Source organism: Myotis daubentonii, chromosome 3 (genome assembly GCF_963259705.1).
Source record: "Myotis daubentonii chromosome 3, mMyoDau2.1, whole genome shotgun sequence".
Classification (NCBI taxonomy): Eukaryota; Metazoa; Chordata; class Mammalia; order Chiroptera; family Vespertilionidae; genus Myotis; species Myotis daubentonii.
In genome coordinates, this window is record NC_081842.1 from 210,278,771 (window position 1) to 210,417,666 (window position 138,896).

Consider the following 138,896-nt stretch of genomic DNA (forward strand, 5'->3'; position numbering starts at 1 on the left):
TTTCCAGGAGCCGTTGCCCCTGTTCCAAGTGCCTGGACTGCTTGCAGCTTCCCATCACGGGAGGGGCAGGGTGGGGATGGCCATGCTTACAGGTTCTCAGAGCCATTTGCTTTAATAGCATCCTTGTGCCATTAACAGGGCAGATGGGAATAGGCGGCTCCGTGTCCCAGGGCTGCCCTTGCTGTTCCTTGTCCCTCGGGCTACCCTGCACCCCAAGGGGACCAGAGCCACTTGTGGCGAAGCTGCTGCTCCTGAGGCAGGTATCGCCCTCCTGGCTGGGCCTCCCCCGGCTCTGCAGGAGCCCTCCCTCCCCCAGCCCGGACCAGCCCATCAAGCTCAAGCTTCCAGACCTGGCTGGCCTCATGCTTTCCCTAGAGCATTCAAACCATCAGATTTCCTACCACTTCCCACTACAGACAGGATGGGGTCCACACAGCCACGTGTTAGCTCCGTCACGTGGGGCAGCCTGACTCCAGGTGTCCCAGCTGCTCCGCTCCATCCTGAGCTGTTATCCTTCCCCCAAACAAGGCAGCCACTGCCAGGATGCATTCAGAACAACTAGAGCTTTAATGGGCAGCTAGTAACCGCTTCTCAGCTGAAGAGTTTCCCTCTCTACCCAAAGCATTTGCTGCCCCACTGGATTCTGAGGGATGGGGAACAGGGTAAGAAGGGGGTTTCTCAACTCTCCAGGCTCCCCCTTCTCCCCCACATAGAGGGGCAGGCAGGGCTGGCAGCACCAGGCCGGGTCTAAGGCATCATCTTCCACCATTTATAGGCAAAGGGCACGCGGCGGACGTTGACGCAGGCGCAGAAGTCTCCGATCTCGGTCATGTAGCAGTCAAAGTCGTTGATGAAGGTGCATTTGAAGCCCAGAGGCTCCAGCAACTGGCAGATCCTCTTTTCCAGGCAGCAGGTGCCCTTGATCTGGGGCCCAAAAGGCTTGGGGATGCCCAGGTGCTTGCCCATCACAATCATCTGCAGCTGTCAGACAGGATGAGCAAGCCTGGGTGGGCTGGCGCCACTGGGTTCAATGCAAGGGAACGCCGGGCAGCCGCGGGCTGACTGGACCAGCAATAGCAGGCGCATACCCGGCCCTTCTCCAGGCCTGCGTTCATGCAGACATCGCCCGTCAATGGCAGGTCCAGCCCACTTCTGTGAGCCTCCCACGGCCCCGCCCCAAACCCTGCCTGGCCAAAGTCTGGCTTTGCCAGCTTCCCTGGTTCCCGTCCCTGATCTGTTATTCTGGCCTTCAGTCCTGTCTGCATCAGTCTTGCCTCCCTCAACTGGAATGTCCATTGGTTACATCTCAACGCTAGCATCTTTCCCCTTAGAGCAGTGGCCGGCAAACTCATTAGTCAACAGAGCCACATATCAACAGTACAACGATTGAAATTTCTTTTGAGAGCCAAATTTTTTAAACTTAAACTATATAGGTAGGTACATTGTTATGAACTTAATTAGGGTACTCCTAAGGCTTAGGAAGAGCCACACTCAAGGGGCCAAAGAACCGCATGTGGCTCACGAGCCACAGTTTGCCGACCACGGCCTTAGAGCAACTCCCACGGCCTGCACCTACTCCTGAGGTCTAGACCGGCTCCTGTGTCATGCCCAGAGGGCCACGGGGGTCTTGTCAAATTAACAGGTCCCTGTGTGTCCCTGTCTCAGAGGAGAGGCCTGCAAGTGTTGAAGGAATTAATCAGCCCACACGTCTGAGAAAGCGTGTGCAGTGTCCACATGGCGGGTTGCCGTTGTATGAGAAAGGCCAGGTCTAGGCCAGAGGTGCCCTAGGCTTGGCCCAGCAGGGGCTCATGTACATGCACACCCCCAACTTCAACTCCTCGTCTACATAGGAGCAGTGCTCCCTGGAGTGGACACTTCCCGTTCCAGACGCTGCCCTGATCACAGGCTATGTTGGCAGGAAGAACCTGTCTCGGGAGCTGGCCACCCCCCCCACACACACACTCCCCGGCCCCCGTCTCAGCCAGCAGCTGCCTGGCCCCTTCGAGTCTGGTGGTAGCACAGCGTCCTGGTAAGGGGGCTGCGTAGTGACTACCCTAAGGTTGGGGATGAGCCCAGAGCCAAGCCCATGGTCACTGCTTGGCAAGTCACCCGGCCTGGGCCCCACTCACTGCTCCCATGGGGGTGGAGGGGGGCGGGTCCTCCCTCCACCTTCTCTCAGCACCATGTATGTCAGGGGACCAGCCAGTTGGCTGAACAGCCCCCCGCCTCACCCAGGGGGCAGCCAGCCCACCCCACGCCTCACCAGGTTGGGGAAGTAGGGCCTGGCGTAGAGTTTCTCCGTCTGCTCCGCGGAGGGCACGTTGCTCAGCTGCTCCAGGCAGAAGAGCTGTGGGATGTGGACGATGTCCCGCTCCAGCAGGCCCAGCTCCCGCTTCAGGATGTCTCGGTTCAGGTGAATGCACTTCTGCGGGCGGCGGGCGGGCCGGGAGGGGAGTGAGCTCACCGAATGGGGGAGTGGCCTCAAGTAGCTCCCACCTTTCCATCACTCTGCCGTGTGTGGGAGTCAAGGCCTGACCCTGGGAGGCCAGGATCTCAGGGCCTGTCAGCCCCGAGGCAGCTACTAGTCCTGACTCTGTAGCATGGTCCCCTTTGGCCCTCAGGCCTGGCCAGGGTGGGGGACCTGGGCAAGGGCAGGAAGCTGAGGGGCCTTAGGAAGGACGGGAGCAGCGGTCCCCACGCGGGCACTGCCCAGCTCAGACCTGGTGCTGCCCAACACCTGAGCATCTCCCTGGTCTGACACAGGGCTCCTGACCTCTATACCCAGGACACTGCCCAGGGCTGTTCTGACCCCATACCCGGCCGGCACCCACCCTGCTGTGCCAGGAAGCCTTCCCTCCCTGTTTTGGCAAAGGTCAGGGCACCAGTGCACTGTGGCTCTGAATACATCTTTGCCAGGAGCCATTAAGTCCCAGTGGGCAAAGCAGTTTTGTGCTGACCATGTGACCTCGGGCAACTCGGCCCTTCTTCCAGACGCTAGGTAATCTCTCCTGGGAACTCCCCCTCCCCGCCCCCCAATGCTTCTCGAAGCCCACAGTCCTCATTTCCAGAGATCCGAGGTGCTGGGTGATTCTGAACAGCGAGCTGATGGGCCTGAGCATTGAGAAGGCCCTGGTCTGTTCCTAAGCCTCTGGTACTCAGAAGTCAGGGCAGGGGGGCCTCTGCCCGGAGGCTGCCGAGCTGAGTAACAGTGGATGCAGCATGAACTTGGCAGTCCCGTGGGTTCAAACCCAGTACCCAACTCATCAGCTTAGGCCCATGATCTTACGCTGAGCCCGTCATACACAAGATGGGTTTGACTTCACAGGGTGACTTTGAGGATTACAGAAACGTATCTATGCATGATGCTTGGGCTCTAGTAGTTGCTCAGTTAGGAGCCTGTCTAGATCGCCAGTGCCTCCCCCGCTTTCTGGAGCAGGTCCCTCACATCCTTGACTCCTGGCTCCTACCTCCACGTAGTCGTTCTGTTTCCTCATGTCGTCGTCATCCAGAAGTTGATTGATGGTAGTGGCCTCCCTCCCTGGAGGAAGGAGAAGGCAGGCAGGCGGGCCTGTAGGCCAGGGAGCAGGCAACGCTGTCCAGGGCTGGGGAGACTCAAGCCCCGAGCACGGCCAACGGGGTGTATTCCTGGGCCAGTGACTAGCGTGGGTGGCCTGGCTAGTCTCCAGGGACCCACCGAGGTCAAAGGTCACACCTGAGTCCGTGAAAACCCAGGCAGGACTTTTACTGCCACCGGCCACTCTATCCCTGGTAGGATGGGGTGTCCCTGCTTTGGGGGAGGCAGCCTAAGACAGGTTAGCAGGTGACTTCAGCCCCACGCACCTCGTACCTGGGCACCTCCGTGCTTTCTGTGGCCTGTACAACCGGGCCACCTTCTACCTGGGACTTTGACCCTTGACCAAGTTATTTAACTTTGCTCCTCCAGTGCCTCATCTTCAGGAACTTCAGTTAGGGTACCCGCATTCAGCGTGTGGTGTGTGACATGCGGCTCATGCTCTGCAAGGGTCACCTAGGAGGGTGAGATTCCTGGGCCCCTCCCCAAAATTGAGGAGGTGTAGAGCAGGGCTGAAATTCTGCATTTCTAATAGGTGCCCTCAGACCTTACATGGCATTGCAAGCGTCTAGAGCAGCAGTTGCCAACCTGTCAGACCTCCACCAGTGGGGGACTGCTGGTCTAGAGAACTCCCAGCGCCTCACCCCCTCCCGGGCCCCCACACGTTTAGAACAGGCCTGCCTCGGCCCCAGCCACACCATCCCTGCTGGTCTGCTTACGTCTTCTTTAGGGGCGGCCAGGAGACCCCTGAAGTCCCAGTGCCCAGGTACTTAACCTAACATTCCCTGAATAGTTCCGGAGACTGCAGTCAGCATCTGATCCGTCTCCTCCCTGAGCCATCTGCCTGCTGATCGAGTCCCCTCATCCTAGCAGCCTCAGATGCCCCAGAACTTCCGGATCTGCCTGTGCTGTCCCTGTACCGCCCGCCAGAATAGCCCTGCTCTGGATGGAGTCAGATGTTCTAACACAGTCCACGCGGTGCTTTCAAGCTTCCCTGGGAACTTCTCTACCAGGAAAGACAAAGTAAAATGACTCCAGAAAGGACGTCTGGGGAAGAAGGGCCGACCTCCACCCCAGGCCGGCTTGTCGCCTTACCGTTAGAAAGGAGCTGGTCCTCCCGCACTTCCTCGAACAGGGCCATGTCTCCATAGCCCTCCTCCTGTTTCTCCTGGAAGAGTTGGTAGCAGGAGCGGGGGCTGGCCAGGAGCAGCCGGAAGCCCTGGGAGACAGAACGAGGGTCAGAGGCCAGCGGGGTCCCCTCCAGAAGCTCCCAAGGGTCTCCAAAAGCAGGCGGGAGGCCCCGCCCCGTGCAGTCCCCAGCACAGACCTTGTCGCCCTCACCCTTGACCTGCGTGGGGACGAAGCACATGAACTGGTCCACGTGGCCGGTCAGCAGCCAGTCTGAGTAGAGCTCCACCGGGGCCTGGACTTGCTGGGCGTAGAGGAAGTCCCGGAGGTCCTTTCTCATGTCCCGGGCCTCCTTGCTAACGGGAGGAGGGAGGCACAGCTTCTGAGCCCGCGTGGGCCGCCAACTGCTCGCCGAGTGCCAGGCTACCTTCAGGGAACCGGCTGTCCTAACCCTGGGGCTCGAGCGACTGGCCCATAGCGGGAGGGGTGGTGATTAAGAATCCCTCACTCTGGCCCAACTCGGGACTGAGCCAAGAGAGTCTAGAGCATCCGTGGGCAAACTACGGCCCGCGGGCCGGATCCGGCCCGTTTCAAATGAATAAAACTAAAAAAAAAAACAAAAAAACCGTACCCTTTTATGTAACGACGTTTACTTTAAATTTATATTAGTTCACACAAACACTCCATCCATGCTTCTGTTCCGGCCCTCCGGTCCAGTTTAAGAACCCATTGTGGCCCTCGAGTCAAAAAGTTTGCCCACCCCTGGTCTAGAACCAAGGCTAGACCCTGGGACACAGCGTTTCCTGGCTTTGGATGAACGGCCACCAAGACGTCTAGCTTGGAGGGCGGCCCCCTGGAGGCCCGTCTTGTGGAATCAGGAGGCCATCCTGTGGGGTCACAGGCCAGCCGAGCTTAGCAGGCTGCAATTTGAACCCGGGACCCCAGCTCAATGAGTCATTTGTCTGCTTTTCCTCCTTTCAGTCTCCTGAGATTGGCAGACTCACAATCCTCACGTGAGAGGATAAGGTATGGTGTTGGGCAGGTGACCGGCTGAGTCACGTGAGGGTCAGACAGAGCCAGGTGAACGACCAGGGTCCCTTCCTTTAGTTGGAAGGCGTCGAGCCGCCACCTGACCTCTTCCCTCACCTGGGGTAAAAGCTGCCGCCAATGAGGATCCTGCCGAGAGGATACTCTTTCCCTTTGACCTTGACGGGTGGGGACACCATCAGGTTCCCAATGGAATCCATAGTGATCACCTTACCGTCCTCGGTGGGTCGGGTCACGTAGCCAATCCCCGGGCTCTGGAAGGAGACCCAGCCGGGGCAGGGGTGTTAGGAGGGGTGGGCTTTAAGCCGCAGTCTGACCCCTAATCCAGTCTCTCGGGTAGACCCCCACACCCCTGCCTCCCCGAGGCCACCTGGGCCCTCTCCCCTGGCACCCCATCGTTTCTGGGCAGGCAGCAGGCCTGAGAAGTTGGACCGAGTTCAGATCAGCCAAACCGAGCCCCACACCAGGGAGTATTTCATGGGGAAATCTTCGAGGTTGGAGACCCGGGGGGTGTCGAAGACCAAGGAGGTCGTCTTGTAGGGCGCCTGGGTGTAGCAGAAGGCCATCTCGTCCTGGAGGGACAGGAGAACAAGTGGGATGTATTCTGGCTCCATCAGCTGCTTTCCGGCCTGGGACCGGCTCGCCTGGCACAGTGCTCCCTGTACCCGGGCCACCTCCGGGGGCTGGGGGGGGGGCAATAAGAACCCCTACTTCCTGCCAACTCCTGCTCAGCTCTCAAAACTCAGCTCAGGCCCGGCTGGCATGCTCAGTGGTTGAGCATTGTCCTATGAACCAGGAGGTCCTGGGTTTGATTCCCGGTCAGGGCACATGCCAGCTCAATCCCCAATGTGGGATGTGCAGGAGGCAGCCAATCAAGGATTCTCTCTCACCATTGATGTTTCTATCTCTTCCTCTCCCTTCCTCTCTGAAGTCAATAAAAACATTAAAAAAACAACACCTAGCTCAGCAATGGCCCCTTCTCGGGGTTTTGCCCCGACCCATTCTCCCATCCATCAGGTTTAAGATGGGCATCACCTGGAGTCTCACCGTCTGCACCATGTAGGAACAAGCCTTGGCTTTATGTCTGAAACCCATTCAGCGTGGCCGCATCCCTGAGGCCATGTGGGGAAGCCACCGTGACCTCCCGCTAAGCTACGCCAGGCCCTCCAGCAGCTTCCCTCCCATTCCCGCCCCTTCCCCAGACCTGTTCTTGCTCAGCCAGAGGGGTCTTCTCAAACCCAGACCGGAACATTCACACCCTGATGCGTCCTTCAATGTCATCCCACCTTGCTCTGGATTCGCTTCTCTTCCTACCGTTGGCTAAAGAGGACCCCGACATACGACCCAGCACCTACCTGGCCTGTGACCTCTGCACTCTGACCTGGCCCGCCCAGCCCCTTTTCATAGTGCAGCCCACATTACGACCTGCAGGCAGCTGTCCTCTGCCCAGAGGGCTCCTGCTTCTAACCCGATCTTTGCCTGGCCAGCTCTGGGTTTCCCGAGTTTGAAGATTTTCCACCCTGACCACCTCGTTTGGTCTAGTAACTCACAACATCACCTCATTTCTTGCATTTACAGCACTTGAGTGCGGTGTCTTTGCTAGAGCAGGGGCAGGGTGGTCCCTTCTATTTTCTCTCTAACACTTAGAATGGTGCCCAGCACGTGGCAATCACTCAGCTATTTGTGGAGGATGGAGCAGCGGGGGACTTCCTGCTCTCAGATCGGCTGGACCCTGGAGCAATGTGCCAGCTTGGCCCACCTGTAGCTGAAGGTGTCGGACCCTTCCGCTGCCTAGGGCAGTGGTGGCGAACCTATGACACACGTGTCACAGGTGACACGTGAACTCATTTTTTTGGTAGATTCTTTGTTGAATGGCATTTAAATATATAAAATAAATATCAAAAATATAAGTCTTTGTTTTACTATGGTTGCAAATATCAAAAAATTTCTATATGTGACACAGCACCACAGTTAAGTTAGGGTTTTTCAAAATGCTGACACGATGAGCTCAAAAGGTTCGCCATCACTGCCCTAGGGTGTTCCGTGGTCCTGACCACGTGCACTGAAATAGGAGGTAGACTCTAAGCTCAGTTCCTTAGGGGCTACGACATGGGCTAAGTCATTTCACCTGAGCCTCCATCCACTGAAGTCCGAAAAGCAGAGGCGCCTCTAGTTAGGCTTAGCTTCGCTGGGAAGGTTGACCAGAAGCCGGAGATGCCCGTTCTGTGGGCTGCAGTCGGAATCTCCCCTGCCCTTCGCCCACCGACAGGTCTCCCCAGGTGGGGCGTTACCTGGAGCCACCTGCCCAGGCGGTTGGGGTCCTCGTAGACAGACGCCACCTGGCTGTTACACTTCTCGCTGAGCTCGGTCACCGTCTTCACAAAACCATGCACCTGCAGCTCTCTGCCGGGGGAGAGAAGCAGGCGCTGGGAAGGCCTTGGGGCTCCCCCGTGGGCATCACCTTGCTGTCCCAGGGAAGGGGGCACCTCCTTTCGGTCAGGAGAGATTATGTCCCTGCCCGTGAGATATGGAGAGTGTTGTCCCCCAACTGCAGGGACACAGGCTGGTAGCTCAGAGCACTGGGCCCAGCTCATGGCAGGGTCTGGTCCAGAACTGTTAGTATCTGTTCCCGCTCTGGTGGCCTAGGCTCTGTCCTCATCCGCAGCCACATCCACATTACCTTCCACCCCTGCCCCAGGCTCTCCTGCCTGAGTCTACCCAGAGGGCCGACTCCTCTCCCCAGGGGGCTGTATTTCCACCCCGAGAAGTCAAGAAGCAAAGTGTCCCCTTGAGATGGCCAATGAGGTTGTCATGTTTGTACGGGTAGCAGGGGGTGGGCCTTAAATCCTAGGATCTTAGCACAGTTATCCTGTCCATAATGTATATCTGTTCCTTGTTGGAGATAAACAATGATGTTTGAGATTAAGAAGATCGCCCGTTTTATAAACAGATCCCAAGTTGAATGCCAGCAAGGTCACACTATCGGAAAGTGTCAAAACTGGGGTTCTAGCTTGGTTCTGGGTATAAAACGTGCATTCCCATTCTATGTTACTGTTCCAGAAATGCCCTTTCTGGGGTTTACAAGGCTACAGGAGCGGAACAGCCTGATGAGGCCTAGGGCGGCCTTGAGGATGTGTGCTGGGTAAGGATGGGTAGCCCGTGTCACAGCCATCTGTGGCTAAGCTGGATCAAGCCGTGCCTGAATCCCACCACTATGGGGACTCCCAGAAGACCAGGGTTTCAGCCGATGCCTCCTGTGAGTGAACAACATGTCTTTTTCATTTTCTTTTGTTAATCCTCACATGATGTTTTTTTCCATTGCTTTTTTAGAGAAAAAGTGAAAGGGAGGGAAGGGAGGGAGAGAGAGAAACACTGATGTGAGAGAGGCACACTGATTGGTTGGTGACCTGGTTCTACATCTGGGGCCAGGAATAGAACCCATGACGCTTCAGTGTGTGGGACAATGCTCTAACCACTGAGAACACTGGCCAGGGCTGAACAACGTGTCTTCAGGTACAAAAGACAAAGATGGAAGAGCTGGAGCCTGTCATGTGTTATCAGCAACACTCCTCGAGCTCCTGTCTTTTCCGTTCTCATTCTGAAGCCTGCCATTCCTCTGCGGACCCTGCCCCCAGCAGCCCGCCTCGGAAGAGCTATTTTCCTTACGCCCCACGGGCCTGGCGGAGGCAGTGGTCCTCTGCCGGGAGCCGGTCCATCCTTGCTGTTTCAAGGGACCTGACATATATGGCATACTGTTCTTAATATGTTTGCTCACCTTCTTGGCACTATGTGTTTTAACCAAGGTCACCTCTCCGAGAAAGGTTGTTTCCCCAGGTAGGGATTTTCCCCTGAAGTTAGGGAGGGAATAAAACCCCTTAACTAAGTGCCAGGGGGGTAATTAATCACTTTAACTACGAACAATCATGCTTAAGCTACATAATCTTTACTCCCTGGAATGGAGATAAGAAACGCCCTAACCTTTGGAATAGAGATTGATAGGATTGGAATCAACTGGTATAAATACAGATGTAACAAGACAACAGGACACAGAACCTAGACACAGAACCTACACAGAACCTAGAGACAGAAGAACTTCACTGGAGAGAACATGGCAAAAGATCCTGGACAGAAACTGGCCACAGAACCTAGCGAGAGAACCTGGCTACAGAACCTGGATAGAACATGGCAAGAGAACCTGACTAGAACCTGGTGACTGAACCTGGCTGGGGAACCTGGACAGAACCTGGCTGGAGAACCTAGCAAGAGAACATGGACACAGAATCTGGCTAGAGATCCTAACTAGAACTTCGCTGGAGATCCTGACCAGAACTTGGCTAGAGATCCTGGCTAGGCTGCTGATCAACTGAACGCTGCCTCCGTGTCATTCCTTCTTCGCCGACTCCGTCCACACCTTTGGGGACCCCTGGACCTGCTGGGGTTGGACCCCAGCAGTCCTCCTCACCACGCGTTGCTGCCTCTGGGCCATCGTGGCCTCTCTGGGCCCTTGACTTGACAGATCTCATTACCGACCCTCCCTCAGCCTTCTAGCCCGAGATCGTGATCTAATGTCCAGTCCCATCCACGCCCTCTCCCCTGCTCGCCCCGTCCAGTCGCCGGGCCAGAGGCTTGACCTCACGGGGACCTCTGGCCCTGGACTGCTCTCGTTCCCATCACTCTGTCCCTTCACCTTCCTTCCTCCCCGTTCCGAGTCTGGGATGCGTCATAATGATACCCTTGCCCACCGCCCACCTGGGCTTATTTGCCTGGCAAACCTCCAACCCTGGGAGACCTGGTTCTGTGTTCCTGCTTCCCCACAACTGAAGCCCCGAAAACAGACCAGTCACCATGGGCGCTTCCCCAGGTGTCAACCTAGAAAGGCCCTCAGCACTGGCGGGCTTTGAACCATTGTACTTGGGGTCTGTTAGAGCCCCACGGCCATGCCCCGATACACAGGGGCCGTGGGGCCCTGCTGGCCTTGACTTATTCCCCCTCCTTCCCTCCGTCCTCCTGTCCCCTGCCTTCTTCCAGCTCTGCAGGCCTCCTTGCTGTCCCCAGAACACTCTCGTCCTTGCCATTCCTTCCTCTTACTTCGCGGTAGGGCGCTTAGTGCTCCCTGAAGTAATGCCCTTTACTTGTCGGCCTCCCCTAACACCTGGGGGGGACCGCTCACTGCTCCATCCCTCGCGCTGTAAGTGCTCAGACCCCTTTGAGGACCCTCGGGGACCAGGCAGCTCAAAGGGAAGGACTTCACTTTCCTGGGGAGAACTCTAGTCCTCTACTCAACCGCCCACAGCCAGATAAAAGGGGGTGCTGGGGAGGAAGGGGCCTGGCACAGGCAGCCCGAGGGGTTCTCACCTGCACAGGTAGATCTCTAGAGGCATCTGGGTGTTCGGGGTGAAGATGCAAGGAGCCACCCTGAACACGACCATGTCCTTGTGCACTAGGGTCTCCGGAATTAACTGCAACAGGAGACAGGGTCCTATTGGTCACCTGGGTACACATCTCCCGCCCCCGGCCTCCAGCTGCTCAGTGCAGCCACCTGCAGGCACTCACCTGTGCTGTCTTTCCTCCGAAAGGGCAGGAGACTCCAGCTCCACCCACCACGCCTTCTCCCCTCTCCCCCCAGCGGACACTGCCCCTCCCCACCCAGTCCCTGCTGCAAAGGTGGCGGCCTCCTCGGGGACTTACCGTGTTTTCAGACTCTTCCACCAGGGCGACCGAGTAGGAAATCAGGCCGGAGAAGCTGGCGGATGGGAACTCCGTGGCTTCCACGTAGAAGGTCTCCTTCAGGGAGCTCTCCAGGGGGGGAAAGGTGTAGGTGTGGCAGCCAGGCCCCAGCACCAAGTCGAAGGTGAAGGTGTCTGAGTTGTCTGCTAGGAGGGAGAGGATGGACAGACCAGCTGTCACCTCACCTGCTGGCCCAGGGTCCCGGCTCCTCCCGCACAGCTCGCTTCTGCTGCCGCTGGCCGTGTAGAAGCTGGGCCAGCTGCGCATGCTCCTGGGGCCTCCTGCTTCTAGTCTTCCAGAGGCTTCTCTGCTGGCCCCGAACCAGGCCTCGAGGCGTCAGACTGCACAAGGTGAGTTCCACCAGGACCCCCACAGCTCCCCAGCCCGGAGGCACAGCCCTTTCGATTCACTGCAGGGGTTCCAACTGTGTGACTGTGCAGGGGGCCGGGGGAGGGCGTTCCAGCTTCATAGACTGGATCACGGCTGGCGGCCCCTAGAGTTGCTGCAGACCCAGCACCTTTAGCCACTCCAGGGCCCTGGGCTCCCCATAGCTGCTCCCCCCTAAGATGCTTCGCTATGTAGCAGGGGCGAGAGGGTCCCAAGTTCACCTGCTACAAGCCCCTTACCAGCCCTCTCAGTTCTTCTGCACTTGACCTTCTGACCCAGTTGCTGGTTTTAAAACAAAGCTAAGGTTTCATTGCGGACTTACTATGTGCCAGGAACTGTGGGGAAGGCTCACCGGCTCACTGGCCTCCTCACCCCCGAGAGGCAGGTGCTATGATTATCATACCCATATCCGGAAAAGGAGGGAGAAGAAGTGGCAAGAAGCCCATGACCCAGGCACGACATGGTCATCTTACCTAGAAGGCCCTTCGGGCCCTCGCCTCACAAGCTGGCCCTGTTCCCACGCTGGACACAGGCTGGTCCATTATATCTTTATTTTATTTATATATATATAGTTTTTTATTGATTTCAGAGAGGAAGGGAGAGGGAGAGAGAGATAGAAACATCAATGATGAGAGAGAATCATTGATCGGCTGCCTCTTGCACACCCCCTACTGGGGATTGAATCTGCAACCCAGGCTTGTGCCCTTGACTGGAACCAAACCCAGGACCTTTCAGTCCGCAGGCTGACGCTCTATCCACTGAGCCAAACCAGCTAGGACAGGCAACCACAGGTTCAACAAAGGCCCGGCTGAAGCTAAACGTGGCTCCACTTTCTAGAACAGGGGCAGGCCGCCTGCCTGCCAGATTGGTAAGGGCTGAAGGTGGCAATGTGTGACGTGGTGCCCGAGACGGACATGCCAGCATCGCTGCACCCGGCTTCCTGGCCTCTGCATTCTGGAGGCCCAATCTAGTGGGGTCCTGGTTCAGAAATGTCGGCAGTTCCTCTGGCAGGTGAAACGGGGAGGAGCCGTTACCTAATCTACATCGGCAATCACTCTCGTTCTAGCTATTGTGCATGTCGCCTCCTCCAGACACGAAAACCCGGCAGGACGGGCACCACACTGGGGAGAGAGGCCCCGCGGCGCAAGGCCTCACCCACGTGTGTAGACAGTTCAGTGGCTGTGGCAGCCAGACAATCCTAGGCATACAGGTCTGGCCACAGCAGACCCTGGCCTGCACCTCTAGGACCCCAGCAGGTTTCTGAGGGGACCCTGCGGCGTGCGGGGTGAAGCCACAGCTCACCTGGAGGTGAGGGAGGAGGCAGAGCTGGTGCAAAGCACTCACCTTGGGGCCGGTAGACTCTCGCCCTCTTGGCCTCTTCCTTGGAGGTGTAGAGAACCAGCCGGTAGGTCTTTAAGAAGCAGCTGGGCCCCTGGACGCTTAGCATCATCGGGGACAGATTGTTTATTTCTGGGCAAGAGACAAGGCCAAGGTTCGGGGTGTCTGGAGGCCAGCACTGCGGGGACCGGGGCTTGCGTATTGGAGCGCCGGGACCTCCACCCCCTGTGCTGGCCCAGGCCGCCCAGGCCTGCGTTACGCCTCGCTCCCTGGGGGGCCACAGGAAGCTTGCGACCCTTGGGCCCACTTTGAGCGAGGATGGCCCTGGCCCCACGGGGCAGTCCACAGGCACCTAGAACGAGGCCTGGCGTGGTCAGTTCCGCGAGGGGTTCCCCTCCAGCCTTGGTGTGAACGGCTAAGACCTAGAACCTAGGTCCCGACCCCACCTCGGGACCAGACCGAGACTGCTTTTGCCCGAGACGGTCAGGCTTCCTGCCCCGGACCCAGAGGGCTTTTAGAAGAGTCTTACATGCCCTCTGAGTCTTCATGTCCACCTTGTAATACAGCGGTTCTCAACCTGTGGGTCGCGACCCCTTGGGCGGTCGAACGACCCTTTCACAGGGGTCTCCTAAGACCATCCTGCATATCAGATATTTGCATGACGATTCATAACAGTAGCAACATTACAGTTCTGAAGTAGCAACGAAAATAATTTTATGGTTGGGTCACAACATGAGGAACTGTATTTAAAGCGCCGGAAGGTTGAGGACCACTGTTAAGGCATCGGCCCATTTTACAGATGGCAAAACAAGGTCAGGGACGTCAACATGCTCAAGTTCATAGCCAGGAAGTAACTGTGTGTTACAGGACCTCAGATCCCATGCTCTCCCCATTGGGCCGTGGGGCCTCCTCCTTCCTACTTACAAGCTTCAAGCCATTGATAAGAGACTTGATTGGCCCGGATCAGGGACCTGGGCCTGGAATCTGGGTTTGCTGAGGGGGGCGGGGCATGAAGCTGGGGCAAGGCAGAGCCCCAGGAGGGAAGGTGGCAGCATCCCTGGTCAGGCCGGTTCTTTCTTACCCTCAGGCAAGAACACCTTGGTCTTGTCTACGTCCTGGGCCTTGTCATCCGGGTTGCAGTTCACCAGCAGGATGGCTCCCCAGCCACTGGGGCCCCAGGCCCAGTTTTTCTGCAAAGGCGATAGGAATGTTGGCTCAGGAAGATGTCAGGTGAATCCTCTGCTTCCCAGATGCCTCCCCCCCCCCCCACCCCCTCATCGGGGGCAGAGCCAAGTTTTTCTTCAGGGTGATGGGAACCTCTAGGTCAGAATCTGCCAGCTCAAGTGTCTTACAGCCCCAGGTCCGTGGACCAAGAGCAAGGGAACACTGTCCAGGGATGGGCCACCGGCTTTCTGCCTGGGGTCAGGGGAAGTGGGGACTGATGACCAGTGGAGGAGACGCATCCCATCTGTCGGGGACCGCTAACCCCCTGCTCTTGCTGACTACACCACCAGGCGTGGATGTCAACCCAGTGTTGCCAGGCGTTCTCGTTTTGTGAAAAGCTAGAAACGGGCTTTGTCAGCTCTGATCTATGTTGCAGAACTTCAACAGACATGAGGAAGGTCATATAGCAAGGTTGCTGCCGGGTCTGGCTCCGGGGCCCCGGTCTGCACCGGCCCCCGCTGCCTCACCTTAGCCCATTTGTCACTCGCCAGCTCCACTTGCCCTCTGCGGTAGATGTCCGCATCCAGGGAGACCCCTGCAACGGGAGGGAAAGGTCGGCCCCTGGACTGCTGGGCGCAGCCTCAGAGCCGTGGCTAAGCCCCCGGGGCTGCCCAAGGCCGGCCGCAGGGCCTTTGGGGTGCGCTCGGCTTAGCAGAGAAAGTTCCTCAGAGATAGACCGCTTCTGGTGAGGAAGCCTGGAGAGGCCCAAGAAGTCCTGTGTCTCCCCCAGCCCCTTGGAAACTGGAAACAAGTCCACTGTGGTCACGATGCCACTGCGTGCCTGGTGGCCGCTCCCCAGGGGACCCCTACCTGGAAGGCTCGCCTCCCCAGCCTTCTGGAAGGCTCCTGGCGCTCTAAGACATCGGAAGGGCTCAATACCTGGCCACCGCAAGCCCCTTCAGCGCTTCAGGACCCGGGCTCCGCCCAGGTGTCACCGTAGAGGCCCTTCCTGCCATCTACAGTTCACGTTCTCCCCTCCCCACCACTAAGGGACCACCGTACGCTTTTCCAGTCGCAGCTTTTGGCACCCGACATGCTGTTTCCCAACCGGAATGTCAGGGCCATGGAAACGGACGTTGGCTGCCCTGTGCACCTGGCACTGAGCTTAGGCCCCAATGCCAGCCATGACCAGGGACCCTTCTAGGTCCTAGGGCAACAGCTGCATGCCAGACAGGCCCTTTGTCCTTCAAGTGTAAAGCTGTGTGTGCGCACCCACAAGCGGCAGGGGGAGAAGACATAAGCAACACACATATCTGTCCGATGGTAAAAGTGCCATGGGAAGGAGGAAGGGGATGGAGCGGGTTGTCTCTGTTTTAAATGATCAGAGGAATCCTCCAAGTGGAAACGTGACCAGAGTCCCGAAGGAGGCCAGAAAGCGATCTGTGTTAATACCGGGAGGAAAAGCAAATTGCATAGGAAGTGCAAGGTGGCAAGGTCAAGGGGCAAAGACACACACGTGCCAGGGCAGAGTGAGCGAGAGGAAGAGAGATAGGGCGCAGGTTAGAGGTCCTGTGGGCTAGCTCTGTGGGTAACGGTAAGGGGGGGGGGTGAGGAGGGAGACATTGGCTTTCTTCCAAGGCCATGGAAGCAGTGGGGGGCTCAGATCCAGGGAGACATTAGCTGATATCCTGCCACAGGTGAGCCTCTCGGGGGGCTGAGCTAAGACTGGACCGGTCAAATGGCAGGGACGGAGCAGGGAACCCCACTGGGGGGCCTGCGCAGTGACACAGGCAAGAGAGGACAGCGGCTCAGACCAGGCTGAGGGCATTGCACGTGGCGAGTAGCTGGATTCCAGCTAAACTGAAGGTTTAGCACAAGATTCGCAATCAACACAGGCCACAAGGAGAATAAGGGTGGCACCAAGGTGCTTGGTCGGATCAGCCTAAAGGATTGACTATCTATGGCGATGAGGAAGGGAATTAAAAATAGGTGCTTGGGGTAGAGAGATCTGTCCAGTTTGGGATCTACTACGTTTACGGTGTTGGTTAGACACTCAAGAAGTTGTGCTGGGTCAGCAGATAGCCAAGCCAAGTTTATGGGAGATGCTCAACTAGAGTTTGGGGAGTCGTCTGACTGTAGAGCCACGTAACAAGCTGCCCGAGCCCCAGGGCACTGCAGGGCTTCATGAGGATTCATCAAAGCATCGGAGAAGGACCAGCCAGCTAGTTGTGGGGAAACTGAGGGCAGGGTCCCTGGAGTGTTTCAAAGGGAACATCCAAAGATAGCAGGTTGTTTTAAATACTGATGGAGGTCAAGGGAGAGGAAGATCAAGGTGACCACTGGCCTCAGTGGAGTAGAAGTTAGGATCCTCAATAAGGGTAGTGCATGTGCGAGGGGTGTCTGACTGGAGCAGGTTCGAGAGGGAGGGAGAAGTTGAGGATGCAGATAGGTGAGGAGTGAGTTTGAAGATAATATAGAGGGTGTCCCCCCCAAATGTATATACACTTTAATAGCTGATAGCTCAATTTTGAAAATGAAACGTATTTTTAATAAACATTGCCTTTATCATTACTCAAAGTGTATACATACAATTTTTGGGGGGGACACCCTGTAGAATTGGTTGGATTGAAGAGACTAAACGGTCCAGCTTATCTTTAAGAGAATAGCCATTATAGCTTGTGCTGGACTGACCCAGAGGAGGGGAGAGGTGGCGGCAGCCTACATCAGTTAAGAATTAGGAAGGAATGTTCTTCGATAGGAGCGAGCAGGGAAAGGCTCTGGTGTGATCAAGTTAACTTTGAACCAGACACTTCATCCGTTGTGCCAGAGGCAGTGAGTGTTGGCACCAGACACGGGTAGGTGGGTCGATGACAGGAACACGGGGACAGATTGGGTCCGTCCTGAGACTTAGGTCACAGTGAGGGAGGTGGAGAGGAGTGGCTGAGCTTGAGGAGGGAGTGCGCATGGGCATGTCGTGTGCACCCATAGAGGGCCCATGGAAGGCATCTCATTCCTGGGACAGCCCCTTCCCTGGCTTCTACCACGCCCACCCCTCCTCTCCAGGGGTGGGAACCCCACTCACCGATGCCAGTGAGGAAGAGCTCAGCGGTGGCCACCGGGACCTTCCCATCTGGCTGATAGTACGAGACTGAAACCTGTGGAGACAGCATGCAGAACCCGTGGGAGCACTGAAGGCAGGAGTGGGGCCTGGGCCACGCACCCGATCCAGCCCCTTGACCTGGGCCTCACATCTGATGTCTGGCTGTGAGCGGGACAGGCCTACTGTGCTGGAACTCAGTAGGTGAAGAGCAACCCTTTCAACTTGCCGTGACCACTCCGACTTCCACGCTCGGGCCTCCTAACCACCCCTCCAGGTGGGCTCTACCCCGAGGGCAGAGGGACCCAGGACTTGCCCTTGGCCTTCATCCAAGAAGGGGGGTCACACAGGACTGAAGATCCAGGCCACTGGCTCTGGAGGTCACACTTTAAAACGACATCCTCCTCACTCTACCTCCCTCCTGGCGTTCGCCTGTCACCCCATGAGGCGGGCAGTGGGGCCTCCTATAGGTTAAGCCACTCGCTCACATCTGGGCGGGGACTGGAGTTGGAACTGTCTTTCCTGCAGACAGAGGCCTGCCCTTGACTGCAGGCTTCACCACGAACCTGAGAACCAGACATGAGCTCAGGCCACACCTGCATGCCCGTGACCTCCTCAGTGGGAGCTCATGTCCTCCAAGGTCAAGCTTCTCACTCCTACCCCCCTCCTGACAGCGCTGGAGCCTGAGCCCTGGGCAGAGAATGCTTCTCCGGTCGCCTGGGCTCCGCGGGGACACCTCACAGCCTCAGCTCTCTCCTGGGAGACTCGAATGCTCGTCTAAGTGTACTACCTGCCCCTAGGGAACTGTCTGCCCAGGGCACAGTGTCCCATGGGTATGTACCACCCACCTGCCATCCCAGCCGAGCCCTCCCAGCGGGCCACGCCAGCAGGCTCTGCTGGTAGGCGGCGAGCCCTGAACCTGCCTCACGTGCCTCTCACCCTCAGCATCTCAGTGGAGTCACCTGGAGAGCTGTGAGCTACCCCGAGGTTGACTTAAATGGCAGGGGCTGTGGCTCAGGTGTTGAGCGTTAGAGTCCCTGGCGCTTCTAATTACTCTGCATGAGGGACCGGCTCCCTCCAGGAACCGCCACCAGAGCCTCACGCAGATGAGCCTCAGGGCCTGTCCTACCAGGTGGACGCCAACCCACCTGCCACAGGTGCCCCGTTAGAGAGGCACTTGCCCAGGAGGGAGGGCACAGGCTTGGCTCGAATCCAGGACCAGCCCCCCACTCTAGTTATGCCATTGAAGTTCAGATGGGTCCCTCTGTGCCTCTGTTTCCTCGTATGTAAATGGGGTAAAGATACCTAGCACATAGCATCGCATTAGCTCTTAGTTTTCATTAGAATCTCCGCCTCCGAGGACTAGCCTTAGCCAAAAAGCGCATAGGCGTTCTGCTGCCGAAACCTTTTAAGGCAGATTTTTAAAAGCAGCCAGTTTGGACGCTGGCCCAGCGTGGTGGCCAGAAGCACACACGGGAACGGGCATGTCTGAGCTTGAATCCCGGTTCTGCTGGTTACCGGCTTGGGCAGGGCACTGCCTCTCAGGGCCTCGGTCTCTTTATCTGTACAATGGGGTCATGGGGTGCCCAGCTCACAGGTTTGTTGTGAGCCTTGAAGATCAGACATGCAAAACACTTGGCCCCCAACTTTTCACAGACTCGGGAAACGCCAGCTGTGAGGAGGGAGACCCCGTGGCGTTAGCTGCCCCTCCCCCAACCCCTGCCTCGCTCCCGGGCCTACCTTGTCCTCCTTGCTGATGTCAGAGCTGGGGGACTTCACCATCACCAGCACATCCATGGACTCACACAGAAGCAGCTGGGGGCTGGCCCCCTCCTTGTTGGTTGCCACGGGGACCAGGTTGGAGATGTTCACCGAGACCCTCGGGGAGCTGCTGACGGTGAAGGACGTGCACTTGTGCGGGGCACACCTGGTTGGCCCAACAGACAGACTTTAGGGCCTGGACTCCCCGCCTCCTCCCCTGGGGGGCTGAGGCACCCTAACTTAGGCTCGGCAGTGGGGGGGGTCCTAGGACAACTTCAGTCTTACTCTAAGGACCCCTGAGTCCTCTCTCCCACAAGCTCCTGCTCAGACCCACCCTCTCACCAATGCCCCAGAAACGACCCAAGCTACACCTCCTCTGTAAACCCCCAACTCCCAGGGAGGACGGAGCCACGAGGGACCCCTGTAGCGGAGAAGATGTGGCCGGGGACTCGGGGGGTCGGGCTATGACCCCGGGGGAGACCTGGCCTCTTCCCGCCTCAGGCTCCGGTTTACAGGAATCTCCCTTGAGAGCCAGCCTCCCCCCATCTCAGAGGAAGGGGACAGAGGGTGGGGCACCCCGCTTCTAAGGCCCCGCAGCCCGCCAGGGGCAGATATAGGATCTGGTCAGATCCCTGCAGCATCTGGACTTAGCCCTTAGGGACCCGAACTTGGCCCCTGGAGCTAAGACAGGAGGATGAGGGAAGATACAGAGAAAGGAGAAACCCCCAACCTCCACATAACCCAGGGGAGGCCTGGGCGGGGGGAGAGCCACCCCCAGCAGAGCCCCCAGCTCCTCACCCACTGAGTTCCAAGCACATCTCCATGCCCACCACACAAACCACATGGGTGGGCTCGTCCAGGGACAGGTGGATGAGGCTCTGGTAGGCCATGGCACGGCCCTGCAGCTCAGCGCCCTCACCCAACACAACAACCGCAGCCGACCCCCGGGCGCGCCGCTGCCCTCCCCTCTTATAGGCTCTCTAGGCCGCCCCTTGTTAAGGAGGCGCCAGCAGCTGCCCAGGTGGGACTGGTGTTCTCCATTGAGGCTGCAGAGGAGCAGGTGGGGTTAGAGCCCCTCATCACAACTGATCGGGCAGCTTGTGCCTGCAGACACGAGGCCTGTGAGGGGCCGGCTGCTCAGGTCTCTGGCCTGCAGAGCAGGAGGGCCTCTGGGTGGCACTGGCCAACCTGGCCCCAGTGCTGGAGCTGGAAGCTGTCGGGAGCAAGTATCGGCAGGGGCGCTGGGGCGCTGGTCGGGGTGGCCGAGAGTGGTAGCCGAGCCAGGCTCTGGGGCCTCAGTTCTACGGGCGTTTCCTGGAAATCGACAAGGTGAGCCCTGCAAAGTGCTGGGTCAGTGGTTCTCAACCTTCCTAATGCCGCGACCCTTTAATACAGTTCCTCATGTTGTGGTGACCCCCAATTTCATTGTTACAAATTGAACATAATTAAAGCATAGTGATTAATCACTAAAACAATATGTAATTATATATGTGTTTTCCGATGGTCTTAGGCAACCCCCGAGAAAGGGTCGTTCAACCCCCAAAGGGGTCGCGACCCACAGGTTGAGAACCGCTGCTCTAGGGGTTGCAAAAATGCCCGGGGAGGCTGGTTAAAGTCGCCCATCCATGGCCCGGGAAGCCATGTCCCACCCCAGGCGAGGAGGGGGAGCTCCTTGTCCACACCGTGTCGCCAGGTCCCTGCGGGGCCTGGCAAGTGTTGGGAGGATGAACAGAGGAACCGGTGTGGAACTGCGTTCACCAGCTGCGCCTCATCTCCGCTGAGCTCACGGAGCAGAGAAACGGGAACTCCTGCTCCAGCCCCGGGCGCCCAGCTGACTTCAAAACGGTGTTCATTTCACGGGTGAAGTGAGGGCGCTGGTGATTCTTGAAAAGTACCGTGTTCACCTGGTTCCAAGTTCAAAAGGGGCTGCTACCAAGTCTCCCTCCTTCGGTCTCTCACCCACTCAGTTCCCTTACTCGGGGGCAGAGCCTGTGGCATCAGTTTCTTCTCTGTCTTTCCAAATCAATGTGTGTGCGACCCTGCAAACATGTGTGTATACCCTCCCCTCCTTCTACATAAATGGCAGGAGATGCTACACAGTATTCCTTACCTGGCTTTCTTCACTTCACAATACAACTCACACAGAAGGTCTTCGTATCAGTATGGAAAAATCAGCCTCGTCCTTTTTAATGGCTGTATAGTATTCCACACAGGGCTGTCCCATCATAGAGACATAGAAGTGGTTGTTTTCTGTTTTCAGCCCTGACCCACGACGCTGCAATGTGACAGCTAACAGTAAGGTGAGTGAAGGCTGCTCAGTCAGCCCGGCTTCTTAAATTTGGGATTAAAAGTAAAGATATGGTGGCTTTGTTTGGGGGGTTCTCGGAGGCAGGGGGTTGGCAAGGAGACCCTAAAAGCCCCTCTGGTTGGGTTGAAAGTGGCAAAATTGATCAGGCAAGCAGTGTTCCACACATCTGTGCTCTCCTCACAAGGGGCTCACCCATCTGCTCACACAGCTGGCCAGAGGGGCCTACAGGGCAGCGATGGTTAGCTCTGTGGCTCCCAGTCCTCAGAGAGCCCTGCTTAATGCCCGGGCTCTGTGTGAGCTTAGTGGGGCGGGCACCCTTGATTTTTCTGGGCTTGAGAGGGACTTGGAGAGATCTAGAGGGGGTCCTGCTCCCCCTCCAGGGGGGCTTCCTGTTCACCCCTGAACCCCCAGCTCACATAGAAATCTTGGACATAGTAGATACTCAATAAATTCTTGGGCAACAAATGACTAACTGACCCCCACCCCACCTCCACCTCCACCAAACGATAACCCACAGGTGCTCACTGGGCTCTCCAACCGAACCGAGGGGTTTGCAACCACAGGGCAGTTCTGCAGGGGCCGGCCCACAGCTGTGGTGCTATTGAGAGCAGGGAGTTCTCCAGCCACTCCTCGGTGGTCAAGCCCCATGGCACCTCAGGTCACCGTGGTGGGTGCCCCTTGACCCCCACACTCACCCCCACCCCCAGCTGCTGTGATGGCTCACAGCAAGACCTCCTGGAACCGTCTACTGCCACTACCCAAGGCTACACCCCCTCCTGGGGGCAGCTACATGCGATGTGGGGGACAAAGGCCAGACGGCTTCTCTTAATTCAGGACAACTCTGAGGGACATCCCAGCCCCAGAGCTTTCCAGGGGACTACCAGAAACTCTGTGGCCTCCACTTCCCAGCCCATCCTCTCCCACTGCTCCCCTCGCCCCCTCCCCACCCCAAGCCTCCAGCGGGCCAGTCCCCCTCTCAGAATCAGGGATCAGACAGTCGCCAAACAATCTCCGTTCAGAAGTTCAAAAGTCCAGACCCACACAAAAGAAAACCTCCAAACTCGGGCTTGTAAAGGGAAGTCTTTCCCATTAGGGTTCAGAGGATGAATAAGGCTTGGGGCTGTGGGACGGGGACACCGGCTTCCTTCTATCCTTTCTGCCTGCCCAGCTGGGAGGGGTGGTTCCTGACCTGCAGCTGATTGAATAACAGCCCCCAAAGCTGTCAGGCCCCGATCCCCGGAACCTGCGGGTCTCATCTGGCAAGAGCCTTCGCAGATGTGACGGGACCTGCAGGTGTGACCGAGTCTTTGCGATGGGACCTTATCCTGAATCATCTGGGTGGGCCCTGAATGCAATCGCAAGTCTCCTAATGAGACAGGAACCCCCTCAGAGAGAAGGCGCTGTGACCACACAGGCAGAGATTGGAGTGACGCAGCCACCAGCCAAGGCAGCTGGCAGCCACCAGAGGGAGGAAGAGCAGAGGAACAGAGTCCCCTGGGGCCCGCGGAGGGGACCGGCCCTGCCGACACCTCGACTTCAGCCCCGTGGAGCGGAATTCGGACCTCTGGCCTCCAGAACTACGAGAGAATGAATTTCTATGTTCTTAGCCACCCCGTTTGTGATTTGTTACCGCAGCTGCAGGAGACTAACCTGTGGCCCCTGGGAGAGAAGGGGGTGCAGCAGGCAAGTGAGGCACTGGCACAGGATGGCCCCGGCTCTGTGGGGCTGGGAGGACTTACACCTGGTGCTTTCTCCACCTGGATTTGCCTGGTGACTCGACAGATGCCCCCCATGAATGGTTGGGGGTGCTCACTGCATTGACCTGGGTGCAAGGGCTGCTTTAGCCACCAGCTCCTCTCTCCATTCTTTTTATTTTTTATTTTTATTGATTTCAGAGAGGAAGGAAGAGGAAAAGAGGGAGAGAGAAACATCAATGATGAGAGAGAATCATTGATCGGCTGCCTCCTGCATGCCCCCTATTGGGGATCGAGCCCGCAACCCAGGCCTGTGCCCTTGACCAGAATTGATCCCAGGACCCTTCAGTCCACAGGCTGATGCTCTATCCACTGATTCAAACCAGCTAGGGCATCATACCTCCGTTCTCTGCAGCCTGAGGAGGTCTCTGCTCTGGACATTCCTATCAGCCAGGTTTGGGGATGGCCTCACACCAACATCCTCTTGCACAGGTACCTTTTTTGCTCTGTAAGAAATGCTGACGCATCATGCCCAGCACTGCGGGCGGGGAGCTGCTGCTTCTCTCCAGAGAGGCAGGAGGCAGGAGGCAGGAGGCAGGAGGCAGGAGGCAGGAGGCACGTTTCCCCAGGTTCATGGCCCCTTTCTCCCTAGTGCGAGGGCAGAGGCTTCGCATGCCCACCTTACCCACCCGTGTCCTCCACGAGCCACGGGACAGCAGTACCTCTGGGTGTCTGAGCACCCAGCTCTGTGAGCCAAGACCGGCCTCCATTTCAAAGACCTCAGGTCGTCACGTTTTATTTCCTATTGCGGAATCTATGTCCCCATGTCAGGGCCATAAAGAAAATATGCAAAAAGGACACAGAAGAAGGGACTAATGAATCCATCCCACAATCACCCGGGGCTCCTACTGTGCACCCTACCCTGCTAGGTGGTCCGTGGCGAAGCAGCAGCAAGTGCCCCTGCTTCAGGGGCTTTCAAGCTGGAGGACTGAAACGACCAAGGGAGGACAGGCGGATTCGCTAACCCCTGGGCTCACTGACACACAGTCAAACCCTATGTCCCCTTTGGGCTCTTGCATCACCCATCTGCTGCCTTTTCCCCAAAGCACAGCATGAACGGCATCCAATTCTCAGGCGCAGGCAGGAACACCGGCCTTCAAGTTTGCAATGTTCGGTTCAACCGTGACAGCGAGTGAGAGGGAATGAATGGTCGCCTGACTTCATGTACAAAGTGATTATTATGAAACTTTATTGCAGCTTCTCACAGCAGAACTGAGTTTGCAATGCCAGGACCATCTTGGGATCTTCAGAGGGGACACAGAGGACAGAAGCAAGCCACTGCCTGGAGGGGGGCCTCCCCCTGGGGAGCCAACGTGTCCCCGAGAACTCTTGCTATGCCACACTGCAGGGGACCAGAGCCTCTGGCCAGGAGCTTCCCAAGGAAGAGGACGCCCGGGGGCCAGGCTCAGGGCACCATGTGCCACCACTTGAAGGAGAAGGGCTGGCGGCGCACGTTGGTCCCGCAGTGCACCTCCCCGTGCTGAAGGTGGTACGGGGTGAAGTCGTCGATGAAGGTGCAATGGAGGCCCAGCGGCTCCAGCAGCGACCGCACCTTCTCCTCCAGGCAGCAGCGGCCGTTGATGACGGGCCCGAAGGGCTTGGGGATGCCCAGGTACTTGCCCAGCACCAGCATGTTCACCTGCAGAGCGGGGAGGTCCCAGGTCAGGGGCGGTGGCGTGCAGCCTGCATCACTATCCCAGCGGCCCCTCCTTCTGACCTTCGGAAATAACAACCCCACTTCACAGATGAGGAAACCGAGGCCCACATGGTATAGTGGGCTACCTAAGACCACCAGCCAGTCTAGGACTTCCACCCAAGTCTGTCAGACTCTGGGACCCAGGCTCCTTCCCCACCCACCACCTTCTGGCCAACTCTATTACTCAACTGAGCTCAGCTCAAATGCCACCCCCTGTGTGAAGGCGCCTGCGAATGCCCAACTCCTCATGGATGTTCCCATAGCTCCGAGCACAGTGCCTGGCACACAGTAGGCGCTTAATAAATATCCGTTGAATGGATGAATGTGATGACCTCTTTGTAGCACTTTCCGTCTATTATCACTGATGCAAATGGCTGTTTCCTCCATTATACTGGGAGGTGGCCTGGTGAGCTAGGATTTGGCTCCAGGCCAACGTGGGTTTGGATCTCAGCTCTACTACTCAGTAGCTGTGTGACCTCAGGCAGGTCCCTTGCCCTCTCTGAGCCTCATCAGCAAAATGAGCCCTACCCTGTTTCCATCGCTATGACAACACAGTAGGTGCAGAGTCAGTCTCCAGGGCTCATGAATCACTGGCGAGGTACCTCATCGTCAGCGCTCAGACACAGCCCACACTGAGAGCCCTGCACGCTTAATTTCTCTGCCTGCTCCCCGCCCGTGCCCACCTCCCACTGCGGCTGTGGGAGAGCGAGGCTTGTGCGGAGCCTCCCTGCAGGGGCCTCAGGCGGTGAGGCCCAGAGCCGGCCCTCACACAGCATTTGAGACCCGCATCCCCCGCAGGCGCAGGCGGCATCAGCCTTCTCTCCGGAGCTGGGAAACCTGGCTGGGCCCCAGGGAGAGAAACAAGGGCTTGGGGCCAAGGAGTTCTGTCGGGGTGAGAGGAGGTGCCCCCTCCGGCCTGGTTTTGGCCAAGGAGTCCTTTAGTCTAAACCAGCGGTTCTCAACCTGTGGGTCGCGACCCCTTTGGGGGTCGCCTAAGACCATCGGAAAACACATATATAATTACAGATTGTGTTTGTGATTCATCACTATGCTTTAATTATGTTCCATTTGTAACAATGAAATTGGGGGTCACCACAGCATGAGGAACTGTATGAAAGGGTCGCGGCATGAGGACGGTTGAGAACCACTGTAAACCTTCTGCAGAACTCCAGTGCATAAAACAGAAAAAACCTTAACCGCTGGATTTGAGGCACTGCCATGGAACCCTAGCATCCTGGGGAACCCAGTTTGAAGACCACTGTGCTCCTGTAACCCCAGCTTCCAGCAGGAGGGGGTGCCTGAGGGGCCCCAGTAGAAGTGGGTGAAGTTACTTTGAAGAGACAGAGTAACAGGTGGAGGAGTGGTAAAAACACAGCCAGCGAAGTAAGATGGGGCCTGGGTCAGAGTTAAAAGTTCTCCACAAAAAGGTGGGACCCCTCAAGTCCCCCCGTCAGACAGGTGAGTGCCCCCCGGCACTGCCAATGCCACCCAGTCTGAACAGGTGCCCCACTTTTATTTCCTTCATGGCGCTTCACCCAACCTGGGAGCATTTTGTTTGCTGCGTGTGTCCCCCAGCCCACTCCTACCTCATCCCCTCCCCACACCCCCGCCCCGCCCTCCATGCAGGGAAGCCCTTCTCGGGCAGTGCAGCCTCATGGTTAGAGTGTGGGCTCTGCCGTGGACCCCTGGCTCTGAGTCTCCCCTCTCGCCAGCTGTGTGTTCTTGTGCCAGAGACCCCCCTCCCTGCGCCTCATCTGTCAGTGGGGGTGACGTCATCCCTGACTCCCAGGGTGCCTCTGACATGCCCATAGGAAGCCGGATGGGCCATGAAAACCCAGGCGCATGAGGAGACAACCAGTCCCGTGGCCCGCACCCAGAGCCCAGCTGGCCTGTCTCGCCCGAGGCCACTTCCTCACCATGTTCGGGAAAAGGGCCTCGGCCTTGGGGGTCCCGGTGAAGTCCGTGCGGAGCTTGAAGAGCTGGGGGATGTCCACGATGTCCCGCTCCGTCAGGCCCAGCTCCCGCTTCAGCACCTCCCGGTTCCAGTCGATGCAGCTCTGGGGGAGGGGGGCGGAGGGTGGTGGGCATGGCCAGGGCCAACACTGGCCGGGTGGGGACTGCCCAGGGGGCGGGGGGGACAGGGTCAGGAAGGAGTGCAGACGCCTCCTTTTCTTCTCTCTTTCCCCCACTGTCCCTGTTTTCCAGTCCCCGTCACTGCAGCGCCTGGCCTCGCTCCTGCCTGTGTCCCCCTGACTTTCTCTCTTCCGTGCATCACCTTGTGTGTGTGCCTGTCGAGCTCTCCATCTTCCTACAGCTACCCACATCCCAGGGCCCGCGCCCCTGGCCAGCACGCAGCCCTGGAGGCTCTGCCTTGTGGGAGGGGGCTGGGGTGGGGGTGTCAGCTCTGATCTCGGGGATGGGGCTTTGTGGGGGGGGGGTGTCAGCTCTGATCTCGGGGAAGGGGCTTTGTGGGGGGTGTCAGCTCTGATCTCGGGGAAGGGGCTTTGTGGGGGGGGTGTCAGCTCTGATCTCGGGGAAGGGGGCTGGGGTGGGGGGGGTGTCAGCTCTGATCTCGGGGAAGGGGCTTTGTGGGGGTGTCAGCTCTGATCTCGGGGAAGGGGGCTGGGGTGGGGGTGTCAGCTCTGATCTCGGGGAAGGGGCTTTGTGGGGGGGGTGTCAGCTCTGATCTCGGGGAAGGGGCTTTGTGGGGGGGGTGTCAGCTCTGATCTCGGGGAAGGGGCTTTGTGTGGGGGGTGTCAGCTCTGATCTCGGGGAAGGGGCTTTGTGGGGGGGTGTCAGCTCTGATCTCGGGGAAGGGGCTTTGTGGGGGGTGTCAGCTCTGATCTCGGGTAGGGGCTTTGTGGGGGTGTCAGCTCTGCCTGGTCTGCAGCATCTCCCGGCACCCAGGCTGGCACCTCCACATAGGAGTTCTGTTCTCTCAGTTTCTTGTTTGACAGAATGTCCTTTATTTTCTGCTGCCTTTTGTCTGTCATGAAGAAAAAGAAAAAAAATGCAGATGAATCAGATGACTCAGCGGCCCACTTCCCTCTTCCTAGTAAGCAGTGGGGACTCAGTTTTTCCACCTATACAATGGGGCAGCAACAATTCCTAACACAGGTCTGTGGTGAGCCTCTGGGAGGCACATGCCTTTAATGACATGTTTCATCAGGGTAAGTTCTCATTAAAAGTGTTGCTCTCACTCCTTCAAAGGCTCTTCTCTCCAAAGGGATCTTGTTCACTGAGGGGCAAACAGAGGTCAGGCCATTGCCCAAAGCCACATGACACACTACAGATAGTCGGTGAAAACTCTCAGCCACAGAGACTTCTCACCCTCTGACCCTGGCCTGTGTCTGTGGGTCTTACTTTAAAAAAAAAAAATTCATTCTGTGCTCTGGCCAGACTAAACTTTTTTTCAGGTCTGTGAACGCATGTTGCATCCCCTGCCTCTGAGCCTTTGCATTCACTATTCCCTCTGTCTGCAATATCTCTCTTCCTCTCACCCCACCGCCCCAAATGCCTGGCCAACTCATGCGCATCCCTCATGCTCTTGCTTGGTCTTTGCCTCCTCCAGGAAGCCTTCCTTGATCTCCTTCCAGACCCCTCCCCCCCCAAAGTCCCTTTGCTATAGTTGTTTTCTTCCTTCCTTCCTCTATTCCTTCCTTCCTTCCTTCCTTCCTTCCTTCCTTCCTTCCTTCCTTCCTTCCTTCCTTCCTTCCTTCCCTTTTTTGGTAGCTGTTTTCTTGACTCACTTCCCCTGGGCTGTGAACCCCGAGGGCCTTGTTCACGTAGCAGCCCCAGCGCTGAGCACATTGCTTGGCACACAGTGGGTGCTCAGAAGCTCGCCAATGCCTGAATGGTTCCATCTGGCCATAGAAGGGCACTGTGAAGGCAGAGGAAGGTGCCCACATGGAAGAACAAGGCATGGCCCACTTACTCTTGACCCCCTCGAACAGCACAGCCTCCCCATGGCCCTCCTTCAGCTGCTCCTGGAACAGTTTGTAGCAGGACCTGGGGCTGGCCAGGAGCAGCCGGAAGCCCTGGAGGCAGAAACACTGGGGTCAGAGGTCAGCCTTGCCCAGGGGCTCCCAGGGAGGAGGGCTCTGTGGAGGGTGCAGGGAGTGAGGCTTGGACCCAGCTGGCCGCCTCCTCCATGCCCCCTCCTGGGGGGAGGGGAAGGCAGAGTGCAGAGCTGTGTTTGGGGGCTCAGGAAGGAGCATGTGGCCTCAGACTGCACCTTGTGCGCAGGGACGAAGCTCAGGAACTCGTCCACGTGGCCCACGTACAGCCAGTCGGAGTAGAGTTTCACAGGGGCCTGCACCTGCTGGGCAGCGAGGAAGTCCTGCAGGGCCTGGTGCATCTCCTGGCTCTTGGCGCTGCCCACACAGGATGAAGGGAGCATTAGGGGCGGGGGAGGGGGTAGCTGGGAGGGGGAGGGGTTAGCCGGGAGGTCCCCGAGGGACTGGGGGCTTGGCAAAGGAATCAGGAAAGCGATTCAGGAGCCCGGGCTGCTTTTATTATATCCTCTAACATTTGAGGAATTGAGGAATTTTCATCCCAGTTTAATTGGGGAAACTGAGGCAGGGAGTCAGTCAGGTAAACAGGACCAGAGATTAGCCTCAGAAAGCACCTAGTAGGTGCTCAGTGAGTATTCACTGGCCTAAGGAGTGTACGCGGCAGTGCAGGAAGGTGACCTTGGGTCTGTTGGGATCCCAAGCCCGTATCCTGGCCCTGCACTGTGATCCCTTTCACATGCCCTAAAGTTTGTTGAGCCCTTTTGGGTTGGGAGCAAGTAGGAAAGGCTTCCCGTCTGGCCTCTGCTTTTGCCCGGCATCCCCGGGTCCTGGCCACCCCTGGCTGCCCTTCCCTCCTTACCTTGGGTAACTGCTGTGCCCAATGAGAATCCTGCCCAGCGGGTACTTCTTCTTCCCAACTGTGACTGGGGGGCTCACTTCCAGGTTCCCAAAGGAGTCGAGGTCGGTAACGCCCCCTGTTTGGGGGCCTCGAGTCACGTAGCCAAAATCTGGACCCTGAGGTGGGAGAAGCGCAGGCCAAGAGTCAGAGCACTGAGCCCCTGGGTGAAGCGAGGGTGGGGTCTGAATTTAAAGGTTGGCGTGGTCACCGGGAGGACTTCGGTAACCGTCAGCAGCGGGTCCATCGCAGGCACCGTTATTACTGTGGAATGTCGAAGGCTCACTGGGTCCGGTGGGCAAGAAAAGGCAGCGGCATTAGTTGGGTCCTGAGTGCCTGCCAGCTGCTTGGTAAGCCCAGCTTGTAAACTAGGGCGTAATAGCCACAAAATACCCCTTTTCTCTTCACTTTGCAGAGAAGATGCTAAGCTCAGAGTGGTGTGTGGCTGCTTCAGGTCCCCTGTTCCTCCCAGTGTGATGGTGCCTGTCTTTCCCAGAGGTCAAAGCCCAAGGTCACTGTTGCCCTCTCCCTCACAGCAATCAGGAGGGCTTCCTGGAGGAGGCGCTGAAGCAGAGACCTGGAGGTTCGGAAGCAGCCAGACACACACACTGGGGAGAGCACTGAGGCAGAGGGAATGGCATAGGCAGAGGCCACTCGAGGTGAGAACAAGTTGAAGAACAGGAAGGAGGCCAGGTGCGCGGCAGGGAAAGTGACCCTCAGTGAGCTGCCTGTTGATGGTCTCAATGCCATTCCAAGTCTATTCCTGAGTGATCTGAGTTGGAATATCGCAGACGAGCTTGGCTGAGAGGCAGTCGCCTGTGCTAAGGGGTCTGTCTGTCTGTCTGGCAGAACTCTGGAAGTTTGGCTTGTGAAGTCACAGAATCTGACCTTTGTCACTCTTGGGATATCAAAGTGCGAGAAGAGGCCACTGACCAGAGTAGGACTGAAAGCAGGAACGGGGCCCGAGTCTTAGCGGCAGCTGGCTGGGCCTCACGCAGGGCACCTGGCTCCGGAGCGGAGAGGCACGTGAACTTGACAACATCTCTGCACCGCACCGCTCAGCACAGGAGAATAAGCGAGACGCGGACAGTGACTGAGTTAAAGTTAGGTTTCCTTTCCAAGCCTCCCGTGTGGACAGGGCCACATCCCCTTCCTTGGGGTGCAGAGTGCTCCTTGGAAAGCCATTCGTCATAGCAACCCTTCCACCCCACACTCTTCCTCCATTTCCCCGGGCGCCTGGAGTCAGGGGCTGTGGGGGCGGAGTGCGGCCTGGGCTCCTCCTGGGAAAGCACGGAGGCAGGTGGTTAAGAGGGCTCACAGAGGCAGACTGGCCTGGTGTGAATTCCAACGTCTCCCTTCTCTCTCTGTGTGGCCTTCGGAAAGCTGTTTTACCTCTCTGAGTCTCAGTTTTGTCATCTATAGAATGGGCCTAGGGATAGCATCTACGCGAAAGGTTGTCAGACGAATGAAACGAGTCAGTGCATGCTCAGCAAATGTAACTGTTCTCATTCGAAGCTGAGCTTGCACAATCCCGCCAGGCTGGCCCAGCATCTGATTTAACAATATGTCACCCCCACCCCACCCCACAGGCACATGTAAAGTCTTTGGCTGATGAAGTCACACCTGGGAAATGACCACTCTGACCTTGAACCCGCCCTCTATCCCAGTGGAGCCCCTCGCAGGCCAGACCCCACCCACAAGACAGAGCCTCCAGCTGGCTGCTGGGGAAGGCCCCGGCCCCGGCCCCACCCCACCTTGCAGCAAGAGCATCTTCCGTGGCATGAGGATGCCAAGCCTGAACTTCGTCCTCAGCAGGATTATCCTGAGGCCGAGGTGAGCTCATGGCTGGAAAGGGCTTTGGGAAAGAAAGAGCCGGATCCCACTCGGTTATAACAAAAGTAGAGGCCCGGTGCACGGATTCGTGCACATTGAAAGGAAATTAATTAGAAGGTGGCTGGCAGGGCGGGACTGGGCCAGATGGGCCGGACACACCCTGGAGCCAACCTCCCGTGGTCCCTCCCCGGCCAGCTGCACCTGGGGTGGCGCCGGGGCTTGAAGGACGTCTGCGGAGTGAGTGGGGTCCCTCCGGCAGGTGGGGTCCCTCAGCCTGGCCTGCAGGGGTCAGGCCGAAACTGGCAGTCCAACACCCCCTGAGGGGTCCCAGAGTACGAGAGGGCACTCTGCAAAGTTGCTGTCCCTTGGCAACTCCTGCATTGAGCATCTGCCCCCTGGTGGTCATTGCACATCATAGCTACCGGTCGGACGGTCGAATGGTTGGATGGTCACTTAAGCTTTTATATATATAGATAACACGGTACACCTGCATGATTGCTGCTTGGGCAGGAATCGCACCTATGGGAACTGGACGCTCAGCCGGAGAAGGGGTGCGGGGAGACAGGCAATGAAGGAGGAGGCCTCAAGGCAGGGGTCTCAGCTGCCGGTGCCCCACCAGCACCTACCAGCAGGCACTTGACCGGGAACTCCTTCAGGCCTCTGTTCCTCGGAGAGTCGAAGACGACGGGCAGCGCCTTGTGCGGGGCTTGGATGTAGCCGATCTCGATTTCATCCTGGGCACAGCGAGGGGAGGGAGGCTGGTCACATGCTGCCTGGGTGTTAGCACCCAGCGCGGGGAGGGGCGGGGAGCACCCTCCGCACGTTCTCCCCGTGGCGGCCAAGGACAAGTCCATGCAGGATGCTGGACCCCAGGGGAGGGGCTCTGAGAAAGCAGAGCTTATCGTCCTGGGTTTGCACCAACGTGTTGTGAAATTCTGAGTGTCCTTCACGCCCCTCCTGGGCGGTGCCCCGCTGGGTCCTGGGGACGCATCCTGAGCGAGCCTCAGACACTGTCCTGGAGGTGAGAGCCAGAGGGCTGGGGACTCACCACCCCGGGTTAACAGGTGATAGGAAGGGAGGGAGGGGTCTGTGGGAGCACGGAGGAAGGGCTGCGAGGGTGGGACAGGGCAGGGGGGAGCATTGCTGAGCCGAAGCCTGGAGGGCAGGCGTAGGAATGGCCTTTTCCCAAAGTGGGACAGGTTAGGGGAGGATCAGGAATGAGTCGGGTGCAAATCCTGCCTGTGTTCTAGCAGCAGATGCGATACTGGGCAGAAGTCCTTAAGCTGACCCATATGAAACTGCCATTCCTGGAGGTCAAGAATGGAGGCTTGTCAGCCGTTTCACGTGGATCAACCCGATTTACCACAGAGGGAATGACAGAGAGGAAGAGAGGGTGTTGGAGGGGGTGTAGAAAGAGGGCTGGATTCCCACGGGGGATGGGGCACATTTATGGAGGGGGAGCTCTCAAGCTGGGAGTGGGCAGGCATGATGTGGACGTGGGGATGAGAATGGGGAGGGTGGTTGGAGAGAAGGAACAGCATGGGCAGAGGTGTGTGTGTGGGGGGGGGCAGGGGGCAGGCAGGTTATAGGCTTGGACTGGCAGAGCCTCGGGGCAAAGCAAGGGCACAGAAAAGAAGCACCCCAACACCAGGCTGGGGTGCTGAGGTGAAGGAGACTCGGTCTCTGCCCTCAGAGAGCTCGGGGCATGATGGGCATGCCTGCATGGAAACAGAATGCTGACACAGTGTCGCCTGTGTGGTGGCAGACTGGCACCGGGGGCAGGGGGCAGCCAGATTGCGAGGGCCCTGGAGGCAGGCTGAGGAGGAGAGGATGGGAGCCATGGGAGGTGCTGGAGCAGGGGTGTGGCCCGGCCTGGTGGCTGAGCCCAGAAGGCTGGCTTGGAGGAAGGGCTACTGGCTGGAGCAGTTGAGCTCCAGTCCCCTGAGCTTTGAGGCATGTCCGGAGGTCGTCTGAGAGTGTTTAGACTAGAAGGTGGCTTTCATCCTGGTGACTTGGATGGGCATGCAGCCGCCCAGTCGATGTCAATCAAATCAGTTGCCCGAGTCCCCTGTGCCAGGGCCCTCAGAGGCTCCAACTCCCTGCCCATCTGAGGAAGGGTGCCCAGCAAGGCTCTAGGCCAGTGATGGCGAACCTATGACACGCGTGTCAGAGGTGACACGCGAACTCATTTTTTTGGTTGATTTTTCTTTGTTAAATGGCATTTAAATATATAAAATAAATATCAAAAATATAAGTCTTTGTTTTACTATGGTTGCAAATATCAAAAAATTTCTGTATGTGACACGGCACCAGAGTTAAGTTAGGGTTTTTCAAAATGCTGACACGCCGAGCTCAAAAGGTTCAAAAGGTTCGCCATCACTGCTCTAGGCTGAGCCCCCTGGAGCCTGGGTCCCTCAGTGACCCTTGACCTAAGGGTCACTCATCCTACGTCCCCCGTTCTGCTCACTCCACAGGGCCACACACCTGCATCCACTGGTCCTCCATGCTCTCCTCCAAGGGGCACACAGTCAGCTTGCACCTGGCTTTCTTGGCCAGAGCGGTCAATGACTTCACAAAGTCCTCGTTTTCAAATATCCTAGAAAGAGCAGAGAAGTAATGCCTTAGAGTTCTGAAACCAGCAGCCAGTGGCCAGGGCCCGGATCTGAGGGGGCAAGCTGTACCCCTGAAGGGTCCCTCAGCTGGAGCAAGAGCTCAGGCCTGGCCGGAACTGGGGAGGCACACAGTAGGTGCTCAGGAGATGCTGCAGCCTGAAGAGATGTCCGTCTCTCTGCTCTTAGCAGATATCGTCCCATTAAACCCCGTGACAGCCCATGAAAGGAACTAGAGGGTCCTGCCATAGGGGACTCAGACAACTGATCTGATTGACATTGACTGGGCTGCTGCATGCCCATCAAAGTCACCAGGATAAAAGCCACTTCCACCGAGTAGGGAGGTCCAGGCTCAAGGTCATGCTGTTTAGGGACAGCACTGGGATTTGAACCCAGGCCTCTCTGGCTTCCAGCCTGTGTCCTGATGACCGGGTTACACTCTCACCCCTTCCTCCCTTGAAGCAATCAGAAGAGGAGAAGGGAGGGGCCCTGAGACCCCCCAGAATATTTAAGAGGGGCCCCTAGGCTGCGGACTGGACGCTGAGGCTTCCCAGAGCAGCTTGTTAAATGCCCGTGGCCCATCCCCAGTTACAAGACCCAACCGTTCAGAGGTTGGCTGGGAATGAGCATTTTAAACGAGTCCCAGAGGTTTCTGGGGCAGAAGGTCCAAGGGCCACACTCTGAGCAACTCACGGGCCGAGGGCCCTCCTCTTGCAGGTCTAGCAGACTCCACAGGCCCCCGGGAGCTAAAAGCAGCCCTCGGCCTGCATGTGGGCAGAGCAGCCACCACCCAGACAGCTGCAGTAGCTTCCCTGCCTCTGAGCGGGGCCAGACAAGCCGTGGCCCGCAGCCAGTGCAGTGGGGGTTACACTTCCGCCCATTCACACAGCCAGCGCATGGGGGCCTGCAGCCAGAACCCCAGGCTCCTGGACCCTGGCTCCCCCTGGTGCATCTATGCCCCGCCCCCACACCCCAGAGCCCCTCACCTGCACACATACACCTCCTTCGGGGGCTGAGTATTGGGGGTCATGATCCAGGGGGCCACACGGAAAGCCACACTGTCTTGGAACAGCAGGGCCTTGGGGAGCTCCTGCAGGGAGAGGGGCCGGGGAGGGGTTCTCACAGAAGCCAGGGTCCCCACCTACCCCCTCCCCTGCTGGGCCACTGCCTGCGCCCAGGGCCCCCTCTGCCTCCACGTTGGCCTACCGGGTTGTCCGTGCCGAGCAGGGAGATGGTGAGGAAAATGAGGCCCGGGAAGTTGGCGTCTGGGAAAGTGAGGCCCTCCACGTAGAAGTCTGTGCTGTGCTGGCCGTCCGGGAGCTCCAGGAGGTGTGAGGGCTGCTGGGGCCCCAGGATCACCTGGTACCCCGAGTGCTGTTTGTCCCCTAGGAGAGAACAGGGGAGGCTCAGGTCCATGTGGCCACCGCATGTCACCCTGAGGGCCCCTCACAGCTAAATCTGGCCGAAGCCTCCCCTTGAGAGAAAGGGACTAAAGCCCCAATTGGGACATAACCCCCCACCCCAGCCTGGGGGTCCAAGAATAGAGAAACGGGAGCGCCTGAGCCACTTCCAACATATACATTATGGTTCATTCATTGTTCATTTACTCATTAATTCATTCATTCATTCCTGAGCACCTGCTCTAAGCTGACACCTGGGGAGACCAAGAAGACCATCCCTGTCCTGATCCCCAGGGAGTGCACAGTCACTGGGTGAGTAGGGAGGAGCAAAGACAGTCAGCATCACAGAGGGCAATACGAGCTGTGCTGGAGGGAAGCCCAGAGGACCAGGGAAGGCTGCCTGGAGGAGGTGATGCCTTGGCAGAGGCAAGGACTTGGTTTGTCACCAAACCAATGTCAGTCGAGTCACGTTGGTCTAGAATGTGAATAAAATTGTCATCTCCTGCACAAAACTCTGATAGCACCTCCCAGCTCCCGCAGGCGAGAAGCCAAAGTCACCCCACGCCTACCTGATCCGGCTTGTCCCTCTGCCCCTTCTCCTCCGCCCTCACCTACCACCTACCCCTTGCACACTGCACTCCAGATGCACCGGCGCCCCAGCACACTCCTGCCTCAGGACCTTTGCACTTACAGTTCCCTCTGCCTGGGCTGTCCTTCCCCAGGGTGTGCATGTGGCTGTTCCCATGCCTCCTTCTGCTCAAATGACACCCTATGGGGGGACACCTTCCCTGACCTTCCTCTGCCCCAACCCCCTGACTCCACTCTCACCCATGTCCTTTTCCCTGTTCCATTCTTCCCTGTCGCATTTAACGCTATTGGAGGCACTGTTTACTTAATTATGTTCCTCATCGTCTCCCCCAGCCCTCTGAGATGGAAGCGGCCTGAGGGCAGGGCCTTCACTGTGGTCTTTGCTCCCTGCCCTGTGCCTAGAGCCGAGCCTGGCATCACATAGCAGCAGGTGCTCGTGAGCTGCTGAGAAGTTACTGATGGATGTTGGAGAGCAAACCATCACCTAACACACGCAGTCAGTGTGGATGCAAGAATCTCCTTAAACAAGAGTCGTGTGTGTGTGTGTGTGTGTGTGTGTGTGTGTGTGTGTGTGAGAGAGAGAGAGAGAGAGAGAGAGAGAGAGAGAGAGAGAGAGAGGATGGTGACAGATGGCAACAGTCCTTGGGAGGGGAGTTCTGTCCTTCTCAGAGCTCCCAGCTCCAGACACCACCTGTCAGTCTGTCTGCTTTCTGTCTGTGCCCCTTCTAGGAGGAGGTGGGCAGAGCCGCTGTCCGTCTTGCTCCCGACTCTGCCCTCGGGGCCTGGAACCTGGCCCATAGTAGGTGCTCAGGAAATGTTTGCCAAAGCGGGTGGGAAGGGGCTGTGCCCGGGGCGGGGGCGGGAAGGGAGCATGGAAATGACAGCCCGGGACAACTCACGGCTGGCCTGGAATACTCGGACTTTGTCCATCTCGGACTTGGCCACGTGGAGCACCAGCTGGTGCTTGGAGAAAAAGTCCCGGGGCGTCCGCGTGCTCAGCGTCACCAGGGACATGTCCTGCACGTCTGGGGCAAGAAGGTGTGGCCTGAGACGCGGGCTCCGGAGCCCGGCCCTCCCCTCCCCACCAGCAGACGCCCTTTGCCATGCCACCTGGCTTTATGTGCTTTATGCCCTTCCCAGGAGTTAAATGATTTTTTTTTTTTATTTTGGAATGAAAGCTGATGCTCTTATCCCACTAGGATGAGCTTCAGCGGTAAGCCCAGCAAAGCCGCAACCTTATGAGTCTCGCTCACGGCTCTGTCCCCAGCCCTCAGAACCGAGACAACCTGGAAGCACCTAGAACAATGCCTAGCAGGGGCTGGCTACTATTTATGGGATGAATAAGTGGAAAGGGTTGTCCCCTGGGCCTGAGCGGGAAGCGAAGTCTGTGAACCACCCAGAATCATGGCCCACAATGGCGTGCGGAGAGCCGAGCTGACAATAGTCACGGGCACTGGGATGGGCGGGCTTAGGGGAAGTTATTTCAGCTCTGGGCACCTGTTTCCTCATCAGTGAACAGGGCTAGGAGTAGTGCCCGCCCAGAGGGAAGGGTGAGGTCATCTGCATAAAGGGCTTATGACAGCGCCCAGGTCCTGGGAGTGCCCACAAAGGTACCAGCTGCCTGTGTGCCAGGCACCGGGCACAGGCTGCCCCCGGCATCAGGCCAGGCCACCTGCATGCATCTGTTCCTATGCTATCCTATCAATTCCGCAGGAAGGCCACAGCCGCTCCCCTCGCTGGCCAGTCTCACCCGCTTAGCACCCTTCTCCAGGCAAGGTGGGCAATGTGCCTTCCGCCTGCCACACTTCAGAGGTGTGCCGGCTGAGGTCCTGCCCCATCACCATCCCTGTGCCCCTAAACCAGGCCTGGTGTCAGGATGCCCAGGTTCAAATCCTGAGCCTACGACTTACTAGCTTTGTGACCTCGAGGAAATTGCTTAACTCCCCCATGCCTCAGTTTCCCCATCTGTAAAGTGGGGAGGAAGACAGTACAGACTTCTCAGCCTGTGTAAAAGGATCGAATGAATGTGTAATTCTGAGTTGTCAGAGCCGGGACCCACACACGCAGGGCCTCGGGGCTGCTCGGACCTGAGTTTGGGGAAGTAGCCAGGCTTTGCTTTTGAATTATTTCAGGCCCCAGTTTTGACCCAAAAGCAGAAATTTGGGTTGGGTAGCATGTGAGGGGCATGGAAACTGGGGCCTGGAGGAGGCGTTGGGGCTCAGTGCAGTGTTGCTCCCAATTCCTCTCTGGCTGCTGTGTGGCCTTGGGCAGGTCACTTGCCCTCTCGGGACCCTTGTCCATTCCTTCTCCTAGACCGTGGACACCCCAACAAGAACTCCCCTCCAATAGTCCCCATTTCTGAGGGCGGGTACAGGCTCAGGACAACGGGCTTCATTCAGCGACGAAGCTCTACTCCCATAGCTCTCGGGGGCCTTTACCTGCTCCGTCAAGCACGTGGTCATCTGTGCAGTCCATGGCGGAGGTGTGGGGGTTGTCCCTGTCACAGTTCACCAGCAGGATGGCGCCTTGCCCGCGGGGGCCCCAGGTCCAGGTGCTCTGTGGACACCCAGCAGAGACGGGGCACCCTCAGAACCTGTGTGCGTCCCTGCGGCTCCTGGGGAGGCAGAGCCACCCGTTCCCAGCATCTCAGGGCCTCGCACCCTTCACATCTCTTGCTCCCACACTAGGTCCCCCAGAGTGGATTTTTGCCCTGAAAGTCATGAGCAAGTTCACCAAAAATGCAATCCACCCACTTTAAACAAGGAGCCCAGGACAGTACAACTCATTTTAACAGCCTTTGGAAACGGTCGGATTGGCAAACCAAACTGAGCTGAGTATCTGTGCCAAGATTCTAATCTAAATAGTTACTCTTATGCGAACTTTTAGTGACTCACCCACCCAAGTATGGGCACTATTCTAAGCAGCCAGTGACTGTCTGGGGAAGATTAAAGCGCATTAGGCCGCCCCTCAGGGCGGGGGCTGGTAGCTATGATGTCTTTTGTTGGTGGGAGAGCGGTGGAGCTCCCGGAATGACTGCGTGTGGGGTGGGGACAAGATGGATTCCACCCGGAACCAACAAAGGGATCTTAAGCCTTTGACGGGTCATTTCCTCTTGATGGGAACACAGCATCAGGCAGCTCTGCGGCCTCGAGGGGCTACCCTGGGGTCTATCCATGCACCCCACTTAAGACTCCCCTCACCTAGAGGCACCACCCCTCTCTTTCCATAACAGACATTCCTGGCCCCGCCTGCCCGGCGCCTTCCCGCCCCTGCCCTGCTGGTTCTTCCTTTCTCTGTCATTCACCCCCCCCCGCCCCCCCCCCTCCCCGTGGGCAGCATCATGGGACTCTCCCCGAACGGGCACTAACGACTTTTGTGCCTGCAAAGCTTCTTCTCTTCTGCGCATTCATTGAGTGATTCTGGTTTCCAGTTCGTGGGGCAACACATTCTCTGAATTCACAGCCAGTGAAAAGCCTAGCTTTGCAGAAGAGGTGGGAAATACGGAAACCAAAGTGATAATGGTGTTTTGAATTCCTTTCTTTTTCTTGTTCTCCAGTGAACACGGGATTATGTGAGACAGACCGCCAGCCATCCCACCACCGCCAGGGGGCGCCAGAGGAGAACCCAGTGGAGTTGCAGGGAGCATTTTGCCTGTCAGTCAAGGTGGAGGTACCTGGTTCTTCCTGGCTTTGGTGGCCTTCACTTTGCCGGTGCGGGTGATGTCCGCGCTCAAGGTGATTTCTGAAATCCACCACGTGAGAGGAGAGGGTTGGTGAGGATACAGGGTGGGGGCACCCAGTCTGACCCCCATGGACACTCACTCCTTTCCCTAGGAGACCCTCTACACCAGTGGTTCTCAACCTTCCTCATGCCGAGACCCTTTAATACGGTTCCTCATGTTGTGGTGACCCCCAACCATAACATTATTTTCGTTGCTACTTCATAACTGTCATGTTGCTACTGTTATGAATCGTCATGTAAATATCTGATATGCAGGATGTATTTTCATTGTTACACATTGAACATAATTAAAGCATAGTGATTAATCACAAAAACAATATGTAATTATATATGTGTTTTCCGATGGTCTTAGGCGACCCCTGTGAAAGGGTCGTTTGACCCCCAAAGGGGTCGCGACCCACAGGTTGAGAACTGCTGCTCTACACCGAGGCCTCGCTCTCTCCCTTCAGAGGAGGCACAGGTTCAAAGACACCCTTGGAAAGGCCGGAGTGTGCGAAGTCTGCCTGCAATCCGGACAGCAGAGCTGGGGCCCCTGACCACACGTATTCTCCTTTGGGGCACCCACCACAGCTGTGATGCCACCCAGACCCTGCCTGTGCGGCCGCCCTCAGGGGTTTCCCCCAACAATTCCCAGCCCCCCAAGGGGGTGTTTGGTGTGAAGCCCCCGCAAGGACACTTTGCCAGGCTCTCAAGGCCTCTGCCCCAACTCCAGCCCCCGGCGACCCTGGGTGGAGGACGCAGTGGTCACTTCAACCCCACCTGCTCTTTTGTGACTCCCTGGGAACAAATCATGGCCCCAAACACACCCATCTCTGTCCGAGTGAAAGCATATGTCTATTTCTAAATTCTTCCTCCCTCGTCAGACCACATGACTGCACTGTCATTCATTCATTCAGTGACATGGAGCCGTGATGTAGCGACCTCGGGAGCTCACAGTGCGAGATCCACCCAGATGGCCTTTTAAACATACCCACGTGTTACTGTGCGGCCAGGGCAGCATGTGCTTAGGGGCCAGGACGTCCCTGCTCCTTCATGAACCGGCTGAGTGACCTTGGGCAACAGTTTTCTCATCCGTAAAATGGGATAATAGTAACAATTTCCATTGGATTGTTGGAAGGTTTAAATGTAACGTCTAAACACAGTGCCTGGTTTATAGAGCTAGTGCTTTATTATTCACTAGGGGCCCGGTGCACGAAATTCTTGCACTGGGTGTGTGTGTGTGGGGGGAGTGTCCCTCAGCCCAGCCTGCCCCCTCTCACATACTGGGAGCCCTCAGGCGTTGACCCCCATCACCCTCCAATCGCAGGATCGGCCCCTTGCCCAGGCCTGATGCCTCAGCCAGAGGTGTAGACCCCCGTCACCCTCTGATCACCTGATCGGCCCCTTGCCCAGGCCTGACGCCTCCGCCAGAGGTGTCAGGCTTGGACAGGGGACCCCTATCTCCCCCCGATCACTGGCTCTGGTCCCCGCCCAGGCCTGAGGCCTCTGGCCCAGGAATCATGCCTGGGCAGGGGACCCCCATCTCCCTCTGATCGCTTGCTCCACCCCCCGCCCAAGCCTGACGCCTCTGACCCAGGCTTCAGGCCTGGGCAAGGGGATCATCATATCCCCCCAATCCCCGGCTCCGCCCCCCACCCAGGCCTGATGCCTCGGCCAGAGGAGTTGACCCTCATCACCCTCCGATCACCAATCACCGGATCGGCCCCTTGACCAGGCCTGAGGCCTCCGGCAGAGGTGTCAGGCCTGGGCAGGGGACCCCCAGCTCCCCGCCGTTGCAGGCTCCGCCCCTGCCCAGGCCTAACGCCTCTGGCTGAAGCGTCCAGCCCGGGCAGCGGGGACCCGCAGCTGCAGCGGCCCCGTGATCATGGGCTTCGCTTTAGGCCCAGGCAAGGGACCCCTAGCTCCTGGGACTGCCAGCTTCGACCGTGTCCAGCTCCCATCGCTGGCTCCACCCCTACTTCCTGCTATCACTGGCCAGGGCGGCAAAGGCGCCTGATTCTCCGATCATGGCTGGGGGGCAGGGAAAAGGTGGCCCCAGGGCCGCCTTTGCCCTGCCCCCCAGCTCTTAGCTCCCCCCTGGGTTTCCAATCACTGTCAGTGGCAGGGGGCTTCTTCCTGCTTTCCCTTTCGCCTCCCTGCATTGTGCCTACATATGCAAATTAACCGCCATCTTGTTGGCAGTTAACTGCCAATCATAGTTGGCAGTTAATTTGCATATAGCCCTGATTAGCCAATGAAAAGGGTATTGTCGTATGCCAATTACCATTTTTCTCTTTTATTAGATAGGATTATTATTATTAACATGTGTATCCATGAAATAAATGTGTAATAATGAATGAAATTGATTAATGAAATGAAACCTGAAGGTTTCAGATACAGTCCATACATTTAATGCACATTTAAATAATAATAATCCTATATAATAAAAGGGTAATATGCAAATTGACCCTAACAGCAGAACCACTGGGAATGACTGGTCACTATGACACACACTGACCACCAGGGGGCAGACGCTCAATGCAGGAGCTGCCCCCTGGTGATCAGTGCACTCCCACAGGGGGGAGCTCTGTTCAGTCACAAGCCAGGCTGATGGCTGCCAGTACAGCAGTGGTGGTGGGAGCCTCTCCTGCCTCCTCAGCAGCACTAAGGGTGTCCTACTGCAGCTTAGGCCTGCTCCCCGCTGGCAAGTGGACATTCCCCGAGGGCTCCTGGGCTGCCAGAGGGATGTCTGACTGCCAGCTTAGGCCCGATCCCCTGGGGAGCGGGCCTAAGCCAGCAGGTGGACATCCCCCGAGGGGTCCCAGACTGTGAGAGGGCACAGGCCAGGCTGAGGGACCCCACCAAGTGCACAAATTTTTGTGCACCGGGCCTCTAGTGTCATTATATTATTGTTTAAGATTTAGAAATATACTTTATTTAAAGACAAATATTAAATAAATAGGAGTCTAGGTAGATCATTGATATGGCAAATATAATGAGATGCCAACAATGGAATTTCAGGAACACTGGTGTATATTACTGCATAAGACAATGTCATCATCTACATTTAAAAAAATGAGTAGTTGAAGTGTCAAAAAGATAAGAGACTCAAATATTGAAAATCTGTGCATCATCTCCTAAGTTGAGAAACGAAATATTAAGAAGTTGAAGCTTCCTGCAACGCCCTCTCTCCCCAGTTGTACCTTCTGTGGCTCCCTGACCGAGGAGAGAACATTTGTGAGCCACCAGCTATGTGGTTGGCTAGAAGCTATGTCTCTTCTCTGCTCAGTCTGAGTAAGCTCCTATGGGAGGGGGAGGGGGTCCCGGTCACTTACCCACCCCGGTGAGGTAGAGCAGCGCGTAGACTGGGTTGGTCTGGGGTCCGTAGTATGAAATCTGAACCTATGGGACAGCAGGAAACCACTCATGACGTCTCTTAGTCATTCAACAAACACAAACTGCCCCTGGCTGTGTGCCTGATCAGGGCAGGATGCTGAGGAGACCAGGATGGGCAAGAAGTGGTCTCAGCCCTAAGGAGCGCCCCAGCTGGTGGGAGTGGAGGGGTTGCAACATACTCAAATGCATAGATGGGGGTCCTATGGGAACCCAGAAGTGGGGGGGCTCATGCTGCCAGGGTGTGACAGGGAGGTACATATTGAGGTAGATCTTCTAAGAGAAGCAGCTGGAGACGTGGTGGAAGAGGCATGAGAGGGACAGTGTGGGTGACCAGCCACGGAAACTGGCTCTGCAAGCGGAGAGGTGGAGGAGACCTGGAGAGCCAGACCCGAGGGTCTGGGAGTAGGCGCTGTGGATGGGTGTGGTCTCTTCAGGGCAGATGCTGTCCTGAGTAAGAAACACCAGCCCCCACTGCCCAAAGTCCAAAATCCAGGACAAACGCATCTGATTGGCTCGGCCAAGCCTGAGGAGGGCGGAGCATCAGGATGGACACTCCCAAGCTAAATGGCAGAGGGCAGTTTCCCAAAGCCAAACCAAGGAGCTACTATAGGAAGGATCTGTCCTCTAGACAGTGGGATCCAGGGAAATGTCACAGCCCCTGTCACCTCATGTCTGGGCCACGGCGTCAGCCTCTAGTCTACTGCCTGCATCCAATCTACTCACTACACTGTAGCCAGTGGGGTTTCAAACACACAAATGCAGCCTTGCTACTCCCTGAATGACACGTTTTCCTCGGCTTCCTGTTGCCTTTACAAAGAGATGTCCCTGATGGAAACCCTTTAATACTGGCTTTCTGTCTCTCTCCCTGCCCTCTTCCTTTCCACTCTCCCTGCTCACCATCCAGATCTTTCCCAGATTCTGCAATATGAGTCTCACCCTCTCCTCACCCAGAGTGAGCACACAGGTCACATCTTCTTTCCTTCTCTCTGGTGGGTCACTCAGACCATTCTTCAGCTTGCCTCTTCCTCCGGGAAGTTTTCCCTGATTGCACCCTCCCCAACTTGCTTTGTTACCCAAGCTGTTTGCTCCTACAGCAGACAGCAACTCTATGCCTCAGTGGGGAGCCTGCCAGGCCTGTCCTGCTGGGAGGACAAATGGTCCTTGGCCCAGCCCTCCGTGGGAACCCCAGAGGGTCTTGTTGAGCCCATCTACATCCAATGAGGGTGCAGTGGTAAATGGTGGTGCCTCATAAGATATGTCCACATCCTAATCCCTGGAACCGGTTAAGTGTGGCCTTATTTGGAGAAAAGATCTTTGCAGATGTAATTAAGGACCTGGGGATGAGGTCATCCTGGCTGGCTGGCTAGGGGAGGCCTTAAATGCAGTGATGAGAGAGAAACAGGCAGGTGTGACAGGCTGACGGGGAGGCAGTGTGACCACAGAGGCCGAGAGTGGAGTGCCAGCAGCCACCAGACGCCGGGAGAGGCAAAGCCACGATTCTCCCTAGATCCTCCAGAGGGAGTGTGGCCTGGTGCCGGGGTCCAGCCCCAGTGGGTCCAGGGGTCCCCAAAGGCGTGGATGGAGTCGGTGAAGAAGGAACGATACAGAGATAGCATTCAGTTGATCATCATAGCCGGGTTCACTTGTCAGGGTCTCCAGCCAGGTTCTGTAGCCAGTTCTCCAGCCAAGTTCTGCTTAGGATCTCCAGCCAGGTTCAGTCACCAGGTTCTAGTCAGGTTCTCTTGCCAATTTCTGTAGTCAGGTTCAGTCCAGGATCCCTTGCCATGTTCTCTCCAGCGAAGCTCCTCCATCTCCAGGTTCCGCGTAGGTTCTGTCTTCTGAATTCTGTCTCATGAGTTCTGTCTTCTTGGCTCTCTTCTTAAGTTCTGTCTCTTTCTGTCTTGTTACATCTGTATTTATACCAGTTGATTCAATCCCATCAATCTCTATTACAAAGGTTAGGGCATTTCTTATCTCCATTCCAGGGAGTAAAGATTATGTAGCTTAAGCATGATTGTTCATAGTTAAAGTGATTAATTACCCGCCTGGCACTTAGTTGAGGGGTTTTATTCCCTCCCTAACTTCAGGGGAAAATCCCTACCTGGGGATTCAACCTTTCTCGGAGAGGTGACCTTGGTTAAAACACAGCGCCAAGAAGGTGAGCAAACATATTAAGAACCGTATGCCATATATGCCAGGTCCCTTGAAACAGCAAGGATGGACCGGCTCCCGGCAAATTCCCCCTTTTTTATTTTTTAAAAGCAGGCATTAAAAAGAAAAACCTCAAATGCTCTCTTATATCCATTTTAAGAGTAGGATTGGCGCTTTCCGCTATTACCTGAGTCCTGATCTATCATCCCAGGGAGAGCTTGCCAATCCTGCACTTTCCCAGGGTAGAAAGGCTGCAGTGGGGTTAAGGATAAGGCTCCTTGGGCCTACCTTCTCCCATGCCATTACATTTACCTTTCCTTCCTCAGAAAAGCATGGACATACTTCTTGTATAAAACGTTCTGTCTGACTGGGAGTAACCTTAATTCCTCTGCTAGCAAGCATATGTGTTAAAAGATCAATACAGAATCTTATTTCTTTAGACTCAGTATGGCACATCTTCTTAATGTAAAGATCAATACAGAGTCTTCTTTCTTTGGACTCAGTATGGCACATCTTCTCAATCTAAGAATCAATACAGAGTCTTCTTTCTTTGGACTCAGTATGGCACATCTTCTCAATCTAAGTTCTGTACTATCCACCTTCTTAACCCTACTTATCCTCTATAGGGGGGTCTGCAGTACCCTGGTGGAGTCCTATCCATCCCGAGTGTGGGGGTTCTCAATGGGGGGGAGCTTACCTAGGGGAATCCTGTTTCAGGTGTTCCCAAAGGTGTGGACGGAGTAGGCGAAGACTATCCACCCTCTTCCTATGGTGGAGTCCTATCCATCCCGAGTGTGGGGGTTCTTACCTAAGGGGTCCCTGTTCGGGCGCCAGCCTGGCGACACCTGGATGTCTGATGTCTGTCCTCCCGCACAGCAAGAGGATACGGTTCTGTTGTTCTAAGCCAGCGGTTCTCAACCTTGGCTGCACATTAGAAGCACCTGGGAATCTTTTTAAAATCCTGGTTTCTGGGCCTCATCCTCCGGAAATGCTGTTCCTTTGTTACTAATGTTGTGGCCCCGCCCCATAACAAAGAAACAGAATTTCCGGAGGACGGGGCCCAGAAATCAGGGTTTTAAAAAGATTCCCAGGTGATCCTAATGTGCAGCCAAGGTTGAGAACCACTGTTCTAAGCCACCAGTTTGTGGTACCGCAGCCACAGGAAACGAAATACACCGGCATGGACCAGCGTTTCCTGGGGCTGCCTGGCTGCGGACTTCATAGCGCTCACCACCATCTGTAACTGCTAACCTATACAGTATCCGATACCCTCACCCATAGGTTGGAAGCTCCGTGAAGGCGGCAGCCTCCCCCGTCTTGTTTATTTCTGTATCCCCAGTGCCTGGCAGCGCTTGGCATAGAGTAGGTGACTACGAAACATTTGCTGAATAAGAGAATCTCATCAGAACCCTGGCCTATCTATAACCCCCTGGCATCCCTATCTTGGCTGTGAGGACGCCATGGCTGGCATGAGCCATCGTGAGCTTTTTCAGAGAGATGGAAGCCCGCCCAGGGCTGGGCTCTGGGTCGATGCGGGCAGACTGTGGGGAGCTGACCTGCGGAGACCTGCTGGCTTCCTCCCACACAGCCCGCCCCACAGCGGCCACACTCACCTTCTGGTCACCCATGCTGCTGCTGGCAGCCCTCATCTTCAGGCTCACCTCCAGCCCGGGGTCCAGGGGCCACTTGGAGGAACCTGTGGGATTCTTCTTGGCTGGAGGGCCGTGGGCAACCTCCACAGCCACCCCCGGGGAGGTGTTGATGCTGAAGAGCGTGCAGCCCGCGGGGGCAGAGCTGTGAGAGGCACAGGCAGGGAGGACAGAGGCACGGTCAGTCTGGCCACCGCAGCACTCCCCAGCAGTTTTCCTTTCCCCAAAGAGGGCCCACACCAGAGAGCAGCCAGTCTGACCCTGACCGCGGGAGGTTGTCAGGAGGTCATGAGAAACAAAACGCGTCCCCTGGTCCAGAGGGCGTGCACTGGAACTAGGGAAATTGCAGAGAGATGTGCACAGCAAAGACACACACACGGATGTGTGCACGGAGCAGTGTGCACTCCCGGAGGTTCACTCTCCACAAACACACACAGGGTTGTGCCCAAGCAAAGAATCAGATGGACTTCTGCTTCTGGAATGATGGCAGGCCAGTACTCTGAAGGGCCTTCCTTTTTGAAAAACAACTGGATCTGGCTGAAATATAAGTTTTTAGAACATGGCTGTGATCGTGAGAAGTCAGGAAAATCTCCAAGGACTCCCTTCTCTGCACACATACACAACTCAGGAGTTAAACTGAAGAACACCAAAGACAAAGAGAAGATCTTAAAGGTATCCAGAAAGAGGAGCCGGATCGCCTATGAAGGAATAACCATCAGACTGAGAGCGAACTTCCCCATAGCAACAATGAAGTCCAGCAGACCACTGAATAATACCTTCGAAATATAAATTGGAAAAATAACTATCAGCTGAAACTTAGAATTGTGTAGATGACCAAATTATATTTTAACAAAGACATTTTCAGGTGAAGAGGAACTGATGTTTTAAAACCAGCACACTTTCACCAAAACAATTTCTAAGGACATCCTTTAAGAAGAAGATGTCGGAGGCCAGAAGCACGGTCTGACAGGCAAGAAAGAATGGTGAGCAAATAAAATGGTAAGTATACCGTTTGTCTGTATAAAAACCGTTTTCAAATATCTAAATGGTAGCCCCGGCTGGTGTGGTTCAGCTGGTTGAGCACTGTCCCATGCACCGAAAGGTCGCTGGTTCAATTCCTGGCCAGGGCACATACCCAGGTTGTGGGTTTGATCCCTGGTTGGGGTTTGTGTGGGAGGTCTTTCTCTCTCAAGTCAATAAAAAAAAATTTTTTTTAATATCAAAATTGTGGCATTAACAGTGTTTAATTCTAGATTTTATAGAGTTAAAATTTTATGATTAAATTGAAATAGTAGGAATAGAGTTCATAAAATTCTATACATGCAGAAAATACCATAATAAAAAAGAACAGAAACATTCCATTCAAAAAGGCAATAAAAGAGCAAAAGATAACATAGGAAAAAAACCAGATAAATAAAAATGATGGTAAAAGCATATCCAACCAGGCTGGTGTAGCTCAGTGGTTGAGTGTTGACCCTTGAACCAGGAGGTCATGATTTGATTCCTGGTCAGGGCACATACAGGCTCAGTCCCTAGTAGGGGGCATGCAGGAAGCAGCTGACCAATGATTCTCTCTCATCATTGATGCTTCTATCTCTCCCTCTCCCTTCCTCTCTCTGAAAATTAATAAAAATATTAAAAAACATATCCATACATATAAATATTCAAAATAAATGAAAATTGATGAATGTTAACAGTTAAAAGAGAGTTTGGGATTAGATAAAGAAACAATAGCTATATGCTATTTATAAGAGACACCCCTAAAATATAAGGATCCAGAAAAGATGAAGTACATTAATCTAATACTAACCAAACGAGAGCTGGGGCGGGCATATTAATACCAGACAAACAATGCACTGTTAGCAATAGGAAGATCTCAACCAAAGAGTGAGGTTCAACTCACCTAGAAGATATTCTAAACTTGTATGTACCTAATAACATAGCTCAGTAGATACATAAAGTAAACCTTGGTAGAAATACAGGGAGAAGTTGACAAATTCGCCATCATGGTTGAAGATTTCAACTCCCCTTTCTCAATTAACAATAGATTAAGCAGACAAAAAAGGGACACAAGTAACAAACTTGATTTAGGAGACATATAGAATTCTGACCCCACAACAAGTGAATATACACTTTCCCAAGCAAAGCACACATGGATCACTAAAAAATATATATATAACCGCCCTAGCCAGTTTGGCTCAGTGGATAGAGCGTTGGCCTGCAGACCGAAGGGTTCCAGGTTCGATTCTGGCCAAGGGCACATGCCTGGGTTGTGGGCTTGATCCCCAGTAGGGAGTGTGCAGGAGGCAGCCAATCAATGATTCTCTCTCATCATTGATGTTTCTATCTCTCTATCCCTCTCCCTTCCTCTCTGAAATCAATAAAAAAATAATAATAAATGCAATAACCAAATATTTAAAAAATTATATATATATATATATATATATATATATATATATATTTTCATGTAATTCGCCATAACAAATTTATTTCATTTAACAAATATGAAAGGACAGGTAACATATGGTGTAGGTAGCATATTCTTTCATCACAGTCTAAGGAGTCACTAATCCAACCCAGCCCAAAGCCCATCTCAGTGGGACCCGCACCACCAAATCCTTTCCCCACCACTCCAATCCAGCGGGGTTTCTCCCTCCAGGTGAGATTTCTCTCTGCAGGAGAATCACAGTGCCCCGAAGATGACTACATATCAATCCCCAGAACCCATGCATATGTCATCTCACATGGAAGAGAGGATTTGCGAATGTGATTAAGGATCTGGAGATGGGGAGAATATGCTGGATTATTTGGGGGGGACCAGTGTAACCACAAGAGGGGGCGGGCAGGGCAGAGTGAGAGGAAATGGGTGATGTAAGCAGAGGCCACGGTGATGCATTGTTGGAAGGGGCCATGAGCCCAGGAATGCAGGTGACTTCCAGGAGCTGCAGAAGGAAGGAGTGGATTCTCTCCGCCTCCACAAGGGCACAGCCCTGCTGACACACTGACTTTAGCTCCGTGAATTTTAGCCCCATGAGACCCATTTTTGAACTTTTGGTCTCCCAAACTGTAAGCTCATACATTTGTTTTTTGTTTTTTTCAGTTTTAAGAGAGACAGCATTTTAAGCAACTAGATCTGTGGCAACCTCTTACAACAGCAATCGGAAACCACACACCCTTCCTTTCCGCACTTCTGCTGCAGGGGTTCTCTCATCCCCCCTCAGCTAACTCCCTGCTCTCTCCGGTGATGGGGCGGCTGGCTTCCTAACAACAAGGCAGTCTCAGAAGCATGTGGGTCTCACTGTGTCTCTGTGTAGGGGGCCCCCCGTGTGTTAATACAAGACAACTCAGAGCTGACTCTTCTAGTAACGTCCAGGAGCCTCTGTAGGGGCGGCACTGAGAACCCGAGCCCGCACGAGTGACATCATTTCTCCAGCTCTCGCACCCAGCATTTCCTTACCCACGACCTCCCGTGGGTCTGTGACACTCACACATGCAGGGGCTCACGTGACTCTTCTAGCAAAAGGGGACCACTCGGCCGGACACCTGGCCTGCATTTTATAATTTAACTCTCGCCACAACCCAGCAAGGTGGGTGTTGAGTCTCCCATTTTACAGATGGGTAAACTGAGGCTCTGAGACACTAACAGGCTTGCTCATGCTCCTCGCTGTCCCACTGCATGGTCTCCTCTTGAGGAAGACCCTGGGAGGAAGAGGAGAAGCCCATCGCTGGCAGCTTCAGAACACCCACCGTGGTTGGGCCTCCTGGACCCCGCACCCATCCTGGGCCTTTCCCAAGTCCCGCGGAAGCTGCATGAATTCCACCAACCAGGCAGCCGTGCCCAGAGAGGCCAACCCCGCAGCGCTCAGAGGCACTGTGTGCTGGAGAGGCAGGTGGGTTTAGGATCAGACAGGCCTGGGTTCAAATCTCCTGCCAGGTAGCTGTTTTTTATCTCTTGAAGCCTCAGATTACTCATCTCTAAAATGGGCATGATGAGAGTGTTCACCTTGCAGGGCTTCTGTGAGGATTAGAAATCCCGTTGGAAGGGCTGGCACTAGTCCCTGGGTCATGAGACAGCCCTGACGCCAGCCACAAGCATCACAGAAGGCGCCTCAGTAGGCTTCCAGGGATTTTGTTTGCATGTAACCAATGTATTTCCTGTTCCGGGGAAAGTACTTTCCCAACAGAATGAAAATCACTAGCAGAGGTGAAAGCAGCTCTGGAATAGGCACCCATACCTGTGTGGTCTGTCCCGCCTCTTTCTAACCCTGGGGGTCTGAGCCCAGTGGCAGGGGGCACGGCTCAAGCAGGGTGTGGAGGAATGCGCTGTGCTGGGAGGGGCTCAAGGGTGCATGCTGCTGCCCGGGGTGGGGGGTGGGGGCAGGGGGTGTGTGCCAACCAGGCTGTGTTTTAAGAAGAGAATTCAGGCCGCAGTAAGGGTGGTGTCTGTGCAGATGGGACGAAGGCGCTGGCTGGGGACTGCTGTGCAGGGCAGGTTAGAAGTGATGGGAAGGCTGGTCCAGGGACCGAAGTGGAGAGAGGAAGGTCCAGGACCCAGGCTGCCTGGGTTTGAATCCTCACCTACTAGCTGTGTGGCTCTCAGGGCCTCAGTTTCTCCTTCTGTAAAGTGGGAATAACAGCACTGCCTACCTCATAGGGCTACGGAATGAGCTCTGTGTGGGGAGTGTGATGTGAATGTAGCCGTTAGTCTGGGAGGCCTTCGGGGAGCTGAGTGGCAGGCTCACTGTCTTCCTGAAGGAGGAACCTCAAATGACATGAGGCTGTCTTTTTCCTTTCCTCCTCACCCTCTCAGTCTCCTGCCTCCCCTCCTGGGAAGCCACCTTAGCAGTTACTGCTGTTCTCCCGCTGCCCGGGTCCAGGCAAGTGACACTTTCAAAGAAATCCCCCAGAAATTCCTGCAGGTGCCATTCTAGGACCAGCCAGGGAGGGAGGAAACCAGGACTGCCAGTATTATTACTAACAACAACAATGACGCCGACCATTCGATGCACACCCTCCGAGAGTGTTCCTGGACCATTTGATTTAACTAGATCTTGACCCAGGGCTTAGCACATAGTAGGTACTCAATTGGTATTTGTTGAATGAATGGGTGAAGGAATGAGCAACTACCAGGGATATGCCCCACTCTGGGCTAAGAACTTAACAAACATTTTCATGGTTTTTCACATTTAATATCTTTAACCGCCCTATGAAGTGGGTATTATTCCCATTTCACAGACAAGGAAACTGAGGCTCAGAGGCCCAAAGCCACCCAGCTAGCCAACAGCAGGGCCAGGTTTCCCACCTCAGCCTTTCCCACGGCCGAGCCTATCTCATCACACCCATGCTGTTAGGCACCCATGGAGGGAGGCTTGGCTGCAACCATGAACCAGGTCTGGGTCATGAAGTCCAGGGTCTAGCCTTGCTTCCGGGGCGCACTTGCTGTGTGATCTTAGGCAAATCACAAACCCTCTCTGAGCTTCTATTGCCTCAGTGATAATACTTTCTTTGTGGTGAGGCCCCCAGGGGACTCCCGCTTGTACGTGGCGAAGACCCCACTGCCCTGAGTCTGGGCACCTCCCAGAGACACTCAGGTCTTCCCTTTCCAGCTTCTCCCCCGGCAACAGCTACTGAGGCTGGAGCCCGAGCCAAGCGCACAGCCCGTGTCAGCAGAACCTGCTCATCCAGCATCACTGCACCTGCTCCCCGCCCCCAGGATGTCCCCTGCTCACCCGCAGACATCTAGCTGAGTCTCGGTGCCCAGCACACACACGGCGTAGGTGGGCTGCTCTGGGGCCACGTGGATCACCGTCCCCTGGGCCATGATCCGGCCAGCTCGTCCCTGCGGCTGCAGGAAGCCCCTGGCTGGTTCCTTTGTACTGCCCGCAGAGGCCATGAGTCAGCACCTGCGGTGTGTGCTCAGGGGCGAGCCCCTCCCCACTCAGGTCCGAGGCTGGCACTCCCAGCCCCTCCTCTGCCCTGGATCTGCCCCTTGACCCCTTGGGTGTCAATGCCAGAATCAGTGGCAGGCTGGCTCCGTCAGTTTCCCAGGGAGAGCAGAGGGCTCAGGACGCCTGGAGGTGGGGTCACAGGTCTGGGTCCTCAAGTCCGTAGCCCCCTCCCTGCCTGGGGCTGTGAACACCTGGGTGCAGCCAATCTTGCCTAACTATGCCCAGCTGGGCTCTCAGAGAGGCTAAGGCTAGAACAGGGGGAGGTTTCAAGATTTTAGGCAAAAGGTCACAGCCCGGGCTACACATGCAAAGACCAGCCTGGCGTGGGGCAGGTCTCCCCCAGCTTGGTCACCCACATGGGTGCTGTCTGTGTGCGGGGCGCCTTGCCCTGCACTTGACGTGGAATAGCTCACGGAGACAGCTGCGTGACAGGTGCTGCTACTCCCTCATCTCATTCTCACGGCAGCTCTCAGCCGTCAGGACGTTCTTATTCCCACTTTACAGAAGCAGCAGCTCAGACAGGATGAGCGGCTAGGCAGCGGTTCTCAACCTGTGGGTCGCGACCCCTCCAGCGGTCGAATGACCCTTTCACAGGGGTCGCCTAAGACCATCCTGCATATCAGATATTTACATGACGATTCATGACAGTAGCAACATTATAGTTATGAAGTAGCAACGAAAATAATTTTATGGCTGGGTCACAACATGAAGAACTGTATTTAAAGGGCCAGAAGGTTGAAAACCACTGAGCTAGAGGCAGAGCCAGCATTTGGACTAAACATCCTGCTCCAGAGTATGAGACATATTAGCTGCCGGCCCGCGTGGCATGAGCTTTTCTGATTGTATATAACATCTACTTTTGTTGATGTTGTTAATCCTCACCTGAGGATATTTTCCCATTGATTTCTAGAGAGAGTGGAAGGGAGGGGGAGAGACACAGAGAGAGAGAAACATCGAAGTGAGAGAGACACATTGATTGGTGGCCGGGGATCAAGCCTGCAACCGAGGTACGTGCCTTTGACCAGAATCGAACCCGGGATCCTTCAGTCCACAGGGTGACACTCTAGCCACTGAGCCAAACCAGCTAGGGCTGTAACATCTACTTCTTACTGCAGTACGAGGCATATAGGAGCTGATTGTGACTACCTACCCATTTTATAGAAGGGAAAATAGAGGCTCAGAGAAGAAAGGTGACGTGCCCAAGGCGCCACAGCTAGCGTGTGGCAGAGCGGGAAGCCAGCGTTCCCTGCACATTGCTGTCTGGCTGTCAGACTAGCCATTGCAGGTGGGTCACATCTGCCAATGGGACACTCACTCGGCCACGGAGCTGTGCTTGCACCTGGGCCAGTGGTGGGAGAGGTGGGTGGATGAGCAGTCCCAGCAGGGAGCACCCAAAGGAGGCATCATACCTGGGGATCCGGAGGCGGTGGGGTTAGGCAGGCCTGAGTTCCAATCCTGCTTCCTGCAGCATCCCCACGAGGTGGGTCCCAGCATGATGCCCACATTATAGATGAGGCCTCTGAGGCTCAGAGAAGCTAAATGATACTCCCAAGACCCCACAGCCCATAACGTGGGTCCCAGGATCCAAAACCGCCTTCTCCAGGCTCAAATTCCATTTTCTGTGCCAGCAGCTGCCATGGCCAGACCTGGTACCTTGATGCATCCACAGGACTACTTGAACACAGTAGGTCTTAATAAACCCCATTTTTTGTGGCTGGTCATATGATTGGGACTAGTTTGAGCTTCTAATGGAGGCTGGAGGAGGACACCGGCAATTGTCAGCATTAGGGGCCCTCAGAGCACACCAAGTCCAGGCCGAGTTCTGTGGCTGGGAGACGAGGCACAGAGAAGGTGTGTCACATGCCCACGGTCACACAGCAAGTCAGCAGGAAGCCTGGGCTCTACCCCAAGGCCGAGGTTCCTTGGGGGTAGTTTCCTTTTTTTCTTTCTTCCCTTTTTATCTTCAGCAAGTTGAAGGTTAAATCAGGTGTGAATAAGCCACAAAGAGAAAAAACCAAAGCAGGTTTGTTAATTCAACACATATCTATCGTGTGCCTACTGTGTGTTCCAAGCACTGTGGGTACAAAGTAACCAAAACAGACCAACATCCTGCCTTCATGGAGTTCCTTTTTCTAGGAGAAAGAGGCAGCTAATAAACAGGAATTATATAGTCTGTTGGCATTATGAAAAATGGCTCTTACCCTGCTCAACTTTTCATTTTTTCAGAGGTATAACTTGAACCCAGGAAAACTATCACCCTTCCAACACAAAGACCCTCCAAGCCTCTCCATAACATCAGGTAGAAAGTTGGGAGTGTGTCGATATTGTCCACATGTTTTCACATTTTAAGCAAGCGTAAGTCAGTCTCTCTCTCTCTCTCTCCCTCTCTCTCTCTCTCTCTCCCTCCCCAAATAAACATTTGCCTGAATAGAATTACTTCCTTGATCATTTTCCTAAAGGTAGAATTTCTAATATTTGAAACTGCCTTCCAGAGGTTTACTGCTCACGTCACCCTGGCCCTCCCAGCAATGAGTTTTCGTTTCTACTACTTTGATCGTGGTATTTGGTGTTTATTTAGTTCCTAATGAGATGAATACATGGCCCCGATGCTGGCCATTCTGTTGCTGATGTTACCTTAGGGCCGTTTTGATCAGGAGGGATGTTAGGGAGGGAAAGGGCCAGAGCCGGTGTGTGGGGCCTGGCAGGCAGTTCGGGACTTGCTTTTTCTGCTTGGCTATGGTTACATCTCTCCGGCAGCAACTTGAAGTTGGAACTGGAGCTCTGTTAAGAAAACAGTGCCACGCAAACTTGAACGTAGGCCTGGTTTAAAATAACACTGACACCCTGCATTCTCCGCTGCCAGGCTGGGGGGAGGACTCTTCCCGGATTTGTTTGCTTGATGGATTTACAGAGGTCTTGGCAGAGCGTGCCTGCTCCTCCCAGTGCCGCGGGCCTCCCTGTGCCCCTCCTCACCGGGAGGTGGCCAGGCATCTTCGGCTGCCACTCCAGGGCCCTGTGGGTTTGCATGAACATGCCTCTGGGCCCGGTAAGGCCAGAGCCCTCAGATGACGAGGGTGCAGGATGACGAGGCGTGGGGCAGTCACACACCCTCGCGTTGTCCTGCTCTCCTCCTCATTTTCATTGATCAGGCGGTGAATGGCCACAGCATTGTGTTTCTGCAACACCCCCGCCGTGCAGTTCACTGAGCCCTTGCTGGGTGCCAGACTCTCTCGCAGGCCTTAAGGAACCAGATCTTGATTGTGCTGGGATGTTCTGACTTTGAGGTTGGTCTCCCAACTTAGGGATTCCTTACGTGCCTTTGTGCAAGGAATATTAGGATCTTGTTGTCTGTGTTCCCAACCAGTAACAGTGACTACAGGACCCTGAGCTCTGGGCAGGGTCCAGGCTCAGCTGCTGACACGCACCATCTCACCAGACCCTCTTCTCAACCCCACGGGGAAGGGAGGATTAATCTCATTCTGTAGGCAAGGAAATGCGGCTCAGAGAGGGTGAATGACTAGAATAAGACCACACAGCTGGCAGTGAAAGAAGTCAGGGTTTGAACCCAGATCGAGCTGATTGCAAAGCCCTAACCACAAGGCTTTACCAGCCGATTGGGGAGGGGGGAATAAAAGACCCCAGGCTCTCCAGGCTTCTGATTCAGGCTCATTCGACAGACATCTGCTGCGCGCCCCTCTGTGCCAGGCATGGTGCCAGGTATCAGGGACACAGAAGACAGACCTGTCATCGTCAAAGAACACAACACGAAGATCAAAGAAACGGAAGCCATAGGAGTCAACTCTCTCTCTAAGAATGTGTACGTCTGTGTTCCAATGTATAGATCCTCAGAGGGCAACTTCAAGGAATTGGCTCACAGGATGTGGAGGCTGGGGGTGGAGGGCAGGCAGGCGGAGACCCCGGAAGAGCTGATGTTGCAGCCCAAGCCTGAAGGCCGCCTGTGGAAGAACCCCCTCGGCCCTGGAGGACGTCCAGTCGTTGCTCCTAGCCCTTCAACTGGTTGGACGAGGCCCACCCACACGGTGACGTCCACCGAGTTAAATGTGAGTCTCATCTCAGAAGCACCTTCCCCGCAACGCGCAGGCTGCTGTTTGACCACACATCGGAGTGCCCTGGCCTGGCCAAGCGGACACGTAAAACCAGCTGTCCCAGAACACGCAGCTCACAGGAGGTGCTCTTAACTCTTATGGCGTCACTCACCCTTTTGAGCACTTAAAGGGAGCAATAGAGATGCCCTTGGCGTCCCGTTCCTTGTGGATGGGGAAACTGAGGCTCGGGAGGGAGCTGTCACTGGCCTAGGTCACGGGCAAGGTGGTGCAGAATCAAAGCAAGTCTCTCCTCACTCTCCACGCGCATTCTCCGTCTCCCGGGGTTTTTAGTCTGGGACCCCCAGGGGGAGACTCGGGGGCGAGAGTCTGAGTGGACATAGTTTATCTGGGAGGCAGGGAAGGCAGGAAGCCAGTGAGGGTGTGAGGGTGAGCCGGTGACCACCGTAACCAGCATGGTGATGAGCGGAACCCACGGGGGAGCGCTGGAGAGTGGGGTGGGGCTGCACCTCAGAGCGAGCCGAGCCCAGGAGCAGGGGAGCTGGGCATTTACACCCCCTCCCCCTGTCATTGCTGAGGGCCGCTCCTGGGGACATATTCCCTGGCACTTCGGTTGGCAGGCTCTGGAGGAAGAGAAACCTTGGGCAGGTGCTGGTGCTGGGACAGGGTCCCCGGAACTGAGGAGGGAGGCAATGGGGGACACTGACAGCATCTGTCATAGGACGGGAGGGGCGTCCCCAACCTTCAAGGAGCCGAAGGCAGCTGAGGCCACATTCCCCCTGAAAAATGCACATGAAACATTTGCATGTAGTTTGATGAGTTCGTTGACCATGGGGTCACCTGGGAGACTGGGTTAAGACCTCTACCCCAGCGACCCATCCTTCCTCTGCCCCCCACGCCCACACATCCCCCTCCACCAGGAGGTAGCAAGGCTTTACTGCCACAGCTGCCCTCCACCCGCTCCCTCCCACTCTCTAAAAACCAATGGAAAAATATCCCCGAGTGAGGATTAACAAAACAAAACAATTAAGAACTTCTGTTTATTAAAAGACAGATTCAGAAAGAAAAAAGATAAGCCACTGGGAGAAAAGAAAACATGTAGTATATGTAAACGGTGACAGACCCGTGTACCTCTAGGGTTTATAAACAACTCCTTCTATTCAGTAAGGAAATGTCTGTCCCTCTGGCCTATGAAATTGGTCTATTCGTCTATCTCTGCTTAAGCTCTCCATTGTCTTCGCTGCTATAGCTTTATAGTAAGTCTTAATACCTGGTAGAGCAACTCAGCTCACGTTTCATCTTGAAGAGGGACTCAGTGATGTTTGGCTCTTAACACTTCTATATAAATTTTAAAATCCGCTTACTAGTTCTATACACACACACACACACACACACACACACGCGCGCGCGCGCGCGCGCACACATGTTATAGCCATTCTAATTGGGTTTTCATTAATTCATAAGAGAATTGACATCTCAATATTGACTTTCAATCTAGGAACATGGTCTCTCTCTCCATTAGATATTCTTGAATGTTTCCAGCACAGTTGCATACTGTACTCCATAAATATAGAGATGCAATTGAATTTTGTATATTAGTTTTACAGAGATTGCCTTGCTAAACCATCTTATTAATTGTTATAGATTAGATATTCTTTTGGACTTTCTACATATATCATGATTCCTTTCCAATCCTTAAAACTTGTATTTCCGCCATGGCCGGTGTGGCTCAGTTGGTTGGAACATCCTCCGGTGCACCATAAAGTGGTGGGTTTGATTCCCCGTCAGGGCACATACCCAGGTTGGGGGTTTGATCCCCAGGGTCGGGCACCCAATTGATGTTTCTCTCTCATATCACTGTTTCTATCCTTCTCTCTCTCTCTCTAAAAAAAAAAAAAAAAAAAAAATCAATAAAATGTATTTTGAAAAACTTTTATTTCCTTTTCTTGCCTCCCTGCACTGCATGAGCTTTCTGCTCAATGAACTTGCTGTTCAACAGAAGTGACAGCAGTGGGCACCCGGGTCTTGTTCTGATCCTAGGAGGAGAGTTTCAACATCCCATCATTATGATTTGTGATGCGGGTTTCTTGTAGGTCAGTGGATCTCAAAGTCTAGCAGCACCAGGGTTACCCGGAGGGCTTATTAAAAAGCAGAAAGTGCCCAGCCGGCGTGGCTCAGGGGTTGAGTGTCGACCTATGAACCGGAAGGTCAGGGTTCAATTCCCGGTTTCATCTCAAACAAGTTCCCAGGCCACGCGGATGCTGCTGGTCAGGGAACCACCCTCTGAGCACTATTGTAGATGCTCTTCGTCAGGATAAAGAAGTTCCTTTCTATTCTTAGCTTTATTTTAAGGTTATAAATGGAAATTTTATCAACTGTTTTTTTTTTCTGGTTTATTGAGTTGATTGTGTAAATTGCTGTTGTTGTTTTTTTGACCTATTAATCTATTGAACTGATTTTCCAGGGTGAAACTTGCATTCCTGGGGATCTATTTAATTTGACCTGGCATTGTATAATCCGACATTGCATCCTTTTTGAATTTAGTTTGCTAAGAGCTTTGCTTAGGATTTTTGTATGCATGGACCCCTTGCTGTGTCTGTGGGTTTCCTTTCCCACGCTGTTCTTGACGAGTACAGGACCTAGCTCAGCTTAAGTCGTTAAAAAAGGGAAGCTATTGTAGTTACTATTATTCCTTGATAATTGTGCTCACCATGCCGTGTTGCCTTGTCTGTTTGCCAGCCCCGCTTCTCTCCTCCTCTGTGAGCTTCTTCACGTCAGGGTCCACGGCTGCCCATTCCCGGCTGGAGCGCCCGAATCTCTCCCTGAGCTGGCCCGCAGCCCGAGTACCTGTGCCGAATCACATGGTGTGAGTGCTCCGTGGCGTCTCGGAGACAGTGAGTAAGGCACCAGTGCTGTGCGACGGGGAAGGAGGGAAAGTGAAGAACGGAACGTTCGTTGGGGGCTTACTGTCTGCCAGGCCCTGGTCTAGTTCATCGTTCACCTTTGACAGACGAGCAGACAGGGCCCGGCCCCGGGAAACCTCTCATCGGATTCGCTGCTGCCAGGTCGTCGGGGACACTGACCACTCCGCGCCTTTCACGCAGGCTCCTGGGTGGCAGGAATCGTTGGCAGGCTGCCTTCCTCCTGACAGTGAGGGTGACATGGCTCATGCCGGCTCCCTTCTCCGCAGGGGCTGCTGGGAAGCTCAGCTCCTAACTCTCATCTTAACCACATTGATTCTCACGGTCAGAGGTGTCTGCCCTTGCCCCCCGCCCATCTTTCCTAGGTTCCCCTGCTTTGGTATCTTTCCTTTGCTATACTTTTTAGCCATCAGCTGGCTGGCTTTTTGTAAGTGGCCTCACATCCCTTGAGGATTGTGTCAAGTGAATAAACAAATCCAGAACTGTAATGACTGAGCTGTCCCGTACCTTCTTGGGCGGTGTTACTCACATAAAAACGCATTTCTGAACAATGCCCGGCCCCGCCCCGCTCAGGCCCCTGCTTGCCGGAGCCCTGGGAACTGCCTGGGGCAGCTATGGTTTCTGTGATTGGGATGTTCCAGATTAATGTAATTAACACTGAGGTGCAGTTTCTCAGGATGCCGAGACTCAAAGACCCGAGAATGGTTCAAAGAAGAAACTGCGGAACTCACTTTCATGTTGGCCTTCAACGCTTCAGAGTTGCTTCAGAGACAGGCTTAGCGGTGGTTTCTTTTCATCTGGGTCACGGCAGGGACAGCGCCCACACTGGGTGCTCCGGGTGTCCGGTCCTTTCTAGGAATTCCAGGGGTGACTCCTGTCCCTGGCGTCCTAGGAGCAACCATCCCTAATCCTTGCCACCATCACAAGAAAATGCTGGGAACTGGGAGATCAAGGTCTGGTGCCCAGAATGGGGGTGATTCACTTTGGGGAATGGGAGCCCCGCCCCTCGCCTACCCTGGGCCTGGTGGAAATCTGTCCACTGCTTGTTTGAGCTTCAAGTCGTAGGGGAGTGGCGGCCACGGGCACATCATTCTGGACGGACGGGAGACACCACAGCCCTCCTCCCAGTGGGTGGAGAGTGCTCAGACCTGCTGGTCAAGGCTTTGCTGTGGGCAGACTTCTCATAAAAAGTGTATCAGAAACTTCAACTTTAAAAAAGGTTGATCATTAGCCCTGGCTGGTTTGGCTCAGTGGTTTGAGCATTGGCCCTCGGACCGAAGGGTCTCGGGTTCGATTTCCAGTCAAAGGCACATACCTTGGTTGCAGGTTCGATGTGTCTCTCTCACATCGATGCTTCTCTCTCCCTTTCTCTCCCTCTCTCTCTCTCCTCCTCTCCTTCCTCCCTCCCTTCCACTCTCTCTCTAAAGATCAATGGAAAAAATATACCCAGGTGAGGATTAAAAAAATGCTTATTATCAGGAAAACGTGTGCAACAGGCTCCTTGGATGGCCGTGCAGAAAACCGAGGCTTCAGAGCCCAGCACATGCTGGCGGCCTGGGTACACAGGACGTGCTCAGTAAACATCTAACGCATGAAACGAGAGTGTGCTTCGGGGTCGGCTCCTGGTTCCTTTCCCACCTGCAGACTCACTCCTGAGCCCCAGCCAGGTCCAGGGTGACAGATGAACCCCAACCTACTTCCACATGGGCACATCAGCTGCTTCATCGCCACACACAGGGCAGCAGGAAAGCCAGACACCCACCCCCACACCTTCATCAGCCACCAGGCCCTTAAGGAGGGCCTTGTCTGCTCCCCCTGAAGACTCACTAATCTCTCTCCAGGTAGCCCTGCTTTCGTGGTTCTCAGACTGCGGGCGAACCCCAGAACCGCAGCCGGAGTGGGCCTGGGAGTGGGGCGAGGAGCAGGCAGAGAGGGACCTGCAGGGCTTCGGCCAGCACGGTGTGACCGTGACCGCAGCTAGGACTCTAATTCCTTGAAGGTGGGACAACATGAGATGAATAGAAATGCAAGTTGAGCCGAAAACTAAAGGCTGGGACCTGGGATGCCTCCTCCGTGAAAGAGACCTTTTTTCCATCTCTCTCTCTCTCTCTCTCTCTCTCTCTCTCTCTCTCTCTCTCTCTCTCTTTCCTGGGTTTGGAGTGGCTGGCAGCCAGCAAAGACTTCCTTTGTCTATAACGTGCACTCCACTCTGGGAGGCAGCTGCCCAGACAAGGACCGCATTTCCCAGAGTCCCTTGCACCCACATGTGGCCACGGAGTCCGTCCTCATGGCTGCTGATTCTTGATGGAGAGGCGGGTTACGAGGGAGGAGGAGGGGGAGGGATGCTTAGGAGGACAATGTGGTTGGGTCACTGATGCTGTATACAGACAGAGTCTCTGAGAGCGGGGTCCTCTCGCTGCTCGCTTTATAAAGCCTTCCGGGTGATTCTAATACGCAGGCGGGCTGAGAACTGCTGGAGTGGCTGGTTAAGAAGCCGGGCAACGGAGGTTACCTGTCTAAGCTCAAACCTGTCTCCCCCCTTAACCGCTCTGCGGCCCAGGCAAGTTCCTTCATTTCTCTGTGCCTCGGTCTCCTCATCTGTAATGTGACGGTAGTAATAGTAACGGCCTATTAGCCTGTTGGGATGAGCAAAGGAGATGATGTATGTCGTGTGTAAAGTGTCCAGCTCATGCCCGGCACATGCCTGGCACATGGAGCACACCCACTGTCATTATGCTGCAGGGGCTGTGGGATGACATTGACTTTGTAGTGACTGTTTTCACAGGCTCTGTGTGTCATCCAGAATTCCTTTCCTGCCATCGGCCCTGAGCCCCAGCCATCCCAGCCGCCCCAGCCTGACACCCCCGCCCTCTGCGGCCGCCGGCCAAGGTGCAGGAGACCAGCGTTGGGCAACCTCCTTCCACGGCCCTGCAGTCACTTATTCCTAATTCTGAATAAAGTGTGAGTCAGGCAGGCCCCGTGCCACCCAGAGCTGTAAATCCTCACAAGAAAGACAGGCCTTTGCTTCCTGCCTGGGTGGAGCCTCCTCCCTGATCCATCTCTTAAAGCCGAGACCAGCAGGATGCAATCTGAAAGTTGCCAGGACAGTCTTCCCTTCCTTCCCTTCCACATCTGACCTCTGGATCTCACAGGACCTTTGTCCCCGATTAGAATGCAGGAATTAGGAATTTATCTAAAGAGCAGTGGCTAGAGGAGGGTCTGGGGGGTGTTACATAGCAATAGTCATCATTTATGGAGCACCTACTATGTGCCAGGCGCTTAAATCATGTCACTTAAACCCCATGCAAGTTCTGTGGGGCAGGCACAATGATGCCCATTTTGCAGAGGAGAAAACTGAGGCTCAGAGGGGTTAAGTGCACAGCTGAGAGTACCAGTTCAGCACGGGACCATTGGACTCTGAGGCACATGACCTTTCCCTTGTGCCATGTTGCTTCACCTAGAGCCTGTGGTGTATGGGCAGAGCGCCTGGACATGGCCGAGCCCATCCCGCCCATCCCAGGGCCAACTGTTCTTACTTCCCTGCCCACAGTCTTCCCAATCTCCCAGAATCCCCCAGATACTTTCATCTCCAAGAAACTCCAGGAGGTTTTTGTTCAAAGCCAGATTTCTGACTGGCAGCCCGATGGGGAGTGGATAAAGCTATTGGGGCGGTGATGGCAGAGGCAGTGATTTCCTGCGGTTCTGTAGCAAGCTTGCCTGGCCTTTTAGGGGCTCCTGAGGCCTCCCCAGGGCAGGAAGGGGAAGCTGCCCAGGCCCGAGGCAGGTTGCCCCATGCGCCACACACATCAGCTTCCCCCGTTGCCACACTCACAACGCAACCTTCCGGCCACAGCCCAGTCCCTTGCCCTGCCATGCTCCCTTGGTCCTGCAGCCTAGCGTCTGACCCCTGCGCTTGCATTGATGTGTCCATGCCAGCCCTACCCATCCTGTGGCCAAGGCAGAGCAGTCTCATACTAGTAGTCTTCCTAAAACCTGGGTTTAGCGCCCCAAATTCTTGGGGCCCAGGCAGGCCAATGCTTCAGCTGCAGGCAACTGTTCTTACTGTCCTGTTCTAACCCCAGAGAAGGGCCAAAATGAGACGCAAACCATTTATGCTTCTGTAGGTTTATTAGCCGGTGATGGAAACACAGCTGGACAATACAGAACACATGTGTAACTGACACACATCTGGAGAAAACCACCACTCTCTCCCGCTCCCCCTGCACTCAGAGGGTTCATTCCCAGCGCTGTCTCTATGGGTTGGACCCCTGTCGGCCCCTTCTGAGGCATAGCAGGGCTAAATCCTGCCGGGGGTGTCCCCACCTGCAGAGCGAGGTCCCCGGGCCAACGAAGCACCTATGCGTTAGGAAGGATGTTTCACCCCGGCACCCACAGTCCTCCCAATCTCCAGGAATTCCCCAGACGCTTTCATCTCCAAGAAATCCCAGGAGGTTTGTGCACAAAGTTGGATTTCTGGATGGCAGATGATGGGGAGTTTATAAAGCTAAGGGACAACTATCATTTCTTCCGCCCACACCTAGAGCTCCTACGACGAGAAAGCTTATGTTGGGCACTGGGTGGGGTAGAGTTCAAGATCTGGTCAGGAGCTTGGCAGTGGGAGTGGTGGTCCCCCCTCAAGTGCGTGGGCCCCCAGCGTCTTCTCTGCGGGTGAGGCTATGGGCGGAATCTCTCCGCTGGGGGAAGAACTGACTTTGGGGCTGGTCCCTTGCAGAGAGAGAGAGGCAATCAGACCAGAGCGGAGTCATGGGCCCTGCCTCCATCGGACACACAGGCCAAAGGGCAGGTGAGATGCCTGGATGTTTCTAGACCCCAAAGAGAAGTTGGCTCCACGGGAAGGCTTTGGGGGTGGGGATGTGTGGAGGAGTCCCCATGGGCCGCGTTGATCTGCGTGAGAGGCCACAAGAAATGAGGTCTCTTTGGAAGGCCAGGAGGCATCAAACCGAGAACCAAATGGGCTGCTGGTGAGGCGCGGACACTTGCAGGAAAACGGCTTCGGAGAGGGGCGGTCCTGCTCGGCATTCCCGCTGGACACTTGGGCTCTCCTGACACTTCCTTAGGGGCCTGTCTCAGTCTCCATCACCCCGGCCCATGTCCCACCCCGGGGGGAGAGGGCCCCCGGGGGCCAGGCTCAGGGCACCATGTGCCACCACTTGAAGGAGAAGGGCTGGCGGCGCACATTGGTCCCGCAGTGCACCTCCCCATGCAGCATGTGGTACGGGGTGAAGTCGTCGATGAAGGTGCAGTGGAGGCCCAGCGGCTCCAGCAGCGACCGCACCTTCTCCTCCAGGCAGCAGCGGCCGTTGATGATGGGCCCGAAGGGCTTGGGGATGCCCAGGTACTTGCCCAGCACCAGCATGTTCACCTGCAGAGCGGGGAGGTCAGGTCAGGGGCGGCAGTTCATCCTTGGCTCCTACCCCAACACCTTCCCTAGACCTGGTAGGACCTGAATTTGTCTTTGAGACAACCTTGAAAATCGCTACTTGCCCTTTGAAGAAACGGGAGAGGAACATGGGCTGGCGGGAACCCTAGCCAGCTGTGCATCCCCATGGAGCATCTGCCCGCTCACAGTCACTAATTTCTCTGGTAACTGCTCTTCTTATTGGGGACTGTGGTGGCTTCCATACTTGTGCTACCGACTCCCACCTCCTAGCCTGTGGGTCAAGGCAGACACCTGAGCCAAGCGGGGCCCATCAGATTCTCTCTCTCGGACATTTGAAGCTGATGTGGCAGGAGTCAAGCCAATCTCTGTGCCTGTATCTCTAGTGCGTGGTCCTGCTCATACTCATCCCCAGGGGCAGAGAGGCAAAGGCAGCCACGCTGGAGGCGGGGAGAGGAAGGAAGAGGGAGGGGATGAGTGATGGAAATGGACGCAGAGGTAAGAGGTGGCTCCAGGTGTCCTGGTATGACACCGTCCTCTCTGGCTGAGGCTGGCTCGGGTGGCCCTCTGTTTCCCGCAAACACAAGCGTCTGAACCTGTGCACAAGCTCTGGGAGCACATACACAACTGCAAGGCCGCCCTGAACGTGCAGGAAGGAAGGAGAGTGATGAGAGGCCTTGCCGGTGGGGAAATGGAGGAAAGCAAAAAGGCAGGAAGAGGAAGGAAAGGGGATGAAGCAATGGTGATGTGGACAGGCTTTCTCTGCGAGGCTCTGATGATGGGAAAGTTGTGCTTCTCTGGAGGATGGGGGTGGAGGTCAGAGAGGGAGAGGCGGAGGGGAGAGGAGGGAGGGGGAGGGGAGCTGGCTGACCTCCAGCAGTGCTACTCAATGTGCGGTCCTCAGATAGCAGCATGGGTGGCACCTGGGTCCTGGTTGGAAAGGTAGCAGTGTCTAGGCCCTGCCTCAGACCCGCTGAATCAGAACCCCTGGGTGGAGCCCCAGTGGTCCAGGCATTCCAGATACAAGTGGCCTTAAGGCTCAACCAAAGGCCACTTCTTCCATGAAGCCTTCTTGGATTTTCAGTCCTGCCTCTTAGGCTGCAAGTGCTTTGTCCAACCTCTGAACGGCCACATCACTTTATCATCCAAGATAGATCATTGGGACAGGTCCTCAGAGAGGGGGGATTTCCCGTCTCGGGATTAGCTTGGGAGCTCTGTGAGAGCAGGGAGCAGCCTACATCATTTTTGCCTCTCCCACAGGGTGTCCGAATGTGTGGGGGATGGATGAAGCGCTGTGAGCCGCGACAAGGAGCAGAATGGGACCCCGGCCCAGCTGATGCCGCGGGCTTTACACACACCTCCTCAGGTACCCATCCGTTCACTCCGCAAATACAAGGGGGTCCCTGGGAGCAGGGCGGGGCCCTTCCCTGGTGGCCCTTGAGCAAGGGGCATGGCCAGTGAGCATCTGTAGTGACCATGACCATCAGCCAACTAGCAGGCCTTCTGCCGGCCATGATGGGACCCTGCTGCTCTCCGCCACCCCAACCCCAACCCCAACCCCAACCCCAACCATGGCAGCGACCAAGCAGCGCGCCCCTCCGCAGAGGGGAGGCTAGACGCCCGACCGGAAGAAACCTTAGGTCACGGGCGGCCTCACCAAGTCAGGGAAGAAGGCCACCGCCTTTCTCCTCTCGGTCCTGAACAGCTGGGGGATGTCCACGATGTCCCGCTCCGTCAGGCCCAGCTCCCGCTTCAGCACCTCCCGGTTCCAGTCGATGCAGCTCTGGGGGGGGCGGGGGAGGCAGAGTTGGGGAGCCCCTGCCATGGCCCCAGGGGTCATGTCTGGTTAAGGAGAGGCGGGCTGCCCAGGTGCCAGTGGATCAACTCTCCACATGAACCTTATCTTTGCACCCCTTCGTCAAATATACTGTCCTGTGTCCCCCTCCTCACAGTCCTGTCCCACTCGCGGGCTCAACACGAGAGCGTTCCAGAGTGTTCCATCCTTGCCCCTCTTCCTTCGCTAGACCCTTCCCTCCTCAGGGAACTCCTTCAGTCTCATGATCTGAACACCATGGAGACTCCCCAGTGTCTATCTCTCAGCCTGCCTGCCTCCTCCTGCACTCAGGGCAGGCCCCTCCGTCTCCCCCAGCCCCTCCTGCACTCAGGGCCGGCCCTCCGTCTCCCCCAGCCCCTCTTCTCCTGGTACAGGCATTGTCCCTGACACAAGCCTTGCTGTCCAACCCCATCGTGGCATCTGTGCCTGCAGGGCCCAGGAGAACCCTTTGTCCTTGCAGACACGCTGTCCACCTCTGTTCCATGCCCCGGGAGGCCATCCTGGAGAATCAGGTCTCCCGTGCCACTGGCTTCCGGTTGGGTTCTGCCAATGGGGACACTGTACCTGCACGAACTTATTGTAGCTGATGAGGTTTTCATTGGAGAGGACCTGGTTGATGGAGATGGTGTTGACCCGGTTGTTACCTGTGAAGGCGAGAGGGGGGGGGGGGGGGGGAGGGGGAGGGGCAGGAACAACGCCAGCCGTGAGGGCCCTGCTCTGGGAAGCAGCCAGGCAGGGGCCAGGTGCGCAGCTACTGGTCTGGCAGAGTCAGCATCTCTCCGGCCTTTCTGGCTGGTAGCCACCAGCCAGCCGAGCTCAGCTTGGCCACGGGGCAAGTCTGGGTGTGGGAGGGTGGGAGGGGCCGGGGATCACGGCGCTAGGAACTCAGACCTTTACATGAGTTCATCGGAAGTGGTAATGCCTAAAACTGGAAATTTACAAACCCCCTCCCCGCAGGGCGCTGGGTGATGATTCCTCGTCGTTGGTCTCATGGAGGGGCACGGCTGGGCCACCCACCTGCCCACCGCTGCACCCTGCCCCTGCCCTCCAAGGGGTGAAGCATGGAGCTCCCCAGGGCCTGGCTTTCCTGCCTGCTGGATGGGGTGCCCGAGGAGACAGGGCTGGACAGGGCAGGGGAGGTTAGAGCCAGCAGCGCACAATCCTCACAGCTGCTATTTATCCAGCTCTTACCTGGGGTCAGAGCTCTACCTTTGGTGCCTCATTTAACCCTCGCTGCAACCCCGCCAGGCACGCATTATTGTCCCCCGCCCTGTGCCCCATGGAGCTGCCAGTCCAGGACAGGGACGCCTGGGGCCAGCCCCTCCCCCAGTTGCTGAGGGGACATGTGCCCAACCCTCCCACACCCAGGATCCCACAGGGTTGGCCGGTGGCAGCAGTCACCTGGCAGGGATGGGGAGGGGGAGCCTGGGGCTGGACTCTAAGGAGCAGAGGAGTTGGCAGAAGGGGCTTAGCTCTGGGAGGTGGCAGGAGACGGTAATTGAGCCCAGGCTCCAAGCCCCCATTAGGTGCTCCATCGATCCATGGGATTTCACTCACAAAACACGAATTATTAAGAATTTCAAGACAGTGGCGGCCGAGCATTCAACCTCAAGGGAGGGACCCTCTGAGCAGAGGGCCCTGTGGGGCGACCCTGGTCACATGCCCATGAGGCTGGCCCTGTCTGCACTCTGTCCCTGCCCATCCGAAGCCCATCGTCCACCAGCTGTCCTGCCAGCTCTGTCCCCACGGTGGCCCATGGTGGCTGGAGGAGCAGGGCGAGCAGTGGCAGGGGTGAGGGCTCCTGAATCGGAGTGGGGGGGGGGGGCGGGGCGGGAGGGACAGCCCCGCTTTAACATTTGCCATCCCTCTCTCAAGTCACAAGGTGTCTTGCTTTCGGTGGAGGGGTGGAAGGCTGTGATGAGGGACAGGGGTACCCACCAACAACCCCTTCGAACAGCAGGGCCCTGCCGTAGCCCCCCTTCCGTTTTTCCTGGAAGAGCTTGAAGCAGGCGCCGGGGCTGGCCAGGAGCATCCGGAAGCCCTGCGTGGAGAGGGCAGACTCCTCAGCATGGGCCCTGGAGCTCATCCCCTGCCCAGGCGCCAACAGTCATGTCACCAAGTCCTTACCTTCCCATCGGGGGCCGGGACGAAGCTCAGAAACTCATCCACGTGGCCCACGGCCAACCAGTCCACAAAGAGCTCCACGGGGGGCTGCACCCTCTGCGCGTGGAGGAAGTCCCGCACCACCTGGGTGACCCTGCGGCCACTTGACCTGGGGCCCAAGGGGTTTAAAAAAAGGGGTTGCTTAACTAAAAAAAAATCTATGCAGAAATGGAAAGACAGAGTTCAAGGTATCTGCAATATCTACCAAAAAGCATGCATTGCCTTTGTAAGCAGGAAAATACATACATGCATACACACATACATGCTTACATGCATGCATACATACATACATACAGCATGTGATCCCAAGTTTGACCCCAAGGTGAGTTCTCCAGGAGGCACACAGGACAGGTCCTCACACCAGGGCTCGCCACCCAGGCAAATCCTCAGAACCGCCTTTGCACCCCATCCTCACATTCTCCAAGAGACTGACTTCACCCCTACATTCCACCCCCCATGGCTGGTGGTCCTTCCTTGCGTTTGTCTTACATTTCTCTCACTGCAGCCTCACGCTCTGCACATCAGTGGGGAGAGAGGTGGGCAAGATCACCCTTGAGGGGCCTTATGGCCCCAGCATTTTACGGTTGTGAATTTAAATCCCGTTCTTTGCCTTCTGAAAAAGGGTCTAACTTCCTCTTTCTGAGGGATCATATGTTTGGGTTCACTCTATGTGTTGGTCTATTGCGTAGCTAACGACCATCCTATATAATAAAAGCCTAATATGCTAAATATCTGACTGTTCCACCGTTTGACCAGTTGCTATGACCCACACTGACCACCAGGGGGCAGATGCTCCAACCGGTAGGTTAGATTGCTGCTGGGGTCCGGCCAATCGAGACTGGGTGAGAAGGGCCAGAGACACCCTAGAGCCTTCCCGCGGTCCCTCCCCAGGCCCCGATCATGCACCAGTGGGGTCCCTCGGCCTGGCCTGTACCCTCTTGCAATGTGAGACCCCTCGGGGGATGTCGGAGAGCTGGTTTTGGCTCAATCCCTGCAGGCCAGGCCGAGGGACCCCACCGGTGCATGAATCCGTGCACCAGGCCTCTAGTTATCACATAATCCCTTCTCTTTTCCATTGGTACCCAGGTGTTACTTTTAAATAAAACAATCTGTTATTCTGTATGTGTTACTGCCATTTCAATTTTCATGTCCTTATATCTCCCTTCTCCTGCTCTCAGGAAAAGATTTGATATTAGTCATTTACATCATAGTATAAACAAGCTCTGACTTAAATGCAGTTTCTCCCAGGACTGTTGAGACTTAGAGCTTTTTCTTCTTTTTTAATTGGTAGCAACATCTATTTATTTTCTGAATGGGAAGACCTAAGTCTAGTTATAACTTTGCATTCTGTGTTACCTTCCCAGGTCACTCACCCTCTCTGAGCCCACTTGTAAAATACAAGGGCTGAATGACCTCTTGGGGCCCTGCTCAATTACCTGATAATTGTGGACAGTGTCTGGTGAACAGCCCACGGCCTCCCCGCCGCACCTCCCCCTGTGTCCAGGACTACAGTTTTATCACTCCTTTCTGGTTCTCTGTGAGGAGTGAAATAGCACCTCACCCCCAGCCACCATCACCACCCCCACCCTCAGCCTCCATCCCAGCAACACCCCTCCCTGCTCCTCTCTCACCCAGGCAGGTTGCCCCCAATGAGGATCCTCCCCAGGGGGTACTCTTTCCCGTTGGCCACCACTGGGGGGCTGACCTCCAGGTTTCCGAAGGAGTCCAGGCCACACACAGAGCTGTCTTGCGGCTCCCGAGTCACATAGCCGAAATCTGGACCCTGATAGGAGAAACTGAGTCAGGGTGGCTGAGGGGGGCAGACGGCCATCATGAAGAGCTTGAAGCAACTTTCTGGGTTCCAAATTCCTTAAAGGCGGGGCAGGGGTGGCTGCCCATTCTTCAGATGGAAATACTGAGTCAAAGACTGGGATCGGATCTAGTCAATATTTCAGGTATGCACAAGGGCCAAGGTTGGGACACACACAGGCCCTCTGGCCCGGCTGCCATGTGAGAGCATGTCATTCCCCATGGTCACAGGGGGACAACAGAGAGGGCCCTGGCTGCTCCTGCACCACCCATTAGACACAGAGCCCGAGGCCATGGCCACCCCCTTACTCTGCACAGACTTTCTGCCGAGTCCAGCCCCAGGGCAGGCATCTGGCTGCTCTAGAGTGGCCTGTCTCTGAGGACCACGAGGCTGGTGATGGCTTTGTGAGCCTCAGCCTTTCATCTGTGGAAGAGGAGAGAGCTTCCCAGGCCACCTCTCAGAAGGATGTTAAGAGGTGAGAGGCCCTACCACCTGTGTGATCCAGTGCGGGGGTTGGAGGGGCCCCCATTCTCTAGGCACCAATGGAATCTCCTCTCCTTCCTCGAGGAGATCCTGGTCAGCACCCATCATCCTCACGGTTACCCTATTACCAACAACACCAGCAGGCTCCCTCTGCATAGACAGAGAACACCTGTGAGGCCAGGGCTAGCATATCAGTTCCACTGATGAGGAAACAGAGGCTCAGAGAGGGAAAGTGACTCGGGCAAGGTCACACAGCATGTGAGTGGCAGAGCCGAGTTGTTCTGACACCAAAACCTGTGTTCTTAGCAGCTGCACTGGCCTGCTCCCCCTGCCAGACAGAGCAAATAAAAACACAGGATGCCCAGTGACATCTGAACCCCAGACGTACGACAAATATATTTTAGTGTAAGTACGTCCCATGCAATGCTGGGGATATACTTTCACCAAAAAATACTCACTGCTTATCTGAAACCCAAAGTTAACTGGGCATCGCCTATATGTTACCTGGCAACGCTACTCCTGCTGTTAGAGATCGTGGTTCCCGGCGCTGCCCCTGTCCTCCACACCCCGGTGCGGCCCTCGGAGTCATGTCCATGCACCCTCAGGGCTGGGCTGCCCCTGGACCACTCACCAGGATTCTCTTGTAAGGGAAGTCCTGCAGCTCCCCATTCCTGGGGGAGTCGAAGACCACCGGGAAGGTCTTGTGCGGCGCCTGGACGTAGCCCAGCTCCATCTCGTCCTGCGAACGAGAGAGACGCCCAGCTGGGGACAGCCAACAACTTCCCACGCTTGCTTGACACAGGGCACGTCAGGGGAGACTGCGCACGGGCGTTCTCTGCCTTGGGGAACTCTGCCCTTGGGGGTGAAGGAGGCGGGGGGGGGGTCGGTTGTGATGCCTGAGGGCTGTAGGAGGTGCTAGAGGCTCAGAGAGGGAGTGCAGTTGCCTAGGGTCACACAGCAAGAAAGGCCAGGAATGAATAAGAACATGGACATGACCTTAGGGGTGTCCCCGTGCTGGGTCAGGGCAGAGTGGACACAGAGAAGGACTCAGGGTGGCCCGAGTTGGACAAGGAAGGCGCTGGGCGTCAGCCAGCACCTCTGGCCTCCACACGCGGTCATGAAGGGTTGACTGCTAGACAGGGCTGAGCGGACCTGAGGAGATACAGATCTGCCTCCTTCTCAGACTCATCAACGTGTCTGGGCCAATTCTGACCACTCTGGTCCTGGAGGCAAAGATAGCCCAGCATAGACAACCTACAAACCCAATGAGAAGCTCACTGTTATGTGCCCTGCCCTCAGCTCTTGATGGATATTAACTCCATTAATCCCCCTGACACGCCTATATGGAGGCACTATTGTTACCCCGTGTTACAGACGAGGAAAGCAGAAAGCAAGGAACAGAGAGGTCTAGTTATTTGTCCAAGGGTGCACAGCCAGTCAGCAGCACAGCCAGAATCCAATCCAACTTGTCTCATTAGATAAATTTGGTTCATTGGGTGAACCTCCAGCCATGACAGCTCCTAGCCTGGCAGTCAAGGTCTCCCTCCTCAACTCTTCCCCTTGACAGAACCTTGGCCCTGGCCAAAGTGAGCACGTGACATTCTTTCTCGTGCCTCCTACCTCTGGGCCTTTGCACATGCTGCTCCTCGGCCAGGACCACCATCCCCTGAGTCCCAGCATGGCCCTTACCAGCTGTTTGGCCCTGGGCATTTGCACCCCTGAGAGCTCCTCAGGTGGGAAATGACAGGGAGTTGTCAAGAAGATGGAGTGACACTATGGCAATGACACATGGCTAGTAAGCGCTCACTGAATGGCACAAGTCGCTACCCATCCATTTGCCAAGTCTGGTCCAGCCAGATGCCCTTCCTCCTGGAGGCCATCACTGATCCCCCGACAGAGGTGATGCCACCTCCTGCAAACCCAGATGGCACTTTGCTGGTGCCCCTGGCGCAACCTAGATGGTGAGAGCTGGGATTTTACCACCTTGGGGCTTCTCAGCCTCGGCTCTATTGACATCTGGGGCCAGGTCATTCCTTTCCGTAGGGGCCAGGAGCCAGTAGCATCACCACTCCGTGTGGCCATCTAAAATGCCTCCGACGGCTCCCTATTCCTCAGGGGACAAAATCGCCATCCGTTGAGAACCACTGGCCCAGGCTGCTAAGGGCAGGGCGTGTGTGGCCAACCCAGTGCCTAGCCCAGATCCTGGGGGTGAATGGGTGTTGAATCCAGCGTCAGCGTGTTCCTGGGTCTCCAGAAAGTTCTGGAGAGAGGGGGCGAGCTCTAGGTCTTTAATTAGAAAGAGCGGTGTCCGGGGAGGGCGATCCAGCGCCCAGGTCCTCCTGCGTGTTCCCCGTTAGCCCCACCCCACCCGGTGGAGAAGGGCCAGCCTCCCCTCGGGCTGGTGTCCTGGCTGGGCACTGCCCGGCGGCGTGGTACCTGGATCCAGCGGTCATTTCGGTTCTCGGCCTGCGGGCAGATGGTCAGCTTGCAGCCGGCCTTCATGGCCAGCTCCGCCACTGCGTCCACGAACCGCGAGTTGTTCCTCACCCTGCAGACAAGCCCGGGCAGAGTGGCTCAGGACAGAGCCAGGCCAGGGGGGCCACCAGGGTCGGAAGGACGCCCGTGTTCCCCAGACTCACTGGCACACGTACACCTCGAGGGGCGGCAGGGTGCTGGGTGTCATGATCCAGGGGGCCACCCGGAACACGACCGTGTCAGTGAAGATCGGGGACTCGGAGAAATCCTGCAAGGCAGAGAGGACAGAGCCCGGGCCTGGGGTCCAGAGGCCGGGCTCACTCAGACCCGCTGGCCCTGAGCAAGCCTTCATCTCAGGTTCTAGAGAGGACCTGGGGGGGTGGGGGGAGGGCAGTCTGGGTCTTTCCCACCAGCAGTGCCCGTCTCTCCCAGGACAGAGCCTTTCTGTCTGCTTCTCTGCCCGGCCACCCCTACCTCATTGGAGTCGTCCAGCAGGGTGACGTGGAAGGAGACGAGCCCCGAGAAGCCGGCGTCGGGGAAGGAGAGGCCCTCCACGAAGAAGCGCTCCTCGTCCCCGTGGAAGCGGGGCACCTCGTAGGACACCTTGTCCCGGCCCAGCACATGCCTGTAGGCCTCGCACGAGTCCTCGGGACCTGGGAGGGGACCGGAGTAGCAGCTGCGGCTCCCTGGTGGGCCCGGGGAGCGTGAGGGATGCAGGAGAGCTGTGTGGCCTCACCCAAAATGCAGGCCAGACAATCCCTGCGCCTCACCTCGCACTGGCAAAGGGGGAAAAGATGCTTAATACGCCGTGTGGGCCAGGCTGGGGGCGGCATCGAAAAAAGTCATGTGTTAGATGCCCCCTAACCAGCGATTCCACTTCTAGGTATCTTTCCTACAAAATACACACACAAGGGTCTTCACTGGTTATTCACATGTTCATCGAACACACATTTACTGAGCACCTACTATGAACCTCTGAGGCACGGCTGTGGACTCAGGATACAGCCATGAGCTAGGTCCCTGCCCTCAATGAACCTATTGTCAAATCAGCAGCCGAATGACCCAGGGGACAGGGTGGGTCCCAGCATCTCTGTGCTTCGGGATGCTATGGAGCTGGGTAAAAGAGTGGAGCAGACCAGATAAATACGCAGAAAGAGGGGTCGAGTATATAGTTCAGTGAAAGAAACAGGTTGGAAAGCAGAATATGCACACCACGCACGCACATGCACGCACACGCATGCACACATGCACACACACAGAGGCACATTTAGTACATACAGAAAGAGCAGTTAGAACACATGCCGATCCTTAACAGAGAACACATTTTAAGAGTCAGGTTTAGGGTTAGGGATAGAGGACTCTTATTTTTTACTCTAGATGCTTTATATTGTTTGGTCTTTTTAAAAAGTGAGCATCTTGCCGAAACCGGTTTGGCTCAGTGGATAGAGCGTCGGCCTGCGGACTGAGGGGTCCCAGGTTCGATTCCAGTCAAGGGCATGTACCTAGGTTGCGGGCACATCCCCAGTGGGAGATGTGCAGGAGGCAGCTGATCGATGTTTCTCTCTCATCGATGTTTCTGACTCTCTGTCTCTCTCCCTTCCTCTCTGTGAAAAATCAATAAAATATATTTAAAATAAAATAAAATAAAATAAAAAGTGAGCATCTTATTACTTGTGTCCATTTGTATTGTTTAAAGGTCTTTTACATCCTTGCTTGGACTTGCGATAATGGCATTGTGGCTACATAAAGCAATAGTCATGGTTTTTTTTCTCCGGGAAATGCGCACTGAATTCGGCAGGGCCAACGCCCGTGGTGCCAGGACTGGCTGAGGAACACCTCGGTAAACAGCGAGGAATAGATGAAGCAAGAAGGACGGAGAGCGATCACTGCTGAATCTGAGGGGTTGGCCTCTGGGGGTTCGTTACACTGTTCTCCCTGCTTTTGTGCACGTTTGAAATATTTTGAGAGCAAACATTTCTAAACATGCTTGAAATACATTTTAAAAATTCATTCATCCAATAAAACAACCTCAGGCGACAGCTGTGCTGGCCAGGTCCAGAGCTCACGCATCTGACTGTTCCCCTGGCCCCCAGGGCACCCGGAAGCCTGGGCAGAGCTGTCCCCTGGCTCTGGGCAGCAGGGGAGAGGTGTGAACTCACCGCAGACGTGGAAGACCCGTGCCCGCTTAGCGTCATAGCTGGAGGTGTGGAGGATGAGTCTGTGGTCATCGAAGAGGGCAGCGGGGCCCTGGGTCCGCAGGACCATGACGGACATGTCTTCCAGGTCTGTGGAGACAGAGAATTTAGGGAAAGGGCCTGGCACACAGTAGGTGCTCAGATAATGTTAGCATCCCCTGCTCCCCTGGAGGGAGAGGAAGGTGAAAGCTTATTTCTTTCTTTTTTTTTTTTTTTGAAAGCTTATTTCTTGAGTTCCATCCTGGGGGCGTGCATGGCACCGCGGAAGCTACGAGGGGCACCTGCCAGGTTAGAAGAACCATCAAGGTGTGTCTGGGAGCTGGGCCTCTGGCCCAGAGCTCTGCCTTCAGGGCCATGCCTGTGGGTCGGAATCCCTACAAACTAGGTGAGCAATGACCCTGGACACCCAGGGACACGGGCTACCCTGGGCCCCTCACCTTGCAGGCAGCATACGTGCTGGTCACAGTTGTCCCGGTCATCACAGTTCAGATCGTCCCTGTCACAGTTCACTAGCAGGATGGCCCCATACCCATCGGGCCCCCAGACCCACTGGCGCTGCCAATGACAAAGCAAAGCTGGTGATGGGGGATGGGACCAAGCCTGTGCCTCCCTCCCCAGCAACCTCTCGGCTGGCCAACCCCATCCTGCCCTCTGAGGACAGGTCCCCTCTCACTGAAGCGCCTCCTGCTCAAGAAACAGCAATGGCCCGGCCGGTGTGGCTCAGTGATTGAGCATCAACCTATGAACCAGGAGTTCGCGGTTTGACTCACAGTCAGGGCACCTGCCTGGATTGCAGGCTCGATCCCCAGTGAGGAGCACGAGGAGGCAGCCAATCAGTGATTCTCTCTCATCATTGATGTTTCTATCTCTCTCTTCCTCTCTAAACTCAATAAAAAATATTTAACAAGAAAGAAAATAAACAGCAATGGCTCCCCACTGCCCACATCATCAAGTCCAAACTGGTAGCTGTCTTTCGTGGCTGTCCGTCCTCTTTCTCAACAGGCAACCTCCTAATTCTAAGTCCGTCCCTCCCTGCAGCCTTATCTCCTGCTGTTCCCTCCACCGGGAATGCCCTCCCTTTCACATCCCTTTAGAGACCAGCTCAAGTGGACTTGCTTCCAGAAAATCCTCCTTGCTCACCCAGCCCACCTTGACCTTCTCCTCCAAACTCCTTCTACATGAAGTGCCACCACAATTCAGCCCAAAGTTCTCTAACATTTCATATTTGGTAGATTTCCCTTTACACCTAGGTCAAGGAGTTAGCACACTATGGCCCATGGACCAAATCTGGCCCATGGCCTGTGTTTGTAAGTAAAGTTTTATTGGAACACAGTCATATGCACTTGTTTACACACTGACTATAGCTCTTTCACACTTCAGTGGCAGAATCAAGATGCGCCACAGAGACTGTATGGCTTGTGAAGCCTAAAATATTTATTATCTTGGTTTTACAGAAAAGGTTTGCTGACCCCCAACCTAGATGGAAAGGCCAGGAGACAGTTCCCACGAAGCAAGACCTAGCCCAGGGCTGAGCACTTGTGTGCTTCATCATCCCTGGCAATGACTTTTCTCCTAGAAATAGAAGATCCCCACCATGCCTGGCTCCCCTGACCTCGGCATCGGCTGGGTGGCAGGGGGATGCCTGTAACAACCTCGCCACTATGAACCCAGCCTAGGGCAGTTCCAGACTCCATGCCCCCTTATGGGCCCAGGAGAGATGTCCTACCTTGTCCACAAAGCTTCCGTTCTGCCTGCCCTCACAGTCCAGGTCGCAATCCAGGGTGATGTCTGCAAGGGAAGGGGAGAGGGAAGTCACCACAGGGTTCTCAGGAAATCAACATAGGCCTATGACTTTCACCTTTTACCTCCTGCTCTCAGGGCCCACCTGGGGCTGGGCAAAGGGAAATAATTTCCAAGAAGACCCTGCCCAGAGGTGGGGGCACCCGGAGTCTCTCTCCCTGGGCTGGGGAAAGGCAGTGGCCTTGGGGAGGAAGCAGGGTCAGAGTAAAAGCCCAGGACAAATGCTGCCCCCTCCAGGAAGCCCTCCCTGATCCCTCCCTCTTCTGTATCTCTACAGGCCTCACTGTCTGGGGCACACCCTGCACTGAGCTCAGGTTGCCCTAGACATTCTTGGTCTGTGTGAAGCTGTCTCACACCCCTGGGATGGGGCAGTGAGCCTGGACTTGGGTGTCAGACAGACGTGGATGTGAATCCGGGCTCCGCCATCTGCCGGCTGTGGCCTCTCTGGGCCTCACCTTCATCCCAAACCCTTAAAATCCCAGCTTCCGTCCCACCTTCTGAGCGTGTCTCCCTAGAACTGGGGGGGATTTTATAACACAAACGGGGCATTCATGGGAGAGAGGGAGGGGGAGGGGGAAGAAGGAAACATTGGAAATCATTTTTAAGCTTGAAAAGATGCCCAACCACCATGCAACAAGTGAATGAATGTATCCCACAAACAGAATGTGGGCAAAAGAAGTCCCACCCGAAAAACAATATGCACAATGTGATTCCATCCATAGGAAGTTCAAAGGACGGCAAAAATAGACTATATGATTTGGGTATGCATATTCAGGTGACAAAACCACAAAGAAAAGCAAGAAAATACTTATCACAAGGTTGCAGCTACCTCTACAGGAAGGAGGCCAGAGATCAGAGAGGGGTATATTTGGGGGAGACTCTGGGGTGCTAGTCATGTTCTATTTCTTGACCTGGGCGATGGCTGTTCATTTGCTTTGTAATTATTCATTAATGTGTGTGTATAAAATAAAGCTTTATTGCAGTGGTTCTCAATCTTCTGGCCCTTTAAATACTGTTCCTCATGTTGTGACCCAACCTTAAATTATTTTCGTTGCTACTTCATAACTGTCATGTTGCTACTGTCATGAATCGTCATGTAAATATCTGATATGCAGGATGGCCTTAGGCGACCCCTGTGAAAGGGTCGTTCGACCGCCAAAGGGGTCGCGACCCACAGGTTGAGAACCGCTGCTTTATTGTCTGGCCGGTGTGGCTCAGTGCTTGAGAGTTGACCTATGAACCAGGAGGTCACGGTTTGGTTCCCAGTCGGGATACATGCCAGGGTTGTGGGCTCGATCTCCAGTGGGGGGCCTGCAGGATGAGTCTCTCTCATCATTGATGTTTCTATCTCTCTCTCCCTCTCCCTTCCTCTCTGGAATCAATACAAAAATGCAGCTTTATGCACTTTTCTGTGTGATATTTTCCAGTGAACAAGGGTGTATTGTGTGGTCAGGGAGGGGGAGGCAGGGAGATCCCCAACCTCAGCCCTAACTTAAGGAAGGCGAATTAAAGCAACCATGAGATACAACCTCTCTGACTGGCACAAAGGGAGAAGGCTGATGGCGCCCTGTGCTGGCAAGGCACTCCCACCTGCTGCTGGCAGGTATATAAAGTGGTACTGTCTTTTTGGAGAGCAATTTGGCAATATCCAGCAGAATTACAAAGTGCATTTTCCATAGAAGATGGAGCATTTTGAAATTTCTTGCTAATTGCTCTCCGCGTGCTTGTAGCACCCATAGTTGGTGCAAACTCCCACCCATAGTGCAAGGAGCTCCCCAGCTCCACATCCCTGGCAACCCTAAGTTCAGCGTCTTTTCCTCTGGGCTCTGATCACTGGGGCTTTCTCTTCTGTGAATTGCTTGTTCATATTTTTCGCCTATTTCTAGTCATTTGTCTTTTTTTCTTACTGATGGAAGTTTTCCATAATCACTATGCTCCAAGTAAGCCATATGCATTGCAGATTTCTTCTCCCAGTCCAGAGTTGGATTCCTCTGTTGTACAGAAGTTTTGAATTTAAATACAGCCTAACTTATAAATCTTTCCCCTTATGATCTGTGCTATTGTTTTTCCTTGTTAAAGATACCCTTGACCTTGAGTTTACAGATATTCTCTTCTAAAAGCTCTAAAATATTGATTTCACCTTAAGATTTTTAACCTGTTTTAGCTGGTTTGGCTCAGTGGATAGAGTGTCGGCCTGCAGACCAACGGGTCCCAGGTTCGATTCCGGTCAAGGGCACATGCCCAGCACATGCCCAGGGTTGCAGGCTCGATCCCCAATAGGGGGCAGCCAATCAATGATTTTCTCTCATCATTGATGTTTCTATCTCTCGCTCCTTCTCCCTTCCTCTCTGAAATCAATAAAAAAAATATTTTTTTCAAAAGATTTTTAACCCATCTGGAATTTATTTTTCAGTACAGTATAGTACAAGATATGGTTCCAGGTTTATTGATTCTCACATGATATCCACGTGAGCAGGGGTCTATGGCCAGTTCTCTATTGGTTCTCTGGTCTGTATTTAATCAGCTGCCTCAAGTACAACAACTTGGAGAAAAGCCGTTGGAACCATGTATCCCTTCCTCTTGTTCTTCCTCAAAATTGTCTTGGCTATTCTTGCCCTTTGCTCTTCCCTATGAGATTTAAGCTCAGCCCTATAAAGCTCTATTTAGATGGTTTGATACTGGCCCAGAGCTGCTGAATCTCTGTTCTGTTATTTTGTTTGTTTCATTCTTTCTTTCTCTTTGTGTTCCAGGTTGGGTAACTGTTGCCCTGTCTTCGAGTTCACCAGTTCTTTCTTCAGCTGTGCCACATCTACCTATGAACCCCTCAAAAACATGTCTCATCGGATTTTTATTTCCAGCATTTCCATTTGAATCCTTCTTATAGTTCTCATCTCTCTGCTGAAATTCCCCATATATTCATGCATGTTACCCACCTTTTCCTCTACAGCCTTTAACATATTAATCACTCTATATGTCCTGTCTGATAGTTGCATGGTTTATATTTCAGTTTGTGGAGAATTAGTCCCCAAAAAATTGAAGTTGGGAAAAGCAAGGTTCAGTTATATGTCTATATATGCTTCCATTTGCTTATGAAACAGGGGGGGGGGGGGATAAACATGTATGTGTGTGTCTACTTGTATAAGCACAGCATGTCTCAGAAGGGTGCTGGGCCTGGGGAACCTGGAGTCTTGGGTCAATTTGGAGCTGAGGGGCACTGACCTCACACATATAACTACAGTCAGCCCTCTGCAGACTCAGAGGATAAAGTGTCGGATAAAGCAATTCCCAACCGTGGAGCTGACCCTTGAACAACACAGGTTTGAACTGCATGGGTCAATAGAACTGTGCAGATCAATTGAAAATAAAAAATCCATATATAACTGGACCCATGCAGTTCAAACCCATGTTTTTTAAGGCTCAACTATATACTCTTTTGTTTGAATTTTTTAAATGTGTACTTCTTATTTTAAAAAAAATACAACTCATTGATTTTGGTAACAAGATCCTTTCTCAGTGTCATTCCCAACCACTTCCCATCCTGCCTTTGGCCAACGCCCCTTGGCCACACCCTCACCATGGCCCCCAACTTACCAACACAGGTGAGGTAGAGCACCGTGTATGCCAGAGGCTGGGGCTTATGTCTGGAGTAGTAGGAAATCTGAACCTGCGGAGAGAGGGGCCCAGGGTCATGTTGGCTGAAGCCAAGAGCCCCCGCCCCAAAGGACAGGCCTTGGAATATCTGGCAAGGAGGGGAGGAGATCTCTGTGCACTAAACTTGAGTTTACCAACTCAGCTCTTCCTTCAGCCTTCTCTATGCCATTTATTTGTCCATGCCTCGGTTGGCCCATCTGTAAAATGGGCCTATTTGTGAGGGATTCTATGGAGACCGGGCCCCAGTGCTGCCGATGACGACCGTGTGATTTTGGCAAGCCCCTCTCCCCTCTGAGTCTCAGTCCCACCATGTGTACAATGAGGAGTTCAGACCGGGCAGGGTTTGGGACACTCTCCAAGCCAATGTTTTTATCTCTGGGACTCAGACAGGCCTGGACTTCAGACAGCCCAGCACCTCTGGGTTGTGTGACCTTGCCCAAAGCCCTTCACCTTTCTCAGTCACCTCTGTTTCCTCATCTGCAAACTGGGACCATACAGGTTCCTAGCTCAGGGGACTATGGTGCAGCCTAAAACAACACACGTAAAAGACGGATCCCACAGACAGTGCCCAGGAAACATCAGCTGTTGTAAGTGGGGGGCAGGCGGCATTGTGTATGGGCTCAGATTCTAGATGCAGCCGAGGAAATACCCTGGGAAAAGTCCCTATCTGCTCTGGGCCTCAATTTCCTCGGCTGGAGAGTGTGGATAATAACAGTTCCTACCTGCAGGAGTGATTATAGGCTGTGAGGATTAAGGGAGGAGCGAGTGTGACATGCTCAGCGTGGTGCCTGGCCCACAACCAGCACCCAGTAACTGTCCCAGGCGGGGCCAGTGAGGACGATGGAGCAGTTGGAGCCTGATGCATCAAAGCCACCTTGTGGTGAGGGCTGGATGGGCTCATGGGCAGCGCTCTTAAAGGGACAGTTTTCCAAAACATCGTTCCTGACATGGAGTGTAAATCCATCCCTCCTGTACGACAAGTCCTGGTTCCCATCAGCCATATAAGGTGGCATCGCCTGTGCCAAGCTCAGGGGCCACCCCATTTCTCCCACAGTTTACGTTGTTTCCTGCCCTGGGGCCAGAATGTTGCCTACAGCTGGGGCAGGTTAAAGGGAGTTGCCTCTAGCTGAGTGAGCAGAGAGGGGAGGGAAGGGAACTCGGGCAGGAAGAGAGTAGATTAGAGGAAGAAGAGGCGACTTGGGGAAATGTCACCTTGGGGAAGGGGTCTCACCAGAAAGAGCATCCCTCCCCTGTCCCTGCTCCCTGCTCCCTGCTCTCTCCTCCATGCAGAGCTGCAGGGACACCCTAACCAGCCCTCAGCCCACAGGTGGGGGAACGACTTGCCAGAGGACACGCACTTTGTGTGTTGTTGTTTGTTCTTGTTTTTTGTTCATCCTCACCAGAGGATATTTTCCCCATTGCTTTTCAGAGAGAATGGAGAGGAAGAAGGGAGGGAGGGGGAAGGAGAGAGAGAGAGAGAAACATCAATGTGAGAGAGGCACACTGACTGGTTGCCCCAGGTACCTGCCCTCAACCAGGAATCGAACCTGCGGCCCTTCAGTGCGTGGGCCCAATGCTCTAACCACTTAGAAACACTGGCCACGGCCACACGCTTGGGTTTCTTGTTTGTATGGTTTTGTTCATCCTCACCTGAGGATCTTTTTCTATTGATTTTTAGAGAGAGCGGAAGGGCGAGGGAGAGAAGAGAGAGGAAAATATCGATGTGAGAGAGACACAGCAGTTGGTTGCCTCCCACCTGCGCCCCGATCAGGGCGGGGGATCAAGCCTGCAACCGAGGTACATACCCTTGATGCTGATGCTCTGTCCACTGAGCACACTGGCTAGGGCCACACTTTGTGTCTTTAAGCGCACTTATCACCACGCTACTCTGCACTCTGGGTAAAAAGAGGGCCCAGGGAAGCTATTTCACTGCCTCCCCGCCCTGCCCCCAGACCACGGGACCCACTCACGTGACTGTCGTTGACGTCATTGCTGGGAGAGTTCATGACCACGATGATCTCCAGCCCTGCGTTATAGCGCCACCGCCTGGTGTCCGCACGCTCCCGGCCCCTCTCCATGCTGGGAGAGATGTAGACGTCCACACCGGGGGTCCCGTAGACCTGGAGCATCTCTGTGCCCTCCGGTACTGACCTGGGAAGAACAGGGAGCCATGGGAAGTGCTAGAGGGGGCAGCCCTTGTTCCGATGCTTGAGCTTTGGTTCAAAGCCTTGCTTCCTCCAGGAAGCCTTCCCTGACCACCCCAGGCCTCTCAGATCCTCCCAGTAAGCTCCTGGGAGTCAAGCCTCGACCACCCACACATGTATACACAGTCTTGCATTCCAAGGCTCCGTGTTCATTCACATTTCCCTTGTGAGTTTCCCGGGCATCAACTGTGGGATTAAGAAGTCTGTGATGTTATCTGACGCTGGGACTCCAGCTCGTCTGGGAGTCCTGTTTGAAGTCAGCCTGCTCATCTTCTTATTGTCTGAGGGGCGTCCACTGTGTACACAGGCACTGTTCTCCCCAGAGCTTTCAGTCCCACTGGGAGCTGAGGACAGAACTCTGCCCAGGGCAGCCAGATGGGGCTCAGGGCCACAGGGTCAGCGGTGGTGCCTGGACCAGAGGCAGGAGCCCGATACTAGACAGGCTGGGTCGCACACCAGCCGGGTGACCTCGAGTAGTCGCCTGGCCTCCCTGCGCTCGGTCACCTCACCTATAAAGTGAGATAATGACCCCCACTTAGCCAAACTCACTGGCCATCATGGGGCTCAAATGTGGTCATTGGAAGGAAAGGCTTGGAACACTGCCCGCCAGGGTGGGGGAGGGGCTCTTAAAGGAGATTAAGGCCCAGGAAGCTGGAGGCGGTTTGAGAGCGTGGGCCCAGGTGTCTGCGAAGACTTCCCTGTGGAAGGCAGGGGGACTGAGACCAGGAGGACACACCTGAGGGGAAGACATTTCACCAGGGAGCCGGAGGGAGTCAAGTTTAATCAACAAAACCAGCTGTTTTATCCCACCCCTCTGTCATGGGGAGCCGGCGATGGCTCTTGATTAGGAGGCGGTGAAGCCTGTGGACTCTGGGGCCAGGGCACCCGGGTCCAAATGCCAGCCTCGCATTCACTAAGCGTGTGACCTGGAGGGAGTGGTGCGGCCTCCCGCTGCCTCAGTGTCCGCGTCTGTAAGGGGGGATGATGAGGAGATCAAAGGAGTGGGCGTGTGTAAATGCTGGGGGTGAGCGAAAGTCAGGGTCACCTGAACCTGTGCCCTCATTTTACTGCTGGGAAAACTGAGGCTTCAGAGAAAAGGGACTGCGAGGTAGGGCTCCAGGCTCCCAGTGCAGTGCTCATGCCCCGTCCTGGAAGGTGTGTGTTAGGAAGATCAAAGGGATGGCTGATGGGAGGAGACCTGTGTCAGGTACGGGAGGATCTGGGTGTCCCACTTCCCGGAAGTCAGCAGAAGTGGCCAGGCCACCTCGAGCTGCCAGCATCCTGCTCTAGCCCGTGCCCCCCGGCCCAGCCCCAGGAGGTGCGTGTGGCTTGGAGCCCCAGTTTCTCCCCAGACGAGGCTGTCCACGCACAGGACAGGCCAAGGCCCCCCCAGCACCACGCCCTCCCAGCCAGCCTAGGAGGCGGGGAATGGAGGGTGAGGTGCGGCAGGGGGGTTGCCAGGGATGGAGGCGTGTCCTGGGGTGCAGGACTCTCAGAGCTGAAACCTAGAAGGTCTTGGGCAAACGGACAGCTGGTCACCCTCGCAGTGCCCAGCCTCGGACCCACCCGGTGAAAGCAGATTCCAGAACCAGAGGTACTGCAGGCAGGGCCCTGGAACGGGCACTTACAACCACCCTGATGCCCAGTGAAGCCAGAACCACAGCTAAGGGTGGGCTGTCTCAGAAATGCTGGAGCCTGGTGCCCCAGGGCACGTGGGGATGACTCAGGGTGAGCCCACCCTGTCCTGGGAAACAAGACTAGTCAGGTCTCCCCTTGGGTCTCGTGTCTTCCCTTCATTGGTGAGAATGGCGATGAAGGTAGCTCCCATAGCCATATTATCCCCACTTTGCAGATGAGGAAACTGAGGCTCAGAGATGACAGGTGACTTGTCACACAGCTAGTAAGGGACAGCCAGGACTCATGGCCAGCTCTGTCCCCACTCCCTTGCAAACCCAAACCCATCGACCTCTGGGAAGACAAAAGCAGACTTTCCGAGCCAAGGAACTGGCAGGAAAGGTTCCTGTAGCTGAAAACACACAGGTTGACAAAATGACCATCAAGGTCCCCACCGAGTGGCCCCCAGGGGCCGGGGAGACCAGGTACCAGCTGCTCCTCCCCTCAGTGAGGCTCCCAGATCCTGGCCTCTCAACAGAACCAGGGTCAAGAAATCACTGGCCCTCCTTGACCCCACGTCTTCCTGCCCCAGGAAAGTGCGGCCACACTTTTATCTTGAAAAGTTGGAGAAGTGCCGCCTCCCAGGCCCCGCTCTGCACGGCAGTCAGAGCCCTCGGTGAAAATCCGCTGCGGTCAGCGGGGAGCTGCTTTGTCACATCAGGGACGGGGCCCAGGGGCCCCTGGGAGCAGAGCTTGAAACCCACTGCTCTTCAGGGCACACGGGGAAACCGAGGCGCAGGAAGGAGCAGGAGGTTGTTCCAAATGGCACTGCGAACAGTGGCAGAGCTCGGACCAAACCTCAGGGCCACTGGCCCACAGGTGCCCGAGCCTTTTCACCCCATGAGGCCACCTCTGCTGAACAAGGGGTGCCGTGGGCTGTTTGCCCTTCCACCGAGGGCAGCGGCTCTCAGCCCTGGCTGTGCGTTCACCCCGGGGGCGTGGCTCAGCACAGGAATCCCCGCTCGGGAAAACAGCCCCCTCACCCAGTCAGGGCCATCTCCAACTCAACTCGAGGCAGGAAGACAGGATTTAATCCACTGCCTCAGATAGAGCGGCCCCATGGTCTTGCCTGTGCTCATCCTTCAAGGCCCTGGCTGGTACCCTTCCTCCAAGAAGCCTGCCCCTGACGGCTCAGCCCATGCTAAGGTCTCTTTTCTCATCTCCTCCTTCTCCAAATATAGTTTAGAGGTTGCTCCCCAGTGTACAGCAGGCTTGGGGACACTTGAGACTGTCCACAGGGTCAGGATAAAGCCTTAATATGGTGACAACAATGATAATCATGGTGACAGTCACCATCATTGAATGTTCACCACATGCCAGGTGTCACCTGCATGCTCTGCACCCATAATCTCCTTCAATCTTCCCTAGAGCCCTTGGAACAAAAGGCCAAATGGTTTGGGTTGCATCCTGGCTTTGCACTCCTCACTGGCTGTGTGACATGGGGGCAAGTTACTTGTCCTCTCTGTGCCTCAGTTTCCCCGTCTATAAAATGGGGAGGCTGATCATGTCCGCCTCCTAGAATTGATAAGAGAATTAGTTAACATATGCAAAGCGCCAGGCAGTGACTGGGTGGAGCAGGCTGTAAGTGTCATTGCTGATATTATTATCATCATCATCATTATTATTATATCATCTCCATCCTACAGAGGAAGAAACAGAGACTCAGGTAAAACGACTTTCCTAGGGTCAGACAGCTGCTAAAACGCGGAGCCAGGGCTGAGTCACCATGCCCACATGCCCACTGCCCCTTCTCCCGTTGGCCCACAGTCCAAGCGTCAGGGTTGCTCAGTCCTGGCCTCTCCAAGCAGAAGAGACTCCGTGCTGACCCAGGAGTCTGACCCTCTGTCTGCCAGGCAGGCGTCCCTTCCGCAGCCACCCGGGAGGTAACCCAGCTTCTGCAGAACTGCAGGGTGGGCCCCTCAGAGGACAGGGACCACGCCTGCCTGTTCACCTCTGTGTCCCCGAGCCTGGCACACACTAGGCCAGCCGTGGGCAAACTACAGCCCGCGGGCCGGATCCGGCCCGTTTGAAATGAATAAAACTAAATAAAAAAAAAGACCGTACCCTTTTATGTAATGATGTTTACTTTGAATTTATATTAGTTCACACAAACACTCCATCCATGCTTTTGTTCCGGCCTCTGGTCCAGTTTAAGAACCCATTGTGGCCCTCGAGTCAAAAAGTTTGCCCACCCCTGCACTAGACCCAAAAGAAATACCAGGGTGGCTGGTCATTGAGACCCAAGAATCCCTAGTTCGAAGGTGCGGGAGGCTCCACCTACCACCCTGTGGCTATCCCACCGCAGCCTCCTCTGCAAACCCCAACATGGCCCACCCACTCCATTTCCCCAGACACTGCTGCTTTGCCTCTCATGACCCCAATCTGTCCCCCATCCTCTAGGGAAGCTCTTCAGGGGAGGAGCTAGCCCCGGCTTCCTGGGGCACATCTGCCCTACGGGCAGGAGGCAGGCGGGTGTGGGGGGGAGGGGGATGAGTCACCCCCATGGGCATGAAGTGCTGGAGAAGGCAGTGGTGCCCGGCCTCACAAGTACCCCTCCTCCCTCATCACTTCTGGAACAGTCTCTGTGGCTGCCCACTCCTCAGAAGCCACCAAATCCCCTTCCAACTCCTCACCGCCCCCCCCCCCCCACCTCAACCCGGCTTTAGCTCCCAGGACCTCGCTGGGCCAGGCCTGCTCAGACTTGGTTCCCTCCCATGACCAGCTCCTCACCCCCTCTCACCTACTACCCCGGGACCAACCTATCTCTGCTTCTGACTAAGTTCACTCCAATTTTTAAGTTTTAATCTAGGACACTGGTTCTCAGCTGGGGCGAGCCCCTCCACCCCAGGCACAGCTGGTAAGATGGGAGCAACGACACGGCTCTGCCTTCTCCCCTCCCAGACCCTTGACTACCTGTGTCCCCGGTTCAGCCTCAGGAGCTGGGGCCCCTGAAGACTTCCCCAAACCCTCCCCAAAGGCTCCTCTTCCTCCTGGGAGAGGGAGAAGGTGGGGTCTCGTCTCCAGCCGCTGGCTTTAAGGACATGGGCATACGGTGGGGGCAGAATGCATGGGCCTCAAACAGCTGGAGGAGACCCCTCCACCTCAAGTGGCGGACAGCCAAGTTCATAAGACTCCTGACCACCAGTGGGTTTCAATCCTGACTTGGCCGCTGAGTCACTGTGTGACCTGAGCAAATGGCTTGGCCTCTCTGTGTCTCAGTTTCCTCACCTGTCAAATAAGTTGAAGAATAATGAACTTGGCTCATATGGTTGTTGTGAAAGTTACATTTAAGAGGCTTGTGAAGGTCTTAGGACAGTGCCTGGCACTGAGTAAGTGCTATCTGCGTATAAGTAATTGGAAAAAACAGGTAGATGCTCTGTTTTCAGGCTCATCGGCAGGAACTGGGTCTGGGGAGGGGCAGTGTGTCTCTTCCTATTCCTGTGTGCTCAGCCAGACTCTCAGCCCAGCCTGCAGCGTCCTCCGGACAGAGAACATGCGCAAGCCCCGTGTCTCCAGCACCCCCTCCCCCTCCCTGGCTCCAAGGCGCTGGCCAGAGCTCAGCCGGTATAAGCCTCTCTACCCACCTTCGGTCTCCCATACTTCAAGTTTCCTGGCTAGAGTCTTTCCTCGCAAAAGGTGAGGACCCAAGCTCCTGTGATTGGCTGGTGTGCCAAGGCCAAGGCTCAGGGGAAGGCAGCCACGCCAGGCCCGAGCCCTGAAGATGCCCTACACAGCTCATCGGGAGGACCCAGGGAGATAGCCCTGAGGGCCTGCAAAGCCCAGGCCTCTGGCTCTTACCCATAAATGTCCACCAGGGTCTCCACGCCAGCCACGCACACGGCACTGGTGGGGTGCTCCAGGGACACACGCACGATCCTCTGCAGGGACATGCTGGCCTCGGACTGGGCTGGGGCCACTAAGCCCAACACTGCCTACCTACAGGCCCCCGGGCCAGTGGTTTAAAAGACCCTGGCCCTGCCCCTCCAGCCCAGGGTGCTAGCTCATTGGCTGCCGTCCTGGAAGCCCAGCCCCTTCCTAGAGCCAGGATCTCTGGATTGGCTGGAAGAAACCTGATTTGCATATGAACTTGTTGCTTCCACCCCAGCACTGAGGTAGTTAATTTCTGGCTTTAAAGGGGAGCAAGTCGCCACAGGTACCTGGTCCGGGCTCCAGGGCCTGGGAGCGGGGATGAGTGGGGGGTACAGAGCTGTGCAGTATGGGTCTGTGTCCCTCACTTTCCATCCTCCTCATCCCCTTTTCCTGCATTTTCAGAGATGATCTGCTTTAGCGGGGAGCTTCTCTACCCTGCTGGGGAGTTGGGAAAATGCAGATTCCTGGGCCCGGCCTCCTGGCTGATGCATCTGGATTCTTTACAAGCGCCCCAAAGAATGTTGATGCACTTTGAGGAACACCAGCCTCTTCCTTTAAGAGTGTGGATTTTAGAAGCAGGGTTGGATGTCAGCCCTGGCCCCGCCACATCCTGGCTGGGTGGCCTGGGGCAAGTCACTTAATTGTTCTGTGCCTCGCTTTTCACATCTGATAAGTGGCTGTTGTGCGGCTTAAATGAGACAACGTGGGTAGAGCTCTCGCACAGAGCTTGGCATTACTTCATGATGAGCGTTGTTGTTATTGTTATTATTATTATTAGATACCAAAGCCTCTGGGAGGGGTACGCGATGAGGGTGAAAAGCTCTCTGACCAGGGGGAGCTTAGAAGGTCAGAGAGGCTTGCTTTCCAGGTGGGGAAACTGAGGCCAGAGCGGACTTTTCGGCACCTGGAGGAACGGCAGGAGCAAGGGCTCTGGCAGGAGGAGTCTTGGGTTCAGGCTCCACCGTGAACAGGGCTCTGGGGCCTTGGCTTCCTCGTCTGTAGAGAATGTGGCTAATCACCAGCCCTGGCAGAGAGCGCGGCGGGGCGCACCCTGCCCCAGAGGCTCAGGAGGTGCTGAATAGAGGTTTCCCCTCTTCTCCCTGGTGCTGCTGATGGTTGGGGCCAGGTGGAGACCAGGACCCGCCTCCCAGAGTCCCCAGCTAAAGCACTTGCCGAAGTCGGGGACCTCAGCAGGACTCTAAGACTGGCGCTCTGGCCGCCCAGTTTCTGGGGGGAAGTTCTTCTCAGGGAGAGCTACGGGGCTGCTGCGTCCGGTGACAGCTTCACGATTTGGGCTGTAAAATGCTTGGTGGCTGACTCCGCTCTGGATAAGAGTTTGAGCTCAGGAAGAAGTCCTAGACAGCCTCCCCAGCCCACTGTGAGCACCGTTGGGAAATAGATACAGGAAGTGGGGGGCTTCCCCCACAACACCGGGCACTGGCCCACTGCACTGGGAACAGAGCCCCAACTCTCCCTTGGCAACAGACAGACCCAGGCCTTCACCTCTTCCCAGTTTTGACCAGCTTTTAGGAACAGATCGGTGGCACGTTCAGACTAAAGTGCCAATGACGGATGGCAAAAAGTTTTTGCCTCTAAGCCCACAAGAAAAGCGAATGTAAGTGAAAGAGTGGGTGAGTGAGTGAATGACAAAGGGTGCGATCTGAGGCAGCAACCAGTGTGTAGGATGCGAGGGGAGATACTTTCAGCCCTGAAACCAGACCGCTGAGTAACGCAGTGGCTTAGAGGCAGAAATGAAAGGCAATCAGTGGCATGTGGCCCCGGGCACCAGTCCCCCTGGGGACCCTCCGGCCTCTGTCAATAGCCCCAGTGGCCTTCCCTCTGAGAGACGGCGGAGGTAGCCCAGGAAGGGAGATGAAATGAAGAGGCAGGGCCCACCTCCACTGACAGCCATCTCAGCAGGGCCTTGGCCCCAGGCAGCAGGCATGTGCCAGCCATCCTGATGGAGCAGCCTGCCTGGCTGCCTGGTGGTGTGGTGGGTGAAACTTTCTTCCCTCCTCCTCACAGCCCAGCAAACAAAAGCGAAGGAGGCGGACCCTTGAAGAAATGCATGTTGACATTTTTATTAATCAGAAAGGAGGTGACCAGTCACCCGGTCATTTTCATAGGGGACATCAGTGTCCCCCAGCAGCCCCTGTGGCAATCCCAGCGCTTCGCACACCCAGTGCCGCTCTAGGGACTTGCTCCCCATTTCTCTGCAGTGCCCCCTCCCCTCTCCGCCCTTCACCCCTGGGATCCCAGCCCTTGAACATCTCCCTTCTCCTCTTGGCTCAGTCTACGTTTCCTCGTGATGACGATCAGAGAATGAGCAGGTAAGACCAGGGGCTTGCAGACGGGGTCCCGACAGAGCCTTCTGGAAGGGGAAGGTTCAGGTACGCCGCCCTCGCCACCTTACACCAGAGCGGTTCCATTTTTATTCGTTTCCTACGTTGGGTTTCCATGTACATGTCTGATTCCTAATAGAGTTTAACAGCAGCGGGCTCAGCCCAGGTCTCACCAGGGGCCGCTGAAAACCCCGAAGGTGAAGGCCCAGGGGCTGGGGGCCCCCGAGGTGGCCCCTCAAGCAGTGGGAGACAGAGCAGAGGTCTGCTCCCTGCTGCCCAGGCCTGTCTGGGGCAAGGGCCACCTCTCACCCTCCACTGGCCAAGCCTGCCTGCCTGTGCACGGCCTGGTGACCTCCCCCGGGGCCGGAGCATTGCCTCCTGTGGCAGCTGTGTCTTCCTTTCTAGACGAGGGGACACAGGGCCGTCACGGGGTTTACCCACAGGTGAAACCCAAGCTACACTCCGGGTCTTGGGGGTTGCTGAGGGAGCCTGGGCAAGCCTTTCCCTCCCACTGCCGGGAGAAGGAAGGGAATAATTAGAGACTATTAAAGGGAATTAAACCCCACCTTCAGAGATAGCCTAATGGCCCCCCACCCTCTTCTCACATCCGGGCCCCTCCCTGCGACATCTGGAACAGCCGGCTGCCCTCACATGCAGAGTCCAGAACCCCAGCCCCAGGAGCCCGGGACGCGGAAGCCTGGTCCCCGCTTCTGTCCGGTGCCTCAGCCCTCTCTGCCAGCCTGGCATCCCCCCTCCTGCCAGCTTCCTGCCAGGCTTCCTGCCTTTGATGCCCTCCCAGGCCTCTCTTTGACCTCGTCGCCTTTTTGAGCTGGAAGCAGCCAGTACTCGTAATTAAAGGCTTTCCACGCAGATAACAAGCACCCTTCTGAGGAAAGAGTCAGGCATGAAAGGGTTTTTGTTGCCTTTTTTTCCTTTTAAAGCAAACCCTCCACGCTGGCTTCTCCTGTCTTATTTGCCTATGTAAACCCGGTTGAGGGGGCTGGGAGGTCACGGCCGGGGTGGGGGGGGGGGGTCGCCTGCAGGAGAAGGCAGCCCAGGTCCTTGGTCCTCCAGGAGCCACCGGTGGCCCAGACCCAGGGCCCTCACGTCGGAGCCCAGGCTCCCTGAGCCCCGTTCCTGGTCGTTGGAAGAGAGGACAACAGCTGGCAAGCACAAAGGGCCCGTCAGGACAGAGGGGGAGCGGTTCCAAGGGGGCGCCTGCCGAGGCCACGCATCGCCGCCCTTGAGCACGCCAGAGCTGTTGGTCGCCTCCAGGCCCCCTGGGAGCTGTGATGGAGAGGGGAGAGGGGAGACTGAGGGTGGTCCTTCTCGGGCGGGGCAGGCCGCTCCAGAGGTGAGGATGTGTGGTACCCATCCCTGTGTCCCCATGCCCACGGTGGCCAGCACGTTTGCAGGCACTTGAGGGATGTGCCTAGTAGGCCTCCCCCTAGAGGATGGAGGCCAGGAAGAGGTTCCTCGCTTTCACTCTGGCGGGCTTCCCAACGGGTGGGCAGAGAGAATGGTGGGTAGGGAGCAGGCTCAGGGCACCATGTGCCACCACTTGAAGGAGAAGGGCTGCCGGCGCACGTTGGTGCCGCAGTGGATCTCCCCGAGCAGCTTGTGGTAGGACAGGTAGTCGTCGATGAAGATGCAGTGGAGGCCCAGCGGCTCCAGCAGGGACCGCACCTTCTCTTCCAGGCAGCAGCGGCCGTTGATGATGGGCCCATAGGGCTTGGGGATGCCCAGGTACTTGCCTAAGACCACCATGTTGACCTGTAGAAGAGACAAGGCAAGAGGGAGGCCCGGCTGGCTGCGGACACCTGGCACATGGGGAACCCTTCCGGCCTGTGGCTCTGGCAGACCCATCCCCAGGTCCTGCCCCACCCTGGCCAGCATCCCTGGGCCACCGGGGCTGGGGCTCCCTCAGAATGAAGGTCCTGCCCAGCTGGCGTGGCTCAGTAGTTGAGCATCGACCTATGAACCAGGAGGTCATGGTTCGGTTCCTGGTCGGGGCATGCAGGAGGCAGCAGATGGATGATTCTCTCTCATCATTGATGTTTCTATATCCCTGTCCCTCTCCTTTCCTCTCTGAAATAAATGAAAAACATATTTTAAAAGAAAGAACAAAGAAGGTCTATGGAAGCAGAGAAGAAACAGATTCATGGTTGGAAGAGAGGATTGGTAACCAGCAGGGCTGTTAGTAACGTACATGGGAGATTTATATAAAGACACACCGTCCTCTACCGCTTTCTCCATCCATCAGAAAACTGTCACAGCAACTTGGTAAGAATAAGAGTTTACCATTATCTGACAGAAATGTATACAAAAAATATGCCATCGCCCTAGCTGGTTTGGCTCAGTGGATAGAGCGCCAGCCTGCGGACTAAAGGATCCCAGGATTCGATTCCGGTCAAGGGCACATGCCTGGGTTGAGGGCTTGATCCCCAGTAGGGGGTGTGCAGGAGGCAGCCAATCAATGATTCTCTCTCATCATTGATGTTTCTATCTCTCTCTCCCTCTCCCTTCTTCTCTGAAATCAATAAAAATATTATATATATATATATATATATTACCATCTACACAGTCTACGGTGTGAATGTCCTTGTGGGGCTAGTGCATTTGTTCAGTGCGCAGCTTGCTCAGCTGTCTCTGGAAGCCTGGATAATCCCGGATAATTATCACCATGTATTGAGCACCTACTATGTGCCAGATATAGCATCACTAAGCCGCACAGCCTTCCTTTGAGGCTGTGATTGGGACAGGTCTGTAAACATGCTCAGGCCACACAGACAAGTGGAAGACTGAAATTTGGTTTGGTCTGACCATTACCAAGACTTACACTCTTTATCCTCTGCCAGCATGGAGCACTGTGGCGGCCTCGGGCTGAGGCTGGGGCAAGGGGCTGGGAGCCTTTGGGGGCACCTGGGTTTATCTCCGGTGGCATCTCTGCTTCCCTATTTGGGGCCCTGGCTGGGGGACTAAAGGTGGGGAAGGGACATCTCCCCAATGCAGGCTGTGGAGGTTTCTTAGAGGAAAGGTCAGCCCTGGCTTGATGGCCAGAGGAGGGGACATTCTGGACCCGCTTCTAGAGGCCACCTCAGTGTGGGGTGAGCTGCCCTGGACTCTGTGGCATCCCATTCTCCAAGCCCTAGCCCCTCACCCCCAAGTCTGCCCTGCAGAGCCATCTAGGCTGGGAGCAACATCAATCTGGGGGGGGTCCCAGGTCAGCTCCATGGCCTTGGCCCTGAGCGACCCCCTTGCTCACTAATGGGCCAGGACTTGCCAGGGAAGGAGTGAGGCCGGGAGATTAAGGGGAGGGAGAGGAGCCAGGTGTAGGGTTCAGGACTGAGCCAGCCAGGTGGGCCCCTCCTGGATGAGGACTCAGGAGACGGAGGCTGCCCCCTGGCTCGCTGGGGACTGTGAGCAAGCCAACCCCTCCCCTCTGTGGCCTCAGTTCCCCCATCTGACAAATGAGGGGTTAGCTCAGCATTCCCTAGGGGCCCTTCCAGTAAACACAGACGGGGACCCTATGGCGTGTGTTGGGGAGTGGGCTTCTGGCAGGTGTGGGCAAGGCCACAGCCAAAGGAGGGCCGGCCAAGGTCATGGGCTCTGACCCAGGCCTTACCAGCAACCCTCAGCCAGGCCAGAGCTGGTCACCCCTTAGAACTCTGATGTCCAGTATGGTAGCCACTAGCCCCCTCTGACTGTTAAAATTCAAATTAAAGTAAAAGTTTGGTCCACCACACCAGCCACAGTTGAAGTGCTCAGTAGCCACACGTGGCTCAGTGGCTCCCATGTCATGTGCAAATACAGAACATTTCCATCACCCCAGAGAGTTCTAACCGCACTGCCTCAAGACGGTGGTTCTCCACCATAGGGGATTTTACTCCCAGGGGCATTTTGATTGTCATAAGGGGGACTGCTGCTGGCATCGTGTAGGTAGGGGACAGAGATCCCCACATCCTTTCCCAAGGGAATAATGGGCACTTTGGCCAGGCCTGTGCCGATAGCATCGCTCAGGCCCCTCCCAGGGGCCAGGCTGGTGAGCTCACGATCTCTCACCTGCTTGTCAGCTGCCAAGCTAATGACAGCCTGGGAGGTGGCTGCCACCTACCCCACCTGCTGGGCCCAGGAGCCCCACCGGGGAGCAGAGAAGGCGGCTGAGGCCCAGACACGGAAGCCCAACACATTTGGAACCAAACCACACTTCCTTTCCCATTTGGGGAAAACCACGCCCTGAGTCCTGGGGCTGCGGGGTGTTGTGCAGCGTCCCTGCCCTCCCCCACTGGGTACCCCTCACGGAGGCAATCCAAACGGCCCGGGTTGAGAGCCACTGATGGACGGTCTGTATTGGCACGGAAAACGCATGCTGGAGGCTGCGGGCCACCCCGGCTGTGCCATCTGCCCCTGTACGGGGGGGGGGTGCTCTTCTCTGGAGGCCCAGCGGGGTCCCCACCAGGCCCCAGGAACCGGAACAGCCCGTGCTCTCACCATGTCAGGGAAGAAGGCCTCTGCGTGGGGGCCCCTCAGGTAGAAGAGCTGGGGGATGTCCACGATGTCCCGCTCCGTCAGGCCCAGCTCCCGCTTCAGCACCTCCCGGTTCCAGTCGATGCATTTCTGGGGGAGCAAGTGAGGATCCAAGGCTTGCAGGGTGCCTACTGTGTGCAGCCTCTGCGCCTTTTAGCTCCTTTTAGCTCCTTTGATCTTTGTGCCATTGCTACCCGAAGGTGGGAAAACTGAGGCTCAAATGGCCTTCCCTCGGGCCCAACCCTACCCTCAGGTCTCAGCAGCCCCCAGCTGCTCTCTCTGGATAATGGGGGACCCCCAAGAACAGGCAGCAGGCCTGTCCCTCACCTGCACATACAGACTGTCGCTCCGGAGGCTTCTGTCGGCCAGCAACTCATTAATGCTTCTCTTCACCTTCTCCTCTAACCCTGCAAGAGAGAGAGAGACCGTCCATGGGCTCAGGGAGTCCTGCCCGGGCCACCATGGGCCCAGGCCTTCGTGATCTGGGCCAGAATTTCCTCCCCACCTCAGTGCCAGGGCCTGAAGCAAGGATGGAGAAAGCCAGAGATGGAAACCCTGATAGGACCGGGCTCTGGCTGCCAGCAAATCCTGGGGATGGATCACAGACCCCTCGGGAAGGGACACCTGGGCTCAGGGCCTAATCATCTCCATACAGTTACCATTACCGAACACCCACCGTGTTCTGGGACTGCCGCTGAGTTTATTATTAACCTTTAAAGCACTGCCAGGTAGGGTTCATTATCTCCCAATTCAGAAAGAGGAAACGGAGGCACTGAGAGGGTCAGAGCGCATCCGTGATGTCACAGCCAGCAAATGGCAAGACCAGGATTTGGACCCAGGTCTACCCAGGTTGCAGGCCACTCCACAGCCCTTCCCAGGCCCCATTCCTCAGGGGAGAGCTCTGAGCTCTGGCGGGGGGAGGGGAGGGTCTGTCAATTCCCAAAGGAGGGTCTACAGAGGGGCCCTGACCACCCACCTGGCTGCTGGGCCCTCTTCCCTTAAGCCCCTAGCCCTGCTGCTCCCTGTGGCTCAGCCCTGGGAAAGCCACCTCTCTCTGAGCCTCGGTTTCCTTGTCTGTGAAAAGGGATGAGGAGAGGGCGTGGGAGATCCAAAGGGGGAGAACGCATGCCCAGCACAGGATGGCACAGGGGCATGCTCATTGCTTCCTGCTCTTTTCCTCTCCCGGGGTGTGGCCAGGCACCGCCCACTGTATGGAGGAGGTCACCCCTTTGGGTGTGCCTAGGGCAGATCACCACCTCGCAGCCTCCCTTTCCTGCCCAAGAGAGGGAGCGCCCTCATCCTTAGCTCCCACGTGAGAGTCAGGAGAATTAGTGACGTCAGGCTCTGAGCGCAGATCTGCAGACAAAGGGCCTATAGACGGGCGCAGTCAGGAAAGGCGTCAGCGGTGCCCAGGGCTGGCAGTGTAAGGGCAGCGTCCCCGCAGGACGCCTGGGTCATTGGCACTCACCATCAAACTGGACTGCCTTCCCGTGGCCCTCCTCTTTCTTCTCTTGGAACAGTTTAAGGCAAGCGCTGGGGCTCGCCAGGAGCAGCCGGAAGCCCTGGCACAGAGGGAGGGAGAAGAGCTCAGTGCACGGGTTCCCCCTCGATGCAGGAGACCCCAAACTCAGGAGGGGCCTGAGTTCAGAGGCCAGACCGCGCACGGACACTCCTCTCCACCTCAGCGTCACCCAAAGAACTATCAACAGGTCCTCCAAGCTGGTTCAGGTCTCTAGGCCCTTGTCCATGACATTCTCCCTGCCTGGGGGTCCTTCCCTGCTTTACCCACCTGGGAATGCAGCCCCTCCTCCCAGGCTGCTTGCTCCCTGAAGGCTGTGCCCTCCCTGGCCATCTCTGCAAGGCGGTAAAGTGAGGGATTAACGTATTGGCCCAGAGCCCACTGTCTGGGTTTGAACCTTACCCTACCTGTTGATTGCCCTTTTGAGCCTCAGTTTCCTCATCTACGAAATGGGGCAATGATAATAGTAGCCACCTCATGAGAATTAAATGAATTAAAACATGTACACAACATAGGTGCTCAGTAAACGTTACCAACTTTTTATCACTGTCATTTCACGAGGGTCTTGGCTGAGTGGTGTGGATCAGAGGAAACACCCGGTAAGTGTGAGAATGTGTGTGAGTCGTGAGCCACTGAGTGCCCCCCTGACCTGAGCTCTGACCTCCTCCAAGAAGCCCTCCAAGATTAATGCCCCCTGGCCTCAAGGGTACCCTGCCTCTGAGCTCAGTATGGATTAGGTGTTGAGTTGGTCCCAAGTAGCTCTGCCCTGTTTCGTCCCCTCAGGTCAGGCAAGGGCAGAGGTGGTTCACGCAGGAGAGGGGACACACCTTTTGGTCGGAGGTGGGCACGAAGGTCAGGAATTCATCCACGTGGCCCACGGAGAGCCAGTCAGAGTAGAGCTCCACGGGTGCCTGCACCTGCTGGGCCTGCAGGAAGTCACGCACCACCTTGGCCATTCGCCGCCCACCTGCCCTGTCGGGGGAGGGAGAGAGCGGCCATCACCTCGTGGTGACCTGTGGGTGTGGGGTCAGACGCAGGGCCCTGACGTCTTCCACAGCTCAGAGTTTTCGAGGATGTAGCGCATCTGAGGATGTGGAATCTGCATTTTGACAAGCATCTTAGCTGACTCGAGAGAACCGCTGCCCTGCTCAGTTTGTGGTTCTTGAGATGAAGTCTGAGCATTTTCAAACCACCCTTTATTAGCAGAGACAGGGAAGGAGGGAGGGACGAGGGTGGCCTAGAACAGGGGACAGGGGAGCAGGAGCTGGAGTCCCAGAGCTGTGGGAGACGTTACCCAGGCAAGGGCCATGTCCCTGTTTCACAGATGAGGCAGCTGAAGCCTTGTCTAAAGTCAGAACAATATATACTTTCCTTGACACAAGTAACCATGTGCAAACACACGGTCAGAGATTTTTTTCAATATGTTTTACAAAAAAGGGATCACATTCCTTGCCCTGGCTTTTCAGTTTAAGGACATACGGGTGAACTCCCAACCCGAATCCAATCTGGTGGTTCTACCTTAAACAGAACACAATCCGGCCTTTCCCAGGCTCCTCCTCTGCCACCACCCAGCCAGTGACACCTCCCTCACCTAAATAATCCCAGTGGCCTGTCCCTTTCCCCATCCTCTCAGCTTTCAGCCTTGCTCCCCTGCAGCCTAGCCAGAGGGAAGCTTTTAAATATGTCAGAGCATATCCCTCCTCAGGACAACACCCTCACATCCCTCCCATCTCACTAGCTGTAAATGCAAAGTCTTCACAAGGACCTGCACAGCCCCACCAATCCTGACGTCCCCCTCCTGCCACTCTCCTCTTCAATCACTCAGTTCCCGCCATGCTGACCTCCTGCTGTCCCTCGAATATAGCAGGTACGTTCCTGCCTCAGGGCCTTTGCACATGCTGTTCTTTCTACTAAGAGTTGCTGCCCACTCCCCACAAGTTTAACTCAAATGTTTCCTTCTTCCACTACGAGGCCTTTGAAATTAAAATAATCCCTCAACCCTCTTACCAGCTTTATTTTTCTCTACACCATGCGGTACTAGTTGGCACACGTGATGTCTTGTTGTCTGGCATCCCACTAGGATGCGAGTTCTAGGAGGGCTGGGATTTTTGTCTATGCTCACTCCGTATCTCTTATATAATAGGTGCTGAAAATATATTTGTGAATGATATTCATTCCTTTGAACCACCGTGTGCTATATAGCTCGAATATGTCATAGACAAAGTCTAGAAGGAAGTCCCAGCAAGGTAGAACCACCAGATTGGACAACACTGCTTTGATTTTAGGGATGGGATTGTGGAAAATATTTTTCTTGTATTTTTTTATCTTAATAGAATGCAGGTAATTTTATTTTATCTACTTATTCATTTATTTAATCCTCACCTGAGGATATTTTTCCTTGACTTTTTTTTTTTTTTTTTTTTTTTAGGGAGAGTAGACGTGAGAGGGAAAGACAGAGAGAAACATCGATGTGAGAGAAACACACCCATTGGTTTCCTCCTGCACGTGCCCCGACCAGGGCAGTCTGTAACCAAGGTGTGTGCCCTTGACCAGAATCAAACCTGGGACCCTTTGGTCCTCAGGCCGACACTCTATCCACTGAGCCAAACCCGCTAGGGCCAGTGTTGGCAATTTTAAAAGACTTCGTACAGAACAGCGAGATGGTGGAGAAGGATTAGACTTTAGAAACTGCGCATGAGCAGAAAGCGGCAGGCATCAGAGACATGTAGGGTTGAGGAAGGGCAGAGGCCCGCCTAGGGGTGCTGGACAGCCATTTGCCTGGAGGCGGGGGCATGGACCAGAGGACCGCAGCCCTGGAGGCATCAGACCTGGTCTCTGAGCTACATCAACGCTGCCACCAGGAGGCAGGATTGCACAGGGATTGTTCTAAATGTGAGCGCAGAGCGTGGAGGAGCCACGATTCAGCACGGAGTGGCGTTTGTTGAGCCCTGTGAGCCGGCCTGAGGCTCCTCACACTATCCTAACCAGCCACCTGCTCACCCGCAGCCCATACCGACCTCTGGGCCCTTTCGAGCTTGGCCAGGACAGCAGATGTTTGCCCTCCTACAGGGCGAGGGCAACAACAGATCTGTCTCCTGCCTCTGCCTCAAACTGCACATCTCCCCAGCTCTTCTGACTTTCAGGAGGCTGGGAATCTGGCATTTTATGTGAGGCCTCCTGAGATATAGTTATAGACGTACAAGTTTCATTAAGCTCCTACAATTCTAGGCAGGCCAAAGACCATGACCATCAGTTTGTGAGTTTCCTCCTAAGATTCTGTGACCTTCCGAATAGGAGAAGCTAGGCCTCTGAGTCTTTGATCCTAGATTCCACTTCTCAGACTGGGGACTTGTGTTCGTGGTGAGGGAGCTGGAGGGTGGGTGCTGCGGTCAGTGCCCTATGCCCTCCGCCTCCCGCCCGCCCTGCCTCTCACTTGGGGAAGTTGCTGCCGATGAGGATCCGGCCCAGGGGGTACTCCTTGCCGCCCACGGTCACCGGTGGGCTGACGTCCAGGTTGCCGAAGGAGTCGAGGCCGGAGGCGCCAGCGAAAGGGATTTCCTGGGTTACGTATCCAAAGTCGGGGCCCTGTGGGAGGACCAGCAAGACATACACACACACACACACACACACCCAGAAGGAAGGGTCAGTTAGAACAGGAAAACCACCTCTATCCACTGTTCACATGGTCCCCCATTCTCTGAGCGCCCTGCAATTCGAGTTCAAGCCAGTGAGAGAACAACCACTAGAAAAGCCCCCTGTGTTTGGAACTGAGGCGAGACTTCTGGAGAACCACGGGCTGCATCCAAGGGGACACTGGACAACCCCTTGAGCAGAAAGGTGAGAAAAACACAGCACATGGAAGCTGTCCTTCGCGGGAAGCACTCAGCTCTGAACACATATTAGGAAGGGAGAAGATCGACAACTCTCAGCTTCTGTTTCCAGCTGGGGCTGGGGGAGATGACAAATTAACCCAGAGAAAGCGGAAGGAAGGGAAGGATAAAGATGAGAGTGGACGTCAGGGGGGAAATGCCCTGGTCGGGTCAAGCCCTTGACGCAGACTCACGCTGCAGGGCTCACTGTCCCTTTGCTGGGTCTCATCCCTGACCTCGCCAGGCTGGGGTGAATGTCCTGCTCTGTGTGCCTGGGCACCCAACTTCCCCACCACAGCCCCCACTCAGACACCGTGGTTATCCGGGCAGTGGGGGCGTGGGGGCCGGTAACAGACAGAAACCTTGAGCCTCAGGACCTTTCTAGGTTAGCCCGGCAGGAAAGCGCAGGAGCTCTGGAGGCAGAGCTGTGTGGCCTTGGGCACGTAACTTAACCTCTCTGAGCCTCAGTGAGGAGAGACTTTAGGTGCCCCCTGGATTAAATGAGTAACCTTGTCAAGTTGGGGAGTGCCTGGAACTCCGTGCACAGTTGCTAGAGCTGCTCTTGTGTGTAGGAAACAGCACACGCCTGGCACACAGTAGGTGTTCAGAAAATCTTTGTTACCTGAAGAGCGGCCCCAGCTCATAAAAGTAAGAGCCATGGGGATTTAACAAGGGTGCATTCCCCTCAAAAGGCAGTTTGGTTTCCCCAGGGCTGACCCTTCTGTTGGCTCCCCCTTGGGGGAGAAAGGTCCTCAAGAAGATTGTATTCGCTAGCCCCTCCCACATGGAGCAATTTGCATCTATTTGCATATTTGCTCAAACCTCCCACTGACACCCCATTTGCCATAGCCCACCACCTGTGTCCTTTTGCCCCCTAAAGGACCAGGACTCGGCAAAACTGATCAGGTCCTATAGCAGGAGCCACCCAAGGGTTTCCCACTCTGCCCTTTGCCGCATACCAGGATCCTATTATAGGAGAACTCCTTCAGGCCCCTGTCTCGGGGGGAGTCAAAGACCACGGGGAAGGATTTGTGGGGTGCCTCCACGTAGCCAAATTCCATCTCGTCCTGGGAAGAGAGACGAAAAGACTCCAGTGACCTCCTTGGTATGTTACGGGGTGATCCCCCCAGGCCTGGGGCAGGACGGGGCAGCAGATCCTCCCCAAGATCTGGGGGGTGCAGGAGAGGTGGAGGTGAGGCCCCTTGGGAGCCTGGCTGGGAGAGAACTCTGTCTGGGGCCAGGGCATTTGGAGGGAAGCAGGAGAGACTGGGGTGCTGCAGGCAGCGGGAAGCGTACCCCCGCCCCGAGTCCTGGGTCCCAGGTGGCCTGGCTTCTCTAGAGCCAGTTAGGAACCTGTGCAGGCCCGGTTCCCAAAGCCAGGTGAAGGCCAGGCTCAGGCCGCCCAAACCACCCCACTCTCCCCCAGGGTCTGCTCCTGCGCCCACCTGGATCCAACGATCATTCCGATTTTCAACCCACGGGCAGATGATCAGCTTGCATTTGGCTTTTGACACCAGGTCAGACATGTCCTTCAGAAATTTCTCATTTGAGCCATGAGCGTCTATCACGCTGCAAACAAAGGAAGAGGGGAGGGTGAAACGGCCTCTGACCCTGTGACCTTGGCTTTGGGGCCAGGAGGTGGGGGACGGATGGGGCGGCCTTGATCTAGTCTGTGCTGGGCCCTGTGTGGCCCTTGGATGCAGGGTTCAAGCTCAGCCCTGCCTTAGAGAGGCTCACAGGCTGAGGGACGGACAATGTCCCACTATCACATCAGGTGACAGGTGCGAGGTGAGGGGCCAGCCCAGGGCTAGGGAGCCCAGAGTGAGGCCCCAGCAGGAGCAGCCGTGGAGGAGGTGACCCACGGACTGGAGCTCACTGGTTAAGTGGTGGCCAGGGGGCAGGTAGCCCATCTCCTCCTGTTCCACACGCCTGACCTGCACAGGGGAGCCAGGGTGGGGTTCGCGAGCCAAAGGAAAGAAAGAATTCCCTCTGAGCACCTGCGCAAGGTGAGCAGAGCAAACCTGTTTGGCCACACCCTTCCCTGCCTCTTGATTTATGTTTCAGGTCAACAGTGGCCCTTTCCACTGGTCTGACCTCAATGCAGGGACCTGGGGTGGTCTTGCCAACCATGGTTCACCTCACCATCGAGGGGAGGGGCCTGACAAGGATTCTGGGAGATGGCAGGACAGGGACCTGGGATGGGCCAGGGCTCTCAGTCCACCCCGGAGTCTGGGTTCCCACGATTTTCCCAGGCCCAGGAGCACCCCCACATCAGAGAGAGGCTGGGTCTCCTGCAGCCACCTGCAGCCTGAACAGGGCCTGGTCTCACTGCCTAGACCAGTGATGGCGAACCTATGACACGTGTGTCAGAGGTGACACGCGGACTCATTTTTTGGGTTGATTTTTCTTTGTTAAATGGCATTTAAATATATAAAATAAATATCAAAAATATAAATCTTTGTTTTACTATGGTTGCAAATATCAAAAAAATTTCTATATGTGACACGGCACCAGAGTTAAGTTAGGGTTTTTCAAAATGCTGACACGCCGAGCTCAAAAGGTTCGCCAACACCGACCTAGACTGAACCCAAAATGTTCTGGGGCTGCTGCAGGCAGGACAGGGTAGAGGCAGGGGCACTGAAGGTTGAGTCCGTGACCTCAACCAGGGCCTTAGCTGCTCAGGGCAGGTGGGCTGACAGGCCCAAGCCCGCCCGCTGCTGTCCTGCTCCCAGCTTGAGCCTGTGGGAGCCCTCGCTGAATCCATCCGGTCCGAGTGAGGGACCCACTACAGAACAGCTTCTGTTCCTAGCTCCACGGTTCCAGAGATGGCAGGAGAGCTGCGGGGGGGGGGGGGGGGAGGCCTCACCTGCACACATACAGCTCCAGGGGGGGCTGGGTGTTAGGAGTCATGATCCAGGGGGCCATGCGGAAGGCCACAGTGTCTGTGAAGATGGGCACCTCGGGCAGGGTCTAGGGGGAAATGAGGACTCAGTGGTCTGGAGCCTCCAAACTGGTCCCCCAAGCCCCTCAGCCCCTATCCCAGCCTCCAGGCCATACGTACCCCCATGTCCACCAGGCTGACGCTGAGAGAGACCAGCCCCGAGAAATCAGCATCGGGGAAGGTGAGCCCCTCCACAAAGAAGTTGATCTTCTGCTCCCCGGGCTGCCGCTCGACTTCGTAGGACAGATGCTGGGGCCCCAGCACCTGCTTGTAGTGTGAGAGGGAATTCCCACCTAAGGGAACCAGAGTCAGCACAGGGGCCGGGGCTGGGACAGGGGGGTGGGGCTGGAAGGACAGGCGGAGAGGAAACCAGAGGCAGAGCCACCTCTGTGCTCGATCTACTTGGGCTCCTCTCCAGCTCTGCCAGGCACAAGCTGTGTGACGTCGGCTCAGTGACTCAACCTCTCTGAGCCTCAGTTCTTCATCTGCGAAAAGGGCTAACATTACATTTCTCATGAGGTCAATTTAAGCTTCAAACCAGCTGGCACAAGAGGTGAAGACAACCCAAATGTCCATCAACAGATGAATGGATCAACGAATTGTAATATGTCCACACAATGGAAAGTTATTCATGCATAAAAAAGAATGGAGCACTAATAGATGCTACAACATGGGTGAACCTGGAAAGTGTTAAGTGAAGGGAGCCAGACACAAAGACCACACCGTGCATGATTCCACTTCTATGAACTGTCCAGAATAAGCAAATACAGAGAGACAGAAAGCAGATTAGCGTTGGCCAGGAGCTGGGGGCGGGGGGAATGGGGAGTGACTAGTGATGAGTCCAGGGTTTTATTTGGGGCAGGGTAGGGGGAGATGAAAATGTCTTGAAACTAGAGAGAGGTGGTGGTTATACAACATTGAGAATGTATGAAGGTCCACTGAATTGTTCCCTTTAAAATGGCTCCGTTTATGCTATCTGAATTTCACCTTGATTTTTTAAAATTGAGTAGTAACCCTGGCTGTGTGCAGAGTTGGTTGGAGCATCATCCCATGCACCAAAAGGTTGCGGGTTCAATTCCCAACAAGGCACATACCCAGGTTGCGGGTTTGTTCCCCAGTGGGGGCGCATACAGGAGGCAACTGATCCATGTTTCTCTCTCACATCAATGTTCCTCTCTCTCTAAAAATCAATAAAAACATCCTCGAGTGAGGTTTAAAAAAAAAAGAATAGTAATATCGAGAGAGAGAGAGAGAGAGAGAGAGAGAGAGAGAGAGAGAGAAAGTGGTAGTTCTGCCTGCCTCCTCTCCCGGGAACTGTCCATGGCGGGTCTGGTCTCAGCTGGGAAGGCTGCCAGTTCACGCACCAAGACTTGCTCCTGCTCTGGTGTCACGGTGTTTCCAGCCCGGCCCCTGCCTAACCTGCCACCACGGATGCATTCAAAGGTTCCTGCCAGGCTCATTTAGCCAGAACAACAAGTTCTGGGTCTGCTCGAACAGAAATGCATAAAGAGGAAGCAGGAAGGGGCAGGAGAGGCCTCTTGCTATTAATAAAAAAAACAAGTAAGGGCACCTCAGGGTTAAGGATGGGTATCTTTTAAGCCACAGACTTTGATGAATTAAATCTCTGGTAGAGCAGAGCTCCCAGGGAAGGCCTGGGCCTCAGCTTTGCTGGTTCCTGCCCCGCTTCCCCTGCACTGGACAGTGCTTGTCGGGGCATCGGGGGCTCATCCCGAGCTGAGTGACCAGAGGGAGAAGGAGGAGAGGACATGGGGGCAGTCAAGAGACCTGGGTTTGAATGCTTGCTCCACCCCCAAATGGTTGCGTGACCTTAAGACAGTAAATTCAGGCATCTGAGCCTCAGTTTATCCTTCTGTATAATGGGACTAGTTATTGAGCCTCCTTCTTGGGTGACATGTTGTGTCCGGATGGAGTGGCTGTTTGTTAGCTGTAATGAGAGTTACGAAAGGTGATGGAAGGAAGAGAGAGATGTGGACGAGAGAAGAAAGAGCTTGGGAAGCGGAGGATGGACAGGGCAGGACACCGGGCCACTCACCCCGAGCACAGAAGACGCCCACTCTTTTGGAATCAGAAAACGGCACGTTCAGGACCAGCTTGTGGTTGTCGAAGAGCTTGTCAGGGCCGTCGCAGGTCAGCACCATGGGGGACATGTCCTTCAGGTCTGAAGCGAGTGGCACCCTTGAGACAACCCTCCCTCTACCCCGCTGACCGGCTCCCATCCCATCCTCTCTGACCCTTTACCACCCCACACCATCATCCTGAACACCACCACAGGTCCCTTCTTTCGCTCACCCTCCAGTGACGTCAGCTGGCTGTTTTCGAGGTCGAGCCCCCTGGACCTGAGATCGTCGCGGTCACAGTTCACCAGCAGAATAGCCCCATAGCCCGCAGGGCCCCAGCGCCAGGTTTTCTGTGGTAAAACAAGAGACCTTGGGGTCAGTGGGACCCAGGGGGCTCTGGGAAGGGGTTCTGGACATGGCTAGCGCCGGCTGCTTTGTTTGCTTGGAGAACACTGTATCCTGTGTTTGCTTAAAGAATTACATGCCCGGCCGGTGTGGCTCAGTGGTTGAGCGTTGACCTATGAAGCAGAAGGTCATGGTTCAATTCCTGGTCAGGGCACAGGTCCAAGTTGTGGGCTCCATCCCCAGTAGGGGGTGTGCAGGAGGCAGCTGATCAATGATTCTCTCTCATCATTAGTGTCTCTCTCTCTCTCTCTCTCTCTCTCTCTCTCTCTCTCTCTCTTTCCCTTCCTCTCTCTGAAATCAACAGAAATATATTTTAAGATGTTTTTTTTTTTTAATATTTACAGAGGGCTCATAGATTTGGGGACTGAGCTCCATCCAGGTGTCATTCACCTCTGTGGGGTGAATGACCTGAGCCACCGCACACAGCGGCCCCACCCAGCCATCAGTCACCATACTCAGCACGGCCTTCCTTCGCCAGCCTGCCCTTCGCCAGCCTGCAGGGTGCTGGCCCTGCCAGGGCAGAGGCTGCCTCGCTCTGACCTCGATGGGACTGAAGAGGCCTGGAAGGCCCTCCTCATCCCCGCACCCTCTGGGGCCTGTGCTCCCACAGCCCCGCAGGCCCCACACGGAGGCCCGAGGCGGGAAGGATGGCTGGAGCCCTGCCCCCGTGGTTGATCGAATGATCCACGCTCTTCCTGATGCGCCTCTGCATTCTCCCCACCCGCCCCGCAGCGCAGGCCCGCTCTCCCTCCTCACAGGAGAGGGGAGAGAGGCTGCGGGAAGCCACGTAGATGGGATTCAAACTCTGGTCCGGGGGCCAGACGGGGGCACTGCTAGCATATACAGTGCTTGTGTTCAGCCCTCTGGGTAGGGGCTGCCCTGCACCAGGGCCCAAGACGTGCCTGGTAAGATCGGCCCCACTCACCGCCTCCCCCAGGCCGCGCGTGCAGGGAACGGCCTGCACAGCCATCTGTGGCAGCCCTGCCCCATCCTGTCCACGGACCCTGTGGTCCAGGCTTCCTCTCGGGGGTCCTTCTCTGCAAACTACATCTTCTACCCTCCAGGATGGCTTCCGGTACTTCCTGTGGGGTGCTGCCTTGAGCCCACCCCCGCCTCCCCCTCACTCTTTAGGGTGTAACTGGGCTGCCCACCCAGCCTCCTCCACTGGAAGCCTCGCCTTCTGCTCGCCTTCATTCAGTCAGTCAACAACCTTTATGAAGCACCTGCCATGTTTGGGGTTCCAAATGCCCCCTACGAAACAGAAAACCTACCGAGCAAGAGAACCAGCCCCAAGCCTAAGGTGGCATGAGAGAGACCCAGGGGGTAAGCTGCTGCCCATCACACAGTGTAAGTCACTCCCACTTGGCAGTCCCCAGATGGGTCCCCTGCACTGCTGGGTACCCCAGGCCCTCGGAGTCCATGGCCCTTCTGGAGGGAGGGCCCACCTCCCCCTACCCCACCCCACCCCACCCCACCCCACCCCACGCCCAGCCCCAGGTTTACCTGTCTACCTTGTTGGCTTGGAGTAGCCAGGAAAGTCTCACCTTGTCGCCTTGGCTTCTCTTTGCCTTGCCCTTGCGGGCTGTGTCAACATCCAGGGAGATGTCTAGAGAGGGATGGAGAGGAGTTGCCAGGGGCTCACCGGGCCCCTGCTTCTGCCTATAACATCCAGGTGGGGGAAAGCTTTGCCCCTCCCCAGGCCCCTGAGAAGTGGGAGGCCCTGTTCTGGGATGCCCTTGTGGCAGCCCCGTGTGGTGCTGGGTGTTGGAGGGACCCACATCTTCGTGTCTTGAGATTCTTGCTCATCTACACTTGCTGAGTTGGGGGCCCTGACTCCCACGGTTGGGGACCAGGCCTGAGGCTCTGGGTGCTGGTTTCGTAGCTCTCGGAGCCAGCTGCCCTGGTGCTGAGGCTGGGGGGGCACGTGGCTGTCCAGGGTGCAGTGCTGGCCTGGGGGTTCCAGTGGAGGTGACAGCTGGGACTCCAGGTGAAAGGGCCGGTTGTGGGTCTAGCTGTTGACTCAGGGGCAGTGCAGTTTCTAGATTCCTGTGGCCCTAAGTATTGCTGGGTCTCCATCTCCGGTGTTCTAGGGAGCCACACCCCTCAATGGTGGAGGAAGCTGGCCATGGGCTTGCACTCAGGGCCCCCCAAGACCCTCCACAGCCACCACGGAGGAGTGTGGGGATATACAGAGAGCCAGAGAGGCGGTACGTACCGACGCCAGTGAGGTAGAGCTCACTGCGGCCCAGGGCATGGTCCTCGCTCTGCCCAAAGTAGGAGACCTTCACCTGTGGGGACATGGTCAGCCCTAAGCCAGCACGGCTGCCCCTTCAGAGATGGCAGTGACCAAGGGTTCGGGGGTGACCCACACCTCCCAACACCCCTGCTTAGAGGCAGGGCAGGCCTGGGGTCCCCAGGTCCTCCCTGCTGCTGCAGGCCCATGTCTCACGGGCTCCAGGCTTGGATCCCGAGCTGCCTCCTCCAGCTAGAGAGGCTGTGGGTGCCTCCCGAGCTTCCAGGGCTGGGCAGGGTGCGGGCGGATTCTAGAGGGAGCAGGTGGGCCCTCAGGAATTCATGGGGGATGTCAGAGAGAAAGAATGAGAGAAGGCCCATCCATCACCATTGACTTAGGCCAAGTTACTCAAGGCCTCTGTTTCTTCGCCTGTAAAATGGGAACAATGACCTCCATCCCATAATAGCAGCCAGTGGTGATGAGCTTTTCACAGGATCCAGAACCCATGCCAAGCGCTCTCTCCAGGCCACTTCCACGGCCCCCCGGAATGGCCCCAGTAGACAGGGCCCATGCGTAATGCGGCCACCAGGGCCCTGTTGGCAGGCGCTTAGCGCCTCAGCCTAGGAGGCAAGGTCTGAGCCCACGGCAGGCCCCAGGGCCTCTGTTCTCCAAGGCTGCGCAGTCCCTGCGTTGTCCCTGCCCAATCAGGTCACTGTGTGTGGTGGGAGGCCGGGGCAAGTGAGGAGGCTGTCATCTGAGCCAGAGAAGACCTCCCGATGGTTTAGGTGTGGGAGACACCGCACATCTACGTGTGCACCTGCACCTGCCCAGGTGCGCGCACAGGTCCTGCCTACACCAGCGTGGGGGACTTGTTAGGGCGTCTGTGTGTAGGTTGAGCACAGGATTAATGCGGGATGTTTGTGAACCTGACGGGAGAGCAGGCAGGCTGTGTTTTCAGGGAGAATTCATTCATGTGGACGTGTCACATTGGGCATGGGGTGGGCTTGCGTGTTTGGGGTGTCTACGGAGTTGTATCAGGATGTGTCATGTGGACGCAGGTGTCAGAAGCCTTACGGGGTTCGGTTGAGTGGGGTGATGCGTGAATGAGGTATGCTTTCGGGGCTCTTACCTTGGGTGCCGGTGGGGAGGTGCAGTCCCTTCCTGTGGGGAAGGGCCTCTTACCTTGAGATCATCTAAGGCCTTACTGGCTGTGTCCACGGATACAGTCAGGTCCACATTGGTGTCCAGGGGCCAGTGGTCTTTGTCTGTGGGCACTGTCACCCGTGTTGGGTCGTAGACAATGAAGGTATGTACTCCGGAGCTCCCAGAGACCCTGAAGGTCTTGGCGCCCTTGGGCACATCGCTGACAGAGAAAGGAGAGGGGCAAAGGTCCGGGGCTCAGGAGTGTGACCACAGCAAGGCCACCCAAATGCCACCCCAACAGCTGGGCTGGGGAACGGTGGGGGAGGGCCACGGGCCAGGAGGCCAGCCTGGCTGGGCACTGGGCAGCCTAGGCTCCATCCAGCTGTCCTCTGACCTTCATGTGACTCACCCGGGCACATTACCCCCTGGCCTCAGTCTCCCCATCTGTAACACAAGGGGGTGGAGCAGAGCACTGGTGCTGAGCTTTGTTTAAGTCAGTGGTTCTCAACCTTCCTAATGCCGCGACCCTTTAATACAGTTCCTCATGTTGTGGTGACCCCCAACCAGAAAATTATTTTCGTTGCTACTTCATAACTGTAATGTTGCTACTGTTATGAATCGTAATGAAAATATCTGATATGCAGGATATATTTTCATTGTTACACATTGAACATAATTAAAGCATAGTGATGAATCACAAACACAATATGTAATTCTATATGTGTTTTCCGATGGTCTTAGGCTACCCCTGAGAAAGGGTTGTTCGACCCCCAAAGGGATCACGACCCACAGGTTGAGAACCGCTGGTTTACGTACTAGAGCCCTTTCAGCAGACCTCCCTGTGCGCCCTAGACATCAGACAGCCCACAGGGAGCTGGGGCCCTGGCCGGGCTCAGTGGTTAGAGCCTCAGCCCACGGACCAAAGGGCTCAATTCCCAGTCAAGGGCACGGACCTTAGTTGGGGGTTCACTCCCCACCCCCAGTCCGGGTGCCTGCAGAAGGCAACCAATCTGTCTGTCTCTCTCTCTCCCTGCTGCCTCTCCCCCTCCCTTCCACTCTCTCTGAAAAGCAATGGAAAAAAATATCCTCAGGTGAGGATTTTTTTTAAAAAGGGGGAGATGGGGATGGGGCCAAGCCACAGAGTTCAACCCTCCATTTTACAGCAACCCCGAGACTCCAGGAAGCAGAGACAGCAAACCTCTGGACACCCCCACCCCACCCCACCCCACCCCAAGGCTTCCCGCTCTCATGTTGCCAACAGGAAATCCACTTGGACGACCACCTCCACTATCATTGCCACTCCCCGGGATCACTGGGCAGCCTCCTCACTGGTCTCCCTCGGCCTAGGAGCCCTCTCCAGTCTGTTCCACACTCAGCATACTTAAGTCATATTGTGTTGCTCCTTTATGTTCAAAAATAGTGGATCTGTCACACTAACAAAGTCCCCACAGTGATATACAAGGTCCCTCCTGATGGACTCCCTGCCCCTCCCCGACCTCCTCCTCCCCACTCTGCACCCCTCCCCCTTGCCCACTCTGCTCCAGCCACACTGACCTTCCTGCTCTTCCATGAAACTGCCAGACTGTCCTGCCCCAGGACCCTTGCACTGGCTGCTGCCTCTGCATAGAATGGTTTCCCCCCCACACCGCCCCAGGTATCCGCAAGGCTCCCTCCCTTACCCTCTTCAGGGATTGGCTTAAGTGTTATATTCTCAATGAGCCCTCCCATCACCCCATTTAATCTGCAGCTCACCCCGCCTTCTCCCCCACTCTCCTGATACTCTGCTGATCCTGACTCATTCAGTTGATTGTTGCCCATCTCTCTTGCTGGAAGCTCACATCCATGAGGGCAGGGAGTGTGGTCTATTTTGCTCAGTGCTGTATCTCCAGCATCTATAACAGTGTCTGGCACATAGTCGGTGCTCATAAGCCCTGGTTAAAGGCATAAATGGATTCAGGTACCTCTACTTGGCAGGGAGACTCGGCCCATCTGTACCCAGGAGGGATCTAGAACTTGGCTGGTGCCAGTACCCAGGGCAACTTCTCCCCATCCACCTGGTACACCACACCCACCTGATACCCAGGCTCTGGGCTCCAGAAAGGGGAGTTGAGAAGCCCTCCATCTGCCAGCCCCCAGCCTGGGGCGCTTGTCTGCCAGGCCTCCAGCCACTCCTCACACACCCGTTGCTCCCAGCCACAGTGTAGGGGCTGGTCTTTCCGGGCCGTAGAGGAGGCGATGCTCTGCAAACTCCGGCCACAGGCACCCAGAGCGAAGCCAGCAGGGCCTCAGAGGGTGCCTCTTGTCCTTCACCCCTGAATAAACCTGAACTGTACACCCTCTTGCTGAGCACTGCGCGAAGGCCCTGGGTTCCATGAGGGCCTGGGCCACGTGGAGCTCATGGCCTAGAGAGGAACCACTGCTTCTCCCTCCCTACACATCAGGGCTCTCCACAGCCATCAGCAGGGCAGAGCCATTGGCCTCAGGGTCACCTCCCAAGATCAAGTCCACGTATATAGACCCATGGGGCACGGCTACAGTGTTTTAGCCAGGTTCAAGCCTTGGACTAATGAAAGGACAGGGTCCTCTCATTGCCACGTGCGAGTCCCAGCTGGAGGGCAGGGCCCTCCCAGCGCAAGTATAGCCAACGGCTGTGGTTGTAAACTTGAACCTATGGCCCGAACACATAGCCCCACGTGCCTTGTGATAGAATTCGGGTGCATGTAGTTGAGTGGGGATGAAACTCATGAGAATGCTGTAAACAACGTGATCACACCCCTACTTTGCCTCGTGGCATCTGCTATAAAATAAAGACACGGCTTGTGGGCGCTGGCGCTGTCTCCTCATCAGGGAGCAGCGTCCCACCGAGACCCAGCTTTCATTCTCTTGCCTTCTTTTCTCAATCCTTTCATCCCGCCCACTCAGGATCACCCTTGGCTGCGCTGGCGCGGCCCATCGACCCACTTGACTGCAAAGACGCCAGGGCCAGAGGGGTCCTTGGATATATCTTCCTGCTTCCGTCCTTTCCTGGACCCCTGAGAACCCACCCAAATATTGGATGTTCTTGGGGGTGGAACAGGCAGGCCTGGGAGTTTGGGTGAGTCCCAGGTTGCCCCCCTGCCCCCAGTGTGGTTGGCCTCGCCAGTTCTTTGACTTGGTCCCTTTGGCGCAGGCCCCAGACACAACCAAAACCCCAAGTGCAGTGCCAGGCAAAGTAATGGCCTTGAAATATCCCTTTAAATCAGTGGTTTTCAACCTTCCTCATGCCGCGACCCTTTAATACAGTTCCTCATGTTGTGGTGACCCCCAATTTCATTGTTACAAATTGAACATAATTAAAGCATAGTGATTCATCACAAAAACAATATGCAATTATATATGTGTTTTCCGATGGTCTTTAGGTGACCCCTGTGAAAGGGTCGTTCGACCCCCAAAGGGGTTGCGACTCACAGGTTGAGAACCACTGAACTACATTCATTACCACCCGGGAGAGCCTGGCAGGGTAATTTCCTCATCTTGATCATCATTTCCAGGGTCATGCCGATGAGTCTGTGACCTCTCCCACCCTCTGCCCCCAGTGCCCTTCCCCCTCTTTGCGGGAGAGGGGGTAGAGAGGATGTGAGAGGGGCCGTCTTTTGCATTCTTAAATATCCACTTCAAACACCCCCTTCTCTGTGGAGCGGGGTGTGGACTCTGTATGGAGTGTGGCCTCAAATCCCACCCCAATGTTCCTCCTCAGTCGCATGGATGTAACCCATAGAGCTACTTCCTGGGCTGTCGGGGGAGTCCATGAATTGATGTATTTAAAGTGTTTGGCACACAGTAGGTGCTTAATAAGTGTTAGGCACCATCATTGTCATTCCTGTAACCCTTCCCTGTAACGGCCCAGCCCACAGGAGCCGGAGCCCGCGTCCTTTCCTCTGACCCCAAAGCACTGGTTCGGACCTTCCCGGGGCCCTTCAAGTCCGTCCTTGTTGGCCAGAGCAGCTCCCTGCCTGACTCACGCTGCCCGCCCCAGCACCCCCTGCCCAGAGCAGGCCCGGTGCACCAGGCCAGTAAAGAGGTACAAGGAGAATGGAGCCGGTTCTCAGAGAATCTCAGGAGAGCAGGCACGGAGGGCAGGACGGGGCGTTGCAAACCCACAGCCATGCCCACTTGCTTTGGCATAAGGAAAGCATGTTTCACTGGTGATGTGGGGGTGGGGTCTATCGGGGTGGTGTTTTCAAGCACTTACTCTATGTGCCGGGCACAAGCTCAATTTTTGATACCTGTGACCTCACCCACACTTCACAACAACCCTCCCAGGTATGTGTTATTGTCCTCATTTGGCCGATGAAGAAATCTGAGAGGTTAAGGAACTCCCTAGAGTCAGAGACGAGGAAGCAGCTTGCCTTCTACTGCTGTCCTGGCTGACATTGAAATGAGTGTGCGTGCCCCGAGCGTGCCCCCAGCGGGACCAGGAAATGTAGGAAGGAGAGAGGAAAATGTTGACACTGCAGCACAAATTTCTGCTTAAGGGTCCCTGGGATCTGATAGGGAGGCCTAAGGCAGGATCTAGGACAGCGAGGCAGGAGAGCCACGTTCCTCCCTCCCCATCCGCGCACCTGAGCCTCGCAGGAGTGAGGCCGTGCAGGCCAGGGGAACAGTGCTCCTGACTTGCGGGGCCCTGCCTGCCCCAGGAGAATGAGGCTGTCGGGTATCTGCACAGGCCTTGGCTCAGAAAGGACTCTCGAAGGTCACCCGGGTCAGCCCCTGCCCAGCACAGGACTCCAGGCTTGAACACTTCCCACGACAGGCAGCTCACTACCTACCGCCCCTCTGTGCTTTGGAAAATCGAGGAATTAGAAAGCTTTTCCTTTTGCTTGGCTGGAACCTGCCTCTCAGAAGTTTCCACTCACTGGGCCTCCGCAGGCCACACCTTATTTCAAGTTTACCATCTGGTTTCTAGGTAGAGGAGAGATACAGAGGTCATGGCAAAGTTCCTCCCATGCCATCCATCCTACCTGCCACTTAGACTTTACCAGCCCCTGGGGACAGAGCTTAGGGTCTGGTAGGGCCCCAGACCCCTGAACTAGGGTCTGGGCAGGGAGGTCAGAAAGGCACTGACCCAGCCTGCAGATGGGTGGGTGGGTAGCAAAGGACCAGTGTGCCTGGAGGGTTGCCCACGGCACTGTGCCAGGGAGAGGCAAGGGCAGGAGGGGAGAATAATGCAGAATTGAATGGAAAGGCTGAAGAGCAAGCCGGTGGGCAGCCGTGGCTCTTCTTCACACCTGGACGGCCGCCTGCAGGCCAGGAGCCCCCGGGGTGCCACCACCCAGGTGTCCTGGACTTGAAGACCCCTGAACCGAAGCCACAAGAGATACCATGGGACCAGCCAGCAGGCCCCAGCAGATGGGGTCAGCTCTGTGGGCCCTTGTGCCTGGAGCTGAGACTCACCATGGTCCGACTGGCCCCACAGACTCCAGTCCTGAAGGATGGCAGCTCCCAGGGGCACATGGGTCCCTGTTAGTGCTGCCAGCTGCTCAACACTCATTTCCTGAGCACCTACTGTGCATAGGGCAGTGGTCGGCAAACTGCGGCCCCTTGAATGTGGCTCTTCCACAAAATACCACGTGCGGGCGCGCATGTACAGTGTGATTGAAACTTCGTGGCCACACTCAAGGGGCCAAAGAGCCGTATGGCATAGGGCATTGCACTGGGCACCAGAAAGGATGGATGAGTCACCCCAGGGTGACAAGGGTAGGGCCCACACAGAGCGGGCACGTCGCAATCTACAACATACTTATCCTCCATTCCAATTCCACCCCCACGGCCCCTATATGCTGAGCGGGGCGGGGTGGGGGGAATTTTTCCTCTCCCCATTTTACAGAAGATGGACTGAAATTCAGAGGGAGTTTCTCCTTCCCCGAGATAACAATTATGGGTGCCTTATGCCTGTCATTGCTCAGGGCACGGAAGCCACACTCGGAGCCCGGAAGGAGGGCCCAGGATGGCCAGGCCTTCTTTTAAGGGGACCCCTGCCTGCCCAGGAACGGGGGCTGGGAGGAGGGGGGCAGCTTAGCCCAGGAGCCTTCCCGGCAGAGGCGAACAGGGGCTGGGACCAGAATGCCCCTGAGCGAAGGCCTTGAATGGAGTCAGAGTCATGAATCACTTCTCCCCGCTCAGCCGGGTGTCCCATCTGTAGAATGAAGGCAAGCCAGCCTGCGCTCTGGGATCGTGAAATTCCTCATCTGCAAAGCGGGGTCAAATTCGCAGGCGAAGTTTATCGCCATCTAGGAAGGGGGGAAGATCCAGAGAAGCTAAGCGATAGCCAAGTTCACACGGTCTGCGAGGACCAGCCTGACCTGTCCTGTTCTCAGCTGTCATCATGTGACTCTCATATCCCTCCAGCCCCACGGCCCACCCCCACATCTCTGAGCATCAGGCCCACTTGGCAGAGCTGAGTAGCTGCTTAGAAGCACAGAGAGGGGCAGAGCAACGGAGAGGACAACACGTCACAGGGAAGGCATTCTGGGATCGAGGCGGAATCTCCATCGCCAGTGAGCGACACCCCCATTCCTTACATCTGGAATCTTCTCTCAGACCCTCCTGCCCACCCAGGGCAGAGGGGCGGGGTCTGGGAGGAGAAGAGAAAACTGGAGGTTGGAAGTGACAGGAGCTGGAAAGGGAAAGGAGAAGGTGAAGAATTGGGGTGATGCCAAGACTGGAAATGATAAGGAGGGGAGGCACAGGGGAGCGGCGATGGGGCCAGAAGCAGGCGGGAAAGAGGGGCTGATAGAGCTGAAATGGCGGGTGGCAGCAGGGGTCAGGGGTCAGGTAGCCCCCTGAGCTGAGGGGTGGCTGGCCACTGAGGCCCTCCCTGATGAAGAGTATTGCACGTCTCAAGAACATACCCTCCACATCCAGAGTCTACAGCTCACAGACCTCCTGTGGTCCTGGGGAACTTATGGAGGAGCCTGGCCTCCTGTTTTCCAAGAACCCTCAATTTCAAACATGAACACGTGCGGTGGAATGGGATGCGGAACAGGAAGGTACTTACGAGGCGTGAAACCCGGGTCCCAGCCGGCTGTCGGAACCTGCCAGTCACCTGCTGTGATTAACCCCGGCATCAATCCCATCATTAAATCACCACGTGAAGAGCACAACTATGCCTCATTGCACTTCTGTGCAAGTTAAAAGCCTTCATTTATTCCTGAATAATTAAGGAATTACGAGCATATTGGCCACGAGTTTAGAACTCTGTTCCGGCATTTTCTTGTTTTGAAATAAGGGAGCCCCAGAGAAGGCAGCCGCCTGGGTCCTCTCTCTGGCTCATCTGAGAGGTCCCATAGCGACCTCCCCCTGCGCTCCTTGAATTCTAGTCTCGGATCCCAAGGGTCTCTTTTGCGTTGATGCTTTTGCAGGGCTGCGGGAGGCTTGGGGAAAATTCCAGGAGAATATCCCAGTCCCCTACCCAGCCAGCCTTCTCCTCCTCCGTCCCGAAGTAAATGTTCCCAGCTGTCATCATGGCCTCCTGGGCAGACAAGGAGGGCCAGGCTGGACCACTGATGGATTCTCCATGTTGCCGAGCCCCTTTTTTTGTATGCGTCCTCTGAGGGCCACCTCCAAGCAAAGATGTAGACAGCCAAGGAAGTCTGGCCAACCTGGGTCAGGGTGGTGAGCTGGCCCTCTGGGGTGAGGGGTCAGGGTGGTGAGCTGGCCCTCTGGGGTGAGGGGTCAGGGTGGTGAGCTGGCCCTCTGGGGTGAGGGGTCAGGGTGGTGAGCTGGCCCTCTGGGGTGAGGGGTCAGGGTGGTGAGCTAGCCCACTGGGGTGAGGGGTCAGGGTGGTGAGCTAGCCTACTGGGGTGAGGGGTCAGGGTGGTGAGCTAGCCCACTGGGGTGAGGGGTCATGGTGGTGAGCTAGCCTGCTGCAGGGAGGGGTCAGGGTGGTGAGCTAGCCCACTGGGGTGAGGGGTCAGGGTGGTGAGCTAGCCTACTGGGGTGAGGGGTCAGGGTGGTAAGCTGGCCCTCGGGGGTGAGGGGTCAGGGTGGTGAGCTGGCCCTCTGGGGTGAGGGGTCAGGGTGGTGAGCTGGCCCTCTGGGGTGAGGGGTCAGGGTGGTGAGCTAGCCTGCTGCAGGGAGGGGTAGGATCTGCAGCACATGCTACAGGGGAGCTCTAAGGTTTTCTTGGGCTGAGACACCCTGGGGCACATGATTACTCAAACACAAATATCTCTCCAAAGCCCCAGTCCACTCTGCACCTGGGGGAATGAGTCACTTCCCGTGATGTCACCCCACACGCCCATCTCCACGGGCTCTCCTGGAGGGTTCAGACTCCGGGCAGCTGAGGTGACGGCGCCCCTCCTCTTCTGGGAGGCTCGCCCTTCCAAAAGCAAGGCTGGATAGAAACCCCTTGCATGGCCTCAGCTGCCCCTTGCATGGCCAGGCACCCAGCAAGGGGGTGGGGAGCCCCAAGTTCATGATCAGGTGCAGCCTCTTCCTCCTAGCTGGCCAAGGCCTTGCAGTGAGCCTCAGGCTCCTCTTCAAACTCTCCCAGGTTGACAACACCATCCCCCTTTGTTCACCTCCCGTGACAATGCTGGGTCCTTCTCTGCACCCACGGCAGGCCTCGCCTGCAGGGAGTTCTCTAGGCCACTTTCAAACCAATCTGCTGCCGAAGAAGCTCCTGTTTCTAGTGCAGAGACGCAGTGGCTATGACCTTGTCACCACCAACACCGGGGAGAAGGTTCCTGGCGGGCTCTTGCGTGGAGGCCTCTCAGAGTGCTCACTCAGGACCCCGAAGCAGCAACCCCTCCCAGAGACACGCAGAGCCCGGCAGCATCCCAGGCAACATCCCCGTGCCCTCAGCGGGGCAGGGCCCGCCCCGGAGCTGCTAAGGTGCTTGGTGGTCCCAAAGGAGACACAGTCAGCACCATCCTCTGTTCCCACCACACGCACCCCGACCTGTCCTCTGTCCCCCACGCTCGGGGGCATGATGGAAAGCACAGGAACCGGAGGACCCCACAGAGCCGTCACTGCTGTGAGCACTCTCCATGCACAGGGCCCTGCACAGGCACATCTCATATACCCTCCTCCTCACCCATGACGGGGCGTGCCATTGTTTCTCCATTTGTCAGATGAGGACACTGAGGCTCAGAGACGGGCAGCAGCTTGCCCGGGGGCACTCTGCCATGAATGGGGGGAGCGAGGACGAGAAGCCAAGTCTGTCCAGCTCCAGAGTCTGGGCACTTCACCTCCACGCTGAACTGAAGAGGGGACACAACTCATCTTGTTGGGGCTCAGAGAGGGCCAGTGACTTGGCCCAGGCCAGACAGCAGGTCAGTGGCCGAGTGGAAGGCTCCCAGAAGTCCCTGCTTCTAACTCCGTCAAAGGTGACCTGGCTCCCAGTCAAATGCTCACCAAGGGCCTGAGGTTCTGAAATTACTTCCAGAAACAGCCACACCATGGGATGAGAACAGGGGTCTGGAGTGGGGAAGATGGGGCCCACTAGGGACCTCTTCTCTCCCCTTGGTGTTAAAACAGCGTTGCCGGAGAAAGTACGGGGTGCCTCGCTCAATTAGAATTTCAGCTGAACAGCAGATTTTTAAAAATACAAGCACGTCCCATGCAATATATTAGATGCCCTTTATCCACAGGGGAGACATTCCAAGACCCACAGTGGACCCCCGAAACCATGTGGGTGGTATTTCTACATACCATGTTCTGTCCTACACATACATACCTACGGTCAGGTTTAATTTATAAACTAAGCACAATAAGAGATGAACAGCAATAACTAATAATAAAATAGGACAATTACAACAAGATCCTGTAATAAAAGTTATCTGACTGTTGTGGCCTCTCCTCTCTCAAAATACCTTACTGCACTGTGCTCACCCTTCCGTTTCTTGTGATGACGTGAGAGGACTCGAGGCCTCCGTGATGAGGTGCGAGGAGGTGGGTGCTGGACAGAGGGATGATTCACATCCCAAGCCGAATGGAACGGGGCAGCGTGGTATTTCATCACACTTCTCAGAATGGTGCCCAACTCAAAACATCCGAATTCTTTACTTCTAGAATTTTCCATTTAATATTTTCAGACCATGGTAGACCACAGCTAACTGAAACCGTGGAAAGCGAAACCGCGGATAAGGGGGAACTACTGTACTTTAAAAAAAAAAAAAAAAAGTCGCTGTTTATCTGAACCGCAACCCTCACCGGGAGTCCTCTGTGTTCATTTGCTCAGTCTGGCAACCCCTGTGTTAAAAGGGCAGGAGGCGAGGAATAAAGTGCGGCATAGGGAATACAGTCATGATATCGTACGGAATAACTGTGGATGGTGTCAGATGGGCACTAGACTGATCCGGCTGGTCACTTCCTGAGTTCTATAAGCGTCTAACCACTATGCTGTACGCCTAAAGCTAACATAATATTGCATGTCAACTGTGACTGAAAAAAATTGACCCACTGGCCTTCCCAGGAGCTTGCCTGTGCTTTTGCCTCCCCCCTCTGGCTCCCCCACAGGAGTGCACCTCCTGAACTCTAAGGGACCCCAGGAGACTTGCAACCAGGGGAGCAATGGGCAGCGACAGGGGGTCCCCCGAGCCTGTCCCCAAGGCCCTTTTTCTCTGACTCTCCAGGGAGCTGACACAGCCCCGCCTTCGCTCCCTTCTTTCGCAAACATTCCTAGAGCCAAAGCAGCTCTGCCTGTCTCTCTCCTGTGGCTTCTTCTACCCTAGACCCTTCCTTGTCTCACTGTCTCCAGCTTTAATAAACATACTCTCAAAAGCAGAAAGAGGGGGAAATTGTGTAAAGGAGCGAGAGATAATGGGGTCTCTGCTGGCCACTTAGTTCTGAGAGAACCAACCCCACCGCAGGGCCCCCCCGTATGACTTAGAGGCACGGTCTGACCTCCAGGGTCCCTGGCTCTCCTTCCCGGCCCTTCAACGGGGCCTCAGGCCGCTGCAGAGAGAGGGTGGGCCCGGATGGCTTCTGGGTCAGAGGCTCACCTGAGGCCGGGTGGGAAGCCGGGCCGGCATTCATTCACCAGACTGGGAGAGCGCAGGTACTGAGGCCCAGGAGGGCCGTAGGAGCTCAGACCCCCACCGTGGAACAGCCCCAGCCCCCTCTAGGAGAGGGTTCCCTCTTGAGTCCCCATCTGCTGGGGCCCCAGCCCTATCCGTACAGCAAGATGGAATCCATAGCTCATCTGTCAGAGCTGGGAAGGCCCCCAGGGGTCCTCAGTCTAACTCCATCGGTGGCCAGGTGGGGAACCTGGGGCTGCGCCAGGGCCCTGGGCCTGCCCCCACCTGGGCAGAGCCAGGACAGGGAGGATTTGGGCGACAGAAGCTGCTGCTGCTGCTGCCCCTCAGATGTCATCGCTGCCACCATGACCCCCACCCCCATCCCCATCGTGGCCAACACAAGCCCTGATCTTATTGCAAGTTCTTTTCTTTTTTTAACTCATTAAATCAGCCCCTAATTAGTCCCTCCTGATGCCTATCACCCTGGTTAGCCTCCAAGGATCAAGTTGCCACACACCTCACCCCTCCACCTCAGAGAGGCGAATTGTTGGCAAGAAACTGAGGGACGCCCAGCCCTGTTCTCTGGTTTGAGCAATTCATTCTGATGCTCCACGCAAGCTCCACACAGACCCCAGGATGCAGAGCCCAGACCCCAAAGCCTGACCCCAGGGCTCAGAGCTGGAACCCTGGTCCAGGGGGCGCTCGAGACCAGGGTCCTGACCCTGGTGCCCACGAGCCAGGGCCCCAAAGTGGACCCGATACCCTAGAACCTCCCTCCCAAGCTCTACAGCCAACCCCACCTGCTCGGCTGTCAAAACAGGTACCAGGCGCCCATCCCACACCCACCCATTGCCTCTGCTCCTTCACTCTGCGGCCAGGCGAGCGCCTCTCGGGTCTCACCTGCGAACATCCACAAAGGTCTCAACTCCCACCACACACACCGCATGGGTGGGTTTCTTCAGGCTCAGCCGCACAGCCCTCTGCGAGGCCATCCTGCGCCCTGGCTCCCGACCTCCTCGCGCCCGGGGTCCCAGGTCCTCTCCCGGGCACCTGGGAGCCGGGACGAAGTGTGAGTTCTGATGGAACTCGTGCTTTCCTCCTCCCTTTTAATTTCACCCTGAGACCTGATTAGCCTGCCTGAGCTAAGTCCCCACCTCCTGGCCCCATGCCCAGTCCTCCTCACTCAGGCCTGTCAATCCGGAGGCCTGGGGAGGAGGCCCCAAGGCTTCTCTGGAGGATGGAGAAGGGAGTTTCAGCTCCTGCCCCTGGTGGGGAGCTCAGCTGCCAACATAGGACTACTGAGCTCCCATCAGCCCCCGTGTCCCTCCCCTGGCTCTGCCTCTCTCCTCAGACTCTTGGTGCCTGACCACACATGTAAAGATGTCAGCGTCCTCGGAGGGCTGAGTACACGCACCAGGCACTGGCTAGGCAGTTTACAGATCTTATCTCATATGACAGGAGGTCAGGCAGCATATAAAGCCCTGTGAGGTCGGAATGCCTGGGCTCCAATCCGCTCTGCCTCTACAGCCTTGACCTTGGGTAGTTCACTTCTCTGCGGCTCCGGCTCCCCATGGAAGATGAAAGTTGTGGTAGGGGGATTGCGTGAGCTATGTGTGAGAGGTTCAGTGCAGTGCCGGGCACCTAGCTTTCAGTAAAAGAAATGCCAGCCCGACCTGGTATGGCTCAGTGGATAGAGCATCGGCCTACAGACTGAAGGGTCCCAGGTTCGATTCCAGTCAAGGGCACATGCCCAGGTTGCGGGCTCAATCCCCAGGAGGGGGCGTGCAGGAGGCAGCCGATCAATGATTCTCATTATTAATGTTTCTAGCTCTCTCTCTCTCCCTCTCCCTTTCTCTCTGAAATCAATAAAATATATTTTTTAAAGAAATGCCAGTAATTATCAGTAGTATCTCCATTTCACAGGAGGAGAATCACAGCTGCAGGTCACACAGATAGTAAGCGGAAGAGCCAGAGTTTGCACCCCGGGTCCCTCTGACTCCAGCACTTCCACCCCCCACAATGTGAGGGTCTGCCCTCCTACCTCGACTCCAGAGGGGGCGCTCAGAGAAGGCGCTCAGAGCAATGGCCTGGGGAGGGGTGATTCGTTTCTGAAAATCCCCTCCTTTTAGCATTGGCAAGTGCTGGCTCCCGCCTGTGCTTGGGTGTTAATGGAACTTCATTCATTCATTTGACAGTCATTCATTGAGCGCCAGCTCTGTGTTAGGCACTCCTTAGGGTGATGGAGACACAGGTGCTGGGGATGGACAACACAAACCACAACCCCTGCTCTGACGGCATTTGTATTCTAGAGACAAAGACACAGGGAATAGAGCCTGCTTTGGCCATGCATTAAAATTCAACTCTTCTTTTATATATATGTATTTTATTGATTTTTTTAAAGAGAGGAAGGGAGAGGGATAAAGAGCTAGAAACATCCATGAGAGAGAAACATCGATCAGCTGCCTCCTGCACACCCCCCACTGGGGATGTGCCCGCGACCAAGGTACATGCCCTTGACTGGAATCGAACCTGGGACCTTTCAGTCCACAAGCCGACGCTCTATCCACTGAGACAAACCAGTCAGGGCAATTCAACTCTTCTTAAGTGTGGTTGACGCTAGACGGTGCAGTGAAATTCTTCCAAGCAAAAGATGGTGGTGGCTTGGTCCTGGGGGCAACAGTGAAGGTGGTGAGAAGTGGTTGGATTCTTGAAGCTGGAACTGAGAAGGTTTGCCGATGGATTGGATGTGGGAGTGAGAGAAAGAGAGGGGTCGAGGATGGCTGGAGTGTTTGGGGCCCCAGCAGCTAGAAGGAGTGAGTTGTCATCAGAGAGACGGGGAAGGCTGCGGGTGGGCAGGCTGGGCAGGGGGTTGGCCGTTCCAGGTTGGACTTGGACCTCTGAGAGGAGATGATGAATGACAGGGGGCATGCTCCCTCCATGTGGGCGGTTGGGGGTGATGAGGAGGAAAGTTCCCTCAGGAACCACAGGACACCCCTCCTCAGCCACAGGGTCCTCTCATTCCGGGTAGTCATTGCACAGACGGAATAAAGGACGCACAACCAGAACTCCCTCCTCACAGGCCTGGGAAGATAGCAAAGAGGGAGGTGGAGAAAGGAAGGATGCCCACTGTCTGGGAACCAGTCTGCTGGGGCCAGAGGGGGACACAGGCTCTGCCTCCAGGAACCCCCAGCCTGATGAGGGAGACGAGAAGCATAAAAACAGCATCAACATATTTTTGTTTACTTTCGATTTTGAAGCTCTTCCTGGAATGATCTTTCTTACCGCCAGCAGATCTCAGTACAAATATTCTTGGTCTACAAAGTTTATTACACCCAAAGCACCAAGACAAAGTCTAGGTTTGCCCACGGATACAGAACCCAGCATAACCGTGTTTCAGGGATGTGAGGCCTTTAACCAGGGCCAGAGCCATTTTGTTCATATGTAATGTAATGTAGAGTGTAAAATGCAGGTTCCCTGAGGGCACATGGCATATTCCCATTAAAAAAGGAGGGGTGGATGGGTGGTGGATGGATGGGTGGATGGGTGGGTGGGTGGATGGATGATGGATGGATGAGTGAGTGGATAGATGGTTGGATGAGTGGATGGGTAGGTGAATGGGTGGATGGATGGATGGGTGAATGGGTGGATGGATGGGTGGATGGGTGGATGGGTGGGTCGGTGGATGGGTGAATGGATGGATGGAAAAGATGGAATTGTGTACAAAGAACTATCTGCAAAGATGATAATAATGGTGACGATGATGGCAACAATGATGATGATGATGACAAAATGCGAGCAAACACATACAGAGCCCTCACCACATGCCAGGCAGTATTCTAAGCCCCTTCCATGTCCTGACTTATCTAATCCTCACAACAATACTAGATGGCAGGTACCAATTAAGCCTGGAATCCCAAGTTCAAACAGACCACAGCATGCGTGTGCAGGAGGTGCGTTCTGCAGGTTGTGGGCAGGGCAGGGGCCAGACCAGGTCACTGTATCTTAAAAGAAATGTTCTCAGAGCTGGAGGAAAGAGGGGGCAAATAGCAGAGCGGGCAGAGAGGCTGAGAGGAGCATCATTTCACAAATGAAAACGCCAGGGCACAGAGATGCTAAGGGACCCTTTCAAGATCCGAAGCTGGAAAGTGTGGAGCCAGGATTGGAGCCCAGGCCATCTGACCCTAAATGGGCTGGTAATTATTTACTAGATCCCTGGGAGGTAGAATATCGGGTCGTTCTACCTTCTTCCTCATGCTTTTGTGTATTGTTTGAACAGCTTTGGTGAGCAAAAATGTTTACTCTTGGGGGAAAACCAGAGGCGTTTCCTGTCCTGGCCTCCCTGCCCACCCTCTGCTATCTGCTCCCTGCCTCCCTCCCTCTTTCCTCGTCTCTGAGAACATTTCTTTCAAGACACCATGAACTGCCAGGGCCACTACCCTGCTCAGAACCCTCAAAAGTCACCTCCTGCACACCCATTCTGTGGTCTACTTGAACTTGAAATTCCAGACTTAATAAATCAAATTTGGGAGGCGCCGGGGCAGCGGAGCGGAATGACATCATTGGCCCCTCTCCCCTCCCGGTAGAACATACCAAACCACTGGGAGGGCCTGTCCGGGTCAGCCTCACACGCATCCCCATGCGGAGCGGGCAGGCCTGCCCACTGCCGGGTGAGCGTGGGACTCCAGCTCGATTCCAGGATGTCCCGGAACAACCCAGGGAAACGCGGCAGGAGGGTGTCTGATGCCGGTGCTGCCATCTAAGGCCTCATATTCCCCATTCTTCAACCATTTCTTTCCAGCTTCTTCCATGTGCCAGGCATTATTCTTGGCCCTGGGGATACGATAGTGAATTAGACAAACCATGACCCTGCCCTCAGGGGGCATACCGGGTAGCAAGAGAGACAGAATAAACCACAGGCTAGAGACTAGGATGTCAGGAGGGGTGAGACACGAGGAAGCAGGGTGCAGGGGCAGACTGGATGGGGTGCTGTACCCAGTGGGCTGGTCAGATTAGGCCAGTGGTCGGCAAACTGCGGCTCGGCAAACCACGGCTCGAGACCCACATGCAGCTCGTTGGCCCCTTCAGTGTGGCTCTTCCACAAAATACTGGCTCTTCCACAAAATACTGACTTCTGCGCATGGGCCACGAAGTTTCAGTCGCATGCACATGCGCCCGCACGTGGTATTTTGTGGAAGAGCCACAGTGAAGGGGCCAAAGAGCCGCATGTGGCTCGCGAGCCACAGTTTGCCGACCACCGGGTTAGGCTTATCTGGGGCAAGACAGTGGAGCTGAGATCTGAAAATACGACCTTGGTGATGTCATGGGATCTTCCAATCTCAACAAATCTAGGATTCCATTGATCTAGGCGTACCCCCTCTTTAGTCTCCCTACTTACAAATGGGGCTGTTGAGCTAGACCGTTTCCAACCTCAGATGCCTCCAGGGGCCAGGCAGAGAGCATAAATGTGTGGAGCTGCCAAATGCAAGACACTAGGGAAGAGTGGCAACGGTGGCAACGGGAATAGAGCCTGCTCTGGCCACACATTCACATTCAACATTTCTTACCAGCAGAACGCTATGGGGCCAGCGAAACCCATCCGTAAGCCAGGCCCGGCCATCGGCAGTTAGTTCCAGATCCCAGCATTGCCTAGGTATGGATTGGTGGGTAAGGAGGGTGATGGAGGGAATAACGCTGGTTGGGGAAGTCATTTGATGCTGATGAGAAGGTGAGTCTTGCCACCATCGGGCATGGAACTCGCCTGCCTCAGGCCTTGTGACCAGTCAGAGTGGGTCTGGGCTGCCCCCATGATTGCTGACACCAGCTCTTCCACTCTGGGGGACACAACCCCTCCCCAACACACACACACACACACACACACACACACACACACACACACACACAGCCTGTGCTTGAGCTTGCTTGAGACAGCCATGGAGGAGGGGGGATCTGCAGAGCCAGCCTTGGCCTTGCTCCACTCGCAGCGCCCCGAGCGCAGGGACAGTGCTCTGCGGAGTCCCCGACGTCAAGCTGGAAGGGCCCCTAGAGACCATCAATCCAACCCTTGCTTCCGGCTGGGTAAACTGAGGCTCAGAGAAGAGCAATCACATACCTGTGATGACACAGTAGTCACGGGAAGCCAAGCCTGGGCCCATGGCTTTCATTCATCCCCTCACTGACAAACATCTATTGGACACTGTACACAGGTGCTGTTCTAGAAGTCGGAGTTCTCACACCCGTTGAGAACGCTCAGCTTCTTATATTGACTTACTCCCCTGGGGCCCCCTAGGTCATCCCAACCCCTTCCTGTGCCCCTGGGACCCAGGGCAGGATCCTGGCCCCCCAGGTGGGTGGAGAAGGGACCTCAGAGGCTCTGACTCAGCCACCGTGAGAAAACAGGGTACACACTGCTTCCTGCGGGGCAGAGAGCCCGGGGCCAGTGGCTCTAATAGCAGGAAGTAGTGAGGGTCACAAGTCACCCAACTCCATCCACTCGGTGCCCTCAGAGCCCGAACCCCAGGTCCAGGTCTCTGCTGGGCACCATAGACCTTCAGGAATCACTGACTCCTGCTGGGCTTGGGAATGCCAAGGTCCTGTGTGGCCAAATTGGCTGCGCTAATGACACCAGAAGTGGGGCTGGCTGGGCACAATACAGACCTGGTGGTGTGTGTGTGGGGGGGATGGGGAGCTTGTAGTCAGTGGAGTCATCCCCCCCGCCCCCCGAAAGCACATCACCTCCTTCTCTGCCCCCAAGTGGCCTGTTCCCATCTCAGCAAATGGTGCTGCCTCCACCCCAGGTGCCCAAACAAGAAACCCAGGAAACCTCTGTTTTAAAAATATATACAGTGGGGCCTTGACTTACTAGTGTCCTGACTAACGAGTTTTTTGAGATACCAGCTGTCTCTCGGCCAATTTTTTGCATTGAGTTGATAGAGTAATTTGAGTTAACAAGCTCCTTAATGAGCTCCTTAATGAGCTCGGTCTCGGAACGAATTAAACTCGTAAGTCAAGGCCCCACTGTATTATTATTGATTTCAGAGAGGACGGGAAAGAGAAAGATAGAGGCAACATCAATGATGAGAGAGAATCACTGGTCGGTTGCCTCTTACAAGCCCCACGCTGGGGATCGAGCCCACAACCTGGGCATGTGCCCTGACCAGGAATCAAACCATGACCTCCTGGTTCATAGGTTGATGCTCAACCACTGAGCTACACCTCCCGGACCCAGGCAACCGCTTTGATCTTCCCCTACCACACTCCCAACATCAAAACAGACACCTCCCTGACCTGTCAGCTCTACCTTTCAAATCTCTCTGCCCCATCCCTTCCTCTCCACCCCCTACTTCACCCCAACCATCACCCCGCCACTGCCATCTCTCAGCTGAAACCTGAGCAGTCTCCTGGTCTCCTGGTCCCCGGGATCACTGTCCTCCACACCACAGGCAGCAGTGATCTGTCAGAAGCAGGCGACATTGCCCTCCTGAAGAGCCTGCTGCCTCCCCGTATGGCCTCCAGGTTAAAGGAGAGTGGCCGAGTGGACAAAGCCTAGACTTGCGGCCCTACAATCTAGGGTTTCAAGCTGGGCTTGGCCGTGTCTTGTATTTCAGGACCCTGGACAAATGATTTAACTTCTATGAGGCTCAGTCTCCTAATTCCTAAAATTTGGAATAGTGTAGAAGTTGTCAATGACTTGTGTAAAGTGCCTGGGATATAGTTGATCCTCAAGAAATAGACATTTAGCCTGGCGTTCAAGGCCCCCAGACCAGACCCCTGATGACAGTCCTTCACTCAGCGCCCACCCCCTGTCCTGATCATACTCCTCTGCTTCCCCCACCCCTGCAGCCCCCTCTGGGAACTTGCTCCCTGACTGGGCTTTTCCAGAAGCTTCTGTCCATCTACAGCCTCCCTGTCCGCCTCTTCCCTCCCTTCCTTGTGCCTCTCTTCCTGCAGCACCCACTCCACGGGAAGACTCAACATTCCTTCGTGAATGTATATCCCACACCCGAATGAAAATATGCCCAGAACAACAGTTTATTTTAAGTGAGAAAATTAAGTCAAAGAGTTGGGGGCAAAAAAGACAAAGACTCAGGTGGACATCCTGTCTGGTTAGTATACTTCCCTCTGAGTTCCCTGGTAGCCCAGGGAAAAAGGGGAAATACAATTTATTCCATGAATCATGGTGCTCACAAGGTAAAACTAACGCAGACAAGGAAGAGAAGCCAGCTGTTCCAGGCCCTGCGAGCTGCAGGAAATCCCCCCACCCCTGGGTGGGGTTTAATAAATAGGGAAGCCCAGCTGGCATGGCTCAATGGTTGAGTGTGGACCTCTGAACCAGGAGGTCAGGGTTCGATTCCCGGCCAGGGCACATGCCCGGGTTGTGGACTCGATCCCCAGCGTGGGGCTTGTAGAGGAGGCAGCTGATCAATGACTCTTTCTCATCATTGATGTTTCTATCTCTTTCTCCCTCTCCATTCTTCTCTGAAATCAATAAAAATATTAAAAATAGATAAATAAATGGGGCAAATGTGGGACAATGAACTAAGTGATTCACAACATCCTCAGGATTGTGTCTGGTTGATCCTCAGGTGTGTTGGGGGTGGGGTGTCTATAGGAATGTCTGCTTGGCATCCTTCAGACCCTCCTCCATGAGCATTCTTTGCATTATCTAAACCTTTGATGAAGTAGGGAGAAGCGGGGGATTTGGGGGTCCCCTCTCTGACATTGGCTTTCCTTGCAGCTGCCAGAGCGGAGATCCGGTATTTTCCAACGTCAGCCACCCTGGCTCCAGTTGAGGTCTCACTGTGAGGATCAGCCGGGCCAGCACCTCCTGCTGGCTCACTCGGAGCTGGGGACTCAGGCCTGGAAAGGGGCGAGGAGAGGACCTCGCTGGGCATCACCTGACACAGAGCTTCCCATCTCGGCAAGCCCTGCCAGGAAACATGGCCCACATGCCTCATTGAACACCCGGACGCAAAGAGGCCCAGAGAGGGCGAGGGCCACAAAACACACAGCCTCCTGGAGGCAAAGTGGGATGAAGGACAGAAAGCCGACTCCAGAGTCAGAAACGTGGATTCTCGGGCCGCCCGACATGGTTCCGTGAAAAACTCCTCTTTTCTTTCCTCCAGGGCAGCTCTGTCCAATGGGACACCCCACCTGGGCCTGGCCTGTGCAACCGCTGTTCTCACCATCGATGCTGCTGACGAGATCGCCACTGCCAAGACCCCCAAGGGAGAAAGCATTACACAGACCGGTCCGACATCTTCCCCAAAACCACTCATTCATTTATTCCACAGCTAGAGGCCCAGCAGGCAAAATCGTGCGAGACCCGGAAACCTGCCGCACTGTGAGACCCATCGATGCACCTCCTGGTGACCGGCCGTTTGGTCGTTACGGCCACTGGCTTTGTATAATATAGATAATAGTTATTGGGCATTACCATGGACCCGGCCACGGCGGGAGGAACAAGCCTGGCCCCAGCCTGCCTGAGAGGAAAACATGGTTAATGGAGAAGGTGGGATGCGTGAACACGTTGTCACGAGGAAGTTTTGGAAGAGCCACCACGGGGGATGCGCCGAGGACCGCCGGTGCGGGTGTGGGAGGCAGGGAGGGTAGCAGTGGAAGCCCGTGTCGCTGAGCACGTCGGGTGTACCAGCTCTGGGCCGAGCACGTGTCAGCACCGTCTGTCAGTCTTGCATCAAACCTGGGAGGTGAGCTATCATTTCTGCTCTGAAGAGGAGGGACTCCAGGCTCAGGGAGTTGAAGCAACAAGTCCCAGGTCTCCTGCTAATGAGGATGGAGGCAGAGCTGCTGCCCCATCCACAGGAATGGGGTGTTAATTGCTACGTTCTCCTGCCTCCGAGGAAGACGGTGGAGCCAGGGTAGCTCTTACCTCGTGTGCCGGTGCCAGTGCTCCAGGCTCAGGGACCACTTGGCCTCCGCCTCCTGTTGCATCACATACGCCCCAACACCCGCCCTGGGAAGGCAAAACTGTCCCGCGTCTGGCCTACAGGAGGACTCACGCGACACCCCTCCCAGCTGCCTCACACCAGTAAGGTCCTTTGGGCACTGGCTGCCCAACTCTGTCACCCTGGTACCCCTTCAAGCCCTGGAGCCTCCAAGCTTTGGCTTGGTCTGAGTCCTGGGGCCAGCCTGGGGGCAGAGGCCCACCCCAGGGAGGGCCCTGATGGCTGGGGTGGGGACGTGGGGCACCTACATTCCTAGAAAATCAAGGGAAGAGCAAGCTTTGGAGATAAACCTGGAAGTCTGTGGCTTCACGTTTAAAACACATAAGAGAATAGACACTCAGGGCCAAGCAGAGTGGGGGCTCAAAGCCCACCCGCTCTTCCTCCCCCTCCAACAGTCCCTAGAGCCCTGTGAGGGGCCTGGCTTGTCACGGATAATGAGCCCAGAGAGGACCGGCACTCGAGCCCAGGCCACACAGCCCATTCTCTGGGGAGAAAAGTAGGGGCCCTGGGGTGCAGGTGGTCAGTGGTTGGGCAGGCTGGCCAACAGTGGACAGAGCCCTGGCCCATCACTGACTGGCTGTGTGACCCCAGGCAGCCACTTGACCCCTCTGGGCTACTTTAGCCGCCTCTGAAAAATGGGGCTTGTTGTTTTGTACTGGACTTGACCACACAGCCTCCTTGACATCCCACCCTGCAGATGAAGAAACTGAGGCTGGGAGCCATCAGGTGACTCAGCCCGTGAAACCGGCCCCAGCACTGTTGGGGTACAGGCGGAAGGTCATGGACAGGGAGACTGAGGCCGGGAGAGGAGAGGTGAGCGGCTCTGATCACACAGCAGTCAGCTGCGGAGCGGAGGCCGGGAGCCAGCTCCCGGCACCTTGCCTGGCTCCAAAGAAAACAAAGTAATCTCCCTAAGTCTTTGGCAAGGAAGCCAGGTCTTACCAGATGGGCTGTGGCCAACACCCTGGAAGCTGGCGTCACCCCTGCCACATCCTCCTTTCCTGCCCACCTCCCACTGTCTTTTCTGGGAAAGGCAGCTCTTACCACACAAACGTGTCCTTCCTCAGAACCAGGCCCCCGCAGGTGGCACCTCCGCCTCCCCACCCTGGCACCCTGGCACCCCGGCACTCCTTGCAGAATGGATAAGAGGCAGGGTAGCTGTTGCTACACCCTAACTTTGCTGGCATCAGCAACGTGAGAACTCAGGCTCCCCCAAAAGTGCTCTGCTCCCTCCCCCCCCCCCCAAGCAGGAGCATGGAACCTTTTCTCTGCCAAGGGCCATTTGGTATTTATACCATCACTCGCTTAATATAATTCACTGAATATAAATATATGTTGCTATGAAAAACGCTCCTAGCTTTATTGAATTTCGCGTCCCACCTGCGGTGGCCTTGGCAGGGCCAGACCAAATGATTCCATGGGCCTTATGTGGCCCTCAGGCAGGACGTTCCCCACCCTGACAGGAAGGGGGGAGGACACACCCTGAGCACCTGCTCGGAGCACTCCCAGAGCTCACGTGGTCTCCTGCATCCCAGCAAGGCAGGTACAGGGGAGCAAAGCATGGCTCTGAGGGGGGCCCAGGGTCACACAGGTCAATCAGGACAAGTAATCCGACCCCGAGCCCATGCTCCCCAGCTGCTGCTCTCCGGTGCTCTGCACCCACCCCTGTCCTGGGTCAAAGGCAGGTCCCCCAGCCCAGAAGAGGGGGACACTCCTGACTGAGACCTCAGACAAGTCAGAGCCCTCCTGGGCCGTGGTTTCCCTATCTGTACATGTCGGGGCGCAGGAGACGGTGTGATGGTCTCTGAGTGCTTTGGGCACTGGCTGCCCAACTCTGTCACCCTTGCACCCCTGAAGCCTCCCAGGACACAGGCCGAGGCCACCCAGCCCCTGCTGGCCTTGGCCTGGTCTGAGTTCAGGAGCCAACCTGGGGCAGAGGCCACTCCAGAGAGGGCCCTGATGGCTGGGTAAGGAAGTGGGGTGCATACACTCCCCCTTCTGGGGGCCCATAGGTTGCCTCTTCCTGACCCTCGCCTTGGCCACATGCCCTCCGGGACCTGGGGGCCTCACTTCCACCCTCCAAGGTGGCTGTGATGCTTCGTGGGCTGATCAGGATTCCCAGGCCTCCAGGAGGCAGCACCCACGGATCTTGGGGGACAAGGGTAAGGCATGGATGTGGTGATCTGCTTGGTCCCCTGGTCCCACCTCCTGACCCAGGAAGGCCGACATTAGCAGAGACAACGGGTCACACACTGACCCCAAGACTTTAAGAGGCCGCGCATGGGTGACCACAAGTGCTGCCTGCCCTTCCCCCGCCCCAGGCCTTCGCCCCCTCTCCTCTGTGTCCATGGCGTATGCACATATGCATACCAGTGCTTTGTTGATCTCTTCCTGTCCACGGCCCCCTCCCTGAGGGCCTGCAGTCTGTCCCATGCTTCTGTGTCTCCGGATCTATTCCAGGCTGGGTTTTCATTCCCGGGGTCAAACGCACCCCTTGCTTCTCTGTCAGTCCCCTGGGACCTGCTCCAAGGTGCTCACAGCATCTCCTTCCTAGACAAGCTTCAGAGAAGCCTCACAGATCACAGCACTGGGGCCCTGCGAGGCCGCCCGCACCCTCTGCCTCTGCCAACAGCCGCCCTCCTGGACACACTGCAACCAAGCCCGCGAGGCCCTGTCATCTGTGCGCTGACCGGCGGGCTGCGGAGTTCCTGCGGCCTGGGCCCTGCCTCCATGCAGGCCCACCTGACCCAGCCCCTGCCTGGCCCCTTCCCTCCAAGCGCTGGCCTGCGCCCCATCTGGCTCACATCCTCCGAAGTCCCCTTCAGGGTTGGCAGCCGAGGAGTGGGAGGGGGAGTCTGGCTTTGGGTGACATGGCACACACTGACCCCAGGACGGGTGAGGACTTCAAAACCAGACCCAGCTCCGCAGCGAATTCCCCAGGCCTGACCCACCCCTGCTCCCCACCAGAGCCCCACCCTCCCGGCTGTATGACTCACCTCCACGGAGCACCGGGGACCAGGTTCCGGGGCCAAGACTTCGACAATGCCCTGCTGGGTCCAGACAGAACACCCAAACCAGGGTGGAAACCAGGGGAGAGGTCAGCAGGTGAGCTCAGGGTCTGCCAATGGGGCTGGTGGAGTCAAGGAAACTTCTAGAAGCAGTGTCACCGCAAAGGATTTAAAGACTCAGCCCAGAAAACAAACACGGGGAACCCTTTCCTTTCACCCTGCCTGGGTTCCGAACACATTCTTCTTCACTAACCTTCGTAAAGAAAACATGTGAGTGTGGCGGGTGGGACTGGCCCTTGTTTCCTTCCCATTGAAACCCGTCTCCTCCATCAGAGGTGAGTTCCCTGGGGGCAGGGGCCCCAGCCATGGACCTGGTGCCCAGCACCACCACAAACAGGGCCCGGCCCATCCATCACTGACTCCCGGAAGGAGCTGATGACTAAAGGAGTTACATTTCCACCTACAGGAGCGGATACACGTAGCTCCTGTATCGGACAAAGGACTGACACCCAGAACAGAATGAGAAACGCCTGCAAATTGACGTGAAGGGACAAACCACAGGCCCCATAAGTGGAGTGAAACTCAAACTCCACACGCCCCGGATCCTCAGCCAGACCTTCAGGGGGAGTCTGCACCCACAGCTTTCCGGCTGCGACCCCAGCCCCCCCCCCCCCCGAGGCATGCACCCACCTGTGCCTTTACTGGGGGTGAACTTTGGAAAGTCTCATGCAAAGTGCCCAGAGGAAAGGCGGAAAGGCGCAGGGAGTCTTCCAGACAAGGCCTAGGCTCTCCCGCTGGGTGAGCTGGGCTCAGTGCTAACAGGGGGGTGAGGATAGGGGTTCCAGCCACCCTCGGATGGGAGGGGAGGCCCCCTGACTGCACAAGCTGGGTCTCCCCAAGAAGTAGGCAACCAGAATGGAAGGGGCACCAGGCCAGGAGTCAGAAGGCCTGGGTTCCAGCCCTAACACCCGGCAGACTGGCTGGGCGACCTTGGGCACCTGCCCGTGACCTCCGTCTTTCCATCTGTAAGGAGAGGATTGGGCAGCTGATCCTCAGAGAAAGACTCAGCCCGCACCTCCTGCTACCCCTCCCTCACTTCCCCCTGCGTCAGTCAGCCCAGCTCCCCCAGCTTCAGTGACCCCCACTCCCCACGTGACCCACAGTGAGGCCAGTCAGGGTGGGACTGAGTCTGAGAACCAACCAGCCCCAGCCCAGGCCTGAATCACCCAGCCCGACCCTGGCTCTCTGCCCTGGGTGCTCTAGTTGCCAGCGTGGCCGGGCAGGGCGGGCACCTCGTTCCAAACCACAGCTTTCCTTAGCACCTGCTTCCTGCTCCACTTCTCCTGGGACCACGTGCGGCCTCCTTCCTCCCAGAGTCCAGCACTGCTCCCCAAGCGCCAGCCACACACAACACCCGCCTCCTGGCTGCTGGCTCTGAAGGAGAAAGACAGAGGAGGACAGGCGGGGTATGCAGAGCCCATGCTCTGTGGGAGCCCCAGACCAACTGCCCGTCCCTCAGAAGCATCCTGTCTGATGGGGGAGGCACAGTCCTATCCCTGGGAAGCTTTCAGTCTGATGGGGGAGGCACCGTCTCTGTCCTTGGGAAGCTTTCTGTCTGATGGGGGAGGCACTCTCTGTCCTGCGGAAGCTTCCTGTCTGATGGGGAGACAGTCCGGTCACACAGGTCATCTAGCCTGCTGGGACAAACACTGCTCCTCCCTCATAGGAGTTAGGGTTAGCAAAGCCCCTCTCTCCCTTTTGCAGATCTTCTGATCTGATGGAGGAGGAGCAGCCCCTGTCCTGGAGGACTCCCCAGTCTGATGGAGGGGCCCGCAGGAAGCTCTCTCCCTGTGGGTGGAAGGGACCCGCTCTCTCTCATGCACACTTGCTTACTTCTGGCGAAGAGCTCCCACGCACTGTCTCCTGGAGCCTCGTCACCATCCAGGCGCGAGGCCAGCCAGAGATTGGCCTCTGTTTGACCACTGGGGACACTGGAGAAAGAGAAGCAGTGGGGGTGAGGCCCTATGGCAAGGCAGGACGAGAGCCGATTGTATCTCCAGCGGGAAGGAGGAACGCGGAGAAGAGGGGTGGATGACTAAGGAACCTGGTTCCCCAGGCCCTTGATCCAGAAAGGCTGGGCAGCCCGTGCCCTCTGCCCCACTGGCCCTGTGGGGGCCTGACTCAGGGCTGCCAGAGCAGGCCTTTCTCAAGCGGGTTTGGAAGACATTTTTTATTTGAGGGAGGCTGCTGCCCTGCCAGGCATTTACGAGCCCAGTTTATTGATCTGGCCCAGGGAGCCTGAGGCACAGCTTTTGCATGAGCCAAGGGAAATGCCTGCCTGGGTACAGCCCTAGCCCCAGGCCACAGTTTCTCTGAAAGCCACAGCTGGGGGAGGCTGGAACTCTTCAATGGTCAGAGCCAGAGGGACCCCAGGGCTGAGTTGGCCAACCCTGCCTCTTACAGAAGGGAATAGTGAAGACCAGAGACGGGCAGTAACTTGCCCAAGGTCACACAGCACATCAGCAGCAGAGCTGGGGCCTGCCACTGGCCCCCTGGCCCATGGACTATTATAAACTGTTATGAATGTTCATATTTAAGTCTTTTCCAGGACATATGCTTTCATTTCTCTTTGGCAAATACCTAGGTGTGGAATTGCTAGCTCGTATGGCAAATACATGTTTAATTTTAAAAGAAACCGTGCCTGGTCATTTGTAATAGTCTCGTATCCCGTGTTTCTGAGTTCGATCCTTTCCTTTATCTGTTTAAGTTGTTGAGCGCCCTTATTTCCTAATGCGCATGCGCTAATTCCAATGCCGGGAGTATCTGCAGGCCTGAGCCTCCTGTTTCTTGTTCTGGTAAAACGTGTTCATGGAATCTTGGTTTTTGTGGTTTTTGATTTTTTATTGTGAGCTCATGGCCATTAGGACTCAATCTGTGGGAATGCTAAGAGGCTTTGATTGCTTTGCTTTCCTCCAGAGAGGACTTTAGTTTGTTTTGTACTGGCCCCTGGGAGTGCTAGTCGCCAAGGATGACCTTAAACTAAGATCTCAGCTCGAGGTCTCTGAACAGAGCAAGAGGTAGGCACCGGGGCTCTAACCTCACTGCGGGGAGGGGGGGGGGCAGGGGAGACTTATTTCCCCTCCATCCTGAGTCAAAGCCACGGCCAACCATTTTTCTGGCCACCTCCTTTGGGAAGACAGATATGTTTCAAGTTTACCCCCTCATTAGTGGCGATGCCCGAGGAGGCTCTGACCCGATGGGGAATCTCAGATCCCGTGCTCTACCTGGTCGGGTCTTGGGCGTTGCCTCCTGTCTCGTGGTACGTCTGTGAAAAGCAAGGCTCCACGTGGCTGGTCGGGGAGGGGGGTGCCAAAGGGCACAGCCTCTTTGGAACACAGTGTGGAAGTTTCTTCTAAAGCGAAGAAGCATGCACGTACCATACGACCCGACAAGCTCACTCCCAGCTGTTTACCCAAGTGGACTGACACCGACAGGCACCCCATAACCTGTGCACAGTGTTTAGAGCAGCTTTATTCATGACCGCTGCCAACAACCCAGCTGTCCTGCGACAAGTGGGTGGAGAGACGAGCCGTGGTACCCCGTGCCAGGGCATAGACTACTGACACACACCAGCACACTGAGGACCCGCGAATGCATTCTGCTAAGAAGAGCCAGACACAAAAGGCGACATGTGGCATGGATCCATTTAAATGGCCTTTGGGAAAGGGCAAAACTAGATTAGGATAGAAAACAGTTAAGTGACTCAAGGAGCTTTCTACTAAAAGGGGTGAATTTCACTCTCTGTAAACTGGGCCTCGATTTAAAAACCGACATAGGTCTGGTCTCCGGGAATCTTTTAAGGGGATTGGCAGTCCAGGGCTCCCTTGCCTCTATCTTGATTTGTGTACATATTCATCTTCAGTTATTATTTTCATTATTACCTTTTTGCGTTTCAGTGCTTCGTCTGCTTTCTTGCCGGCTCGGTCATGCATTTTTAAACCTTCTTTTAGCTCTGTGCGCAGAACTCCAGACTAGTGAGGGTGACAGCATCATTATCCTCAAAGGCTCCTGGTCCCACCGAGAACACCAAGCCAGGCCAGCAGGGAGGCGCTCCTCCCCAGCTCCCCTGGGCCTCCCAGGTCACATA

General features: G+C 55.8%; 4 protein-coding genes across 5 annotated transcripts; all 4 read right to left on the reverse strand.

Moving 5' to 3' along the window:
• Window positions 1-725: 725 nt before the first annotated feature.
• On the reverse strand, window positions 726-20,119 carry PADI6 (peptidyl arginine deiminase 6). Its single transcript, XM_059686132.1, has 16 exons — window positions 20,019-20,119; window positions 19,200-19,386; window positions 17,445-17,517; window positions 14,890-14,957; window positions 14,280-14,388; window positions 13,205-13,330; window positions 11,435-11,619; window positions 11,102-11,205; window positions 8,038-8,149; window positions 6,211-6,318; window positions 5,846-6,000; window positions 4,899-5,055; window positions 4,667-4,790; window positions 3,468-3,538; window positions 2,264-2,425; window positions 726-981 (listed from the first exon to the last, which is right to left on the reverse strand). The coding sequence occupies exons 1-16, from the start codon at window positions 20,108-20,110 to the stop codon at window positions 748-750; spliced, it is 2,067 nt and encodes a 688-aa protein (XP_059542115.1). The 5' UTR covers window positions 20,111-20,119; the 3' UTR covers window positions 726-747.
• A 4,328-nt stretch (window positions 20,120-24,447) lies between these two features.
• Window positions 24,448-53,262, reverse strand: PADI4 (peptidyl arginine deiminase 4). Of its 2 annotated transcripts, XM_059691088.1 has the most exons (17): window positions 52,962-53,262; window positions 47,197-47,377; window positions 43,372-43,438; window positions 39,990-40,057; window positions 38,755-38,872; window positions 37,216-37,341; window positions 36,124-36,203; window positions 35,535-35,708; window positions 35,315-35,418; window positions 34,204-34,315; window positions 32,346-32,453; window positions 29,851-30,005; window positions 29,213-29,351; window positions 28,913-29,015; window positions 27,894-27,964; window positions 26,895-27,035; window positions 24,448-24,921 (listed from the first exon to the last, which is right to left on the reverse strand). In XM_059691088.1, exons 1-17 carry the CDS (start codon window positions 53,123-53,125, stop codon window positions 24,688-24,690), a joined length of 2,145 nt encoding a protein of 714 aa, XP_059547071.1. In that variant the 5' UTR covers window positions 53,126-53,262; the 3' UTR covers window positions 24,448-24,687. The 2 variants fall into 2 exon arrangements, with proteins under 2 accessions (XP_059547071.1, XP_059547072.1); XM_059691089.1 differs by lacking the exon at window positions 36,124-36,203 and having other exon boundaries at window positions 35,535-35,713.
• An 11,123-nt stretch (window positions 53,263-64,385) lies between these two features.
• Window positions 64,386-89,742, reverse strand: PADI3 (peptidyl arginine deiminase 3). Its single transcript, XM_059686133.1, has 16 exons — window positions 89,651-89,742; window positions 83,945-84,125; window positions 81,915-81,987; window positions 78,250-78,311; window positions 76,961-77,078; window positions 76,488-76,613; window positions 74,803-74,981; window positions 74,493-74,596; window positions 74,290-74,401; window positions 72,485-72,592; window positions 71,192-71,343; window positions 69,525-69,669; window positions 69,336-69,438; window positions 67,962-68,041; window positions 67,221-67,346; window positions 64,386-65,548 (listed from the first exon to the last, which is right to left on the reverse strand). The coding sequence occupies exons 1-16, from the start codon at window positions 89,740-89,742 to the stop codon at window positions 65,315-65,317; spliced, it is 1,995 nt and encodes a 664-aa protein (XP_059542116.1). The 3' UTR covers window positions 64,386-65,314.
• A 2,060-nt stretch (window positions 89,743-91,802) lies between these two features.
• PADI1 (peptidyl arginine deiminase 1) lies at window positions 91,803-122,871 on the reverse strand. Its single transcript, XM_059691090.1, has 16 exons — window positions 122,680-122,871; window positions 110,819-110,999; window positions 109,619-109,691; window positions 108,948-109,009; window positions 107,231-107,348; window positions 106,974-107,099; window positions 105,041-105,213; window positions 104,846-104,949; window positions 103,425-103,548; window positions 102,939-103,046; window positions 101,544-101,695; window positions 98,938-99,082; window positions 98,060-98,153; window positions 96,919-96,998; window positions 96,556-96,681; window positions 91,803-93,837 (listed from the first exon to the last, which is right to left on the reverse strand). Exons 1-16 carry the CDS (start codon window positions 122,769-122,771, stop codon window positions 93,604-93,606), a joined length of 1,992 nt encoding a protein of 663 aa, XP_059547073.1. The 5' UTR covers window positions 122,772-122,871; the 3' UTR covers window positions 91,803-93,603.
• Between the last annotated feature and the right edge of the window lie 16,025 nt (window positions 122,872-138,896).

What these genes read in the sequence shown, in the direction of transcription:
- PADI1 (XM_059691090.1), bottom strand. Translation starts at nt 122,771, where the DNA reads ATGGCCTCGCAGAGGGCTGTGCGGCTGAGCCTGAAGAAACCCACCCAT. An exon ending in ACCTTTGTGGATGTTCGCAG is followed by an intron (nt 111,000 to 122,679) that starts GTGAGACCCGAG and finishes TTTCTCTGTCAG; the next exon opens with CGATGTGCCCAAGGGCGCCA. An exon ending in GAAGGCAGTCCAGTTTGATG is followed by an intron (nt 96,999 to 98,059) that starts GTGAGTGCCAAT and finishes TCTCTCTTGCAG; the next exon opens with GGTTAGAGGAGAAGGTGAAG.
- PADI6 (XM_059686132.1), bottom strand. Translation starts at nt 20,110, where the DNA reads ATGGCCTACCAGAGCCTCATCCACCTGTCCCTGGACGAGCCCACCCAT. An exon ending in TCCCCATGAAATACTCCCTG is followed by an intron (nt 6,001 to 6,210) that starts GTGTGGGGCTCG and finishes GTCTCCTTCCAG; the next exon opens with AGCCCGGGGATTGGCTACGT. An exon ending in GGACCAGCTCCTTTCTAACG is followed by an intron (nt 3,539 to 4,666) that starts GTAAGGCGACAA and finishes TCCTTCCTCCAG; the next exon opens with GGAGGGAGGCCACTACCATC.
- PADI4 (XM_059691088.1), bottom strand. Translation starts at nt 53,125, where the DNA reads ATGGCCTCTGCGGGCAGTACAAAGGAACCAGCCAGGGGCTTCCTGCAG. An exon ending in GCTCTACCTCACCGGGGTGG is followed by an intron (nt 40,058 to 43,371) that starts GTAAGTGACCGG and finishes GGTGGATTTCAG; the next exon opens with AAATCACCTTGAGCGCGGAC. An exon ending in AGGCCCTTTTCCCGAACATG is followed by an intron (nt 24,922 to 26,894) that starts GTGAGGAAGTGG and finishes CCCGCTCTGCAG; the next exon opens with GTGAACATGCTGGTGCTGGG.
- PADI3 (XM_059686133.1), bottom strand. Translation starts at nt 89,742, where the DNA reads ATGTCCCTGCAGAGGATCGTGCGTGTGTCCCTGGAGCACCCCACCAGT. An exon ending in ATGACGTCAACGACAGTCAC is followed by an intron (nt 81,988 to 83,944) that starts GTGAGTGGGTCC and finishes CTCTCTCCGCAG; the next exon opens with GTTCAGATTTCCTACTACTC. An exon ending in CTCGAGGTGTACGTGTGCCA is followed by an intron (nt 74,402 to 74,492) that starts GTGAGTCTGGGG and finishes GCTTGTCTGCAG; the next exon opens with GGTGAGGAACAACTCGCGGT.